General features: G+C 33.3%; 2 protein-coding genes across 4 annotated transcripts in view; one reads left to right on the top strand and one right to left on the bottom strand.

Moving 5' to 3' along the window:
* LOC126893378 (NEDD8-conjugating enzyme UBE2F-like) overlaps positions 1–7,827 on the bottom strand; it is a 167,419-nt gene extending 159,592 nt beyond the window's left edge. For 2 of the 3 annotated variants that reach the window (XM_050663494.1, XM_050663493.1), the window contains exon 1: positions 7,410–7,827. In XM_050663494.1, the coding sequence (XP_050519451.1) occupies positions 7,410–7,667 (258 nt within the window). In that variant the 5' untranslated portion in view covers positions 7,668–7,827. The remainder of the gene's footprint in view (positions 1–7,409) is intronic. The other variant, XM_050663492.1, reaches the window with a different exon arrangement.
* Positions 7,828–31,813: 23,986 nt separating this feature from the next.
* On the top strand, positions 31,814–142,535 carry LOC114345679 (exonuclease 1). The gene is made up of 6 exons (XM_050663487.1): positions 31,814–32,165; positions 51,923–52,245; positions 131,037–131,311; positions 133,524–133,805; positions 136,272–136,961; positions 141,058–142,535. The coding sequence occupies exons 1-6, from the start codon at positions 32,005–32,007 to the stop codon at positions 141,181–141,183; spliced, it is 1,857 nt and encodes a 618-aa protein (XP_050519444.1). The 5' UTR covers positions 31,814–32,004; the 3' UTR covers positions 141,184–142,535.
* The last annotated feature ends 1,644 nt before the right edge of the window (positions 142,536–144,179 follow it).

Here is a 144,179-nt window from a genome sequence, read left to right as displayed (position 1 = left end):
TGAAATCAAAATATTTCTACTTGAACGGGAACCAAAGCTAGCGGAATATTTCTTGAATGAAAATTGGCTGGCAACAGTTGGCTATCTTTCGGACATTTTTGAAAAACTTAATGATTTAAATCAATCGTTGCAAGGGAAGAGTACAAATGTATTGATATTGGCTAACAAAATAAAAGCTTTTTGTAGGAAAATAAGTTTGTGGATAGACGAAATCAGTGCTGAAAACTACGAGATGTTTGCATGTTTGGAGAAATTTTCTGAAAAAAAAACAATATAAAGCTCGAAGAAGAAATTAAAACCAAAATCAGCATGCATCTTACAAGCCTTAAGCAAGACTCGGTAATACGATTCCCAGATACGTCACACGGCGACCAATGGATAATTAATCCATTCACTTGTGATCTTAACACTGTGAAGATGAACTTAAAAGAAAAGGAGCAGCTGATCGATTTATTGTCCGATGAAAGCATTCGATCTATTTTAAAAACCACGGATCTATCCAAGTTCTGGATAATGATGGAAAAGGAATATCCACTGTTATACATAACATCTCTGCTGAAATTGCTGCCATTCGCATCTACATACCTGTGTGAGACAGCTTTCTCCACATTGACTGCTATAAAAACAAAATATCGCTGCAGACTTAACGTAGAACCTGATTTGAGAGTGTCTCTTTCTGATAATATATCACCAAGAATTAATATACTGAGTGCAAGTGTGCAAGCACAAGGTTCACATAAGTTTGTAAACTTACTTATATGTACCTATTTAAAAAAAAATAAAATGTTAAAATAATTGCTTGTCTCATTTAATGCCATCATAAATATTATGTTAAATGCATAGTTTGCTCTAATATTACTTTCCAAAATAAAAAAAGAATGTGTGTGTACTTTGTACGCACGTAAGAAGATATTCTTCTATTATATAATAGGTAATTTAAACGAAGTAAATATACTTAAAAGGTTATTTGTACTTATTTTATTAAAAAATCAAACTAACTTTCTTATCTACCACTTTCAAAAAAGAAGAATATCTTCAAAAATTATATAATAATATACTTACAATCATAAAATCTATAAAAAAAAATAAAAAAATAATAACTTGCTTGGGGCTTGAACCCACTTCACGTCTACCGCGCCGTGCGAAAGTTGACGCCATTTCAAACTGCACCAAACTCTCGTATACGTCATGTGGGAATATACACAAACTAAACGTTTACACCATAAATTTATATGAATTTAATAAAATTATTAGTTTGATTTTTGTCGAAATAAAATACAACAAAATATAGAGTAAGAAAACGATATATGAGATGAAGATTTGTAGAAAGTTTGTTGGTAATCAGATTATGTAAATTAAAGCATTGCCTACTAATAGGTAACTACATTATTTTGTTTACATTTTCCAAATAGATAGGTATTGAAACTATTAGGTATTTCCAACTGAAATATTTAGAATTACGTACCTGCGGCTTTTCAAAACTATTTAAAAAGTCACTATAATTATAAATTTGATTTTATTTCTGTCCACACATCAATAAAAACTAATATTATACAATATTTTTGTTTACCGATAACCTCCATATTGAACAATTATTGACAGATCATTTCAAAATTTCAACACCCAATCAGAGCCCGTATAACAACTAATACCATACTGTCGGTGTGCGCATGCGCGCGGATCAATCAAATTTTACCCTCAATCGATTCGCCGCTAAAGAAGAATATCTTCAAAAACTTCAACATAATTTACGAAATAAAAACAGCTAAGTACAACATGGAGGATAATTGAAGTTTACCTTAATTTCGTCCTGAACAAACCTTTGCACTTGTTAATTTAGTGATTTTTTTCTGGGGTGGCTCATAACTCTTTTTTTAATTTTGGGGTCGCAATATCAAAAAGGTTGCGGACCGCTGCAATAGAGTATAATATATAGTAAAAGTACACATGATTAAAATAAAACAGTGATTATAATAAAATAAATAAGAAACAAATAAAAGTTCCTAATAAAAATTTTAGAACTATTGTTGCAAAAATGTTAAAAATTTAAAAATCCATCAATACTGTAGAATGTGTTGTCCATTAAAAATGAATACACAGTTTGGCGAAAACCTTTATGTGAATAATTACTGAGAGTTAATATATTGACTATTTTATTGTAACATTTTATTCCAATATATTCAGGTGCATGTTGGGATACACCTAATCTAGAGAAAGGTTGTCGAAAATTTGATTTACCTCTAGTATCATGTGAGCGAATGTCCCCATTTCTGTCAAACTTAAGCTTGTTTTCCTCAATGTGCAATATTAATTGGAAAATTAAAAGGCTAGGTATTGTTAAAATATTAGATTTCTTAAATAGTGGCTTGCAACTATCCGAAAATGGAACGCCATACATACTTCTTAAAACTTTCTTTTGAGCTATAAATGCCCGTTCAAAATGAGATGAGCAACCCCAAAATATTAAGCAATACTGAAGTACAGACTGGACTAAACTAAAGTAAATCATTCGCAATATATCAAATGAGACAGCTTCTCTTAAATTACGCATTATATAGCTACATGTACTTAACTTTGCTGATACATGATTTACATGAGTTTCCCATGTAAGTTTATGATCTAGGGTTACCTCCAAAAATTTCGTTGTAGTATAACTTTCTACTGATTTGCCATCCACATGTAAATAAAAGTCAGAATTTGGAGTTAAGTTTTTTGGTAAGAAACGCATAAAATGTGTTTTTGTTACGCTGTCCATTATTTTTACAATATATGCTAAATTCAGCAGACGCAACATTGGTATTTTCCACCAGTTGTATGGGTTCAATGTGAGACATGAGAATATTGGTATCATCAGCATAATGAACAATTTTATCTGGCATTGAACAAAACGTGTTTAGGTCACTTACAAATATAATGAAAAATAAAAGCCCCAGTATTGAGCCTTGAGGTACACCCATCGTACATTGAAGTGGTCTCGACGTTACATTATCCACTGTGACTACTTGAGTTCTATTACTTAGACCAGATAGGGCCAAATTGTACGGTATACCACGTACTCCAATACCCTGCAATTTTTGTAATAAGAGTTCACGATCAACAGTATCAAATGCACGACTAAGGTCATAAAAAAGACCCAATACATTTAATTTATCATTTAATTCTTTATAAATAAATTGAAGACACTCAGAAATAGCAGTATTTGTAGATTTCTTTTTTCTAAACCCGTTTTGAATAACAGGAAGAATTTTAAAATGTTCTAAATAATCTGTTAATCTATTTGCATATGCTGCTTCAAATATTTCAGATAACGGACTTGACACACAAATCAGCCTATAGTTTGCAATATCCGTTGCAGATCCTTTATTTTTAAAAATAGGGATTCCTTTCGATTCCTTTACATCTGGAAATATTCCGCATGTAAATGATTCATTTATGAGATAAGATAGTCGTAAAGCTATATATATAGGGTGTCAATTTAAAAAGTTGCCACCCCTATAATTTGGTCGCTATAGAAAATCTAAAAATATACAAAAACATGTCAAATTTATTTGTGAGGGGGAGATTTTATAGACCAGTTTTCAACTAAGTTACACTAACCCTCTAGCGGGGGCGGACACAACCCCCAAAATCTTTAATGGAAAGGGGGGCTGAGTGATACCTCATTTTCAAGGTCGTTCGATTACCTCTTCAAAAATACCACATACATTATATTTCTTTGCAGTAATTTTAATTTTTTTATAATTAATTTTAATAATTAAATGTGGAAATTTCAGAACTCCAAAAATTTTTTTGGAGTATTGAACTCCAAATTGAATTTTTTTGGGGTGTTGAAGTATTTAGAGTATTTTTTTGAAGTATTTTTGGAAAAATCAAGTAAAACCGTAAAGATATTAAGTATAGAGTTCAGAACTCCAAAATTTTTTAGAGTATCGAGTCAAAGATTTTTCCAAAAGTACTGAAAAGAAATATATGAGGCATGTGGTATTTTTGGAAAGGTAATTTAATGACCTTCAAAATGAGGTATCACTCAACCCCCCTTTCCATTAAAGGTTTTGGGGGTTGTGTAATTTTGTTGAAAACTGGTCTACAAAATGTTCCCCTCACAAATAAATTTGACGTGTTTTTGCATATTTTTAGATTTTCTATAGGGACCAAATTATAGGGGGTGGCAACTTTTCAAATTTACACTATGTATAAGTGGCAACATGTTTCAAAGCTTATCCATCAATTTCGTCTACCCCTGCAGCTGTTTTAGAAGCAGTTTTTAATACAATAGATATAACTTCTTTTTCATTGGTTGGTGATAAAAAGAAACTTGAATTGAATTGGTCAATTTGTATAGTACGGTTAACAACTGATAGTTCATTATTTTTTACGGCATTAATAAAATAATTGTTGATTTGATCAGCTTTATGATAATTTTGTAAGTCACCGTTGTTACTAAAAGATATTAAATTTTGATTTGATTGATAGTTTTTCCCTCTATTTTTATTAATTATTTTCCAACTTTCCTTCATTACATTATTGCTATTTCTAAATTGATTATCATATTGTTCCTTTTCATGTTTTTTAACAATTTTTTGATATTCTTGTTTAAATTTCTTGTATCGTTTCGAATACTGTGGATTATTGAGTTGTTTTCTTAATCTATTCATGTGACACAATTGATCATGCAAACCCTTAATATGAGGTGCAAACCACGTTTTTTGTTTTGGTCTGGTAGTTAGGTACTCTACGTTTTAAGAAAGTAGTATTATAATAATATAAGAAAGTATCATAAAACATTGAAAATTTTTCTTCAAAACTACCAGCCACATATAGATCACTCCAATCAATATTAGCTAAAATATTCTGAAAAGTTATTAAGTTGGCATTGCATAAGTTTCTGGTAAAAATAGTCTGAGGATTTTCTCCAGTAACTTTCATATCAAAAGCACATAATTGATAAGTATGATCTGACATAAATGTGTCACATACACTCACCTTTTGAACATCTAAATTGGAAAAAAAGTTGTCAATACATGTTGAAGAATTTTTAGTAATTCTAGTAGGTACATTTATATGAAATTTAATGTTGTATTCTAAAAATAAGTTTATTAAAATATTTTTCTGATTGCTTTGTTCTAAAAAATTGATATCTATTAAAATCTCCACATATGGCGTAAAAATCATTATAGTTATAAATACTCTGCAACAATAGTTCTAACTTCGTAATAAACGTGTTAAAATTCACACTATACGGAGGTCTGTATATAGTTACAATAAATAAATATTTTTTAGAAAATTGGAAAAAAACTTTTTTCTATTTTTTACTTCCATGAACTTTAAATTGTACTCCACATATTTCAACTTTGCTTTCAATACACCATTGACGTAAATTTAGCTGTTCACAACTGAACTTAGATATTATTTACAAATATGCATACACCTCCACTTTCTTTATCATTTCTTGCGAAATATGACACTAAATTAAAGTTTTTAAAGTAAGTTTATCTTCTTTCAACCAGTGTTCACTAAGGCATAAAACATTCACATTAATACTTTGAAGTATCAAATTTACATCGTAAGATTTACGTGCAAGTCCTCCCTGTATATTGTAGTGTAAAATAGGGAAATATAAGTTTGTCGGTTTCCTTGCATTAATGCTTCGGATATTGCATTTCTAGTGTTACTACTCCCTACATACCACAATTTGTATCCTTCACCTAGTTCTTTCGCCCTTTGTCCTTTCTACCTAGTTTCTTGAATACAAGCAATTTGAACTCTTCTTCGTTTGAGCGCATCCACTAACTCCAGACTCTTACCTGTAAGACTACCAAGATTCCAAGACCCTATCCTGATTTTTCTAACCTGTAATGGTGTTCCCCCTGAGATAGTCCGAACGGAGGCTCATTTTACTTCCGGAACATTTTACCTCAGGAGATGCCATCATTTCAGTATATGTTTTTATTGCGTTGGAGAAGGTCTTTTCATTATTATGGCCTGAAAAGATTTTTTTGGATATTTGATGCCTGAATGCCTTTTCTATCAACACCATACCCTGCCTTGCACGTTTAGCCAATACACCACCAATGCAACCAAAGTGCAGTATTACCCCACACCTGCCCGCATTTTTCTGTATAGGCCAGGATCCCTACTGTAAGGACTGCCCTATAAGCCAATGTATTGTTGCCCGTATCCTGCCACTAGGAGGCACGTACTTTATTCGGGATACAATGATACGAAAACACAATGATACGAAATTAGTGTAATTTCAAGACGAATTTATTCATATAAATTTTATTTCATTTGAGTGACATTATATTTTCCATAAGATGTGTGTGCAGTGTCCTTTGATGTTTGTGTGGGAGATCTTGGTGTGGGGTTGTATGTCAGCGAAAGGGTTGGGAACTTTATTTACATTTTATTGAAGACATAGTAAATGCATCCAAATATCAAGATATCCTTGAACATTCGTTTTTAGCAAGTGTGGGAAGGTTATATAGATCCGGAGCTTTCAACAGGATGGAGCCTCATGCCATACAGCTAAATCTACCAAAAAATGGATGGGAGAACATAACATTAAAGTTTTGTCACATCCTTCCAGCAGCCCGGATCTTAATCCAATAGAGACACTTTGGCACCAAATGAAACAGCGCCTAAGAAATAAACCTCAGCATACTATGCCACAACTACATGCTAAATTGCAAGAAATATGGGATGTTTTCACCCCTGAATTCTGTGAGGGCCTAGTTGATACAATGCCTAATAGGGTTCAGGCTGTTATTCAAGCTAAGGGCAACGTTAAGCTTATTAATTTTTATTTTAATTTGTTATAAACCTGTTGTTCCAACATTTAGTTGTCAGTATTTTTCGATTGTCCAACAATTAATTAAATAGTAATCAACATAAAATATATATTTAAACCGTAAATATAATTCTACACGCCAAAAAAATGTTGTTAATTTGATACCTACAATTTAAAAAAAAATAAGCAAATAAAAGAATTTCTGTACCTAAATTGGCATTTTATTGGCAAAATAACTACTTGTTCCAACATATAGTTGTTAGGGCTCCTATAAGAAAAATTTAAAATACCAAAACATCTATGGTACAAGACACCCTAAACTTTTAGTGATTAGGAAAGGTAAAGTTTTCAATCCTAATAGCAACATTAATAATATTGAAAAATATTACTAAAAGATTTTTAAATTGAAAACTTATTAGTCCATTTCCCTGGTAACACCTCCAAGGCTTCTAAAATTTGCAAGCCAGATGGATGCTGCAGTGGAGACAAAGGAAGGGAATTCTAAAAAGTTGCAATTCACAACACCCGTCTGCAGCTTGGTAAAGTTCCAACGGAAACTTATATTTTATATTATATTAAATTTTAGTGATTATTCTATCATACATGAGATAAAACTACTTACGACCATGTTATATTCATCTGTAACACATATATCAAACCGAAAAGTCCCACCTTCCCAGAAACCCTCTGTTGGCTTTACTACTAACATAAATCTACTTAAATCATGTTCATTGGTATAGTGGATAGAACAACACGAAGGTAACAACTGAGCCATTTCTTGAGCTTCCTTAACTAGTAATCTGTCTCTTATTGAAGCTCTTGATGTTGTTGCTTCATTATTATCTGCTTTTCGTTTAAGTCTTTGCGACAACGTTATCATTATGAATTTAGAATAATCAAAACCACACTAATTAGCACAAAAGTGTAAATTTTATGAAACTTTTATCATTTTTTGTTTACAACCAAAAAACATCCTACAAAGTTGGGTTATGTGTTATGTTCAGGTTCAGCTTCAGCAGTTCGCCAGTTCAGTTCAGTTTCGGTTCAGCCTCCTATCATCATAAACGAATCGATTAATGATACGATTGACATAATCGATTTTGTTCATTTGATAACTGGAAGGACCGAAGAAATTAATAAAAATTTAAATAAAAATTATCTACCTACAGTAGAGCGTCGATTATCCGAACTAATTGGGGGACATGGGTATTCGTAAAACCGATTTGTTCGGATAATCGAACTAGATTGATATAGTCATACATTTTTATCTACTCTACAAGTGACTAAAAAGCCATATTTATTTATATCTTGATAATGACAAATATCAATTAAACAAAAAAGTGCAGTCTTTGCAACAACATATTTTTGGATACAATATTGAAGAAAATTGAAGATATTTTAAGCGTTAATTACTAACGCTTGCTCGGAACTCGAGTGCGGGGCGCGGGAGTCGAGAGTTCGGACAGTTCGGATAACCGGTCGTTCGGTTGATCGACGTTCGGATAATCGACGCTCTAGTGTATTAGGAGCTTCAGATTGTTTCAAAAAATTTAAAAATGTAAATTATTTCGCTGTGTCTAAGTACACGCTAACGTGTACGCAAATAAAAAAGTTAGGTACACGCATGATACTATAAATAACAGTATTTATTTATAGTATCATGGGTACACGCTTAAACGTCATCAAGTTAGTGACGTCATTATTTAGCGTGTACTGGGTTTTTTGGTACACGCTAATTTAAGCCGCGTGTATGCTGTGGTATTAAGTATCTGTAAGTATCGCGAGTGTCAGAGTTTGGTTAGAATTTGTCTAATCGCGTTATGTTTACACTTTAATATTGATTTGTAAAGAGTTTCCTTATTTTTTACTTGTTTAGTGTTTTTTTTTAATTAACTATGGAGTGTGGACAATTATTTAGTTTTTTTAATGAGTTTAACAACATTCTAAAACAGTATGAAGAATATAAGAGACAAAAATTCGTGATTAATGCCATTAAGGGTAGCAGAAGTAATAAGATAAAATATATGGGGCGATTGATTAGTGTGATAAAGCTCAGTAGATCCGCTATAGTAATAGATAGCAATAAAAGTTAGTAACAAAAATTTTAGCAAACTATTACAAAATTACTAAAATTAGTTAGAATGTTACAGGGCGTTCGATAATATAGTGGCAGACCAATCTTATGTTTTTTACCCAAGTAGCAATTTTTCGACGCATTGGTTGTCAGTACAAACAAATGCACTGTATATAACGTTGCCACAGTGGACTTTCAGTTGTTTCGGCCAACGACCCCTAACCCGACTGACATTACGATGTTACAACGTTAAGTAATATCTTTAGTTATATGGGAAACTAAGTTATTACTATTGTGACAACTACATATCACAGTTAAGTTTTTTCAACAATCGCAACTACTTAAAAACGTTTATAATGCTAAACTAATTTACGCCCATGGGTTTTCTGGCCGACTAGGTAGTTGTCTCTCACGACCCCAGGGCCTTTACGTATAGTTATATAGATGTGTGATACGTTTACGGCAACTTCAGGAGCAAAAAAAGAATTTACTTTATAACCTTACTTTTTTCTTATTATTTTATATTTTATTTTGCTGGAAATTTTCGATTTATTTAACAACCTGTTTATTTGTTTTTTATTGGGTGGTTTCTCCATTGTCCATTTCCATTGTTTTATCAGTAGATTTGATAAGCTTAAATCTTTGTATCAGCTTTGCTAGACAGGGTTGCCAGGCCAGTTCTTACTCTTTCAGTACTATATCCGTTGCAAGATAATTTGGCTGAAACTCCGACAAAATATGTACTTTTTGTACATATTTTGTCTGAATTCCATCCGAATTATCTTGCAGCGGATAGTAGTTTTGCTTTCAAAAAATCAATAGAAATCAGCAGATTCTTTTTAGGCCCTGTAAATACAGTAAAATCTGTGTTAACGGTTACCTGTCAAAATCGTCCGGTTTCATAATCAACTTAAAGTAAACATTAAGTAAAGTTCACTTTAAAGTTGACATTTACCCATATATGAATTGTGATAAAGGTAGGTATGGGCCATTCCACGAACATACGCCTGTTTTGGATTACTTCGCCAACGAATATTTTACTGTGCAACATAAGAAGTACAAAAGTAAATGGCGCTAATAATTATTCCAATAAACAACAATGTAATTTGCAATTTACTTTCGTTCTTCTTATTTTGCACAGTAAAATATTCGTTGTCGAAATAATCCAAAACAGGCGTATGTTCGTGGAATAGGGTATACCAACTTACTTAAAATTTAAAATCCACTTTAACTGATTATGAAACCGAGCGTTACAATCATTTTGAAAATTCTCCAAACCAATTATATGAAGATTTCCTTATTTAGATCTGGTATTTACCAGTTTCATTTCTCTGTCCATCTATTATCATCATCTACGTCCTGAATCTTATTTTCGGTAATGACATTGGGAAATTGTAACAAAATGTCTGAAAATTAATTTAGAAATGGGGTGAATACTATTAAAAAGCAAATTTTATTTTAGTGGTAACAAAATATTGAAATATACCAAACATCTAATAAAAACATTGCCTACTAGAATTTTTTAAATAACATCAAAAATATACCAAAACAGTAGATATCTACTAAATGTGGCAACGCTGTTAAGGAGAATGATGCACTTCATTGCACTGGTCACATGACCTCTGTCACCCAATAAGAGGGTGCGTTCTAAAGTGGTTGGGATAGTCGGTCCAGGCCGTGTTTGGTCGGCGATTGGACTTCTCGGTTGTATCATCCGTCTATGGTTGGTAATAAGGTATATTTTAAGTAATATTGGTAATGTTGTTTAATGCACCATTTTGGTTTTTTTGGGATGTAAAGAAAATAAAAACACAAAATATAAAAAATGCAGGCATTTTCTAATACCTTTAAAAGCACCATCAATACATTAAATTTATACAAAACATCTTTAACATAAATTCTGGCTTTTATATTAAAATTAGATTTTTTAAATTTACATATTTTTTGTTAAAAAGGTGATAAAAAATGAGCGCGTGTGTTTTTTAAAGGTGGAATATCCATATTTGACGATAATCTGAGATGCGTTTATAAATTTCACATCAGGTAATTTTGTTTAAGTCCTTATTTATGTCTTTATATAAATTTAAATACCTGGATATTATGTCAAAATAGTTTACTTTTTATATAGGTAAAAAAACATAACCAGTCCGACTCTTTGAGCAACCATTGCACGCAGGCACTTTTTATAGTCGCTTCAGTTGTCTTATGCAACGCTTAAGGTTGCCTAGGCAACGTCAAGACAACTCAAAAATCGTCCACCAAATTAGTGCAGAATTGGGTCGTCTTCTAGGCAATAACAACGTTGTAACAAAACGTTGCCACGCGGTAGACAACGTTGTCGCGTCGACAAATTGCTACTTGGGTAAATGGAACACCCTATATCTTATTTTGTCTTCGACATCTTCTTAACTTCCATATCACAAAAATATAAATGTTTATTAGGTTATACAGGGTATTTACAAAGTTATAACCAATTTTCTATGAAAATCGTAACAAGTTCAACTCCCTGTATAGATAAAAATAAACACCACAGCAAAAATAAACACCAATATAAACTGATATCAGAGGCGTGCGGTCCATGGAAGCGGGGGAAGCGCCGCTTCCCTATACCTACTTCGATATAAGAAAATATATCTATTATTAATTAATACCTATTTAATAACAACATTTTTCCCTAATCCAAGTAATCTACATATTCAGCCCTGTGATGGATGACCGAAGTTATCGTTAACGTAAAGTTATCCTGTAGTTATGTTATAACCAGTGCTGTTTTTGTGACGGTACGCGCCGGTACGCCGTACCGGTACCTCTTGGGACAAAAAAATAAAAAAATCAACAAATTTCTGAACTTTTGCTACCAAAACCTTGCTACCAAATAGCGTTAAAACGCCATTATTGAGGATAAATTTAACAAGTTTTCCCGGGGGTGGACACCTCTTATGAACAATCCCCAGACCCCCAGGAACATTGCGTACCGGAACCTAAACGTACCGGAACCTTATATTGTTACAAAAACAGCACTGGTTATAACCATCGAATTGGTGTGATGTATCATACTTAACTTAACTATTTGCGTTATTTCTTGACAGTTCTTGAGTTATCTGGTCACTTTATAACGCGACGTTAAACCTCAAGTTATGAGATAACTCTGTAGTTATGCAAGGTTAGGTTCATCTTTTGACTTGTTTTTAGACAGAAATCAAGTGAATTTAGAAGCTAGTAATTTAATAATTAAGAATAGAAGGGTAATACAATTTTAAAAATTATACAAAAATCAAATCGAGCGATATAAGTTGAAATTTTATTTTAAGTACCTACTGAGCTTTCTATCCAGAGTTGCCAGATGATATTTTATAAATCCCCCACTTAGAAACTGAAAGTCCCTGAAATTGAAGCTCAAATACCCCAAAGTCCCCAAATTTAAATTGTTGCCGCATTTTAATAAATTATTAGTCAAATGAAGAGAACAGTAAAGCAAAATTCATACTACAATATCAACGAGAGCCATGTAAATAATTCATAGTTCCTATCGTCTTCGATTATATGGGAGTATAATATATAGTTCTATGTACATTCGCAAATTTAATTTACCATGACCCCTTAAAATCATCCATAATTTTCCGCCCCCAAAAAATCCCACTACAATTTCTGCTTAGAAAAATTTCAATAGACGCTTTCAAATTAACCCAAAATTTTGGGAAAATACACCAATCTGGCAACCCTGTTTCTATCTACCGTTTGAAAGCAACTTAGAAACACCAAGGAACCCAAACAGCTGTTTGCTGTTCGGTCATCGGCCGTAGCCGACGACGGGTATGTTCGGAACAATCTCTCGCGCTCACTCCAACTTGTACTATTTGTACATAAGGTTCTCTTTGTTACTTCAAAATTTGTTCCTCAAAACTTCTTTCTAATATAACGTTGATGATATAACTATCTCATAACTGCGAGCGATACATCACACCAAATTTTACCTATATAGTTATGGGCACGTTATTCCTGAGAGTTATCTTAACTTTAACTCAAACGTTAAACTTAACTTCGATCATCCATCACACGACTGATTACCTAGGCATACGCATTGAAAAATATTAAAAATTAATCGCGTACGAACGAAATCAATATGCACACAATTCAAATTCGGTCCACTCCTGACAGAAGCGCATCTCAAAATCGCCGCTTGTCAAGCAGTTGTCCGGTGTAAAAATTGGTCAGGGTTCAATGACTGCAACCCATTAGTCGCGCGAATTTTGGTACTCTGGAAGCGCTCGTCCTAGCGCATCCTAGCGCCTTCCGACTGTTACTGCTGCAGCGGTGGTTAGGTACGTACATGTACATTCGCTTAAAGAATATGTATTTCGATTTAAATTTTTTGCAGATATTTTTCCTTTTACTGATCTTTTATTTGACATTTTACAGATGAAGTCAAATGACATTGCATTTTGTATAAGACAAATTGATGACTTATTAATACGATAATTAAAAAACTAAAGCAGTTTAAAAATATTTGGGATAAAACTGAAAATATGGGGTTTGAACATGACAGAAAAATAATGAAGATTGATAATGTCGGCAACAGAGAGACCTTTTGATAATATTTTATAACAAATGAATTCTCAAAATTTTAGCGATTTAAAATTTGTAGAATTATATACAGGGTGAGGCAAATAAAGGGCCTATTAGAAATATCTCGAGAACTAAAGGCAACAGAATCATGAAAATTGGAATAAATGGGTTTTGAAGGATGATCTATTAAATGAAAATATTTTCATCTCTTTGCAACTTCCGGTTATACCGGAAGTCGCTTATAACTTCGTTTTTTTAAACGGGACACCCTGTATATTTTTACATTTTTGGATTCTCTTTGATGTCTTCTTTTTTAAAATATCAGGTTTTGTAATATTATACAGGGTATTTTAAAAGAAAATTACGTTTGTTTATTAATTTCGTAGCAAAATTAACACCCTGTAGAATTGTAGTAGTTTGACATCTAAAACTCTACTTACGTTCAAATGATTTTTAATATACTCTACTATTGTTAAGAATCATTAGTATAGCTAAATTTTTAATTTTAGTATACAGGGTTGGTCGAAACTCGGAATGAGTATTTTCTGAGTTTTCTTAAATGGAACACCCTGTATTTTAATATTGTAATGAAATGATATTTTATGGTACTTTTTTATTTCCTAAGCATTCCCTATACCCAACTGCTTTAATTTGTGCTTAATTTTTAATCGCACCAACAATCTTAACTGCGTAGGTATTTTGATAGCTAAACCATTATTGGTAATTTTAAGGACAAGTCTGGATTAATATGTATTTATTTCTGAAAAATTATTTGGGATTGAGTATTTTCACGGCCAACCTAATAAAATTTCACGTATTTTTTGTTGCAATTAATGTTTAGCTTGAATCACCAATAACTCACAAATTAAAGCAGTTAGGTATAGGGAATGCTTAAGAAATAAAAAAGTACTATAAAATATCATTTCACTACAATACAAAAATACAGGGTTTTCTATTTAAGAAAACTCAGAAAATACTCATTCCAAGTTTCGACCAACCCTATATACTAAAATTAAAAATTTAGCTATACTAATGATTCTTAACAATAGTAGAGTATATCAAAAATTATTTGAACGTAAGTAGAGTTTTAGATGGCAAACTACTACAATTCTACAGGGTGTAAATGTTGCTACGAAATTAATAAAAAAACGTAATTATCTTTTAAAATGCCCTGTATAATATTACAAAACCTCATATTTTAAGAAAGAAGACATCGAAGAGAATCCAAAAATGTAAAAATATACAGGGTGTCCCATTTAAAAAAACGAAGTTATAAGCAACTTCCGGTATAACCGGAAGTTGCAAAGAGATGAAAATATTTTCATTTAATAGATCATCCTTCAAAACCCCTTTATTCCAATTTTCATGATTCTGTTGCCTTTAGTCCTCGAGATATTTCTAACAGGCCAGTTATCTGCCTCACCCTATATAATCTTAATATTTCTAATTATAATTCATCAAAATTTCCCACAGAGGAATTTACTTCGCTACGATTAAATAATGAAAATCTTTTGATATCCCAGCTTTGCATTCTCAGTTAAGTGTCGTTTATGAAACAACTGACATTAGTGATAAAGAAATACCCAGAAATCTGAGTATTTATTTATAACTACTGGTTTAAACAAGTCACTGTGTGAAGTGGTCAAGTTGTGTGAAGTAGTAGGTACTAACTATCCCAGCCACAACTGCATCAGTTGAACGAAGTTTTTCATTATTAAAATGCATTAAAAGTTTCAAATTAAGAGTTTAAAAGAAATTCAACAAGCGAAATTTAGCCCTATTATCCATTGAAAAAGACTGCATTCAACAATTATCAGAAGTATAGGAGAATAGACCTCAAATATAAATAAGTGTCATATTGTTGAACGTTGTGTGTTGTGGAAAATGCCTCGGAATATAATTTTTTTAAATAGAACTCTTCTTTAGGAAACAAAGCCCGGCGCGAGGACTCAAGGCCCGAGCTAGCAATATAGATCAATGATAGGTCACTAGTCACTAGAAATAGCGGGAATAGAGTGCCTCACGCATTGATCGGGGTAGGATTTAGTGTGTAAGTCCTTGTACCCAGGACGTCTCACATAAGCGCTTTGCTGATAGAGAGCCCCTATAGCGCATCAGAGTGTTATCAGGTGGGAAGTGGCTCGACCCTCGACCCTTAAGAAAATATTTTTATATCCTTATTGAATCGCTTCCCCTTCCGAAAAAGTCACCGCACGCCACTGACTGATATACTTAATTAACTTACGTATAAAAATTATTTTAGCAGTATTTTGTATATATCATGTTAACTAATATTTATTTTCCTAACCTGAATATATACTTTTATATACATATTGTTTTATTATGTACAATTAAGTTTGAAACATCTGAATAGTTTTCCTTCCCTTCCCCTTCCCTTAATACAAATATTTTCTATCAAACAAACAACAAACACTAAACATATCAAAATAGCGTGTACCAAAATATAAAGTCACTGCGCTCGCTAAATAATGACGTCACTGGCTTGATGAAGTTTAATTCGCGTGTACCTAACTTTTTTGTTTGCGTATACGTTAGCGTGTACCTAGACACAGCGAAATAATTTCCGCGGTGTCTAGGTCAGTGTTGCCAACTAGCGTCTAGACAGCATACCAACAAATCAGGCAGATCGGTATCGATTCATACAAATCAGATTTTTCGATCACATCGAAAAGTATCGACAATCGAATCGTATTTAATACTATTTTCTATTTTTAACTATTTCTTTAAGGCTGTATGACACTATGCATTTTCTTGTATCATTTCTAATATCGTTTCTGATATGTCAAAAAAATGTATAGTGTCATACACAGATACAAGAAACGATATCAGAAACGATACAAGAATTTGTGTCAGGCACAGATTTTTGTACAATAACTGCGCCAATTTCTGCGCAAAGACCAAAAACGTAAAACCTGCTGGTAAAACTTCTAAATGTCATAATGGCGGCTGAAAATGAGATCATATGATTTATGTCTTGATGAATTTATTTGTGTTTTGTAGGTATTATTTTATAAATATTTTATTGATACTTAATATACCGTTTGGTATGGACTACTGTTCTACTAATAACCATATATTTAGAATAACTTTGGGTTTCATATTGCATAATTTTTTAATAGAGGAAAATACAATAGTTCCAATTTGGATCAAACTGAAGATAATTATAATGCAAATATTTTAGCACAAATATCAAAACAAAATAAAAAACACAAATAATCAACAGTCAAAGTAAAAATTCTAGTTATTATAACATTAAAATATTTGTTTTTCACACACGTCATACGTCAATCTTATTTTGATTTGCTAAGTAATCATATTTCAAAACCGATGTTTAAAATGGCGACCGATAAGTCATCGAATGATAACTAATCGACAATTTATGTGGCATTCAGCAGAAAATCACTAAGCGATTAGTCATCGATTGAGTCTGCTGAATGCACCCATTGTTCATTTTTCTCCCGATGACATAAAACTCCGAGCTACTACGTTCAATTCGATTGTATCGATCTGAATTTGATATCGATACCGAATCGCCTGATTTGTTGGTATGCCTTCTAGACGCAAGTAGTGTTGCCACAGGTCTTGGACAAAATTTCGGGAGACTGCTCCTATTATTTTCGGTAGAAATCGTCAAATTTCGGTAGATTTCATTTTTACTTCTTTTGCTATCACATTGCAAAAAAATGATACTTTAGGTACCAGTATTCAAAAATAAACTATAAACATCATATAATGATCAATATAATCACCATTCATCATAAAAAGTTCAAAATCGGTATACATTCAAAGTAACTCGAGTAGAGCGTCTACTAACGCAATACTAAATATCAAGGATGCTTTAGTTTTTTTTTAGACTTTTTTAAAAAACACCACACGTGTACCTATTAACGTTCAAAATACAAATATTCTTATTTGAAAGCTGTATAAATGTTTAAACAAGTTAAAAAAATTTGTTATAATAAATAATAGTTATAAGTTATTAACATTTATAAATTACTGCAAAAATAAGGGTTTTTTGCAATTACCTCCAATTGTTTAGAAACAACTATTAAGATCTAATCTAGAATATTTATTTGAAACATTTTTCTCTAAAATCTACAAGGAATATTTTATAGGCAAAAACATGATTTTTTACACTTTATAATCGTTTAAAAACAAAACAATGTCGGATATTGAAGCAATTGAGAACGAGAAAAATTTTTAATGTTCTTTAGTTATGTCGAAATACTGTAAGTTAAAAATGTGCAAAATAAATGTCTGAAATGAAGATTTTAATATAAATGCTATTTTTAGTTTGGAATTATCTTCTATATCAAAATAAGCCACAATCCTTCAGTATTCACTGTTCGGATTCAGGTAGATACATTTTACTCCCAAAATTATAATATAAAATGACAAGGGACTGCATAGGCTTAACCAGGGGGGGTTATAACCCCCCCATTGGGATGTACTTTGAGCTCTATACGCTTAACACCATAGCCCTCAGAGACCTTCCAGTAGTTGTAACCCCCCCCCCCCTTTCAGGTAGTTGTAACCCCCACTTAGGATCATCCTGGTTACGCCTATGAAGGGACTGAGCATAAAATTTAAATCGGTAAATCCTATCTGCTGGTTCGCAGTGTGTCACAAGCTAGTAAAAGCAATTCAAGAATTCTTGAAAATTGACTAAACTCTATTGCCAAATATATCCGCTAAAAAAGAAATTTTCTTAATAATTTTGATTTTTCGGTAGAAACAAAAAATCGGTACCGAAAATTCGGTAGCTGTGGCATCACTGGACACGCTAACATGTACGCAAAAAAGTTAGGTACACGTGAAACGTCATCAAGTCGGTGACGTCACAATTTAGACTATTGGTTTTTTGCATACACGCTAACTTGAGAATACCGCGAGTATCAGAGTGAGGTTAGAATTTGTCTAATCGCGTTTTGTTTACATGTTAATATTGATTAGTAAAGAAATTTCTTATTTTTTATTTGTTTAGTGTTTGCTTTTAAATTAATTATGGAGTTTGGACCATTATTTAGTTCTTTTAATGAATTTAACAACATTTTAAAATAGTATGAAAAAGATAAGAGACAAAAATTCGTGGGTAGCAGAAGTAGGTATTAAGATAAAATATACAGGGCGATTGATTAGTGTTATAAAGCTCAGTAGATCCGCAATAATCCGCAGTAGATCCGTAATAGATAGCAATAAAAAAATTGTAGCAAACTTTGAGCTTCATATTACAAAATTAGTCAGAATGTTACAGGGCGTTCGATAACATAGTGGCAGACCAAACTTATGTTTTTTTAATCGAACACCTTTTATTTTATGTTTGAAATCTTCTTAACGTCCCCATCACAAAAATATAAAGGTTTATTATGTTATACAGGGTATTTACAAAGTTATAACCAATTTTCTATGAAAATCGTAACAAGTTCAATTCCCTGTATAAATAGAAATAAACACAACAGCATTGGTTTTTAAACTGGTATTATTAAACTTACGTATAAAAATTATTTTAACAGTATTTTGTACATATTTATGTCATGTCAACTAAATATTTATTTTGATATACTTTTATACAACTAAGCTTGAAACTTGAAACATCCGAATAGTTCTGCTTCCCTTTCCCTTCCCAGTATAACCAATATTTTTCTATCAAACAAATACTAAGGGCCGGTACTTTATATCCCGGTTAAACCTCGGTTAGCTAACCGGGGTTTAATCAGGACAGAAAAGTACCTCATAGGGCCTCTTGCGTTGTAATAAAAGCAATTATAATTATTATTATAATTATTTATGAATATAATAATAAGTATAATTGTGTTTATATCTATATGCATATATTTCTGTCCCGATTAAACCCCGGTTAACTAACCGGCTGTTAACGGAGACATAAACTACCGGGCCTAAACATATCAAAAAATAGCGTGTACTAAAATATACAATCACTGCGCACGCTAAATAATGATGTCACTGGCTTGATGAAGTTTAATTCGCGTGTACCTAACTTTTTTATTTGCGTACACGTTAGCGTGTACCTAGACACAGCGAATAATTTCACCTGTCTGGGAAATAAATCACTATCGATATTATTCATAGAGTTATATATTAGCATAGAGAGAGTGTCATTCCGAGCGAAGTGACGACACCATCTTTTTTATTTGGATTAGTGCTGTTTCACTCTTACGCATAGTAAAGCTGCTACAGTTGTCTTCCGCTTTTGTGCCTATTTTCACACTGAATGTCATCATAGATTTTCGATACAATTTGTTAGAAAGAGATGCAGCAAACCAGTCCATGAATGCTGTATGACACTATGCATTTTCTTGTATCATTTCTAATATCGTTTCTGATATCGTTTCTTGTATACATTTTCTTGTATCATTTCTTGTACGTACATTTGTGCCCTGTATGACACTATGCAAGTTCTTGTATCGAAAATTGTATGAAATTCGGCACGTGATTGGTCGAAATTTTGTTTGTCACCATAGGCGTAACCAGGATGATCCTAAGGGGGGGGTTACAACTACCTGAAAGGGGGGGGGGTTACAACTACTGGAAGGTCTCTGAGGGCTATGGTGTTAAGCGTATAGAGCTCAAGTACATCCCAATGGGGGGGGGGGGGTTACAACCCCCAAAACCCCCCCTGGTTACGCCTATGTTTGTCACCTTGTGTCACGTTATGGTAGTACTGCATCTACAGCTACAGCTGATTTTAAAGATTTTATAAAATTTATAAACTTTTAATTAACATTTTAATGTTAACCAGAATTTTACGTTGACTGTTTGAGGTTGATTATTTGTGTTTTTATTTTGTTTTGATATTTGTGCTAAAATATTTGCATTAGAATTATCTTCAGTTTGATCCAAATTAGGAACTATTGTATTTTCGTCTATTAAAAAATTATGCACCATTAAACCTAAATTTATAGTTTGAACTTTACTAGGAGCTAAATATATGGTTATTAGTAGAACAGTAGTTCATACCAAACGGTATATTAAGTATCAATAAAAGATTTATAAATAATACCTACAAAAACACAAATAAATTCATCAATACATGATCCCATTTTCATTTCAGCCGCCATTATGAGTAAGTAATTATGACATATTTTAGATGTTTTACCAGCAGGTTTTACGTTTTTGCTCTTTGCGCAGAAATTGGCGCAGTTCTTGTACAAGAATCTGTGTCTAAAGGCTGTATGACACTATGCATTTTCTTGTATCATTTCTAATATCGTTTCTGATATCGTTTCTTGTATACATTTTCTTGTATCATTTCTTGTACGTACATTTGTGCCCTGTATGACACTATGCAAGTTCTTGTATCGAAAACTGTATGAAATTCGGCACGTGATTGGCAACGGCGGATCCAGCAACCTTGCAAGGAGGGGGCAATGAAAAAAAATTTTCTCGTCACTCGCGTACGCAGGATTCTTTTTCGGTATGGGCTGTTACTTTATTTTTCTTCATGTACCATGTCCTTTCAGAACGTTGGTTACTACCATAGCTATCTTAATTTTATTCACTGCCACCCTAAATCAACCACGAAGTGCTTTTTCGTCCTGGACTGCGTTTGCCTTCTATTTTCACTTGCATAATATTTTGTAGCAACCTATATTTGAAACTTCTCATTTCATGTCCAAAATACTCCACTTTTCTCTTCTTGATGCCTTCTATAATCTCAGTAGTCTTGCTGAGACGTTCTAGTATTGTGGAGTTTCGAATCTTCTTCACCCAAAATACTTTTAAAATTCTTCTATAGAACCACATTTCGAAAGCCTCAAGGCGATTTAGGTTAGTAGATCGATTTTATTCACAGTCCAAGACTCGACACCATACAGTAAAACCGAGAACACGTACTTTGGAGAAGGAATTCTGTTTTATGTTTCATTCCGTTATTCAGTTGTCAACAGGACAAAAAACTCTATTTATTTTCACTCGTAATTATCTCTTTCTTAAAAAAAGGCGACACCAGGCGAAGTCTCAAGGAGGGGGCAATTGACCCCATTGACCCCCCCTTGGATCCGCGCCTGGTGATTGGTCGAAATTTTGTTTGTCACCCTGTCACGTTACATTGGTACGGTACTTATGGTAGTACTGTGTCTACAGCTGATTTTAAGGATTTTATAAAATTTTTAAACTTTTAAAAACAAATATTTTAATGTTATAATAAGATTCGTCTTCGAGCGTTCAACGAAGCAACACCTAATTAGTTTAATCACAACTAGTTTTTGCGGTTTGTTTATAAACGTTGAGTACTAAAAGTGAAAAGTGTAAATTATCGACAAAAATTACCGATACTTGGACATTTACTGTAAGTTATTTAATTTATTTAATTAAATCGACTTATTACCAATGATTGCGTGTTGGTGTAAGGACCGTACTCAGGTTCCGTAGATCAATATGAACGAAGCTTCATCATCAAATGTTTTTCCTCAACAAGAAATTCCCAAAAATGATACTACTTCACCAAAGTTATATTCAACAGTTTTAAATGAACCTACCAGTATATTATTCCCTTCCAAAAAACAAGCGGTTGTATTAAATTCAGTTCCAAATTCAAAAATCGAGGATTACCTGAATGCTGTAGCCAACTCAGTTGACCCCAAAAATATACTTGCAATATCCCGAATTGTTAATGATCGTATATGCATCTACTTCACTTCAGAAAATATTGTTGAAACATTTTTGAAAACAGACAATGGGATAATAATAGTAAATCAATATTGCATTCAAGCTAGAAAGCTAATTACTCCAAATGAAAAACTAATAATTTCTAATGTACCTCCTTCCATACCACATAACGTCATAGAAAATGAACTCAAGAAGATAGGAATCTATCAAATAACACCAGTAGATTTTCTACGGATCGGAACATCAAATCCTAGTTTTAGGCATATCATTAGTTTTCGACGTTTTACTTATATAGCCCCTAAAAATCTTGAAAATCTTCCCGATTCAATATTAATTAACCACGATCAATCGAACCACCGAATATATTTCTCACTAGAAAAACAAACGTGCTTTATTTGTAAACAAACTAATCATTTAGCATCTCGATGCCCAAATTCTAATAATCAATCCACCGATGACAATACAACAAACATTTCCCAATCACAATGTGATCAATCTATTAGTTCACAACAAAATAAAACTCAACCAACAGCAAATTCTCCCGTACTTACTAAACATATCAGTAATTCACAACCTACTGAAACAACCACTTCAACCGCACAACAAAACTCTACTGAAACAATCACTTCACCCGCACCACAAAACTCTACTGAAACACTCACTGCACTCGCACCACAAACCTCCACTGCAACAATCACTTCACCCGCACCAAAAAACTCTACATCTTTCGATAACTCCCAAACAATGGTGACGGAACCGGTTAAAACAAATGAAACTATAACAGCAACTCAAACAGAAGGGCAAGAACCTAAAAGAAATGCTTCTGATCTAACTTCTCCTGAAACAGAGGGTGGAAGTCCTTTTAAAGAACCCATTACAAAACACAAAAGAACAAAAACAGATCTCCAAACCCATCATAACGTAGCTGAGATCTTACGACCTGTACAGTGAATTTTTTCCAAGATAAGTCGAACAGTAGCTGTTTAAGTCAAGAAGAGCTAATAGATTTATTTGAAAACGCTCACGGATCTCCAGATCCACTTAGTATTGCTAAAATATACACGGAAGATATCGAAGGGTTAATAGATCTCTTAAAAAAGCTTTATCCAGTGCTATCACATAGATACTTGAAATCTCGATGTACAAGACTGAGGAATAAGCTTAGCAAACTACAGGATGACTATTCTTCTACAGATTTTAGCGACACACCCACTAATTAAAAACATTCAACTCCATAATTCAATGGAATCTGAACGGGTTTTAGACCCGTCTAGAAGAATTCAAATTACTAATGTCAAAATTCACACCGTCCATCATTTGTCTACAAGAAACACACTTTAAACAGCAGAAATTTTATAAACTAAAAAACTATACACCATATATTAAAAATAGACTTAATGCAAACCAGGCTAGTGGAGGGACAGCTATTTATGTACATAACCAATATAATACTGAAATAATAGATTTAAATACACAATTAGAGGCTATAGCAATATCTCTGAAAGGACCTCAAAAAATAAACATCTGCAATATATACATTCCTCCCGGTACTGATCCTTCAGCTCGCGAATTATCAGACCTTTTTAATCAAATTCCTCAACCACGAATTATTTTAGGCGACTTCAATGCACATCATGTCCTATGGGGCTCAAGTAAATCAGATTGTCTAGGGCGTAAAATTGAACAAATTATAACTAACCTTAATGTCAACTTACTTAATGACGGTAGTATTACAAGATTTAATGTCTCTACAGGTGGCGGTTCAGCGATTGATTTAACTCTATGTGACCCTGTTTTACAACCTGGACTGTCTTGGCAAGTAACACCTTATCTACATGGAAGCGATCACTTCCCAATATTAATAACAAATAATAATGTAACTCCCTCTTCTATCCCGTCTAATAAATGGAATCTAAAGCATGCCGACTGGTCTTTATATTCTTCTTTAATATCTCGATCCGTATCTGAGCTAACTCCTCCCAGCGATGACCATGCAAGTATTAATCATATAGTTTCCAGTTTTATTCAGCTTATAACAACAGCTGCAGAATTATCCGTAGGTTTTATAAAATTTCCAAAAAAACACCCTCCAGTCCCTTGGTGGAATCAAGAATGTAAAGTAGCAATCAGAGAGTCAAAAAGTTCTTTTTACAAATTTAAAAAATTTCCTACACTTCAAAACCAACTCGAATATAAGCAAAAGAGAGCCTACTGTAGATATATATTGAAGAAAAGTAGGCGAGAAGCGTGGAAAACATATGTCTCGTCCTTAAATTCATCTACTCCTATTTCCGAAGTTTGGAAAATGATTAATAAAATGAATGGTAAAAAATCCTTCAATACAATCCATTATTTAGAATATAACAATCTTACTTGCTCGACGAAAGAACAAATAACCGCTCTACTAGCTGATACATATCTAAGACACTCCAGTAATGACAGTATCTCTACTAAGTCCATAATACACAAACAAAATTTAGAGAACACTTACATAGATTTAGAGGATCATACAGATTCTCCCCTTAATGCCATACTCTCAATGGATGAGTTACTATATTCATTAAACTGTACAAAAGATACCAGTCCTGGACCTGATAACATTCCAGTTACATTTTTAAAATCATTACCAGAAGAAGGTAAACAATACTTACTAAAAATTTACAATTTTATCTGGACAAAAAATGTATTTCCAGATAGTTGGTACCAGTCAATTATTATTCCAGTCATTAAGCATGGGAAAAGTAAATCAGACCCTGAGTCCTATCGACCGATCTCGCTGACATGTTCTATATGTAAAATTCTGGAGAAAATGGTAAGCAACAGACTACTGTGGTATCTAGAAGATAAACAACTTCTTACCCCTATTCAAAGTGGTTTTAGGAAATCAAGGTCTACTTTAGATAATCTAGTTGATATAGAATCCGAGATTCATGAAGCATTTGGATGCAATCAAGAGTGTTTAGCAGTTTTCTTTGACATAACTCATGCGTATGATACAATTTGGAGATCTGACATATTAAAAAACTTATCCAGATGGTCAATCAAAGGTAACATCCTCAAATTTATAAAAAATTTTCTAAAATTTCGTCAGTTTAGAGTTCGTGTAGATAATGTTTTTTCAGAGCCAACAACGCAAACTAACGGTATCCCACAAGGTTCTACACTAAGCGTAATACTGTTCCTTATTGCGATTAATGATATCTCTAAATCCTTTAGTTCATTAGTAAAAGCACGCTTATATGCTGATGATCTTGTCATATTTTCTAGAGGGATAAATGTTTTAACACTTACCAGATATATACAAGCCTCTATCAATCAACTAGAAAATTGGTCAGAGAGTTGTGGTCTACAGTTTTGTCCAAACAAAACAAAAGCAATTTTCTTTAGCAAGAACCCAAAAAACATCATATTACCACCTAAGCTCACCTTAAACTCGTTACCTATTGCTTATGTTGAATCAACTACCTTTTTAGGAATGAAATTAGATCATAGGTTAACCTGGAAAGATCATATCTTTCATCTTCGACAAACAACTCAAAATGGCCTAAGTTTATTAAAAAGCATATCTCACAAACATTGGGGAGCCGATTTCCAAACACTCATAACTGTCTACAGAACGCTTATTCGTTCTAAACTAGATTATGGCGCAGTTGCTTACAATTCAGCCAAAGCACCAATACTTAAATTACTAGATCCTGTATATAATACAGCGATAAGAATAGCGCTGGGAGCTCATCATACTAGCCCGATTGAAAGTTTATACTGTGAATCAGGTGAACCTTCCCTCCAACTAAGAAGAAACTTCCTCAGCCTTGTATATGCAGCTAAATTGTCGGCTAATCCACATATACCGACATTTAAAAACACGTTTGCCGACAGATTCACATCGACATTTAACACCTCACAAAGATTAAGTCCGCCGTTTTACATCCGGATACAGAGATTACAAAATAGCTTAAACATACATTTTCCTGAGACATACAATGTAACTAACCTTAAACATCAACCTCCTTGGAGAATACAGCTACCTATTTGTGATACAAGTCTTACTATCCACGACAAATATGACACACCACATAGTATAATTAAAAAGAAAGCAGCAGAGAAATTAAACTCTGCTAAGAACTTCCACATTTTTACAGATGCGTCTAAATCTGACAATGGGGTAGGGGCTTCTTTTACAACTTTACACCAAGACTTCTCCTTCTCACTGTCCCTTAGATCAACCGTATTTTCAGCAGAACTTCTTGCTATTTTGCAAGCAATAACATTTGTAAACAATAAAAACATAAAAAATTCTTTGATAATAACCGACTCTTTAAGTGCCCTCAGCTCTATGAAACAGTTATACGCAAAACATCCCATCTTATTGCTTATAAAGTCAGAACTAATGAGGTGTCAAGAAAACGATCGATTTGTTAAATTTCTTTGGGTTCCGTCACACTGTGGTATAACTGGAAATGAAAAAGCTGATCAGTTAGCAAGGGAGGCAACAGAAAATCCACAATCAACATTAATCACTAAATGCGTTCATAGCGACCTGAAGCAACATTTTAAAAACAAAATAAGTGAGAATTGGCAACTTCACTGGAGCAATTCAGAGACATCTATGAAGAACATTAAAGAAGAGGTAGCTGTATACAATCTCCCACAAAAGCGACGAGACCAAGTATGCATCTCTAGGTTGCGTATAGGCCACACGAAGTTAACACACGACTACCTTTTAAGTGGCGAACAAGTTCCCATTTGCTACAGTTGTGATAGTGTAACTACAGTGAACCATGTGCTAGTGGACTGCCCTTTATACACCCTAGAGCGACATCAAGTTGGATTACCGACTACATCCAAAGAGTGCCTAAACGGGTCAAATAACGACAGAACTATAAACTTTTTAAGAAATGCAAGACTCGTTCACAAAATTTAATGTAACATTTTAGCCATTTATGTAATTATTGTACCATGCTAATGACCCTTAGTGGTTGATGCAATTTTGTAAATAAAAAAAAAAAAAAAAAAATGTTATAATAACTAGAATTTTTACGTTGACTGTTGATTATTTGTGTTTTTTATTTTGTTTTGATATTTGTGCTAAAATATTTGCATTATAATTATCTTCAGTTTGATCCAAATTGGAACTATTGTATTTTCCTCTATTAAAAAATTATGCGATATGAAACCCAAAGTTATTCTAAATAGGGTAAAAGCACCAGTTATTGGCCTCTTAAGGAGAGCACGTCGATATATCTATGAAATGTTTTGACACTGTGGCCAAGTATAACTTTTTTTAACATCATGGAATTTTATTATTATTTCTACATGTTTTGCAATTTTATTATGTTAATCTTTCATGTCTGAAAATATTTTACATGTGTTCTTTTGTAAATATGCAAATGAACCAGTTATTGGCCACCCTGTTCCAGTTATTGACACCATATGTGTTAATGATTGGCCATCATTTTTTAAAGTGATACATTACCAATTAATTCGTAAGTTAAGATAGGTAGATAGGTAGGTATTTGGGTAAGCAAGGATTTTGTGATGCGCGTGGACACAAAAAAGAGCATGTCAAAGTAAACTTTTATTTTTTATTCTGACAAGATTCGCAAACATATACTTGATCTGTGTCGTTTCGAATTCCTTACGTAAAAATAAGTAACTTTTATTTGAAACATTTTTTCGAATTATGGATAAATGGCGCTATAATCGGAAACAACGATTGTTGGAAATGGAAAATTAAATTAAAAATGAAAAGTCCCCACTAAAATGGAAAACTTTACTTAACTTTTTCTGGTTTAAGAACCTACTCTTCACAATTCAATAGATCCCCAAAGCGCTCGAGTGACTGCACATTTAGCATACTTTCCTCCCCTACTATTACAATTATTTCAACATAGCTGTGTCATTGCCAACTATTTCACAAAATTTTTTATAAAAAATTGTTTTATTTGGATCAATAAGTGTTGGTAAATCATTGTGCTCATCCAGATTATCTTCAGTTTCAAATTCTTTCCCAACACATTTTGAATAGTCAAAAGCAGAAGAATTTCAAGGAAATATACCGCATGCTGTAACCCACTTCTGATAACATCTGGATTTAACTTGTCTATAGCAGATTTTAAAACAGTGCCCCTGTTTCAGTGAAACTGTACTTTAGTTAACACTTTTTGGGGGCTGTCTCTCCTAAACTGAAGCACAGCTTTGTTCCAAAAAATTTTCAGAGGCTTAAATGCAGCCACATCCGCTGGTTGTATTAATCTCGTGGCATTAGGATATAAAGCTACTAAAATAATTTTCAAATCTGTACAAAGTTGACTTGTCTGTACAATTAAATGGGTTTTATGCCCATCAACAAAAAGTATCACCGGACGTGCAATATTATTTCGATCTAAATAAGGGTTAAATATATTTCCAATATATTCATAAAAGTTTTTATTGTCCATCAACCATTTTCTGTTAAACCAATACCCCACGAATTTGGCACAGCACTTAAAATATCATTAGGCAATCTTTTATGGGGATAAATTATATCATAGGAGGTAAAATGTTGCATATTACAGAAAATGTGAACATAACTGTTAAGTTAACCTTTGGGTTATGTTCAATTTCGTAGACGTTTCTGGAACCCTTCATAGCCAAAACCTTTTTATTTTTGGGACATAAATAAAAACATGTCTCGTCACCATTGAAGATTCTTGTTGGGTCTTGAAGAACGTCTGCAATTTTTTTTTATCTAGATAAGATTTTATGTTGTCGAATAATTTGGTAATATCTCTTTGGTTAATGTTTGAACTTGCTGATGTCACTCCCTCTGAAGTCCTTAACGAAATGTTAGTATTGCGCTTTAAAAATGCTGATAGCCATCTTCTACCAGGTCTATTTTCAACACATGGATTAACTCTGAGTTACTCTCTAAAAATGATTTAACGGAGTCCTTAATGTCGTCAACACGAACAGGAAATCCTCTATTTTGACAATGAAAAATCCAAGCGTTTCAGTTGTTCCTCTTCATCTTTCGAAAGAAATGAATCTGGTCCATGCGTTATCTTGTTATGAAATTTTTCACTTTTCCGGTAACTTATGGGAATATTACAAATTCTTGAGGCTTCCCGCTCACTCATACCATTTTTAATTAACTCTAACGCTTTTTTAACATCGTCTTCGGAATACTTTTTTTATAATTAATTGTTTTCAATTTTAGGTCGTTTTGGCATATTTTCTAAAACAACTTATAATAATTAGTTATTGGCCACACATAAAACACTAGTTATTAACATATTATGTCAATCACTAGATTCTTACAAAAACTAATGTTTCAGTTATTGGCCATCTAGGCCAATAACTGATACATTGATAATTTCATGTATTAGTAGTTGGCCACCTTAAAATCTACGTTATTTGAATAAATAGCGTTATATTCGTTATGCAGTTAGGAACAGGACACATACTATATTCTCACAAAAACATAAAATATAAAGTAGAAAGTGAATTGCAGTATGTAGTACTTACCGACCAACACAAGTTTCTCTAGGTAAATAACAAAATTTCGGTTGCAAACTAGCGGCACAGAACAGTGTCTCGTTCAACATCGAATACTGACTAAAATGTAATGGTTACCTTAAAACTAGATGTGTCATATTCTAGGAAACATGTTGCCAAACTTAAAAACAGCCGTTAGAATTAACAGAATACCAATATTTTCCTAATTCTAATCAAAATATATTAGTAGGCCAATAACTAGCAAATGGCCAACAACTGGTGCATTTACCCTATATGGTTATTAGTAGAACAGTAGTCCATACCAAACGGTATATTAAGTATCAATAAAATATTTATAAATAATACCTACAAAACACAAATAAATTCATCAAGACATAAATCATATGATCTCATTTTCAGCCGCCATTATGACATTTAGAAGTTTTACCAGCAGGTTTTACGTTTTTGCTCTTTGCGCAGAAATTGGCGCAGTTATTGTACAAGAATCTGTGCCTGACACAAATTCTTGTATCGTTTCTGATATCGTTTCTTGTATCTGTGTATGACACTATGCATGTTTTTGACATATCAGAAACGATATTAGAGGATACAAGAAAATGTATAGTGTCATGCAGCCTTGAGATCTTGTCCCCAGGAGGCGCGGAAGGTAGGCTCCCTCTATGTTAATATATACCTCTATGATATCATTATTAGTTAAAGTCCACTTTACATCAACAATTGGACAAGAAATTGACAAGTTATTCAAGGCCAAATTCGGCTTATACAAAACACAATTCTACATCCAATTTTGCCGTGAATAAAAAGAAAATAAAGAAATTTGACAAAATAAAACATATGCAATTGTTCTATTTCATCAAATTTCTTCATTTTCTTTACAAACCATACATTTTGTACTCGTCAAATTTGGCCTTGAATAACTTTGTCAATTTCTTATTCAATTGATGTAAAGTGAACATAACTTCACACTCGATATCACAGTTCCGTTATATATTGTGCACAAACCATACGTTTCACGACCATGTTAATCTTTCGGATCGAATTAACGCCATCTCTTGATTGGAATGGGAACTAAATTGACAAATTTTAGTTACGTGAGAATTTCAAATTATAAATTTTGCGGGATTTTTGATGAAATTTCGCAGGAAATTAAAACAACAGAAAGACAATTCAATGTTTTATTCCATATTTTACTGAAAACTTCAAATATTCCAATTTGTTTTCAAAATGCTAAACACCACTGCTATGTGTCACGTGATAGCACTGATAGCACTGATGTGTATCGAGTTGAATGAAAATTTTTGAAAGAATCTTGTACATAGGATGATTGTTTAGATAAATATTACCTTATAATCTTTTACAAACTTCCAAAAATATATTGGCTCCGTGCGTCTCCCCTCTACTTACAGTCACGTGACACGCTGTCAGATTTTGTAAGGACGTTTTAACATTGAGTCTTATGGGATTATTTTGTTAAACTTGAATATTTTATTTTGTAGTGATAATAACCGAAAAAAATTGTTAGAATTCATTAGTTATTAATTTATACTGTAATTTATAGTGCAACAAAAATATTTTCTTTTGCGTTAATAAAGATTTATTGACATAAACTGCGATAGTGAGGTTATGTATACAAAATCGAACTGATAATTAATATTGGAAAGTGAAGAATTTATATCAGATTAAGTGCGTTTTTATTTTCTGTTTATATTAATACATAATATCACTAGCGTGACACGGCATTTTTTTTAAATGTCTCATTTAAACATACACAAAGCGTCCTTATAAAATTTCAAAAATCCGCCACCATGAGCAGGTCGGTCGATTTTGCTTTGACACTTTGTTAACGCTCGGGGCGAAATGATACACTTGTCTACTGGAATAAACTGTTTCAGGATCTATTTATATTGTTTTTTTAATGTGGAGAAACAACACGGGTTTATCAATATAAACTAAAAATTCTACTCATAAAAATGGAGAGGAGGTTAATACACTTATTAAAATTGTGATTAAATCTAATTAAAAACGTAACACCACTATAATAAAATAATTAAGCCACAAACTGTAAAATAAAAAGTAAATAACAAATTAATTTAATTGTCAACTGTCAGTTGTTAAATATGACAAGAGAATTGACTGACAGCGACATCTCTGGATTGGAATGGTAACTAATTTGCTGTCTAACGTCTATGAGTATGTATGGTTTGTGGTCGATATTATATGACAACTGACACTACTGACAGTAAGACAGCTGATAGCTGGATGGATTCGCGCCTTATACGTGAGATTATGAGATCGAAATTTATCATATCAGTGGATATCAGCAAAATATAAGTGTTTATATTTTTGTTGGTTCTATCTATAATAATGCCGATGTAATCTTTTATTTACAGTAAATTTAATATTATATTCTAAATTTTGATTGTGAAAAAACATGGGTATTACAGGACTATTACCCTATCTTGAAGTCGCTGGAAGAAATTGTCATATTAGCGAGTTTAAGGGTAGTGTTATAGGTATTGATGTTTCCTGCTGGCTACATAAAGCAGCCAGTACTTTTGCTAAATCCGTTATTATTCATAAAGACTATGAGCGGTAAGTATTAACTGCACATATTTTTTAGTAAACATACCTACACTTGAGTTTGTTCCTAAGTTACTCATACGTTATTGAGGTCTCTGTGTGGTTAGTTTTACGAGACTAAATGACCCCTTTAACACCTACAATTAATCACCCCCTAGTTTCATCCAATTACTGTCGTTGTCAACTGTTCCCCAGCTATTTGAGAAACTTGGAGAACAGAGAGAACTTAAAATTGTTGAGGAACATATTTAACTTTTAAACATTGTACAATTAAACAAATTCATAAAACAGTTAGGCCCGGCACAAATTGAACCTAAGACAGACACAACCTGCGGGACGGGTGACCCTTGCATTTATTTTTCTAGCGTGCTGCATATTGATCACAACCCAACCCAACCGTTGGCTATCGACGTGGCGAATATAGACGGGCAAAATCAGTGCAGACATGTAACGGTTACTTTTGATACCGGTTCTCAGTGGTACTGAGTACAAAAATACTGATTACAAAATACTGATGTATCTGATCCTTGTACTGAATTTTTTTATTTTATTTATTTATTTACGGGAAACCCCCATTAACAGTACAAAAACATAAGTTAAATTTTTAAGACAGGTTAGATCTTATAACTAGGTATATCCAAGTTAAAAAAATTCAAAGTAATTATAATTGTATCAGACTTAATGAATCTAGATCATTGAGATAACTAGTACGTAGGCTATTATAAAAATAATAATTTTAAACTATTAAAACAAAAACATTTAAAACAAACCTAATACTATGTAATACAAGATAGGTACCTCTTTAGTTGGTTCAAACTGTATTTAAATAAGTCGATCTGCAGATTATTGGCCAAATACATGCATCTGTCAAGAGGATTATTCACACCATAAGTTGTTCTATGAAAGGGAATTCGAAAAGTTGGTTGTTGCCTTAAATCACGACGTGGTATGTGGAAAGTAACATATTCTAAGATATTAGGACAATCTAACAGACCATTAACCAACTTAAATAAGAATATTAGTGAAAATCTATCTCTACAGATGCTTAGTGGAGTCAATGAAATGTGTTGCTCAATCTCCATGTAATTATGATTAGCTATAGTAATTCCACATTTAAAAGCACACACTCTTAAGAATCTATGTTGTACTCTTTCCAAATAAATCATGTGATTTTGAAAATAAGGAGACCAAATTATTGAACAGTATTCCAAAATTGATCTGACCAATCAACAATAAACAACCCTGACAGGGTTGAATTAATATGATTTATAAAAGTTAATTTCTCATCAAATATGATTCCCAAGTCTTTGATAGTAGTAACATATTTAAGTGGTTGATTATCAATGACATATGAAACTGGTATTTGATTATTTTACATGTAAAACTAATAAAACAACATTTTTTAACATTGAGATCCAGCTTATTAACCTGACACCAACAGTGTAATTGGTCTAAATCATTCTGTAAAAGCAACTGATAGTCTGGGTCCTCAACAATCCTCCAAAGTTTTAAATCATCTGCAAACATTAAACAGTGACTATGTTTAAAACAATTAATGATATCATTAACAAAGACATTGAACAGTAAAGGAGAACAGTGTCCCCCTTGAGGAACACCAGAAGTAGCGAATATAGTTTTAGAGAGGTCGCCACCAATTTTAACATACTGAACCCGGCCAATTAGTGAACTTTGAAACCACAAGACAATCTGATGATGGAACCCGAACTTTTGCAAAATTGAGTAGGCAACTTAAAATCGGCATTTCTGTACTTGTAACTAGTAACATTTTAAAAATATCTTACACGTCCTTAGTATTTGTAGCGGTTTGACTTTCGAAAACATCGAATTTGATCATAAGCGGGTGCATAAAAAGTTATCTTACACTGAGTATTTTATTTCTGCACATAATACCTTCATATTTAAAATAATCTCTCCCCTACTGCTAGGTCATAACTCATATTCCCCAATTTACTGCTCGGATCACAATCATTTACAATTACCTACTGCAGGATTGCAATCATTTACAATTACTGCAGGTCATAATTCGTAATCCCTCTTCTACTGATCGGTCATAAAAAATAACACTATCTGCATATTTTAATTTTTAAGAATAAAAAATGTAATATGTACTAAACAAAATGTAATATGCCACCAAGTTGAATTTGAGGGTAATACGATATTTTTATCGATCACGGTTTTAAGTAACATGAATAATTTTTCACCTTATTTTTCTAATAATGTGTTTTTGTAAAGGCTTTGATTACTTTGATTATTAATTTCGTATCGCCGCTTATTTAGTCTACCAAAAGTTATCAGAATTTAATGACAAAGACAACGCAGTTTTCACTCTGGGTGTTGACTATGCTTTTATTTATCATAATAAATTGTACTTAGGTACCATCCGTATTCATTTCAGATAAGTCCATCTCGCAAACAAAAACAAGTAAAAATAAACATCTGGCAGTGAGTCACGCGTCCCATGGCCCAAGAAAACTGTACGCTGATGATAAACGTTCCAAGCGAGACCTGCCAATGAATGCACTGATAGTAGGATGCGCAAAACTGTCTACGCAGTTAGCCAGTGTAGATTGTGTCTCGCTTAGGTTCAATACCCTACCTATACTAACACAACCTCAAATTTTATATGATTTCTACAAATGTCCTGTGACATTGGCTTAAAAAGCCGTTTTATTATCAACAAACTCTGGTCTATGATGTCAGTTAACCCTTTCATTGCTGGCGAAATATAGGTGCTGACTCGCTGCATTTACATTGTAGTGTTTTTGACAAGATAGTCCTGAAATTGCTTCATCCATAATATAACTGTCGTTATAAGCACACTTTTATTTACATACTCAATAGAAAGACAACTTGTTTCCATCAAAGTCAAACAAATACTACCTCTAAACGAATGTTATGCATATTCCCATAAGCCGTCATACACACATGACAGTAGTAACAGTACGAAATCTTTGGGCGTCATCAGCATTTAAAGGGTCAAATTTAACTTTTTTTGAACTACCTTGTTCTAGATAATTATGTGGTGAAAAGTGTCTTTTAACCCTTCAGCAGAGAGGCGAAATAAAATTACATTGTATTTCCATCTCTGTATCTATAGAGTAGGGAGGGTGAGTCAAGTCCCACAGCACTTAAGCCACAATTGACCCATTGTGCATCCTCCCATGGGGTTGTCGTCCTTAGTTCGAATCAAGTTGCTTTTACAGTTGCCAAACGATCAGTTGCTTTTACAGTATGATTTAGACCAATTACACAGTTGGAGTCAAGTTAACACATTCGCGGTCATGACTGCATATGAAGTCATTTACTTCATAAGAATACGTGTATAAAATGACAGCGTGTCCGCAAATGTGTTAATAAGCTAGATTTTATTGTTAAAAACTGTTGTTTTATTAGTTTTACCCGTATAATAATAAATTACCAGTCTTTATATGTCATTGATAATTAATCAACCATTTCAATATGTTACTACAGTAATCCCTCGTTATCTGCAGACTCATCAACCGCGGTTTCACTTATCCGTGGTTGCGATATCTGTTGAATCTTTAATGAGAATATTTTATTTTTTTTATATTATATTTTTTATAATTTGACCAGTCACGTTAAATTGCTCAGATACGCCACTGGCGCTTGTTCTTAGTAGTAAGACTATGGCAATTAGTTTATAGTTCGGAAGGTTTAAAATACTGGCAAATGTAGACGCTGATCTCAGCATCTTTATTTTTGTTGATATGATAATACTATTTCACAGATATGCAATTTCATCATATTTCTTTCCTACATACTAAGATACGTATCCAGATTGGGATTATATCGCTGGTACCTATGATTAATGTGATTCCTAATACATTTCCAATGAAAATAATAACTCTTTGATAAGTGTTGGCGATACAATTTGTTTTTATATGCATGTCCTCGAAGATTATAACTCCCAAAACATTTATAACAAAAATATTTAGTTCATAATAGATGCTGATGAAAACAATTATTTCCCTTTCTGTTTCTGTTGCTGCTGACGAAAACAATTATTTCTGAGAACTTTTTAGTAATTATAATTTTCGTGGACCCACAAACGGAAATGATGTTTTTTGCTGATACTCCTCAAAAATAAATTTTTTTTGCTAACACTTTATTAGAGATTATAATGTTCACAATCATATTATTCGAAAATAATATTTTTCGCGGCGTTCATTGAAAGTTATACTCTTCCCTGCATTTTTCGGAGTTATACTTTTCGTAGGCGGCGGCGATATGTCATTTTCTTCTTTGGCTCGTAGATCTTTCGCCAACCACAGTTTCACCAATCGCACCTTTCTCTTCAGAACGTAACCCCCGCGGTTGAAGAGGGATTACTGTACTGTCAAAGATTTGGGAATCATATTTGATGAGAAATTAACATTTATAAATCATATTAATTAATAGCTGCAAAGAGTAGTAAAATGCTTGGTTTTGTTCTAAAGAATTGCCAATACTTTTCAGTTCATACAATCAGGTTTGTTTATTGATCTTTGGTCAGATCAATTTTGGACTACTGTTTAATAGTTTAGTCTCTTTATTTTCAAAATCACATGAATCACATTTTCAAAATCACATTTAGAAAGAGTTAAAGATAGATTCTTAAGAGTGTGTGCTTTTAAATGTGGGCTTACTATAGCTAATCATAATTACATGGAGATTCACTATTATTCTTATTTAAGTTGGTTAATGGTCTGTTAGATTGTCCTAATATCTTGAATATGTTACTTTTCACATACCATGTCGTGATCTAAGGCAACAACCATCTTTTCGAATTCCCTTTCATAGAACAACTTATGGTGTGAGTAATCTGCAGATTGATTTATTTAAACACACTTTGTATCAAGTAAAGAGGTACCTATCTTGTATTACATAGTATTAAATTTGTTTAAAATGTTTTTGTTGTAATAGTCTAAAATGATTATTTTTATAATAGTCTATGTACTAGTTATCTCAATGATCTAGATTCATTAAGTCAGATAGAATTAGAATTACTTTTGAGTTTTTTTTTTTACTTGAATGTACCTAGTTATAAGATCTAATCTGTTTTAGAATTTAACTATTGTTTTTGTACTGTTAATAGGGTTTTCCCGTAAATAAATATTAGTTCATTATCCATCCTGCCATTTTCAGGAAGGCGGACAAATTACCAGGAGACATCTCCCCCATGTTGGCAGGTGTAGGCCAAGGCTCGCCGAAGGTATACTGATAACTCCGGACATTCACATAGGGCACGCTCGACAGTTTCGTGATCTCGTTCACACTTCCTGCACAGAGGTGTGTCTACTAGCTGACTTCCGAAGGTTTCTTAGTGTTACCTTGTCTACCCTTCTTCCCATCTTTTCACGGTTTGCGTGTGGGAGTGACATTTGGCAATTTCCACGATTGTTGCAGTTGACCAGCCAAAAAGATCACCAGATCCTAAGAGTCTTAGGCCTGCTGTCTTCCTAGCTAGCTGGTCAGCAATGTGGTTGCCTTTATTTCCATTGTGTCCTTTAACCCACCTCACCTCAGGATGATGTTGTTACCATCCGAAGCTTGGGCTAGTGATTCATGACACTTCATTACTAGACCTGATATGACATGTGGTCTGTTCAGGTTTGGTAGCACTTATGTGCTGTCTTTGCAGATTATTATGATTTTACTGGCTATACCTTTTCGGTTAGGGTCAATCAGGGTAAATGGAAACTAGGGGTAAATAAAAAACAGCTTAAACTCTGTATTCAAACATCCCGCTTATTAATGTGCAGTTTGTCTGTTAGTTGTAGCGGTAACACTGCTCCGAACATTCAATAATATTTCATGGCGGTGAACGTTTAATGCGAAGGTAAGCTAATTTAAATTATTTACTACCATATAATTTGACGAGCAAACCAAGCAATGGAATCAAATAATCTCGTTTTTCATTATTAATATACTGTTAGTTTTAGCATGTATCATGGTAAACAAATGATATGTTTAGATGTTGTTTTTAAGGTTAGGTAAATAATATTGTTCGTTTGGGAACTAGGAAGTGTTTCCATTTACCCCATCCAAATAATACATTCAGGGTAAATGGAAACACATGTTTGGGGTAAAAGAAAATATGTTTCCTTTTACCCCAATCAATTTGTTGTGACTGTAAATTGTTTCAGATGCCACAAACTTACATTAGAAAGAGATCGGCGCGGACATATTCAGCAGAAGACGTACGAAAAGCAGTTGCTGACGTTTCAACCAATAATTTAACATATCAGCAAGCTTCTGCTCTTTATGGAATACCAATTTCTAACATCTTCAATAGAATTAAAGATCGTAAAATTGCTGAAGGAAAACTAGGTGGTGGAAGGTATCCCATTTTCACACCTGAAGTGGAACATGATATTGCTCAATGTCTCATGGAACGATCGAAAATGGACTATCCTTGTACAAAAGATGAATTGCTTCAATTAGTGCAGAGTTACGTGTTACAAAATCATATAAAAACGAGCTTTAAGGATGGAAAACCTGGACACGATTGGTATATTGGGTTTATGTCCCGCCATCCTAGGTTAACCGTAAAGAAAGCTGAACATCTCCAAAAGTCAAGGATGTTAGCAAGAAACCCAGAGGTTGTTTATGACTTCTTTGATAAATTGAAAGAAGTAGTTTCAACTTACAATATCCTACGATCATTTACATTTAATACTGATGAATCTGGATTTAGTTCGGATCCTTCAAAAGTCCGTGGCATAGGCATCAAAGGAAATACCTTAAGTCGCGTTAGCGGGGGTTCAGGTCGAGAAAACACCACAGTGTTGGCATGTACAGCAGCAGACGGCACATTACTTCCACCTCTGATTATATTCAAAGGAGCTGCGGTCCAGGCTCGTTGGACATCACCCGCTGCTTATCCTGGTACAGTGTACGCAACATCGCGAAATGGATGGATGGAAGAAACATCGTTCTTTTATTGGCTGCAAACTTGTTTTATACCCCACGTGCGCAAAAAACGTTTAGAACTGGAACTACCAGATGCAACCGCTCTACTTCTATATGATGGTCACAGCAGCCACGTGAGTCTACGCATAATAGAACTTGCTATGGAGGCTAATATTCAAATTATCAAATTTCCTGGCCATCTTACAGACAACACTCAACCTCTTGACAAATGCGTATTTGGTCCAGTGAAAAAAGCATGGGACCGAAAGTTAGTGGAGTTTGGTAAGGCCAATATTGGAGTTGGAACAGGACATTTGCAAAAGCGTGATTTTGTTGAACTCTTGGACTTACTTTGGGCAGAAGCTATGACAGAATCAAATATTAAAGCAGGTTTCATCACCACAGCAATTCGTCCAGTAAATCGAAAGCGTTTTCCAGAAAGTTTTTTTTGATACAATAGTTCTAGCTTATCAGAAAAGAAAACGAAGAAGTGATGTCGGCTCTGTAATCGAACCTGCTCCAGAAATGCAAGAAGCTGGAAATTCAAATTCATCTGTTGGTTTTGTTTCGGAAACGGAAGGACCTGGCCCTTCAGGTTCATCAGCGGCAGAATTGGAAAAGGCTGGACCCTCTAAGTTACCATCACTACCAGCTACTGTTACTGATTCTTCTATTCCATGTTCACCCTCTGCTATTGTTCAAATCTTTGCTGAAGTAATTCGTGAAAAAAGATCCTTGACAAGTGAATTCCAAGTTGTAAAAAAACCTACACCCCGTTTAAAGCAGCTGCGGTACGGAGAGGTAGAAACGACGGAAGAGGTGGCTGCTAGGTTCAGAGAAACTAAGAATAGGAAAATAAAACGACCCAAAACAGTTGCGAAATTAAAAACTAGTAAAACCAACACTACAGAAAATAAGTTAAAGAAAACATCTAGTATTCTAACATTCTTCCGATGATAATTCCAGTGACACAATGTCTCTTCATGATGAATCCGATGATTCTAAGTTTGTCAATTCAGACACCGAACAGAATTCAGAGGAGGATTCAAGAAATTTGCATTTTTCACAAGATAATAAGAAAACCAAAGCCGAAAGTCTTGAGAGCTCGGACGAAACAGAGATGAGCATGCCACTTGCAAAACTGCGTGAAAAAATACAAGTCAAAGTTGGAGATTTTATAATTGTGAACTTTATTTACAATCTCGGCACTAAAGAACAAATCAAGAAAAATTTTGTTGCCGAAGTAGTCGACTTGGATATTAACATATCGGTAAAATTTTTTAGAAAATCCAGTAAAACTACTGACACCTACATATTTCCCTTGGTAGAAGATAAGCAAGTGATTAATTTTGACCAAATATTAGCTATAATAAAACCGTCAAATATTATGCGTGGTCGATATGTTTTCCCAAATATGTATTACAGATTACCGTTGTTTCTAGAGACTTATTTTCATATGTTTATTACTAAATGTCTTAAAATGTACTAAAGTTAGCTACTTACGTTTTATTCACATTTATTCCTTAAATTTAATAATTATCTTTTCTGTTATTTTTTGTACTTTTCATAAATAAATTTTGTTTATTGGAAATTTTTGTATCATCATTACTCAAGGATGTATTAAGAATGTTTCCAGTTACCTCTTAGTGAGCTTAGCTGATATTCGTTGTAAATAACAAGTTGTTTTCGTTTACCCCAATATTACGGGTAAATGAAAACATTCATGGGGTAAATGGAAACACTCTAAAAAAATTCCTAGTCTGGCTTTAAGAAAAATTTTTGTGTCTTTTTGTGTATATTCTAATAAAATGAGCTTAGAAGTATCAGTCATATACAGGGGAACTTAAAATTTTCATTTATACTTTTTCTAGATAATTTTAAAGAAAAATCTGCAAAAATCGTTTCCATTTCCCCCGATTGACCCTATCTCTTTTGCAGCTATGGAGTTACCAGCCAGTTCAGTCTGAACTATGCTGGCATTGCTCATACCCCATTTTATACTAAGGTTCAGTGATCTGGAGTATATCCCGCATCCTGAGCCTTCTTTCATTTTGGAGCCATCGGTGTAGATGCAATATGCATTTGCCACGTTTGACTCCCTATGTTGTCTTGTGTCGATTTTGTGGAGTTTCTCAAAGACAAACCTAGTGTCGCCAGATGCACTCAGCCCATTGGCCTGAACGCATTCTGCTTTGGCACAGGCCCCGCCCACTTCAAACGTTCACGGCGCAACCGAGAAAATGCTTAAAAACAGCGAAATCTCTCGGTTCGCTCTCAGTCGGCGCTCTAAGGGTCACCGTTCTACTGAAAGAACATGAGAAAGTAGCTGGATTCCCTGCGTCTGACCGCACGTCCAGCTACAATGCGCGGTAGCGGGTAGGGTGAATTGAGTAGCCTTATTCCGCTATTGGCGATACTAGGTTTAATTGAGTCGCATCCATGGCCCGCATGTAGCTGGGGTAGTGCCTCCAGCTCACCACGCCAGAAACCACATCTCAATTGTCCCATTCCTACATCAAGGTTTGCACCTGCTGAGCGCAATCTTATCATCGTCATCTTTGACATATATGTCTAAAGGGGTGATGCCAATGAGCAACTCCATTGCAGCAGTTGGTGTTGTTTTCATGGCTCCTGTTATATTTAGGCAAGCCATCCGCTGAATATGGTTTAGTTTGTTGATCGCTGTTGCCTGTAGCACTTTTGGTACCCAAGCATAGTTAGCATTGGCCTAACGACAGTAGTGTAGATCCAGGCAATCATCCTGGGCGTATGGCCTCAAGTGCGTCTGACTGTTCGCCGACATTGTTCATAGACAATGTAAATATGCTCTTTTAGCTCTACTATCTATGTGAGAATTCCATGTTAACTTCCTGTCATGGGTAATACCAAGGTATTTCAATTATTCAGAGAAGTTCAGACTGCAGGAGCAACTTGTAATCTCTCACATAGTGTGCTCTCAAACTTACCGCTTCGCAAGACGGTTATGTCGTCTGCATAGGCTATTGTGCAGAAACCATTCTTGCTGAGTTGGTCAACCAGGGTACCCAAAACTATGTTCCAGAGGAGTGGTGATAACACTCCCCCCTCCTGTGGACATCCCCTCGCAACCGAAACGTCTTCTACATCCATGCTTATTGCTTTATTAAAGAGCATAATAAATATCCATTCGCTCACGGCCAGGGGAACATTCATTCCTGACATTGAGCTGTTGGTTGATGGTTGGGAATGTTGTTTTATCATACGCTCCCTCAATGTCTATGAATATACCTAGGGTGGATTCTTTATTATCCAGTAATCTTTCAATTCTTCCCACTACTTGATGCAGTGCAGAATCAGTAGATCTTCCCGAAGTATGGGCATGTTGATTTGGATGAAGTGGGTTATGAACCAGAACTTCATCCCTTCTCCAACCATTCTCTCTATTGACAATTTATATTTGTAACTTGTGAATCCTAAGAATAAAGCTTTTTTCTATTCTATTTATTTTATTTTTTTTGTATTTATTAAATAGACGGGATCACCCCATTACAGCATTATAATAACATTATATTTTTAATCTAATTTATCTTATAACTACACTTTAAAATACAATACTTAGAAACAATTCTAGAGTTTACTATAAATCATGGTTTTAAATTGAATTAAACTTAAATTAAAAGGATCTATATCACAGTGACTATTTAAAAACCTTAAGGCACTATCAAATGGATTATTGCAGGCATAATTGGTAGCATGAAAGTTTATATGAAAAAGTTCAAAAAGATCTTAGTCTATGCTGTGGAATATTGAAGCGTATTTTACTTAAAAGTTCCGGACATTGAATTCAATTATTTAACAATTTATAAATAAATACAGAATCAAACTGAATTCGTCTGTTATAAAGTGTTGTTAGATTTAATCTATCTAAAATTACTTTTTTGTCTATATTTGCAACTGGAATTCCCATTTTGTAACCGCAATACCTAAGAAACTTATTCTGAACTTTCTCAATAGAATTGATATACTGGTCATACATAGGAGACCAGACTAGCGTGCCATATTCTAGTTGAGAGCGTACAAGAGAATAATACACAACTTTCGTTACATCAATTGGGAACTCACTACATTTTCTTAATGTAAATCCAAGAAGTTTAAGACCTTTCAATGTAATCTGTGAAATATGGTCATTGAAATTAATGCTTTCAATAAAAGTGATGCCCAGGTCTCTAACTTGATTTTTATATCTTAAGTTAACATTATTCATATAATAGTTTGAGTCATATTGTTTATTCCCCCTAAAAAACTGATATAATAGCATTTATCGATATTTAATGTAAGGATTATTCTGTATACTCCAGTCCCATAACCTGTCAATATCCTTTTGCAATATATGTATGTCGGCTACAGATTTTATACATTTATATAACTTTAAGTCATCTGCAAAAAGTAAAACTGATGATTCAAGATTATCAGAAATATCATTTATAAAGAGATTAAATAGTAATGGTGAACAGTGGCCTCCTTGGGGGACACCTGATAAAACCTCAAATTATTCAGATAGGAAATTAAATAGTTTCACGCTTTGTTTTCGATCCTTTAAAAAACTTGATATCCATTCTATGGCCTCCTTAGTAAATCCTAAATTTAGGGGTTTTTCAAGCAAAATGTTGAAATTGACTCTGTCGAAGGCCTTGGAGAAGTCAGTGTAGACTGAGTCTACTTGTTCCTTCCTCTCCAACGCCTCCAACAGATCCACTTCATACACTGCTAAGTTAGTAATAGTGGATTTCGCAGCTGCAAACCCATGTTGAACTACAGATAATAATTCTTTACATTGCCAATATAGTTGATTGTATACTATTTTATCGAATAACTTTGGTATTGCTGATTGCTTAGAGATACTACGATAATTTTTTACATTATTCTTGTCACCCGGTTTAAAAATAGGTGATACATAGCTTTCTTTCCATCTAGCAAGGAAGGAACATGTGAGCAAAGATAAGTTAAACAGTAGATATATTGGTTTGGATATTGTAAATGAACAACGTTTCAAGAATTGATTTGGAATATTATTTGGTCCCGTTGAAAAAGAGTTTCTGAGTTGACATATACCATCATAAATATCACAGATTTTAATAGTATACAAAGAAATATCTGCACTTGAACATGAGTCCACTTTGGGCAATCGGCATGTGGATGAATCATATACACTAGCAAAATGTTATTCTATTCTATTCTATTCTTATGTACCTCTCGTATAGCCTTTCCATCGTTTTCAAGAGAAAAGATTTAAGGCTAATTGGTCGGAAAGCCTTTGGTAGAGTGTAATCCATCTTACGTGGTTTTGGTATGAAGACCACACGTACCTCTCTCCACTTTCTAGGAGCATATCTCAGAGCCAAGGGGGCTCTGAATATTCCCACAAGGTGCGGCAAAAAGATATCGAGTCCCCACCGTAGTAGGGCTGGATATATGGCATCAGGCCCTGGTGACTTGAAAGGGGCGAAGCACAATATGGCCCATCTTATCTCTTTCTCACTAATTAATGTTCTGGCAAGATGCCAGTCATTCAGTGTGGGTATAATTATTTCTTCCGTCCAGTTCGGTGCTTTTGAGGCACTAGAACCGGGGAAGTGTGTTTTCATCAGGATCTCGGCACTTTCAAAGGTTGGAAGTTTTGCTTCCATCTTCCTTTGTTAATATGCCGATGTGGATCTTTTGAGAGCACTTTTTGTAGCCTGGAAGCTTGCGGAAAATCTTCGATTTCCTCACAGTATGCTCTCGAAGCAGCTCTTTGTTTTTGACTGCAGATTTTCTTAAACTCTCTGAGGTTTGATTGATAAATATCCCAATCCAATTTGAGTTTGGTGCGTTTTGCTTTATTAAAAGCAGTTCTTGCTGTCTTTCTAAAGTGTTCTTATTCGGCGCACCACCAAGAGTTGGTTTTGTGACTTTCCTGGACCATCCTTAGAGGACAGGATTTTTTTATAAGCGTAGCTTATTTTGTTCTGGATAGATACCGTGTACCTTTCCAATTCTGTATAAGTTTCAGGAGTTAAAGCCTTTTCATTCTGTAGAAAAACTTATTAGTTCCTATGTTTGTATTTTATTATGTTGTATGTTCAATTCGCAATTTATATTAATTTTGCAATATATTGGTTTTGTTTTTGCTTTACTTTATTAATTTGTAATTTTTTTTATATTGACGATTTATCTAATTTCAGAAAATTGTATTTGTTATTGTTATTTTTTTTTACTCTGTTATTAAGCTTTGTCCATAAAATTGTATAATTTTCAATGACAATAAATCATATTTCTATTCTATTCTATAGCATCTTCTAAGAGGCGGTTGTAGAGTTCTATATCCGTCCTCCTAGGGTCGCGAGATTTGATAAGGCTTTTTTACAGACTAATACTATAGGTCAACCAGCGGTGATCAGACAGAGATGTTCTCTGAGACCTGCCAGTTCTGAATTTTATTAGATATTTCTGCTGTTGCTAGCGTGATATCTATGACTGTTTGGCTACGAACATTTATAAATGTAGGTTCCGTGCCTCTATTTAAGATATACAAATATTTTCTAATATTGTCATAAAGAGACTTGCCTCCAGCGTTGTTATCATTGCTGCCCCAGCCTAGATGGTGAGAATTCGAATCGCAGCCGATAATAAGTTCTACCTTCTGGCTGAGACAATGGTCTACCAGATCTTCCATCTCCTTTGTTGGTGGTTTTTGCCACCTGAAAAGGCAAAAACTCTCTGTTTTTGCCTTTTCCCCATGGGCATTTTACTTTAAAAGTAGCTCCGTCTGAGGTGCAAAAATGCACCAGGGGGAGGCTTTGATTTTCCTGGGAACATATTATACAGGGTGTCTGCGTAACTTGGAACCATATGGGAAACTTTTTTAATATCAATTTTACGAAAAAAAGGCATTCTTTATAAAGTGCTCTGCATAGTCTAAAACCTAAGATGCAATCATCAGATATCGAATTTTGTCAACAGTATACGAGGTATGTCAATAAATATTAATTTCGCTCAAGAGCAAACTACCTTTATATTTCAAAATATCAAAAAAATTTATTATGAAAAGTTATTTGTAATTAAAAACCATATTCAAATATGCAATAACAGTCTTCTACGTGAAAAAAAAAATTTCTGAGATTTTCCTAAATTACCGATTCCGAACATCATTTTTATTTATTAGACATGTAATAACTCTTTTATTAATAATTTTAGGAAAAAACTTATTCTTCATAAAAATCTGTGCATGGTCTAAACATCAAGATAAAACCATCAGTTTTCCAAGTTTGTTAATTTTATACGAGGTGTGTCAAATAATATGAATTTAGAACGAATATAGAAAGAATTCTTTCTAAATTCATATTATTTGACACACCTCGTATAAAATTAACAAACTTGGATAACTGATGGTTGCATCTGGAGCTTTAGATCATGCACAGATTTTTATGAAGAATAACTTTTTTTCCTAAAATTATTAATAAAAGAGTTATTACAGGTCTAATAAATAAAAAAAAATGATGTTCGGAATCAGTAATTTAGGAAAATCTCAGAAATTTTTTTTTCACATAGAAGGCTGTTATTGCATATTTGAATATGGTTTTTAATTACAAATAACTTTTCATAATCAAATTTTTTGATATTTTGAAATATAAAAGTAGTTTGCTCTTGAGCGAAATTAATATTTTTTGACATACCTCGTATACTGTTGACAAAATTTGATATCTGATGATTTCATCTTAGGTTTTAGACTATGCAGAGCACTTTATAAAGAATTACTTTTTTTCGTAAAATTGATATTAAAAAAGTTTCCCCTATGGTTCCAAGTTACGCAGACACCCTGTATTGCTGTACTCGGTTGTTGGTTGCTTGGTAAGCTGAAGATTTGACCATTTAGACTGCCAAAACCAGTTATTGTGGTCTTAATTATCCAAGGTTCTTGGATTAATGCTATTGCATCCAGTGGCGGCTCGTGGTAATGTAAGGAGGGTGTTCAATTAAGGAATATAATTATAGAAACGGTGAAAAATTTTTGGGGGCCTCACCAAAAGATGTTCTGTAAAATAAAACCTATCTTTGACCTGATTAATCAGGATGTCACACACTTTTTGTTTTGTGCAGAATATGATACCCACTGAATGATGGCGCTTCTTCGGTGGTGAAAGTGGACGATGTAAGTTGCGGATATGTGAAATGGCTTTGTCAAAACTGTTTAAAAATTCGTTTATTTTAACGGCATCCAAAGACCGAGATTGCAATTATAGTTTCATTCTTTGAAAACACTAAACATGGAAAAACAAAACAAAAAATGTAAGTAGTTTGTCACACCGACACAACCACGAAGTTTTTTGTTTCTTATGGCACATTCTTGTACCAAGTTTATCTCCGGCCAAGGTAGTCCATTCTTGTTATAAGAAGTCGATTTTCAAAACTATTTACATTTTCTTTTATAAACTTTACTGAATAAGGCTCCATCCTAAAAAACTACCAATATTGTATAACATTCCCACAACAGAAAATACCAAACTGTGAATCGAAACGCTCCGCCGCACAGTGGTGAATTTCGCCGAAAACCTGGCCAAAATGTAAAAATTTAAGTTTATAGGTATACCCCGAGAAATTTGATATGAACCTTGCTCTGTAGGTTTTTGAGAATCATAAACGGCCGTTAAGGGTAGAACAATACAAGCAGATCATGCATGGGCGCCCACATAAAAAATTTTAGGGAAGGGGCCAGACGTGAAGATGTTGCACATTACATTTTGTATACTTTGGATGACAGTGTATAGTTTAAAGCAACAGAAAAGCTAGGGGGGCAGTGGCCGTGCCCATGGGTATGGGCGCCTATGAGATCATATATTTATATTAGTGTAAAGTTGTGATTGAACGACAGCGGACCGAATAAAAATTAAGTGTGTTATACAATAATATTGGGGCATTGTTTGGTTTTCATTTAGAACTATAGACGTGTATTATTTTGTTAGTTTATAGTGGACGCTATGTCTGGAGGTAAGTGGAGTATTTTATTATACGTTTTAGACTTTTTTTTCGTAAAATAGACTTTGTATACAACATATTTGCACAATATTGGCAATAATTTTCAATCGTTTTAAGTTTTCCCAATTTTAAAAAGGGAAAAGTAAAAAAGTCTACTTTGCTCAGCAAAGCTAATTTGCTTAATAAATAGTAAAAAAATGTATATTTATAAATAATCCTCAAAAAATCATCTGAAGCCAGTTGCATACTTAGCGGAATTTTTCATTTTAATAAAATATAACATGCTGGAGAATTTCTACATTAAGAGATTTTAATGTTATAATATGGTCAGTTAATAAAGTAAGAACAAAATATGAAGCATGTGATCCAGTAAATTTACAGTTTTTTTACGTTTTTTTGTTATTTTTTTGCTTTCTTCTTCTTTTTCTTAATCTTTAAGTCCTTTTACTCTTGTATAATTCTATGTTTTTGCTTCCTTATTTTTATATTTTTTAATATTTTGGTCGTGTGAGCCAAAAATTTTAATTTTTTAAAAATTAAATGCATACACGAAACTTTGTGTTAAGAAGCCACACATTGGTAGGTAATAATTCTAATTATTCGGATCCATTTACAAAACAATTAAGATGTATTAAGAGTTGACCTACCTATTGTTGGCTTCTTAATATAAAGTATCGTTTATGCATTTTATTTTTAAAAAAGGCAAAATTTTTGAACTCGCATGACGAAATTTTTAAAAAATTTAACAATAAGAAAGCAAAACGATAAGCCTATACATAAAGGTAAAAAGACTTAAATATTAAAAAAAAAGAAGAAGAAAGTAAAAAAATAACAAAAAACGGCGGTTCTTGTGTAAAAAAAACTGTAAATTTACTGGATCAGCTGCTTCATATTTTGTTCTTACTTTAATAACTAACCATAACATTAAAGTCCCTTAATGTAGAAATTCTCCAGCATGTTAGTTTTTTAAAATGAAGAATTCAGCTAAGTTTGCAACTTGTTGCAGATGATTTCTTGAGGAGTATTTATATACATATTGAATGATTTATTAAGCAAAAAATCTTTGCTGACCAAAGCTGACTTTTTTACTTTTCCCATTTTAAAACTTGGTAAACAGAAAACGATTGAACATTCTTGACATCATTTTGTAAATATGTTGCAAATAAAGTTTATGCAATAAAAAGAATCTAAAAAGTATATTAAAATACTCCAGTTACCTCCAAAAATAGCATCCATTATAAAATAACAAAATAATACACGTCTATAGTTTTAAACGAAAACCTAACAACGCCTCAATTGTATAACACACTTTAATTTTATTCGGTCCGCTTTCGTTCAATCCCAACTTTACACTAATATAAATATGTGATATGCTTGTATTGTTCTACCCGTAACGGCCGTTTATGATCCTCCGAAATCTACAGAGCAAGATTCATATAAAATTTCTCGGAATATATAAACTTAAATTTTTGCATTTTGGCCATGTTTTCGGCAAAATTCACCACTGTGCGCCGGTCTTTGTGTGCACCGCACAAATTCTCAATGAGGTAGGCGAATCGCTGGTCTCACGGATAAGATCTCCCTTTCTTCTACAGTGATACTGTTATTGTATAGTGGCTGAGTTCAATTTGAATTCTGCACCTGCATCAATCTAGCAGTGTAGTACAAATAAATTATATGATTAATAAATAAATTTATATGTTAATGATATGTACTATGATATTTATGAGATTTTTAAAAAACTGTATTTTAATGAAATTTTATTGGGTGTTCACTGCACAAGTGAACCAATGGAGAAACCGCCCCTGATTGCATCCTCCTTTACATCCAGTGTCGCGGTTGCCACCTTTTTGTGCTGGAGATTGCATGGAATAATAGTTACCTTTTTCACGACGTCCTTGCCCATGGCGAATGTGTTGTGCTGGTTCTTTTAGGCGTCCATTTCCTCGTCACTTGAGGTGACGGCAGCCTTAGTCATTTCGGCGCTTCCTCTGCAGGGTTCGTCGACCACCATCTCATGGTCGTCGTCCTGCTGTGGAACCATGGGTGTCTCAGTCTCAGTGGCCGTATCCGGCTGCCGAGTATTTGAGGTCCCTGGTTCCGAGGAGGTGTCCTCCATTTTTTTGGTGCTTGCTTTTAGAGTCAATGAGGTGAACGCGTAGCTCAGCCTCATTGCACTTTTCTTAAGGACAACTATGTCCTCGTCTCCGATTCCGAAGACGAACAGGTGTCCGTTTGGATCGGTTTTTGCCTCATGGTGAAAGGTGCACGATCTCGCAACTGACACATCAGGATTTTGCGCCGTTAGCCTCCGCAGCACTCTTTCTGGGTCATCGGAAGTGTAAGTAACATCCTCCGAGATCAATAGAGAGGCTTTGGTAAACTTCGGTAGCTTAGCCTGACTGACAACAGCCAGTGATGCGTCCTCCCACGGTTTGAGGTCATCTATAGCCTTTTTTAGTCACGCAAGCGCCTCGTCGTCGTCACAGACTATTCTGATGATCTCACCAGAATAGGTCCACAACTTAAACGTGGGTGCTTTTGCTTGGCTGTTTGAGGTGGACAAGATTGCTCTGTCCAATTTCTCCATCAGGCTGCATTTGATAAGGTTTTCCCGGTCGGCAGTAACCTTGCCGTACGGGTTATCTATGATAGCTACCCTAAGGTGTGTCACGGCGGCTTCCGCGAAGCTTTGGGAAGGGGCAGTGGCGTTTCCACCTCTGCTTACCTTCTTGTGCTTCTGCGACGTGCCTTCCGTGGAAATGCTTGGGTGAAGGCGCTTCACACTGGTGGCTGTCGGTTCTTGTCCTCTTTTGGAGGTAGAACTGTTGACAGGCTCTGATGCGGGCACCTTCACCTTTGTTTTGGGAGGGGCTGGAGAGTGATGGGTGGCTCCCGTAGGTGCCTTCCCCGTCGGCTCTCTGCCCTTCCTCCTTTTTAGCTCGGCGCCACTAAGTCTATGGCGCTTTTGTCGATTTCCCTGAGGGGATCCTTGTCCAACCTCTGCTTGGGCCCAAGTTTGAGGTGAACATTGCTGTCCATCCTCCACTCCGGCTTCAGACTGAGGTGAACGTTTTTGTCCAGCCTCCGCTTGAGCTGAAACTTGAGGTGAACATTGTTGTCCATCCTCAACCACGGCTTCTAGCTGAGGTGAACGTTTTGGTCCAGCCTCGGAATTTGGTTTTGGTTTTTTCTTTGTTAGTTTGTTTTTGTTGTTTTTTTGAGTCTATAATGTTCCACCCACAAGTAGCTAGGGAAAGGTTGGTCACCCCTGGAAAAGCTCCGCATTACCAGAGGAAAGCTATATGCAATGGGGTTCGCCTGGTACCCCAAGGGGATCGTTCACGACCACGTGTATCCTGTGGCCATCCAGCCATTGGCACGATTACCATCCACCCTAGCTTGGGTAGGTTTGGGGAAGGCTGCTTCTTGGTCGCTGAAGCAGTTCGTCCATTTCTAGTCTTTAGATTACCTAGGAGAAATTCCCAAATACCCTAGAGAACTAAGTGGTGACAGGATCCGATCTAGCAAGGTCGTTTCACATCCTTTCATGCTTCCCATTCATCAGGCCTAGCCCGTTTATAGGGGGTTCCTTATTAGGGAGATCCTATTCATTCACACATGCATACTTGTTCCACTTCCTATGCCAGACTACAGCCCTATCTAAACTGTCAGCTTAAGCCCCCGAACTCACATCAAAATCCTGCAGCCACTATCGGGGGATTGTATTTCCTTATGAGTGAGGCCTGGTAGACCTCACCCTGTCCGCTGAAGGGTTAACTTTTTTCTATATAAACCAAAGCATGGTTAATTTTTAAAATAATGATAAATGTTTATTTCAGTGTGGTAAGATACTGTACCAACTTTATAGAAATGATGTCAAAATGTGGTGTCAAATGTATATTAGTTTTTGATGGCAAAGCCTTACCAGCAAAAGCAGGAGTTAATATTAAAAGAAGCGAAAAAAGAAAAGAATACAAACAAAGATCTGATGAATTACTAGCACTAGGAGACACTGCCCTTTCAGAAAAATACCTACAAAGAAGTATCAGTATCAAACCAGAATTAATATCAGAGGTAATAAATGCATGTCACCAAATGAATGTTGACTGCATTGTTGCTCCATATGAAGCAGATGCTGAATTAGCATATTTATCCAATATTGGTAGGTATGATTGTTTATTTTAATAAACCCTTTATAGTAGAGGCTCCGATATAAGGTCAATTTGCACCGATCTGTTTAATGGATAAAAATTATTGGATACGTAATTTAGCATGTTAACAATTACAAAAAACAAATGTTGCCCGATCTAATCTTGTTCTGACTATAATTAATTAGTAATTAAAAAATCACATTTTTTTATGGATTAAAAAAATCGATCCGGGCAGATATTATTTCAGATTTTTTGGATCATTCTAAACAAAAAAGGTCTTTTGTATTTTTTCTCTAAAGTTGATCGTTTTCGAGTTATAAACAATTTAAAACTGAAAAAAGAACGAAAGATGACAATTTTCAAGGCTCAAAAACACAAGTAAAAAATATCATTTTTGTAATCATCAAGTACATAAATTCAAGTTCAAACATTATCCATTAGGTCTCGATAAGAATTTTACCCATGTTGTATTCTAAAACATATTTTTTTGTTAAAAAGAAAGGTTTCTTATGGGGAGACGGGCATTAACAACTAAAAAACAATGTTTCAGACAGAATGAAATAACTCCAAAAGACTTATCAAGAACTGATAGAATAAGGTTTGAACTTGAATTTAGGCACTTCGTAATTTCAAAAGTGATATTTTATACTTATGTTTTTGAGCCTTCAAAATCGTCGTCTTCCGTTCTTTTTTCAGTTTTAAATTGTTTATAACTAGAAAACGATCAACTTTAAAGAAAAATTACAGAAGACCTTTTTTGATTAGAATGGCCTAAAAAATCTGAAATAATATCTGCCCGGGTCGAATTTTTTTTTATTTATAAAAAATGTCATTTTTTAATTATTAATTGATTATAGTTAGAACAAGATTATATCGGGCAACCCTTGTTTTTTGTAATTGTTAACATGCTAAATTACATATACAATATTTTTTATCCATTAAACAAACCAGTGCAAATCGACCTTATATCGTATCTTACTGCCTTACTAATAAAGCACTCGTATTCTAAGGTGATTCAGAATTTACATATATCTAGAATAGTTATTCTAAGTATAAGGTAGATATAGTACGAAAATAATTTGTTACTGATAAACTCGGTATAAGTTAGATATTCTCGTGCACCTTAGGGTAAAACGAGTAACTGATTATATATATAATATATATATATATAGAAAGAAATTTAGGATATTGGGTTATGCAGCAAATGAAAAGTGTACTCTTTCAAGTTTCTTTAATCCAAGCTTTCGGTTATGATTATAACCATCATCAGGGTGCTACAATGATATTTTTTCTATGTAAAAGAATATGAAAACATGTATGAATAAATAGTACTTACAAACTTATTGAGGATATTTCAAATGTGATGTCATTGAGGAGAAATGAGATGCAACTTGATCAATGGTCATGCCGATGCCTCGAATCCAACAAAATTTAATTTAATAAGCGGGGTGGTTTGTATTATATCACCATTGCAGGAACGACCAATGAGCAAAGGTTAAGTTGTTATGAAGTATCACCCGGTGACGGGTTTGGCATGACATTTGAAATATCAACAAGACTTTTTAAAAAAGAAGAGTAAAAGAACATTAAGGGTCAATGGTAAATATAAAATAATATTAAAATTTATAAATAATAGTAAGACACTATCATAAAACGATTATAAAATTAAATTAGGCTAAGAATTTTAAAAAATTGACATACACAACATATAGAATTAAAATTTGTTAAAATTGCGGTTAAATTGAGTAACAACAATATTGATTAAAATTGAATTTAAAATTATTTGTACAAATTATAATGTTGATGACAGTTCAGAGTCTCTAGAATGGGAGTTAGGAGATGACTCACGATTATCTAAATAGAGTAAGTAGGAAAACATTTCATTGAGGTGGCCTATATCAGTACGATGGTTCATCGAATTTGGATTTTTGTTTATGTGGACCATTTCCAAAAATAGCCTCATAGCCTGAACTATAGTTCGTACCATAAACATGCTATGAAAATCAATTTAATATTTATAATTTAAATCAATTTTATAATTTTAATCAATATTGTTGTTACTCAATTTAACCGCAATTTTAACAAATTTTAATTCTATATGTTGTGTATGTCAATTTTTTAAAATTCTTAGCCTAATTTAATTTTATAATCGTTTTATGATAGTGTCTTACTATTATTTATAAATTTTAATATTATTTTATATTTACCATTGACCCTTAATGTTCTTTTACTCTTCTTTTTTAAAAAGTCTTGTTGATATTTCAAATGTCATGCCAAACCCGTCACCGGGTGATACTTCATAACAACTTAACCTTTGCTCATTGGTCGTTCCTGCAATGGTGATATAATACAAACCACCCCGCTTATTAAATTAAATTTTGTTGGATTCGAGGCATCGGCATGACCATTGATCAAGTTGCATCTCATTTCTCCTCAATGACATCACATTTGAAATATCCTCAATAAGTTTGTAAGTACTATTTATTCATACATGTTTTCATATTCTTTTACATAGAAAAAATATCATTGTAGCACCCTGATGATGGTTATAATCATAACCGAAAGCTTGGATTAAAGAAACTTGAAAGAGTACACTTTTCATTTGCTGCATAACCCAATATCCTAAATTTCTTTCTATTTACTGTCAGCAAAGACTTCTTGTCTTCTTATATATATATATATATATATATATATATATATATATATATATATATATATATGTATATATATATATATATATATATATATGTATATATATATATATGTATATATATATATATATATATATATACCCCACCATGTTTCACTCTTCCATTCATTGACATTTTTCATATGTTAGGTCGTCCGACCGACATAGCTCCACAGTATATGGAGGAGCGAAAGAAATCAATGTAAATCGATTTAATTTATCATATTTCACCTTTCTACAACTTTTTAGAGGGACGACTTATTATGGTTTTTTTAACATTTTGTATAATTTAGTTTGAGACATGACCGAGAGTTGCGGCGGCGCCACCGCTCTACGTATATTGACTGCAGTATACGAAATGTAGGTATTTCCGATGGTAGGTCTTCCGCTGAATATATGTTTATATTTTTACATAGCATAGGTATTCCGCAAATCGGGCAACACTGCATGCAATTAAATCTACGTTAGGAATATTCGACTGTTGGTCTCTCGCGTCGTTTATCGTCTAATATCTTGAAGTATTAGCACCGTTTATTTATGACTACGTATATAGTGGTTTCATAAATAAATGCGTGTATAATTTTTCAGTGTTTTTCTATTTTTGATGTTTTTTGTTTCTGTTTTTTTTGGTTTTGTTATTTTTTTCCATTGTTTATTAAACTATGTTTATTTGTGTGTTCATTCTAGTTTTTCAGTGGATTTAGTAGTTATTTTTTATATTTGTTTTATTTTGTTTAATCTTACATTTGATTTAGATGTGTGTACATATAATTCTATAATATAGATCAAAACATACATTTCGCTATTCTTACTATTATATTAATTAAAATTAATATAGTGAGTTTTAGTCCACGACAAACGCATGGACATTTTAATTCCAATTATATTTATGTAATGTATTATCGTTTATTAGTAAATATACCTGTATTTTAATAATTAATACATACATACATAATCGATTGCCTCTTATACCCAAGGTTATATGCTGCTCTCTGCAAATTTCCCACTTCTTCCTATCTGCTGCTAAAACTTTTTCTTCTTTCCACGATGTTCCTCTTTTCTCCAGTATTTCGTTTACATTAGTGTTCCAGCTTTTGCTTGGTGTACCCCTCGTGCTCTTATCCACTGCTTTGGCCTCCCATGCCATTTCCACTTCTATGTAACCAGTCATTCTTATCATGTGTCCAGCCCATTTAACGGCTTTTCTTCAATTTTTTCGTTGAACGATTTTACCTGTAGTTCATGTCTTATATCTTCGTTTCTTCTTTTGTCTAATCTTCTTGCTCCCACCACTATTCTAAACTATCTCATTTTTGTAGCTTGTAATCTTTTTCTTTGTCTGTCGTTCAGTACCAAGTTTTCTGCCCCGTATATTTTAATTGTCTGTATAATTAATAATATTAAATATATCGTGTATATTTATCTATCAACGGTATTATTTATATTATTTTAAAGTGCGCATGCTCCACTTGTCGTGGACTAGTCCTTGACTGTCTCCGCGAACACACTTAATAGTACGGGATCCGAATAGGAGGTCGAAATGTACCCATCTGCTTGCCGGATGAAACATTTTTTTTATTAAATTTCATACATAGACAAACACGACCAGCATGGGTTGCCTATCAAAATCGTGTCATAGCTATCCAGTAGGGGTTGAAATCAACATTTTAAGCACACTTTTTTGAATTTTTTTTGAAAGTATGAGAGAATAATTTTATTTTTAAATTAAATAAGCATATTAAGTATAATTCGAAAACTATTTAAAAAAAATTCAAGAAAAAATATTGAAAAATAAGCCAACGGTGGACATCCGAATTTATGTTGTTCTGAAGCTATTTCCTTGTGGCATTTTTATAATTAACTATTTTCTATGGGAAATAAGCCACAATTTTACTAAAAAAATGAATTTATTAACGTTTCGAAGCCCAAATCGGGTTTCGTTGTCAAAATATAAAATACTTCTAAAATAAACAAAAATGTTTTTGCTAAGTAAAAAAATTCTTCTAATAATTTATTTAATCTGACTCATTTATATTGGCAATTCAGACGTATATTATACATTTTAAAGTAGAAGACTTTAAAGTGATATCGCCAATATTTATGAGTTGCGTTCCTGGGACGACTTTACTAAAAGATAGTTCATTCGATAAATAGGGATTGATTTCATGTAATTGTTTAGAAGTATTTTGTATTTTGACAACGAAACCCGATTTGGGCTTCGAAACGTTAATAAATTCATTTTTTTAGTAAAATTGTGGCTTATTTCCCATAGAAAATAGTTAATCAGAATTTATCATTGGATCATGGTAGACAAAAAATTCAAAAAGATTTTATTAGCTTATGACTTCTCGAGGTAACGCTGTCAAGTTTCTTTTAGTTTTAATGATCTTTGACTTTTTAGTATCACTCAGAATTCAAAACAATGAAATTTTTTACAGAAAAAAGGGTGAAAATCAACATATTCATTATTGTTAAACAAAATATAAGCATAAAACAAAGTGTATTACGATATCTCGACAGTGTTACCTAAAGGAATGTCTAACGAAAATATGTACAAAATTCCAGGTGAGTTGGTCAAGTGGTTTTTGAGTTACAATGTCTAAAAGTCTTTGAAAATAGCAGTTTTGAGAAAAACGCTTTTAAAGTATTGTCAACTTTTATTTTCATTTTTTTTTTGTCTGTCAAATCATAAAGTGATGCAAACCGGAATGTTTTTGAATCGCCGGGTAATTTACAAAAGAAAATGAGAACAGTTGTTGACCGTTTCACACTAAGCTCAAGCGCGCTGGCGCGAAGATACTGCAAACCGAGTCGAAGGTAGGAAGATAGTGTTGAATATCCCTATCTTCGACTCGCTTTGCAGCAGGTTCGCGTCAGCACGCTTGAACGTAAGAACAACGGTCAGCAGGTGTTCTCATTTTCTTTTGTAAATTACTCCGCGATTCAAAAAGATATTCCGGTGTACATCATTTGACGATTTGACAGACAAAAAAGAAATTGAAAATAAAAGTTGACAATACTTTAAACGCCTTTTCCTCAAAACTACTTTTTTCAAAGGCTGTAGACATTGCAACTCAAGAACTACTTGACCGACCCACCTGGAATTGCGTATATATTTTCTTTAGACATTCCTTGAGGTAACGCTGTCGACATATTTTTGCTTTATGCTTATTATTTAACAATAATAAATATGTTGATTTTCGCCCTTTTTTGTGCAAAAAACTACGCCCTCCCCCTTAGGGATTGCTATGACACGATCTTGATAGACAACTCATGCTGGTCGAGTTTGTCTATATATGAAATTTAATAAAAAAAATGTTTCATCCGGCAAGCAGATGGTTCTACCTCCTATTCGGATCTTAGACTATATGTATGTATAACAAATTTAATCAAAAATGGCAAATAAATATTACATATTAACGTCAAATATTTCAAATGTGTATATGTTTAATGCCAAATTGTGGAGTCATGCACGGAGCGAATAGTTAATTTAATGTATATTTTTTTTCGGCGAGTACCTACTCAAATCTAAGCGTTCAAGCTTAAATAACGAGAAAACGGTGCATTTTTTAACATACACTTACTTAACACTTGTCAAAGTACTTTGAAATACCTATTAACTGAGCTACAGAAGAAGTTGATAGCATCCAAATTTATGTTCCAAACATTTTTCCAAGCAAATGTTATTGTTTTTTTTCATAACTCCGTTAATTTTTATTATATCAACTTGATCCAAAAACCATTGAAAGGCAATTTTAATAGCTATAAAATTTTATTAAATTTAAATACATTTTTTAAGATAAAATGATTAATTAAAGGGCCCCGGTTACATGGTTTTCGCAGTAAAATTTAGGCTTCAAGTGTTTCTGTCTCGGTTATTTTGTATCCTTCAAAAATAAAAAAAGACAAGTAAAATCTTTGCTAACAAAGAAACATAAATTTCGTTCTGTGTCAAAAAAAAAACTCTATACAAAATTTATGATGTCATTACTTATGCCAAAAATAAAAAAGTCGCATAGGGATTACTAAATATTTTAATTTTTGTGGAAATGGCGTCTGTTTTATTTTTCACTTTTTCCTAAAAAATCGAAAGGTTATTCTATTAAAAGTTTTTTTCAAGTAAGTAATTTATTAGATGTTTAATAATTAATTTTATTCATTTTAAGTTCAATTTTCTCTTAAGGCTGGAAGATGAGTAGGTTTTCTTGAGAGGGGGTTGTAGCTCAATAATCAAAATGCGCGAATTTTAAGAGTTTAATCTTATACTTTATATGCTATACGAATTATATCTGCGGTACGATAAATATTTTAATCTTTTTCAACGTTTTTCTCTTTGTTGAATCGATTAAAGGGTTGTTTGGGGGGCTAAGACAACGATGACAAGACTACGATGATATCTGTTACATGACAAGAAAGCTAATAGAGGAATATAGGAAATGGAGAATAGAGATCAAAGAGACAAATATATGAATATCGATGGAACGCAGCAGGACTTGCTACTAGACGGAGGAGAAACAATTAGTAAATGTAACGATTATAAATACCTGGAGCTAAAACCACGAAAATCACGAACACTGGACGGAGCCATTAAAAACGGAATATTCAGGGCAGGAAAGCAATTACGCTTTTAAACTCAGTACTCTCGGACAAGCAGATAAACAATCAAAACAAGAAATAGATCTATAACGCCATAGTATAAAGCATTATAACGTACAGCTGCACAGTATGGCATATGAAGGAAAAATCCAAACAAATGTTAGAGGTCACCGAAATGGATTTCTGGAAGATCAAGAAGAGAACATGTCACCAATGAACGGATACGAGAAATAATGAAGGTCACACATACAATAAATGAGGAAATCAACTAAATATAACTAAGATGGTTTGGTCACGTACAAAGAATGGATGAGGATAGAATCCCAAAACAAGTACAAAACTCTCATATATAGCTCGTAATTTATCGCAGTTGTTTTTTAATTTGTGCAAAGTGGGGGGACCAGCCAAATAGGGGTATGACAAATACCTACCACAAGAATAAAGAGAACTTATGAATAAAAAACTGATGATGTTTTCTAATAGAATCTTACGAGCTTCCAGGATCTGATTATAATACACATATTTATAAATAGAATAGATGCCTACATTCTTTATAAGTATGGATTTTTCTAGTTGAAGAATTAATGTTTTATCAATGGCTGCGTTCGGACGACCACAGCGGCTGGACAGCTGAGCCAGCAGTAGCTGTCACACGTCATCGCTGGAAGTCAGCCGCTGAGAGATTTACTAAGCTTTTCCTATCACGGCTGGATACAACCACTCAGCCGATTTCTGCTGACAGCCAGCCGCTATGGTCGTCCGAACGCACCCAATAACTTTAAGATTCCAAACTCGTTTTAGGGCAAATGCTGAAGTAAAACATAATTTACTAAAATATCTTTGTTATGTTGATTCAAATTTACGGAACCCGAGTTAAATAACAAAAGAATAAACAAAATTTACACCTTACAGACATTAATATTATTTTAGAAATCGACTTTTTCATTAACGAAAGTAGGTACATAACGCAATTAAACTAATACAAAATATACCTATAACATTTTAAAAACAGATAATAGTATATTTATAATAATTATTATCAGATTCACCACAAGTATTAATTTCATATAAATGTTAACCCGGGAGTAGTCGCGCTCACTTCTGTAACGTCGATAATCGCGTGAGAGATTCTATCTCAAAATAAGAATTTAAAACAAATTTTTATTTTGTACTATTTTTATCTACTTTTTATACTGAAAATATATATTTCTAACAATTTTATTAAAAAAACCTGTGTTAACGGCCACCTGCCAACATCGGCCACCTGTCCTAACGGCCAGTTTAAAAATTTCCCAAACCAATTATATGTAGACTACAAAAACTGGCAACATCGTCCACCTTTCTATATCGGCCAATAGTTCTTTCATTTTTAGTGACCGTTACTGACAAATTTTACTGTACAGTAAAAGCTGTGTTAACGGCCACCTGCCAACATCAGCCACCTGTCCTAACGGCCAGTTGAAAAATTTCCCAGACCAATTATATGTTGACTACAAAAACTGGCAATAGCGGCCACCTTTCTATATCGGCCAATAGTTCTTTCATTTTTAGTGGCCGTTAATGACAGGTTTTACTGTATTACGGAAAAGGATGAAATGTGAGATTCTATCTAACGGCGCGACTACTCGCGGGTTAAAGCTAATTGGCTCTCCCCAAAGTCATAAATTCCACAAAAAGAAGAAGAAGAAGAAAAAATTCCTACGCATTACTACACCCTTCCTCGAGGCACTTACGAAATTTTTTCAAAATTGCAACATTTTTCATCAAGTTATCGCGAAAAAGGATAAAAATTGAGATTCTATCTCACCGCGCGACTACTCGCGGGTTAAAAACCACAAAACAAAACCAAATTAAAGCAAAGGTATAACATCAAAAATAAAACTTAAACAAACGCATCACTATGAACAAACAGGTGATTTCATGACGTAACGGTTCCTTTAAAATTTTGCCATGGCGAGACAAACGTCTAAATCTGGCAACACAGGTTGGTTAATCTATTAAATGCATTTTGTAACAAAAATATACTCAGGAAGACCGAAACCTGTTAGAAATGGATAATGCAATTATACACGTGGAAGATTCAAACATTGCACAATGTAAGGAGGAGAGAAAAATAGTAGTTTAAAAAAATAACAAAAAAAAATGATTTATATTTTTCCACACTGCATATCATAAAGATGTTTCAAGCGATATACTCAAATCGAAAAGTACATATACTCACTCCTTCTGGGAGACGACTTATAGCTGCTTTCCGAAAGGAGGAGTTAAACATACTGGGGTGTATATATATATATATATATATATATATATACATATATATATATATATATATATATATATATATATATATATATATATATATATATATATATATAAATCCTACCATCATTGCTGCATCCTTTTACCATAGGTATGTTTGTGCGTCCACTCGAAAAATTGATGTATATCTATATTTTAGAACATTGTTGGGTATCCTGCAACCGTGGCTACTTCGGCATCAACTCAGTTTTCTATATACTCTAAGAATAAAGAAGATGATTTTTACTTTCACTGCGATAGCAATTTTGCATCCACATATTTTGCTATCGTTGGAACGTCCCAATATACCATATTACAGCAAGCCGGGTACTCTGTTAGAATATGTCCGTGTAGAAAAGGTCATCTTATTTTCTCAAGGTTGTTTGCTAGATAATGAGTGGCAAGGTACAATACAAAGTATGCATTGTTTCGGAAAAAATCAAACAAACTTATTTTTCTAAAACTTTTTTTGTTAGTTTATAAACATGCTATGGTAAAAAGTTCTTTTTAAAGATTTATCCGCTAATTGTTTAAATAATAACAATTTTTGTGTATAAATAATTTTGGAAACAAGTAAGTGGACTTCGTAAGTCCTAGCTTTTCACCCAAAGTAATCGAAAGTAGAACTGGAAGTCGATATTTGAACTCTTCGTGTAACTTTGCGTCGATTAATATACGATTTTACTAATTTTGAGTCATCTTTATTTACATTCATATCATATTTTGAGTGACTTTAAAGCAGTACTTACGATTGCCTAACTCTAAAACCGAAGTCCTTTGTCAAATTTCTCATCTTTACTACTATCCTTGGCTTATAAGCTTTCATTCGACACCTCATTTGTCATTCTATCTATATTAATAATGGAGGAGTTGTATTCGCGGAGGGACGGACCGACGGACAGACAGTCATGAAACCGAAAGTATATATTTGTTCTCGATTTGCGAAGGCGCGTCGAATAATATATCACTTGTACTATCGCGGTGACTTTAAAACAGTACTTCCGCAATTTTTAAAACCGGAAGTTCTAAGTCAAATTTCTCACCTTTAATACCATCCTTGGATTATAGGCTTTCATTTGACACCTCATTTGTCAGTCTACCTGGTATAGTGAAGAGGAGTCTTATTCGCGGTAGGACGGATAGACGGACAGACAGACTAGGTTAAATTTCTCACCTTTTGTACCATCCTTCCAGGGCCGCCGCCATAAAAAAAATTCAGGAAGGGTCAAAATCTTTAAGTCGATTTTATATTCTAGAAATGAATGAAAAAACAAGAAAAATGTACCTATGTTTAATAATCATCATAAGTGTTTTTCTGTTAACATTTCTATTAACATTTTAACTAAACGTAAAATTTTGGATTTTCGCACAATATTGTAAAATTTGGGGGTCGACGGATCCTTCGCTTATAAGCTATCATTTGACACCTCATCTGTCATTATACCTGGTATACTGACGGAGGAATTGTATTCGCAGACAGACAGAAGGATCTATATTTTTCTATGATTTCACATTTTTTAAAATGGTCGAAAACAATATCGTTGAAATTATCATTTTACTTTGATAAAATATGTTTCTATTTTGTTCTTGATTACGCTGAATCCGAATATGGCATTACAATTTGAAAATTCAAAAATTTTGAGCTATTATAAAGTATGTCTGCGTAACTAGGAACCATATGGGAAACTTTTTTATTACCTATCATACGAAAAAAAGTTATTCTTCATAAAATGCTCTGTATAGTCTAAAATCTAAAACTCAACCATCAGATATAAAATTTTATCAATTTTATACAACGTATGTCAAAAATATGAATTTCGTTAAAAGTTTTGATATTTCAGAATATCAAAAATTGTTACTATGAAAAGTTGTGTGTAATTAAAAACTATGTTTTAATGTGCAATTACATCCTTCTAATTGAAAAAAAAGTTTCAAACTTTTCTCAAATTACGAAGTCCCAACATCATTTTATTTCAATTATGATAGATAACTATTTTATTATCAATTTTACGAAAAAAGTTATTCTTCATTAAATACTCTATCTAGTCTAGAATTTAAGATGCAACCATCCAGGGCCGGCGATAACGGGCCTGCAAGGGATGCACTGCAGGCGGGCGCCCCTGTTTGGGGGGCGCCAAATTGGGCTTTTTTCTGCTGGGCTGTACAAAATACTAATTTAAAAGAAACCGAAGGGCGCCTATGCTAGTTTTGCAGGCGGGCGCCTTATATCCTAGCGCCGCTACTGCAACCATCATATATCAGACTTTTTCAATTTTATACGAGGTATGTAAAAAAATTTTCGTCAAAGGTTATGTTTGGTCGTAACTACTATATTGGGTAGAAGTTTGGACTCTAAAAGTAAAAAATTGGAGGCATTCGAAATGTGGCTATATAGGTGTATTCCTTGGACTGCAAAAGTCTCAAACTAAGAAGTGTTAAGAAGAATTGGACATGGCAAGAAGCTTTTGAACACAATTAAAATAAGAAAAACATCGTATTTGGGCCACATACTTCGTAACGATAAATACTCTCTGCTACATGTCATCATACAACGAAGAGTAGAGGGGAAAAAGTCTTGGGAAGAAAGAAGAAATCTTGGCTGAGGAATATCAGAGATTGGAATAACCTCAGTGTTGAACAGATATTTCACGTTGCAAATGACAGAGAAGCGTTTAAAAAAGTGACCGCCAATCTTCGTTAGAAGACGGAACAAGAAGAATGTAAAAAAATATGAATTTCGCTAAACAGTTAAGTACTTTTTTAGTTCACCATAATTGAATATATAACCATAGTTTTTAATTCCAAACAACTTTTCTTAATAACCATTTTCGATATTCTTCTTCTTATTCATGTGCCTTGTTCGTTGCGGACGTTGGCTATCATCATAGCAATTTTAATCTTGTTTTCGGGGTTTCTGAATAACTCGATCCATGTTGATCCACTCGGACCAGTTGGAGTATATGATATTTATCATGTCTCATAATATGACCGAGGTATTCAAGTTTCCGTTTCTTAATTGTGAAAGAGATTTCTTTTTGTTTTCCCATTCGGCGCAATACATTTACGTTGGTGGTGTAAGTCGTCCAGAATATTTTGAGGAGACGTCAATACACCCACATTTCGAATGCCTCTAACTTCCTTATTAATGTCTCCGTTAGTGTCCATGCCTCTGCGTCATACAGCAAGACTGGAAATACATAGCATTTTAGCAGCCGTATTTTTAGTGGGAGATATATGTCGGAATTGGTGTCTGTATTTCTCATGTTGTTAAATGTTGCTCTGGCCTTTTCAACACTATATCGTATTTCGGTTGTTTGATCCCATTTCGAGTTGACGACTATTCCAGGGTATATATACGAGTCAACGTGTTCAATTGATTGGTTTTTTATTTTCAATTGTCTGACAGGTTTTTGAGTTTTGCTGACCAGCATCCATTTTGTTTTATTTATGTTGAGGTTAAGTCCTCTTTCTTCACTCGCTCTTTGTACCCTGTTCATAAGATACTGTAGTTCATCGATACTACTGGTAAGTACGACTGTATCGTCCGCATATTGGATGTTATTTGTCAATTCTCCATTGATTTTTATGCCTTCGTTTGCTGCATCCAGTGCTTTTTTAAAAAATTGTTTGGAGTAAATATTAAAAAGGAGAGGGGAGAGAACACATCCCTGTCGCACACCTTTTCTGATATCAATGCTCTCTGTGGACGCATTGCCGACTTTTACCCTGGCTGTCTGATTCCAGTAGAGACTTGTCACAATTCGGATGTCCTTATCATCAATTCCTATATTTTGTAGAATTTCAATTAGTTGGTCATGTCTTACATTGTCAAAGGCCTTAGAGTAATCTACAAAGCACATGTAGACATCCTCGTTCATATCTCTACACATCTGTACTAATACTTGCAGATAAAATACTGCCTACCTTGTGCCCAAAGCGTTCCTAAAACCAAATTGTGACTCGTTGATTTCCGCTTCACACTTGTTGTATATTCTGTTATATATGATTTTGGTTAAGACTTGGTGATATGTGAAATATTTTCGATATTGTGAAATATAAAGGTACTTTACTGTTGAGCGAAATTCATATTTTTTTACATACCTCGTATAAAATAATAAAATCTGATATCTCATGGTTGCATCTTAGAATATATACAATGCGAAGCATTTTATAAAAAACGAGGGATATAAACAGATTAGAAGCCTTCGAAATGTGGCTTTATCGCCGTGTCCTAAAGATACCATGGACAGCGAAAGTCACAAATGTAGATGTCCTTAAAAGAATCAACCAAGAGCGCCAACTTTTCGAAAACATCAAGAAAAGGAAAACGGCGTATTTGAGTCACATCATGCGAAACGAAAAATACCAGTTCCTTCAACTTATAATCCAGGGCAAACTGAAGGCAAGGAAGGAATAGGACGCAAGAAAATGTCCTGGCTGCGAAACATAAGGCAATGGACAGGGATTAACGACATACAATCTCTGATACGCATTGCAAGAAACAGAGAGTTAATGGAAAATGTGATCGCTAACATCCATTAGTGGATTTGCATTTGAAGAAGAAGAAGAAGAAAACTGCATGTGGATTCGGCGGCGAACTCCTTTTATATTTTATCGTTTCATTATTCCACCTTTAGCCAAAGTGAACACGAAGGTTTTTAGCTGAAAATTTATGCTGGCCGAAACCGATTAATCGGTCAGTCTGTAAACGTTCCTTCTATCCAAGGAATTACATGAAATAAAGGAAATAATTTTCTGAACGTCCTGAACGACTTCTTAGAATGTGCTTAGCATCTAGCCATTTTTTTCCATTCTCTTTTTTTAGTTTTTTCGTGGCGTATATGGTGTGAGACGTAATATTGTTCTTGAAAACTAATCCAGTGTTATTAGACTTCTTTAAATTTTCTGGACACAATAATATCTATATTACATATATAATCTTTATTACGGGTGAAACATATCGATTTAAAGTAAAATATTTTCTTAGTGGTTTTCCCAACATGGCCTCATCAGAGTCTACATCCAATGTAGGGATACCGTCTGGACTGTAAAGCTGACTTTGAACATTTGAGCATATTATTTCATTATTCGTTACAAAACTGTCATTCATTGAAACGGAAATTAAAAAAATTAAAAAATGTACCTACCAGTAAACATACTTAAACGCATCGTTTTCTTATAAAAACGCAAATATTTTAAAGAATGCATTATTTTTCCTTATAAAAACAATTTTAATTTGTACTTATTGAACTTATTTTGTTCTGTGATGACAATATTTCATTTTCGTTCTCTATTTCTTCCGTTGATCCAATATCGACATTTAAAATACTTGTATAACGGTATTTCAGACGGTTAGCAATGTTGCCATATTGAGAAGACGCAGAATAATCGAAAGAATGAAAATAATATTCACCAATGAATTATACTCCATTGGTTCATGCGCCTCCTGAAGGAGATATCTTGAACTAATGTATACACACACATTTCATGCTAATATTATTGTTGCGTCACTTAAAATCCTCAATAAGTTTTTTGCTTTGTATCACAACTCTATGAAAATTGGCCACATTACTTGTTTGGACGGTCTTGACGGTCCAGTTAGCTGGGGCTCAGGCGATCGACAAGTTTAGTGGATTTGCGATTTGCGGTCGCTGGTTCGAGCCTCAGCTAGGTCATGAAATTTATAAAAGGCCAACGCCGTAGTATAAAACTCAATAGAGTCTACGGCTTGGTCTGAAATAAACTGAATAAGTTTTTTGCTTTGTATCACAACTCTATGAAAATTGGCCACATTACTTGTTTTGGTCGGTCTTGACGGTTCAGTTAGCTGGGGCTCAGGCGATCGACAAGTTTAGTGGATTTGCGATTTGCGGTCGCTGGTTCGAGCCTCAGCTAGGTCATGAAATTTATAAAAGGCCAACGCCGTAGTATAAAACTCAATAGAGTCTACGGCTTGGTCTGAAATAAACTGGCGTCTGATCGGCCTATGGAGGAGCGGTACGGGAAGGGATAAGGGCTTCCGGCTCGGTGATACTCCTCCATAGATCCCTACCGAAGGGCGTTGACGCCTAAGAACGGTGTATACATACATACTTGTTTGGATTACTAGTGCCCCCTTATATCACCTAAGAGAAATTGGTAACGACCATTACCGAAATATAAGCGATTGTAATACTGCGTTCGTATATTGACGCAACAATGCGGTGGATGCAGCATTACATGTAAAAACATAAATGTATGGACGCATCAATGTCTGGAAGATATATATATATATATATATATATATATATATATATATATATATATATACAGTATGTCCCTGTAAGTTGTATCCATATGGAAAACTTTTTTATTATTAATTTTACGAAAAAAAGTTATTTTTTATAAAAAGCTCTGCATGGTCCAAAACCTAGGATTTAACCATCAAATATAAAAATTTTTGAATATTATACGAGGTATGTCAAAAAGTTTGAATTTCACTCAAGAGTAAAGTAGCTTTATTTTTCACAATATTGAAAATTGCTATTATGAAAAGTTGTTTGGAATTAAAAACTGTATTTTAGTATGCAATTACATCCTTCTAATTGAATTTTTTTTTTTTTTGAAAAATTATGGATAACTAACATTATTTTCAGTTATTTTAATCCAGATAACTCTTTTACTATTAATTTTACGAAAAAAAGTGATTCTTAATAAAAAGTTCTGCATGGTCTAAAATCTAAAATACAAACCATCTTTTGTCAAATTTTATCAATTTTATACGAGGTATGTCAAAAAATATGAATTTCGCTCAAGAGTAAAATACGTTTATTTTTCACAATATCGAAAATTTTTATTATGAAAAGTTATTTAGAATTAAAAACTATGTTTCAGTATGTAATTACATCCTTCTAATTGAAATATTCTGAACTATAAAGGTACTTTACTTTTGATTAAATTTATCATTTTTGACATACCTCGTATAAAATGGATAAAATTTGATATAAGATGGTTGTATTTTAAGTTTTAGACCATCCAGAACTTTTTATTAAGAATCACTTTTTTTCGTAAAATTAATAATAAAAGAGTTATCAGAATTGAGATAACTGAAAAAATAATGATAGTTATCCATAATTTCTCAAAAAAATTTTTTTGTTCAATTAGAAGGATGTAATTGCATATTAGAATATAGTTTTTAATTCCAAACAACTTTTCATAATAGCAATTTCCAATATTACGAAAAATAAAGCTACTTTACTCTTGAGTGGAATTCAAACTTTTTGACATACCTCGTATAATATTCAAAAAATTTGATATTTGATGGTTAAATCTTAGGTTTTGGACCATGCAGAGCTTTTAATAAAGAATAACTTTTTTTCGTAAAATGAATAATAAAAAAGTTTTCCATACGGATACAACTTACATATATGGATACTTATATATATATATGTATATATATATATATATATATATATATATATGTATATATATATATATATATATATATATATATATATATATAATATATATATATATATATATATATATATATATATATATATATATAAATAAATAAATAAGCAAAATCATTGGCTAATACTCGTAAAGTGAATGTGAATTTAGTTGGAAATATACAAAATGATGAAGGGTCATCATTCCATACATTTCTGTGCAACTATATACACCGGTGTTTCGGCCTATTTGGGCTTCGTCAGTATAGTGTAGCAAGTTAAAAAAGTTGTTTGTTAACTTGTAAAAGGATTACTACAGGAGCAAGGTTACCAATTTTGGTCAGGTTGTTAGAAGACCCGCAGTCGCAAGGCTACAACTAACATTGCCAAGGAGGTAAAGCTACCTGAGGAAATGAAAAGCCATAACATTATTAAATAAAATGATGTTGGATAATCGAGTACAAATATAAAAATAAATAAGCAAAATCATTGGCTAATACTCGTAAAGTGAATGTGAATTTAGTTGGAAATATAGTTGCACAGAAATGTATGGAATGATGACCCTTCATCATTTTGTATATTTCCAACTAAATTCACATTCACTTTACGAGTATTAACCAATGATTTTGCTTATTTATTTACTAGCGCAATCTGAGTTAGTTAGAAGCAACCTACCTTGCTCGTTTCGGTACGAAACCGATCTGTAGAATATTTATTTCCCGTATAATATTTTACATATTATTTTCATACTTTTTAAAAAGTAGAAAGTTGCAATTATTTCCTGCTTGTTTGACGCCGTAGGTATTTTTCAATAAATACCAGGTGACATCTCGTGGCCTCAAAGTAGAGGCACAGATCGGTTTCGTACCGAAACGAGCAAGGTAGGTTGCTTCTAACTAACTCAGATTGCGCTAGTCCCATAAGGACTGCATGGCTGTCTTACGGCCTCGGGTATACGAAGGAAATATTCTGCATCTTCGTCTGTTCTGAGAGCTTGGCTGATGAGCTGTAGACAGCGAAAACGTTCCCAAGATGGCAGCACAGACGAAGGTAGAATATTTATTTCCCGTATAATATTTTACATATTATTTTCATACTTTTTAAAAAGTAGAAAGTTGCAATTATTTCCTGCTTGTTTGACGCCGTAGGTATTTTTCAATAAATACCAGGTGACATCTCGTGGCCTCAAAGTAGAGGCACAGATCGGTTTCGTACCGAAACGAGCAAGGTAGGTTGCTTCTAACTAACTCATATATATATATATATATATATATATATATATATATATATATATATATATATATATATATATGTTTGTAAAACGTAAAGTTTGGGGACATTGTACAAATCGAACATTTGTTGTATACATTCGTATACATTTATATTGTCATCACAAAAAAATACGAATTTTTGAAAAATACAGTATTTTAAAGAAATGGTCATGTACTGTAAAGTTTGAGAACATTTATTTTTGTAAAGTGTCAACTTTGAGGACTATTTTTTTAACAGTATTTTTTTGTATATTTGGATATACATTTAGTTTTATCATATCTGGTGTTTTATTGTAAACACTAAAGATCACTTTACTACAAAAATCAAGTTGTTGTTCCGTCTCAATAAAAGACGAAGGATGATTTTATCCAACAATTATTTTTTTATATCACGGCCCTTTGTTTTGAAAATTGCTATTTAAATAGCACTTAATATATATGCAAACTTTTAGCAATCTTGACCAGATTGCAATAACATTCCAGCAATCCAAAAATATAATATATTATTGCACAAGATTCTAACAATAATGCATCAACATCGTGAAAATAGATGACATAGATTTTTTTATCTTACGTCAGTAAAATACCATAAATTTTATCGGGCGAGATTGTCGCAATTTTGCAGAAAATCATGGAAATAATCGTTTGAATTAATTTTGAAGCAGTCAAATACCATAATATATTGTTGCCCAAGATTGTAGCAAGATCATGAAAATCCTCGATTTTTTTTTATCTTGCGACAATCTTGCGGTACTCAAATACCATAATATATTCTTGCGCAAACTTGTAGCAATATTGCGGCAAAATTATGTAAATATTGGTATGATCTGCTTCTTATTATTTTTATATTAATTATTATTTATTTGATCAATTATTTAATTAACGCAAATCATACATAAAAATTATTAAGAAAAAATCTCAGGGTGCCTTTTGTCAAAAAAATTAATTAAATTCTCTTATTAGGTTATACTTATCCTTTCTCGTGGCTTCAGTATCTCTTAGTTGATCCTTATCGGGATAAAATAGGAAAAGGAAATAAATAGAAAAATCATAAATAAACACATGCAAATACCTTTATTATAAAAAGCAATGCTCTGTAAATTTATTAATTAAATCCTGTGGGAATAACTGTCCAAAAGAAACCTTTACCATTTAAATTAATCTAATTCAAACAAATATTTATCGCTTTGTTCTTGATACTATTAATAAAACAAGCTAAACAAACAAATTTGGTATTCGCAAATTACTTATACTTCCTATTAAATTTTTGAAATGTTGGAATCTTAAATGCATATGCTTTTACGTAAAAAAATTTAACTTCTGATTATAAAAAAAATCTATCACATAGGTTATTGACTGACCTTTTTGATTCACACACAATGATGTCTCCTCTTGACCCAAATAGCTCCCTCCTTGTTGATTATGTTAGGCTACCAATCAAAACCCTCTCCGTTCTCAGCAAAAATCCAGCAGCAAACCAGCACTATTTCTCCCAAAACACAAGCCAGGCTCCTTTTGACCAGTACTCGTTCAATAAAGTCCAAAACTCTCTCCTCTCTTTCTCTCAACAAAAATCTCCTGAGACCCAAGTATCTTTTTCACTTGGTGTCACAAATTATTTTAATAATGATAATTCTTGTAACTTACTCTCTTGGACTTTACAGAATCAAAGAGGTATTTCTTCTCGATTTGATTTGTCTCTCGTTCCACTTTCAGCTACTCTCACTATCAAAACAAAACACTAGTACTTGCTTCTGAACTACTCACGAAAACTTTTGACTGCTTCTTTCGGATGCCGGTAACACAATGATCTTTTCTTTTCCAAAATGTCTCAACATTCAAACAAAACTTTCCCCATTCCAAATTGCCAAGCCAATCAGAAACATTTCTCTCTCCACCTTCCTCTGTTTTAATCGAAAAACCCAGTCATTCTTTCAAACAATATTTCTACTCAAACACTAATGACTTTTCGGAAATTATCTAAATATTCCTGTCATTAAACAAACATATTTAAAATTCCAATTCTCTTTACCTCTATTTTTCTAAAAACTACTAATTACATCTACCTGTGGTTTTATCTTTTCCGTAAACAATCTTTTTAAACTTATATTCCTAAATCACTTTCACTTCACTTTTATTTACAAATGTATGTTATTTTTCAGGGAAAAACTAATTAAGGAGAAATCTACTACGTGAAAGCTACCTTCTAATAAATATTTACAAATCAATATACAGGGTGTATCAAATTTATGTGCCCGCGTTATATTAAAAAAATAAAAATTTTATTCTATATTTGCTTGATAGATTGATACACAATAACATCCCTGCCTTGTTTTGAGATAAAATCGTTTTTAATAAGTGCAACGAAAAAATGATTTTCTCTCGACAACAACAGTTTTCTCTTATGTCAAAATAATTATTCCCGCCTGAAAAACAATTGCTTCCTTTGTCCCAGTGTCTACTTATATGGGATTGGGTACGTTTTCGATCGAAAATTTCCTACATCTTTAACCTCAAATGAATGTTCATACTTTTTGGCTACTCTGTTTTCTTCATTTATTAGATTTTCATACTCCCTCAATATTACACGCAGTTCCTTCTCCTTTTCTTCTCCACATGTCAATTTTCTTTCGTTTTCTTCCGATACTTTACACATGTTTATTGTGTATTCTGCCTGCTCCATTTTGCATACTTCTTCTTCAAATATCCCAGTTTCAATTGTATCTCTTTCGCCTTCCTTTTTTATTCTGATCTCTTCTTCTTCTGGGCTCATCTCTTCTTTTGAGGAATCCCAAGCTTTATTTTCTTGTATCACTCTTTTTTCTTCTTTTTCTTCTTCTGGGCTCATCTCTTTTTTCGAGGAATCCCAGGCTTCATTTTCTTTACTTATCTTCTGCAGCTTTCTCCTCTTTCTTTTCTGTCCTTGCTTCATTGCCAAATTCATTTCCACCGTTTGTTTTTTGTCTAAATTATCCTTTTTCCGTTTCTCATGTTCCTTGTCCATTTCCAGAATGTCCTGTTCTTTTTCTTTTGCTTGTTTTGTTTCCTGTTGATTGTCATCCATTTTTTGTTGTGTTTCCTTCACAGCTCGTTTTGTTTCTTCCTGATTTTCTTCCATTTTATCCATTTTCTTTGATGTTTCTTCCATGGCTTGTTTCGTTTCACGTTGATTTTCATAAAATTTTTTATCCATTTTTTGTTGTGATTCATCCATTTTCTTTGATGTTTCATCCATTTTTTGATCCATTTTCTGTTGTGATTCATCCATTTTATCCATCTTCTTTGATGTTTCTTCCTGATTTTTATCCATTTTATTTAATATTTCATCCCATTTTTGTAACTGGAGTTGCATCAGTTGTAATAATTTATCTATTCCTGATAATTCCTGTTGTTCTGATGCCATGATTGTTGTTTCGAAAATGTCTTCTTGATCTATATGTTCTTCTTGTTCCAAATGTTCTTCTTGTTTTTTGTTTTCTTTGCTTTTGCTTCTGCTTATCGACATGTAGTTAAAATTTATCCCCGCCTGATACGAAATTCGAAAATACCTTGTATGCTGTCGAGACGAAAATTTTTCTCTCCCCAAATATAATCAATTTATCACACAAATTTTTAAATATCTCAAAATTTAAATCAATCAAAAATAAAACAAATATGTAAAATTGTACCTAGATAAAAAAAACAAGTCAAACAAAATATTTCAAAAATTTTAAATATATCAACTTTTTCCGACGGGCAAATAAATTTTCCTTCAGCTGTTTTTCCTTTTCCTATCCTTTCAAATTCACAACCAGAGATACTTTCACGCCTTACGTTGGTTCGCCATGTTGTTACGATCTGCTTCTTATTATTTTTATATTAATTATTATTTATTTGATCAATTATTTAATTAACACAAATCATACATAAAAATTATTAAGAAAAAATCTCAGGGTGCCTTTTGACAAAAAAAAATTAATTAAATTCTCTTAGGTTATACTTATCCTTTCTCGTGGCTTCAGTATCTCTTAGTTGATCCTTATCGGGATAAAATAGGAAAAGGAAATAAATAGAAAAATCATAAATAAACACATATAAATACCTTTATTATAAAAAGCAATGCTCTGTAAATTTATTAATTAAATCCTGTGGGCATAACTGTCCAAAAGAAACCTTTACCATTTAAATTAATCTAATTCAAACAAATATTTATTGCTTTGTTCTTGATACTATTAATAAAACAAGCTAAACAAACAAATTTGGTATTCGCAAATTACTTATACTTCCTATTAAATTTTTGAAATGTTGGAATCTTAAATGCATATGCTTTTACGTAAAAAAATTTAACTTCTGATTATAAAAAAAAATCTATCACATAGGTTATTGACTGACCTTTTTGATTCACACACAATGATGTCTCCTCTTGACCCAAACAGCTCCTCCTTGTTGATTATGTTAGGCTACCAATCAAAGCCCTCTCCGTTCTCAGCAAAAATCCAGCAGCAAACCAGCACTATTTCTCCCAAAACACAAGCCAGGCTCCTTTTGACCAGTACTCGTTCAATAAACTCCAAAACTCTCTCCTCTCTTTCTCTCAACAATAATCTCCTGAGACCCAAGTATCTTTTTCACTTGGTGTCACAAATTATTTTAATAATGACAATTCTTGTAACTTACTCTCTTGGACTTTACAGAATCAAAGAGGTATTTCTTCTCGATTTGATTTGTCTCTCGTTCAACTTTCAGCTACTCTCACTATCAAAACAAAACACTAGTACTTGCTTCTGAACTACTCACGAAAACTTTTGACTGCTTCTTTCGGATGCCGGTAACACAATGATCTTTTCTTTTCCAAAATGTCTCAACATTCAAACAAAACTTTCCCCATTCCAAATTGCCAAGCCAATCAGAAACATTTCTCTCTCCACCTTCCTCTGTTTCAATCGAAAAACCCAGTCATTCTTTCAAACAATATTTCTACTCAAACACTAATGACTTTACGGAAATTATCTAAATATTCCTGTCATTAAACAAACATATTTAAAATTCCAATTCTCTTTACCTCTGTTTTTCTAAAAACTACTAATTACATCTACCTGTGGTTTTATCTTTTCCGTAAACAATATTTTTAAACTTATATTCCTAAATCACTTTCACTTCACTTTTATTTACAAATGTATTTTATTTTTCAGGGAAAAACTAATTAAGGAGAAATCTACTACGTGAAAGCTACCTTCTAATAAATATTAACAAATCAATATACAGGGTGTATCAAATTTATGTGCCCGCGTTATATTAAAAAAATAAAAAATTTATTCTATCTTTGATTGATAGATTGATAGACAATAATATATAAAAATCACCAATTTATTAAGTCTGGCTGCAATCTTACATAACTCAAATACCATAATATGTTATCCTGCAAGAGTTTAGCAATATCATGAAAATAAATAAAAATCATTGATTTTTTAGTTTTGCTGCAACCTTGCAGCATTCAAATATAATATATTATTGCGCAAGGTTGTAGCAATATTGCAGAAAAATCACGAAAATATATAAAAAATGATCGATTTTTGTAATCTTACCACCATCTGGAAACAGCCATCAGATATAATATATTATTGCTTAAGTTTGTAGCAATAATGCTGAAGGATCATAAAAATAAATAAAAATTATCAAATTTTTGGATCTTACAGCAATCAAACAACATAATATATTATAGGTCTGGATCCCGCGTATGAAAAAAAGTTGATTAATAGCAAGCTGAAAATTTGTTAATACCTTAAGGGTGTCTAGTCGGACAAACTTTGATATATGGGAACTCTGGAACAGGGGAAGTTTTAATTGTGGAACAGGTTAAAAATATGGAACGTCAGACCACGAAAACATCACATGTATTTTGTCCGACAGAACTTCCAATTGATTTTTTAGCCTTTCATTAAACTCTCATGCAAAAATCAGACTGCTATTTATGACCAAATAAGCATTTTAATGAGTGGAACACGTAGAACATGTCAAATTACAGGAATTATGACAGGTGATAAATAGCAGTCTGATTTTTGCATGAGTTTAATGAAAGGGTAACAAATTAATTGGAAGTTCTGTCGGACAAAATACATGTGACGTTTTTGTTGTCTGACGTTCCAAATTTTTAACCGGTTTCACAATTAAAATTTCCCCTGTTCCAATGTTCCCATATATCAAAGTTTGCCCGACTAGACACCCTTAAGCTATTAACAAATTTTCAGCTTGCTATTAATCAACTTTTTTTCATACGCGGGATCCAGACCTATTATTGCGCAAAACTATAACATTAGATAAAAATAATGGGAACGGGTCCTTTTGTTCAACTCAAAATGTTGCAAATAGATTGCAGCACATTTTTACTTTAATTGAATTGCTATGGTATCTACAGACTTCAAAACGATATGAATATATATAATCTGTTCTATTTACGATTCTTAATATCAGATTATTTTTTGTAAAAAAAGGGACAGATATCGAGCTATAATATTGCAAAAACTTTATTTAAAACTAAAGTTTAAAGAAATATATAACAACTTTTCTAATTGTACATTTAACATATAATGTAAATAACAATTTAACAACAGATATGTATGCTCAAAAATAATGTTATTTTTATAGAGGGTTTGTGTTTTCTTTGGCAGATCCATTTTAGGGCGGAGGAAATCTTGACACTAAGCAGGTAGCGAAATAAACTTCCGTTTACATGTCAAAATGGAATAAAAAAATGTATAGCACTCCTCTGTCATTCTGATAGATTCAGCAGCGAAAAACGTAAATACCTCTAACATACGCGCTTGTGGCTATTACGATTTTAATAATGAAACCACTAGTCCATTCTTTCACGGTTTTTGCTCTAAATTTTAAAGAACCGGTTGAATTGACATGAAATTTGGCATACGCATAGCTTACATGTCAAAGAAAAACAGTGATATTGCGCCGATGTGTGCTTTTGCCCTGGGGGTGAAAAAATATAAGTCCAAAATAAGTCCGGAAATGGATAAACTGACTAATTTTAAGTAACTTTTGTTCTATAGAGCTTTTTCGCCAAGTTAACACTTCGAGTTATTTGCTAGTGAATATGTTCATTTTTCAACAAAACTACATTTTCAGACGGTTTTTCGCAAGTAACTCAAAAAGTATTTTGTCGAAAAAAACGTTCTTAGCAAAAATATAGCCTGTAAAAAAGTAAAAAAAATGGTGTACGCGTTAGGTCTCTTGACCTCGTAAAACCAGAGTTATAGCCAATGAAAAATAGATTCATGTTCACCACATTTCAAATAGAATACTTCGAAGTTAAATATACAAAAAATTAAGCACTTTTTGGGGAAAACCCATTATAACTGGTTTAAAGTTTTTAAAAAGGCTTTATTTCTGTTTTTATAAAATGTTTCTAGCATTAAATTTAAGCAAGTTATGGTCAAAATAAAGTTGGTCCCTTTTGTCTTGGCAAAAAAAATCGGGAAGACCACCCCATAATTAGCATAGCAGCTTAAATGAAATTAATCGTTACCGCTCCACAAATTATTTTACTTATGTTGTGTTTATATGATCTGTAAGTTTCATCGATACAAAGTGCTTATTTTGGAAAAAATTTGATTTTAAAATAAAATTTTTAAAACTTTTAATTTTGAAAAATATGCTTTTGTTCAAAATAACTTAAAAATTGTTAGAGATACCAAAAATCTCTAAAAACAAAAAAAGTCAGCATTGTTTTTTTGAATATCATGTATTTTTTTGGTTTTCTGTTAGACAAAAATTGATTAAGATTTATTGTTTCTAAATTTTGCATACATTCGTGATCAGTGACTCGATCAACCCCTTTAAACTACAGCCCTTTCAAAAATAAGTACTTTGAACCGATGAAACTTACAGATCATATAAACAATACATACACGAGTCAAGAAACTTGTGAAGTCGTAACGATTAAGTTCATTTGAGATACTAATTAGGGGGTGATTTTCCCGATTTTTTACCAAAAAAAAGGGATTAACTTTATTTTGAGCGTAACTTGTTTACTTTTGATGCTAGAAATTTTTTTATAAAACAAAAATGAAGTTTTTTTGAACACTTTAAATAAGTTGTAATGAGTTTTCCCCGAAATGTGCTTCATTTTTGGTTATTTCACGTTAAAATATTCCATTTGGATTTTGACGAATATGAACCTATTTTTAATTAGCTATAACTCTGCTTCTACTATTTATAGAAACGTGATATATACACCATTTTTTCAAAATTTTTTAAAGGCTATATTTTTGCTACGAATGTTTTTTCGACAAAATACTTACTATTTGAGTTATTTGCAAAAAACCGTCTAAAAGCGTGGTTATTTTGTTGAAAAAATGAACATATTCACTGGCAAATAACTCGAAAAGTAGTGACTTAGTGAAAAAACTCTATAGAACAAAAGTTACTTAAAATTAGTCAGTTTATCAATTTCCGGACTTACTTTGGAAGAATACTTTTTCACCCCCAAGAGGGGGTGAAAAGCACCCCCGGGGCAAAAGCACATATACGCACAATATCACTTTTATTCTTTGACTTGTTAGCTATGTGTATGAGAAATTTCATGTCAATCCAAGCGGTTCTTTAAAATTTAGAGGTTTTGCAATATTTTACCGTTAAAGAACGTACTACACAATTCGTATTTGAAGTTAGTGCTAATGAATTGTTACATATTTTGCTATTAACCCTTACAGGACCAACCTTTTATTAAAAACGGCGAGGACCAAGGAGGGTCAATAAATGTCCACACATGAATTAATCAAAAACGTGCTTCTTTATTTAATAGTTATTTATGATATAAGTGTTAAAAGTACACGTTTAAGGCACGCATGTGAAAGTTTGCAGAATGGGCGATAGCGAGTTTTTTCACCCCCTCTCGGGGATGAAAGTCACCCCCAGGGCAAAAGCACACGTCGTCACAATATCACTTTTTTTCTTTGACTTGTTAGCTGCAAAATAATACACAACTGCACAACGCTAAGAAATATCAAATATTATTATGTCGGAAGTTGACCTCGAAATACCACAAGTCGTACACAAATACTGACCTGAACGACAACCGTCACATGTTCGTAAAACGTGTATTTGATTGGCTGGAAAAAGCGTGCATCTAAATATCAACGAATCAAACGTAGGTTAGAAATAGATCGCTTATCTATGTAACGCTGCAATATTTTTATATTTAATCACGGAACTACCACTTTTTCCGTCACATCCAACTTAATGGGTTAGAAAGAAATCGAAAAACTATGATGCACTGAAAGAAGCCTCTGAGAAACTATTTACTTATAAACTTTTGTGTAATAAAATGTGTATGTATAAATTCATATTATAAAGGTGCTATGTTAATATTTTTTTGTTAATTTCACAATATGGATTTTTTCCCAAAGTTCTACGACTGTTAGTTTCTGAGATATTGCCGGTTGCTTTTGGTTGCCGGTTGCCGGATAAGATTGCTTAATGAATCACCCGGTATATTTTTATTAGTTTTATATCTCTATGTACTTAAAATTCACATTTTTCATTTTAGTGCCAAATACAATTAGTCAAAGGTCCATACATTTATATCTCACAATACTGAAAATCGTAACTATTAGGAAAGTCCAAAAATTTTAAGCCTGTAACAATACAATAATTAAGCTCGGGATTAGTATATTCTTTTCAATTCACAGAGTATTGTAAATTTCCGAAGAGATGCAAAAAGGGGATTATTCTTCTTTGAGATAACTACAATAAAGTCAGTCAGTAACAGGTAACAGAATGGGGTATAATGGGCCGTGCCGTGCTATGATGCGGCGAGGCATTCGTATTCGGCGGCATTACAAGGGGGGCGGCATTATCAGTACAATCAAAAATTAAAGTAGTGTCAGATTGTGTAAAAATGTTGTCAGAAACTATAGAAAAACTGAAAAGTTAAAGACAATATGGCTAATGAGCAAAGGAAAATTTAATACAATTGCAGAAAATCTTGATATAAGTTCCGAATTTCCAGCTGAAAAAGAAAATTCGAGCCAGGAGGAAAAGCGTTTATTTGATTACGAAAAATCTTTGGACGCGGTCTTAACAGATGGAGCTAAATTTAAAATGAATTTGTTCATCTATATTTTAATCCGGCCACTCACAGTACTGCGGTGTCGTTCGACAAAATCGTCGATGATATCAATTCTGCAGTACTGCAGCAGATAGACTGTCTGTCTGCAGTAAAATTGTACGATATCGTTGGATGCACGGTCACACACGATCAAAATATTTACCGATTAGGTGGAATTCGACAAAATTGAACGACGCCGCAGTATCGTTAGTGGCCGCCTTTAGACATTGCCGTTAAGTGGGTAGGCGCAAAATTTGCTTGTAATGCTTTTTAAATGCATTCATATTTTTCGAATCCTGAGAAAACTAATTAGTATTTTTGAAAAATTTAAACGCTGAATAAAAGATTACATTATTACCGAGGGCCGAAAGTCCATGAAAACCTCTATAATGTTTATTTGAACAAGTTACAGGGGTGAAAAAAAAAAAGAGAAAATTGAGTCTACTTTTTAATTTCAAATATCTTATTCAAAAGAAACATTTGTTTATTCTAAGGGACATTCGGCCCTCGGTTTCTTTCTTTCAGTCATTCAATCTGCGTTTAAATTTTTCAAAAATATTTAATAGATTTTTCAGAATTTGAAAAAAAAATGAATTCATTTAAACAGCATTGCAAGCAAATTTGCGCCTATGTTCTTAATTCTTTGATTAATCGATTTTGGCTTCTAGAAACTCATAACTTTGTAAGCGTTAAGATATTTTTTGCATAAAAACGGAGCTTCGTCGTATGAAAAAAAGGGAAGATATATTTTTGTCACAAATTAAACAGGGGATTTAAAAATTATTTTTAATTTGAAATATCTCAGCGGCGTACTATTTTTTTTTTCTATAAAGAATTCAGGCCATTACCAATATGCGCACCAATGGTGCGTATAAAATTATTAATTATATGTCAAAAAATACACAATAACTACCTCTTATAACCCACCAAATTTAATTTGCATATCTCAACCGGTTTTAGAGCAATAAATAAATCGTCAGCTTGTAATCACAATTTCAGCACCTCGTATCTCGGAAACGAAGCATTTACGTACATATTATGTTTATCGAGCAAACTGTCATTATTTTTTCATGTAGTTTACTGCCCATTAAAGTTTGTCATCTTATTTAAAAACACCCTGTATAAGGGGCGGCATTTCAAAGACTTGCAGCATACAGATAAAATAACGCATAAATTTATTATTTCGTAAACAGGTGACTTTGAGGGAAAATCCTGAAACACGTCGATTTTTATTTTTAAACTACTATTTTTTGGCATATATATCATACTAGTGACATCATCCATCTGGGCCTGATGACGTAATCGATGATTTTTTTTAAAATGAGAGTAGGTGTTATGTGATAGCTCATTTAAAAGGGTATTCAATTGTCTATTCAATAACATAAACATTAACATAATTAGCTATACAGGGTGTTCAAAATATTATCTTTTAATTAAATTAATTGAGAAAAAAAAAAGAATGTATGTTTTTTTTTTCTCTGATTCTGGCCTTGGTTTAGAACTAGAACCTTTAGCCACGTAATTGTATAGGTAGCTTATCACTAACTCAGGTGTAATGTGTAGTGTGTGTGTTAAGTAAGTGTCTTGTTACTTTGCAAAGTCGACGTCATTGTCTTTGCAAAGAGACGCTAATTGTACCCGAACGTCTGCGGTCCCTCCGGTGAGTACCGATCCCACAAGGACAGAAACTATTTTCATTTATTAATTTATAATAAATGAAAAAATTTCTGACCCTGGTGGGATTCGAACTCACTACCATTCGGAACTTTCGATCCAAACGTTAGGCGCTCTTACCACTGAGCCACAGAGGGGGTTAAGAATGTATGTAATTTATTTAATTCAAATACGTTTTACTGTTGTCAGGTAACAGGAAGAAAATTTTTTTTTCTCTTATTCTGGCTTTGGTTTAGAACTAGAACCTTTAGCCACGTAATTGTATAACTTATCACTAAGTCAGGGGAGTAATGTGTAGTGTGTGTGTTGAGTAAGTGTCTTGTTACTTTACAAAGTCGACGTCATTGTCTTTGCAAAGAGACGCTAATTTTGTATCCGAACATCTTCGGTCCCTCCGGTGAGTACCGATTCCACAAGGACAGAAAAGGAAGAAAAATGATTATTTATCAAATAAATACTGTTTTTCGCTTAAATTCAATGTTAAAGCTCCCACCCACTAGCCTCTTAGCAGTTTAACCATTTCTTTTAAGCGAAAATCAATGTTAATTTTTCAAATAATTTTTTTTCTGTTTTCTGACAGCAGTAAAATGTATTTAGGATTAAATAAATTAAATACATTCATCTATTTGTATCAATTAATTTAATTTATAAAACATTTTTTGGACACCAGGTACAAATAATTATATTAATGTTTATATTAGTGAATAGAGAATTGAATACCCTTTCAAATGAGCTATCACATGACCCCTATTCTCATTTAAAAAATCATCGATTAAGTCATCACACCCAGATGGATGACGTCACTACTACGATATATATGCCAAAAAATCATAATTTAAAAATAAAAATCTACCTGTTTCGGGATTTTTCCTTAAAATGGCAGATTTACAAAACAATGAATTTATGCGTTATATTATGGACGCACTGTATTTAAAATATGTAGGGGAAAGGCGGGCAAAATGGGGTACTTAAGGTTTAAATTGGGATTTAAAAAAAATCTGTAACTTTTAAGGTCTTAAAATAAGACAAATATCATTGTTATAGTAGTAATTATTTATGAATATAATTTAAATTTAAAAAAGTCAAAGTGTTTTTTATTATACAGTGCTAGTCAAAAGTCCGTACTCCCCCTCTTATCTTTTGAACGCTTATACCTATAATAGTGAAATTTGGAGGGAGGAAATAAACGGACGTAAGCTTCTTAACTAGTCATGACAGGTGACGTAATAGTGACAGATGACGTTACAGAGCCACTGTGACCGATAATTTTAAATGAGACCTTATGGCAAGTGATACTTCGTTTGAAAGGTATTCAAAATACCTACTCAGTCATACTAATTTTTTTGAGTTTAAGTTGATTTTGATTTTCGTGAATAAATTAAATAAATATAATATTGTAGTTTCACATTTAATTAATAAAAATTCAAATGTCCGCCTATGCTTTTTTTGGCAAAAAAGTTGACGTTTTTCAATTCTCTAGTAGTCTTTACGTCAACGTCAACCTTTTTGACAAGTAATCATAGGCGGAATTTTGAATTTTTATTAATTAAATGCGAAACTACAATTTTATGTTTATTTCATTTATTCATCAAAATTAGCTTAAACTCAAACAAAATTAGTATGACTGAATAGGTATTTTCAATACCTTTCAAACGAGGTATCACTTGCCATAAGGTCCCATTTAAAATTATCTGTCACAGTGGCGCTGTAAAGTCATCTGTCACTATTACGTCACCTGTCATGACTCGTTAAGAAGCTTACGTCCGTTTATTTCGTCCTTCAAAATTTTACTATTATAGGTATAACCGATCAAAAGATACGAGGGGGGGTACGGACTTTTGACTAGCACTGTATGAAAAAAACAGAAACTAATGTAAATTGCCCCATTATGCCCGTCGTATAGGGTAAAATGGGGTAACAAATTGAAACCAAGAAAAGCCTATTGACAAAATTCGCATACAAGTACTACTTCATCATCCTCATCTTCTACACCTGCACATGAATTTTTAACCCATTTAAGGCAACTGGATCAGCTTATCTATCCTTCTGTGGAACTTGAATAAAAGTTTCCGCAGAACCAGTCAGTGTCACTATCTTCGCCTTCTGAATCTGACTCTACTTTTTTAGTTTTATTCAATTGCGATTTCTTACTCGTCTGTCATTTGGTTTGATCATCGGCTATCTTACTTGGTATGGTAAAAGGGTAAAGACTACCAATAGGTATGGTAAAAAGGGTACCCCATTTTACCCTACCTATTGGTACCCCATTTTGCCCAAAGAGCAGATTTTGAGATTATGACCTGTTTAAATTATTACAAGTTTTTATTTTTTAACATAATGACAAATAAATACTCTAGAACACATTCACTGTTAGTTGGAAGTAATGATATTTAGTGCAGTCACTGAAGGTGGATATGAGCTAATACCTCCGATTTCGTTGAAACTGCATATATTTGCATGAAAATTGGTGAATGGTTAGAGGATATCTCAAGGAACAAAGGTGACATGGTGCCAACTTGCGCTTTTACCCTGGGGGTGGATGCCACCCCTTCTCGGGGGTGAAAATTATTTTATTGAAAATAACCCCATAATTCCATAGAGGGAAAAATTCTAAGAAAAATTTGTTATATAAAGTTATTAATATAAATCAAAACTTTTTAAGTTATTGAAGATCAAAGATTTTAATTTTTCTTGAGAAAAATGCATGTTTTTAACCGATTTTTCATCAATAATTCAAAAACTATAAGTTTTTACAAAAAAGTTATTATTACCAAAATTGAAGTTAATAAAAAACGAAATAAACCCTTTACTACAAAAACCTTTTAATGTTAACTAAAAGTGAGTTATAGGTAATTGAATATATATTTTTTTCGGCGAGTAAAAAAATCTAAGTATTCAAGCTGAAATAACGGGAAAATGATGCATTTTGTAACATAAACTTATTAAACATTTGTCAAAGTACTTAAAAATATCTATCAAATGAGCCCCGAACATGTTGATAGCATTAAAATTTATGCACCAAAATTTTTTCAAAATTTATCTTTTATAAATTTTTCCAAAAAATGTTATTGTTTTTTTTAATAATTCCGTTTGTTTTTAGGATATCTGGTTTATCTAAAAACCGTTTGCAAGTTAATTCCAAGGGCTATTTAACCAGGTTGAATTTAATCTTTTAGACCCCTTCCTTTTTTAAGAATAAAAGGTTAAATGGCCCCGGTTGCATGGTTTTCACAGCAAAATTTAAGATTTAAACGTTTCTATCTCGGTTATTTTTTACCCTATGGAAATAGTAAAACAGGTAAAATATTTGGCATAGAAAAAACTAAAATTTAGGTATATATCATTTTTTACATATATTGAGTATTTTTGGAGTTATTATCAAAAGAATATGAAAATTACAATAATTTTAAAAATCATGATTTTTTTAAATTATATCTTTTTTTCAAAAATATGCATTCGAAACCGGTCAAAATTATTCAAATCATTACTTATGCTAATATAAAGAATTTCTTCTAAGGATTACTATTCGCGGTGTGCAAGTACTTGGAAGGGAAACGAGAAACGACCGTGCGCGAGTCGCGGAGAAATATTGCAACTATCTTAAATAATTCATATTGTCAATTGAAATTGTCAAATTGACGTATATTTCATACCTTCTGTCATTGAAGCAGAAAAATTATATATTGCTCCACAATATTGATATGATATGCAATTATTATATAAAGGTAAATTTAATTAATTGTATTTTGAGTGCAGTACTGCATTTTAATAACTAATTTTATTTACTACATACATTTGTTCACGTTTTCATAACATAACCTGAATCTTATTTTTTCTTCTTACTATTTTTTTGGACTATGGCCTTGACAATTATCCAGTAACCAGGACTAATATAATTGGCCAATATAATTAAAACTGCGAATAAAAGTACAGAGCGAAGGAATAGGGGTCGCTTTGCCGAACTTGCACGGTACATTTTAATTTTTGTGGAAATGGCGTATGTTTTATTTTTCACTTTTTCCTAAAAAATTCGAAAGGGCTCTTTTATTTTCATCATAACTTGCTTAATTTTGACGCTATTAACTTGTTCTGAAGCTCATTTAATAGGTATTCCGAAGTACGTTGACAAATGATTAGCAGGTATATGGTATATTTTATACATTGCATCGTTTTTCCGTTGTTTAAGCTTGAATACTTAGATTTGAGTATTCGTCAAAAAAAAATACACATTCAATTGCCAATAACCCACTTTGAACTAACATTAGTTTAGTTCTTTAAGTGAGGAATGTATTTAGTTTTTTATTACCATCAATTTCAATAATAATAACTATTTTGTAAAAACTTATAGTTTTTGAGTTATACGTGAAAAACCGATTTAAAACATGCATTTTTTTTACGAAAAAATAAAATCTTTGGTCTTTAATAACTCAAAAAGTGTTGATTTATATTAATAACTTTATATAACAAATTTTGCTTATAATTTGTCCCTCTATTGAATTATGGTGTAATTTTTAATAAAATAATTTTCACCCCCGAGAAGGGGTGGCATCCACCCCCAGGGTAAAAGCGCAAGTTGGCATCATGTCACCTTTGTTCCTTGAGGTATCCTCTAATTACTTACCAATTTTCATGAAAATCGATAGAGGTTCAACGAAATCGGAGGTAAAAACCTTCAGTGACTCCACTAATTAAATAATAAATTGTTTTAGTAATACTAACGAGGGATTATTTTTCGGTCGATTTTATAACTTGGTTAACTAAAAACGCACATGTACTCTTCACAACAATCATCTAACAGTTAATTATATCTGCTTTATGACAGAAGGCGTAAACAGCAGTCTATAATATAATTTCATTAACGTCGTTTAGATGGAACGAGTGATATTGAAAAAAAAAGGGGGTACCCCGTTTTAGGCAGCTACCCCGTTTTGCCCGCCTTCCCCTACCGCAGGGCTCTGGGTATAACAGAACAGAACACGACAGAACAGGTATAAACAGAAGGGACGTGTCGTCAAAATATTCTCTGAAGTCATAATTTATATTCGTCATAACTTTGTGGGGATTATCCACAAACCAATTTTTATAAATATCCTGTAATACAAAAAAGTAGTTTTCGATATATGTATTGATGTGATCTTGATTATTGATATGAGATAATATTCTTATATGTCACTTAATTTAATCAATGTATTAATACTAATCTAATTAATTAACCAGATCACATATCAATATGTTTTCAATCTCAGGGCGAATTATAAATTAATTACTTACTTCCGTGGCTTCTAAATATTTCTTAATGGTTCCTAATCGGGATAGAAAAGAAAAGAGTAAAAAAAATACACATATGGGTTACAATTATAATCAAAATATTTTTTATTTTATTTAAAAGGCAATCAATGCTTAATATTTGCTATTTCTTATTATTCTTAACATAACATTTACAAATGGGAATCTTATTTCCTTTTGGTTTTCAATTGAAAGTTTTTATTAACATTTAACTATTAGGAGTTATTAGGAACAACTCTATTTAAGTTTGATGAAGCTTTTCTGATATTATTGATTATGTTATTCAATTTTTTTTATGTGGAATTTAATACGAAAAACCCATACATTCATGTCCAAACAAATGAGACTGACCTTTTCCTGGTGAACTGAAAATGTCCTCACACAAGACCCTTTCCTGCTATCCTTGGCTGCGATCAAACCTCGTCCTGGCTTCCAGTGATGTTCTCCTTTGAAAAACTAGCTCGAATAGCTCTCGTTCCTGCTTTTGTCGTGATGCTGTGTTCTACCTTTTTCGAACCTGCTATCAGCTACCGGGACACTCTGGGCTCAAGGAGGTTCTTTTACTCTCGACCTGGCCTACTTCTCGTTCCACGATAGATACTCCACACTCACGGAACTATACCGGCTTTCTCACTCCTCGAACACTACCGTCTACTACTCGACTTCACTTCTCGACAGCTCAAAACATTCTGATCTCACTTTCTCATCCATTCCCCTACTTTCTAAATATCCCTTCCAGATTCACAAATCAATCTTCCACCACCAACTCTCATTCGTAATATTCCTCAAAACCCATTTTTAATCTTTCTAAATATGCTTAATGGATTTCAAAAGAAAATATTTAATTCCCATTCTAAAATACTTTCTAACTATTTACAAATTTTAATGACCTATTCTCTCTTTCAAATGAGTCTTATTTAGCATAGGCTAATGATCGAAACCTTCCGCGAAAAACGATAATGAACTATCATCTATTTCACTGAGTTTTATTTAGCATAGGCTAATGATCGACCTTCCGAGAAGAACGATAATGGTACGCGTCATTCACTTTGTGACTAAGCACATTGTTCCGAGTTTCGTACGCTTATTCTAATCACTTCTTAAAATTAAATATAACAATTTGTTGTATACAGGTTGTTCTAAATTTATATGCCCGAGGTTGAGAAAATTAAAAATATTTTATATTAAAGTGAATTTTGTTTATAATTATCAAATTTTAATTTTTATATCAAATAGAAATATAACAAATCCCCGCCTTGTATTCGATAAAATTTATCTGCATTTTTAAATAAATTTTCTCGAGGCAAAACCAACTCCCTGTATATTTCCTTACTTTAATCTACGTCTTATACCCCTTCTTCTTGTATTACTCTAATTAGTCCCACCTGTAGAGTAATTGTTTCCTTATTTTCAGTGTCCTCATCCTGTGTTAGAGTGTCGGCTATTATGTTGTCTTTCCCTTTTTCCCATATTAATCTTCTGTCTTTTTCCTCAGATTTTTCACATACTTTTATCGTGTATTCTGCATCCTCGTTTTCATATGCCTCCTCTTCAAATGCCACTGTTTCGATCATATCTTTTTCGCTTTCATTTTTTTGCTTTATTTCTTCTTCTCCTGAGCCCGTCTCTTCTTTTGAGGAATCCCAGGTTTCCTTTGTTTCTGATACTCTCAAATTTTCTTCTTCTGGGCTCAACTCTTCTTTTGAGGAGCCACAGGTTTCATTTTCTTTTATCTTTTTCTGACCTTTTCTCCTTTTTCTTCTTTGTCCTTGCTTCGCTGCCAAATTCATTTCCACTGTTTGTTCTTTACCTGATTCGTCCGTATTTTGTTTCTCATGTTCCTTGTCCTGTTCTTTTTCTTTTTCTTCTGTTAGTTTCATCGTATTATTTTTAAAATCTATCACTACATGTTTTTCTGCCAATTCGTCCACTCCTACTATCATGTCATGTGACATGTTTGGCATTATTACACATTGTAGTGCATACATATTCTTGCCCAGTCGTACCATTACTCGTATGCCTTCATTTATAGTTGCCAATGTCCGTTTGTTTGCGCCCACTAAATTTACCCTAGGTATTTTATAAATTAAATTTGTTAAGTTAACTTCTTCTATTAGTTTTCTGTTGACCAATGTTATTTCAGATCCAGTGTCTATCATAATTTTAATTGGTTTCTCGTTGATAAATCCATCCACAAATTTTAAATTAATTCCATTTTTCTTTTCGTTGTTTCCTGCCAATTTAATAAACTCCTTGGGGTGACAAAAGATTCCTGTTTGCTTTTTGGTTTTTAGTGAGCGCCGTCGTGAAAAGACGCCGGTTGCTCATCGTTGTTTATATTTTCGTCATAATGTCTCTCTCCGTCATATTCATCTGTCTGGGTATTATTTACTTCTCTTCTATTTTCTCTTGGTCTGTCGGATCTGTTTCGGTTTTCTCGATATACCTGTTCATTTTGTCTACCATTATTTCTGTTTTCTTGATTTGAGCGTGTGGTGTTTCTATTCTGGTATTCTCGATTTCTGTCCTCATTCCATTGCCTATTTCTTTGTTCATAATTTCCTCTTCCGTTGTCTCTATTTTCGTTTTCCCTTCTGGGATTAAAATCTCGTCTTGTATAGTCCCTCCTATTTTGATTTCTATCTCTGTAATCCTGTGTTTCTCGGGGCCTGTAGTCTTCTCGCGACCTTCTTGATTTTGTTTCTCTTACACGTAATTCTCTTATTTGTAGGAATTGGCATAAACTATCTATGTCTTTGTAGTTTTGCAATGTGATATGGTCTTCCAGCGTTTCTTCGAAATGTCTTGCAATCAGTTCGACTAATTGTTCCGATGAGTAATTATATTGTAAATGTTTTGCGTTATAGTAAATTTGTAATGCATATGTCCTTTCTGATATACCCATCCTATCATTGTATTTCCCATTTTGCAATTCCTTGTTAATTTCCAATTGTTGGACTTTTCCCCAGAAATAATTCAAAAATTTTTGTTCAAATTGTTGCCAACTGTCAAATTCTTCTTCTTTGCAATCGAACCATAGGCTTGCTTCATTTTTGAGATGGTTTCTGATAGTTTCTTTTGCTGTTTCGAAATTTCCGATGTGTTGTATTTTCTTTTTCAGGCTATTTATGAACGGCACTGGATGTAATCTTCTTACATCCCCGCCAAACCTTATCTTCACGTCATCTGTGCTATGTATGACCATTTCTCTTCTTTCTCCGACATTCTGTTGCGTCCTGTTTTCGGTGACTTGTTTTTCTATTTCTGTGATTCTTTTTTCCACTTCTTCTCTGTCTACTTGAATAGCATTTTCCAACTTGTTTTCCAAACTTTCCATTTCTTTTTTCTGGCAATTCGTTAACTCCTTCATTTTATTTTGAATTTTCATTTCTTGTTCTTTCATGTGATCCTTCATTCTCATTTCTTGTTCTTGCATGTGATCTTTAATTTTCACTTCATACTTTTCTATGCGTTCCTCCATTTTCTTGTTGTTCTCTTCTATTGCTTGTTTCATTTTTTGTTGTGTTTCATCCATTTTTTGATCCAATTTTTGTTGTGTTTCATCCATTTTTTGTTGTGTTTCATCCATTTTTTGATCCACTTTATCCATTTTCTTTGATGTTTCTTCCATGGCTTGTCTCGTTTCATGTTGATTTTCATCCATTTTCCTTTTTGCTTCATCCATTTTTTGTGACTGGAGTTGCATCAGTTGTAATAGTTTATCTATTCCTGATAATTCTTGCTGTTCTGATGCCATGATTGTCGTGGCTAAAATATCTTCTTGGTCTGAATGTTCTTTTTGTTTTTTGTTGTCTTTGCTTTGGCTTCTTGTCACAGACATTTGTTTTCAAGAAGTACTATCCCCGCCAAATATGAAATTTTACTAGTGTTACCAAGACTACTTTTTCTCACCCAAATATTATAAATTGTCAATAAATATATCAAATGCAAATATCGTAAAAATAAAATATTAAATCAGTTATGTAAAATTTGTACCTAAAGAGATCTAAAATTTTATGTTATCAAATGTAAGTATCTCACTTTTTACCACAGGCATATAAATTTTCAAATACCGGCTTTACTCTTTCTATCCTTCAAATTTGCCACTAGAAATACTTTACAATGCTTTCCACGTTGGACGACAGTTGATGTGATCTTGATTATTGATATGAGATAATATTCTTATATGTCACTTAATTTAATCAATGTATTAATACTAATCTAATTAATTAACCAGATCACATATCAATATGTTTTCAATCTCAGGGCGAATTATAAATTAATTACTTACTTCCGTGGCTTCTAAATATTTCTTAATGGTTCCTAATCGGGATAGAAAAGAAAAGAGTAAAAAAAATACACATATGGGTTACAATTATAATCAAAATATTTTTTATTTTATTTAAAAGGCAATCAATGCTTAATATTTGCTATTTCTTATTATTCTTAACATAACATTTACAAATGGGAATCTTATTTCCTTTTGGTTTTCAATTGAAAGTTTTTATTAACATTTAACTATTAGGAGTTATTAGGAACAACTCTATTTAAGTTTGATGAAGCTTTTCTGATATTATTGATTATGTTATTCAATTTTTTTTATGTGGAATTTAATACGAAAAACCCATACATTCATGTCCAAACAAATGAGACTGACCTTTTCCTGGTGAACTGAAAATGTCCTCACACAAGACCCTTTCCTGCTATCCTTGGCTGCGATCAAACCTCGTCCTGGCTTCCAGTGATGTTCTCCTTTGAAAAACTAGCTCGAATAGCTCTAGTTCCTGCTTTTGTCGTGATGCTGTGTTCTACCTTTTTCGAACCTGCTATCAGCTACCGGGACACTCTGGGCTCAAGGAGGTTCTTTTACTCTCGACCTGGCCTACTTCTCGTTCCACGATAGATACTCCACACTCACGGAACTATACCGGCTTTCTCACTCCTCGAACACTACCGTCTACTACTCGACTTCACTTCTCGACAGCTCAAAACATTCTGATCTCACTTTCTCATCCATTCCCCTACTTTCTAAATATCCCTTCCAGATTCACAAATCAATCTTCCACCACCAACTCTCATTCGTAATATTCCTCAAAACCCATTTTTAATCTTTCTAAATATGCTTAATGGATTTCAAAAGAAAATATTTAATTCCCATTCTAAAATACTTTCTAACTATTTACAAATTTTAATGACCTATTCTCTCTTTCAAATGAGTCTTATTTAGCATAGGCTAATGATCGAAACCTTCCGCGAAAAACGATAATGAACTATCATCTATTTCACTGAGTTTTATTTAGCATAGGCTAATGATCGACCTTCCGAGAAGAACGATAATGGTACGCGTCATTCACTTTGTTTATCTAAGCACATTGTTCCGAGTTTCGTACGCTTATTCTAATCACTTCTTAAAATTAAATATAACAATTTGTTGTATACAGGTTGTTCTAAATTTATATGCCCGAGGTTGAGAAAATTAAAAATATTTTATATTAAAGTGAATTTTGTTTATAATTATCAAATTTTAATTTTTATATCAAATAGAAATATAACAGTATATAGATAATGTAAACTATTTTATATTAATTTTAGTTGACTTCCAACAATGTTGTTGGATTCCTCATCGATTGTTTCTTATAATAAAACCTACAAAGGCGAAAAAGTCCAGGCCGATGGTCCAGCATGTTGAATATATTTTGATTTTCACAAGTAGAAATCTTTGTTTCTACGTAAAGCTGTACTGCCTCCAGGGGCGTGCGGTGAAATTTGAAACAGGGGAAGCAATTTATAAAAAAATTGTAAAAACATCTATTTATAATGTAATTCAATTCTTCTACCATGTTTCGAAAACTTGTCTATAACTTCCTTGTACAGACGTGGATATTGTGACATTTCTTTAATCAGATTATATTTAATTGAAAAAGAAAACAAGAAAAATCCTTTATAAAAGGTATACATACTACTAGGTATACTGTATACTCCCTAGGGCGTAAAAGTACTTTGTCTCCCTAGGGACGAAAAGTAGGTACGACTTTCCTCCCTACAATCAGGTCAGGAAATGTATACTTTCGGTAGAGGTAGGTGGAAAAAAATATTAGTAACTCACTGGCAATATTTTTTGTGTCAATACTCAATATCCTCAGTCTCATATAAAGCTGTTCTGAAGGTAATGAAATCAAGTCAAAATATTGTCCATAAAGACGCATCAAAGATTTTGTTTGTTTTTCAGGAAAATGTGTTTTTCTTAATGTACAGTAGACTCGCGATTATCCGAGTCTCGGTCATCCGAGTCCCTCGGTTAACCGAGGCAAAAGTCATAACAGGTGAGTTACAATTTTCAACCTTGGCGCAATATCGCCGCCTCAAAATCAAAAAGAGGAATAAAGCTTATATAAAATCAAAGACTTTTTAAACAGTAATATTGATAAGGTAAACGTTTTTATCTTTTATAGCCAATAATGTATTAATTTTGTCATTAAAATATCCACAGTTATGATTATTTATGTGTTTTTCTATCAATATAACCAATCTAAGTGTTAACCGAGTTTTTCCGTATCCGAGGTAGTCACGGTCCCAGTTTCCTCGGATAATCGCGAGTCCACTGTATTAAAATTGCACAGCTAAAGAAAGTCTCGGTCATCAAAATTCTTAAAACCTATTTTCCATTCGTTGGCATATTTGATCTAAAATCTGGTAAATAGTATAGTCGGCGAGTCGGCGGTAGCACGATTCGACATCTCAAACATTATCAGTGCGTACCTAGTCGTTTCCTTTTAGGCTCAAAACTTCTTGCCATCATATTATTTGAGCATTTTTCAAAGTCATCCCTTTTTGTTAATAATATCTTTAAATACGCTAATTTTTTTACACAGAAACCAATCTCGTTTATCTTGCATTGCAATACATTAAATAAATTATCTGAGAATAGAAATATTTCTGAAAAAAGCTAAGTTATAAAATAAAATTCAAATAATCTAAACTATCCAAAAATCCTCTCGAGCTATTTATGGTTTCTGTATCCCACTTTTCACATTTTCACCATTTTCCAAAACACTAATACATATTTTATAATTTATTTATATAAATAATATTTATATTTAGTATTTATAATATAAATAATTCGTATTTATTTATATAAATAATTCAATAAAATCCATCTTCATACTTTCAAAAAATCAGTCAACGAAGCCCGTCATTGTCAAATGCTGGTAAATCCCATTTAAATTCACCAAAAACATCTTCGTATGCAACTGACAAAACTGCTTATAAGCTAAAGATATACCCCAAATTTGAACTCACCGCTCACCGTGTAACCCCGATGATTTTTACATAGGCTGGAGTCGCTGGAGAGAAGCAACTTAAAAATCAGAATATTATGCCGATATAACTCCGAATACCACCGTAGAAATACGATCATGGTCCGAGTACGGAAGGATGCAGCACGCAGCGCTGCTTATACGAGTATGAGTACCTATTTCATTGCTTTGTTATTTACTGTATGACAAAAATAGAGTAAAATACGTTTGTCATTTCTTATTAGGTAGGTACTTGCTGCTTGTACTACATAATTAAATATTCTCGTATGCAACTTAAAATCCTGCTTATTATGTGTTTGTTCAATTTTTTTTAAATTATCTCAGTTACTCAGTTGGTACGGCATTACTACGGAAACCAAGGGAAGCAATGCTTCCCTTGCTTCCATGAACTGCACGCCCCTGACTGCCTCATATAGAATCCAAACGATTGGAGAAAATCTGAATAAACCACAAGTTAGTGCTAGGTTTGTTCTGCATTTGTGCCAAAGCGTGTAATTTGTTCTACATAAACAAAAAAGATATACAAGATATAATGTGGCGCTTCAAGTTAACGTAAAGCTGTACTGTCCCATATAGAATCCAAACGATTAGAGAAAATCTGAATAAACCACAAGTTAGTGCTGAGTTTGTTCTGCATTTTTGCCAAAGCGTGTAATTTGTTCTGCATAAGCAAAAAATATATTACAAGTTATAATGTGGTGCTCCAAGTTTACGTAAAGCTGTACTGCCCCAAATAGAATCCAAACGATTAGAGAAAATCTGAATAAACCACAAGTTAGTTCTGCATTTTTGCCAAAGGGTGTAATCTGTTCTGCATAAACAAAAAAGATATACAAGATATAATGTTGCGCTCCAATTTTACGTAAGGCTGTACTGCCCCATATATAATCCAAACCATTGAATAAAATCTGAATATAGGTCATTCCACGAATATATGACTCTTTTGGATTATCGAGTCAACGAATATTTTAGTGTGCAACATAAGAAGTACGAAATTAAATGGCTCCAATAATTATTTCACTAAGCAACAATGTAATTTGCAATTTAGTTTCGTTCTTTATATTTTCCACAGTGAAGTATTCGTTGTTGAGATAATCCAAAACAGTCGTATATTCGTGGAATAGGGTATAAACCACCAAGTTAGTGGTAGATTTGTTCTGCATTTTTGGCAAAGCGTGTAATTTGTTGTGCGTACACAAAAAAGTTATTCAAGATATGTACAGTATAGCGCTCTGCCACCTATTATAGGATCCGAACGATTGGAGGAAATCTAAATATGTTGACCATAAGTTAGTGCTGGGTTTGTTTTGCATTTCTGCCAAAGCGTGAAATTTGCGCTAAAAAAAGTTACACAATATATTATGCGTTGCTTCAATTCTACCTAAAAATGTACTGCCCCATATAAAATCCAAAGAAAAATTTGAATAGACAACAACTAGTGCTAACTTTAATAATTTAATAAGTAATAATTATAAGAATTTACTTATGCAGAATTTAAGAGCGATAAAGGGACCTCTGCCTCGTCAGGTAATAAGTAGGGAAAGGGCCGGCTCATTTGGTATTTACATACTTAACATTACATATTTATTTTAAATAAATATCTAGATAATTAACGGAAAAATATAGAAACTGATGGAGTATTAGGATTAATCAATTATTATATTTTTCTGTGTCGATTCTTTATATCCAAATTTTGAAAATTATTAACAATTTTTGTTATGTTAAATAAATTGCAGGTGAAATAATAAAATAGTGATTAACTATTTAGATGGGAAATAAGCCACAATTAAATTGAAAAAAATAATTTTATTAACGTTTCGACGCCCAAATCGGGTGCCGTTGTCAAAATACAAAATACTACTAAATTAAACAAAAATGTTGTTGCTAAGTAAAAAATTCTTCTAATAATTTATTTAATCTGACTTATTAATATTGGCAATTCCGACATATTATTATACATTTTAAAGTAGAAGACTTTAAAATGATATTGCAAATATTTATGAGTTGCGTTCCTGGGACTTTACTGAAAGATAGTTCATTCGATTACATGAAATCAACCCCAACTCAAGAATATCCGTCACAAAAAGAATCAAAGCATGTGATCTGTCTTTAAAAAGACAACCAAATGCAACGATGACAGTAAAATTCTCGCGTTAGAGATTCCATAGTAAATAACGAGAGAAAACAAGGAAAAAACCTCGTGATACTATCCCGACGTGGTAAGTATTTGGTCTTACATTTAATTTACTTTCAAAAAATAATACCAAATTCTGACTTTAATATGTTTAAATTATAAATAATATTAATAGTACCTACATATATATACAATAAGTAATACTAAAATATAAAATATGTACTAACTCGATATGTTATTGACTTACTAATCGTGGTATTTTCTTTCTATTGACTTCCTCTTTCAGTATGGGTAACCACATCCTACTGCATTCTACCGAGGAATTTGCGACACAATTGGTTTCATTTAGCATAATTAGAGCCGCTTCTTTGATTTTTCTCTTTTTACTATCTGATTCTTTCAGGACTATACTTGAATCTCTCCAATGAACTATATGTTCATTATCCCATGCGTGTTGACATATTTGAGATCTATCAAATTCTCTATTTTTAATATAAGACTGATGTTCACTTATTCTAACGTTTAAGGGTCTTGATGTTTCACCTAAGTAAAATTGTTCGCATTCGCAAGGTATTTTATAAATGCAATTCTTTGTTCTTTCTTGTTCATTGTTAGGTTTAGTTTTAGATAGTATAGATCTCAATGTGTTTGTTGTTTTGAATGTTATTGAAAAGTTGAATTTATTTCCTATAGTTTTAAGTTTCTCGGATAGTCCTTTTATATATTGTTGTGATCTGCTTCTTATTTATTTTATATTAATTATTATTTATTTGATTAATTATTTAATTGTCGCAAATCATACATGAAAATTGAATAAAAAAATCTCAGGGTGCTTTTTTATACTATTAAAAAAAATCCAAATTATCTCACGTTATACTTATCTTCTCTCGTGGGTTCAGTATCTCTGAGTTGATCCTAATCGGGATAAAATAGGGAAAAGAAATAAAGCAAAATATTAAAATAAAAATACAGAATTGTCTTTTATTTATCAAATTAATACTCTGAAATCTATCGAATCTAATAAACCTGTGGACACAGATGTCCGACTGAAATTTTTACCACTTAAATTTATTATCGTTACAAAAAAACAATTTATCGGTTTGTTCCCGATGATTTTGGTAAAACAAACTAAACCAAACAAATTTATGTCTTCGCAAGATTACCTATATTTACTATTTATATTTTGAAATATTGGAATTTTAATTCATATGCTTTTTACTCAAAAATTTATTTCCCGAACATAAAAATCTCTTTCACATAAATTGACTGACCTTTTGCTTCCCTCACTCGGATGTCTTCTCGTGACCCCAAACAGCTCTCCCTCGTTGATTATGTTAAAGGCTACTCATCAAAGCCTCTCTCCGTTGTCCAGCTTCAAAACTATCAGCATACCAGCACTAATTCTCCAACAAACCGTGTCTCTTTGACACGTTCTCGATTCAAACAAAACTCCAAAAATTCTCTGCTCTCCTTCTCACAATAATACAGAATCAAAGAGGTATTTCGTCTCGATTTGATCTGTCTCTCGTTCCACTTTTCAACAATATTCTCCACTATCAACCAGCCACTGATATATGCTAACTATAATGAATAATTTTTCAACCTCTCTCCATCATCCAATCCATCTTTTCCCCTTCCACATTCCAAGAATCAAAACATTGACTTTTCCATTTGACAAACAACAGTCACCCTCAAATTTGTTCCGACAATCCTAATTACTTTCGGAGAAACTCTCCCATATATACTCGTATTGAAATGAAGATATTAAAATTCCAACTTTCTTTTCAATTATCAATTTCGAGAAATATTGATAATTACCTATACAGTAAACAATTTTTTTCCATTTTAAATCTAAATACATAGTTTTTTCACTTTAATTATTCACAAAAGTCTTTAATGGTTCCGCGGAAAGCTCGTTAAAAGAGAACTATTTACATTCACTAAATTCTAATAAATTTTAAAACCGCTCAATATACAGGGTGTATCAAATTTATGTGCCCGCGTTATTTAAAAAAAAATTAATTTAATTTTCATTTTGCTTTTGATTGATAAATTTAAAACACAATAATATGGTATTGATATTTTCCTCGTATTATTTCTTGTGAATGTTGTAGGATCCCGTTCTAAGTTGTTCTGTTCCATTCGATCCAATCTTGACAATTCCTTATTTATAAACGATAAAGGATAATCATTTTTTAATAAGTCAGATGTTAACAATTGTTTTTCTTCTTAAAATGAATTTTCGTTAGAACAAGTAATTTTGGCTCTATCATATAAGGTTTTTTTCGATTCCCTTTTTAACGCTGATGTTGTGATTTGATTTGTAATTGAGATACCTGTTGGTGTGTGTTGGTTTTCTATACACTTGAGTCTCATATCCAGTATCCTTCTTTGAGACTAAAACATCGAGGAAAGGTAGGGTGTTATTGTATTCCTTTCCCATTGAAAATTTTATTGTCTCTTCTTGATCATTTATAATATTCAGGAATGTATCCAACAATTCTGATCTATGAGGCCATATTGAAAGCACATCATCTACATATCTCCACCATACTGTGGGTTTTAAATTTTGTTTAGAAATGATATTAGTTTCGAAGTCCTCCATAAATATATTAGCCAATAATGGAGATAAAGAAGAGCCCATTGCTAGACCAAAATTTTGTTTATAGAAATCATTATTTAGTGGAAAATAGGTATTATTAGTACATAATGTCAATAACTCCATTCTAGCTGATACATTTAGTCTTGTCCGAGTTGTCAATGTATTATCATTCTCTAATTTCGTTTTGATTATGTTTAAAACGAAATTTGGATGTGGTTACCCATATTGAAAGAAGAAGTCAAAAGAAAGAAAATACCACGATTAGTAAGTCAATAACATATTGAGATAGTACATATTTTATATTTTAGTATTACTTATTATATATCTATGTATGATTAATATTATATATAATTTAAACATATTAAAGTCAGAACTGGTATTATTTTTTTGAAAGAAAATTAAATGTAAGACCAAATACTTACGACGCACGACGTCGGGATAGTATCACGAGGGTTTTCCTGGTTTTCCCTCGTGATTTACTATGGAATCTCTAACGCGAGAATTTTACTGTCATCGTTGCATTTGGTTGTCTCTTTCAAGACAAATCACATGCTATAATTTTTTTTTGTGACGGATATTCTTGAGTTGGGGTTAATTTCATGTAATCGAATGAACTATCTTTCAGTAAAGTCGTCCCAGAAACGCAACACATAAATATTGGCAATATAATTTTAAAGACTTCTACTTTAAAATGTATAACAATATGTCTGAATTGCCAATATAAATGAGTCAGATTAAATAAATTATTAGAAGAATTTTTTACTTAGCAACAACATTTTTGTTTAATTAAGTATTTTGTATTTTGACAACGGCACCCGATTTGGGCGTCGAAACGTTAATAAAATTATTTTTTTCAACTTAATTGTGGCTTATTTCCCATCTAAATAGTTAATCATAAAAATGCCACAAGGAAATAGCTTCAGAACAACAATAAAATAGTGAAGTGAAAAGGACATCGCACACATCTTATGGAAAATATAATGTCACTCAAATTCAATAAAATTTATACGAATATATTCGTTTAAAATTAACGGTCAAATCTTATCATTGCACCAACTCTTAATTATGATTAATTACGGCGCAAATTGCAATTAAAGTTTATCGAAATCACATTTTTGAAGTCAGTAAAAGTGTCAGTTACAATCACTATTGCTCTGGGTGCTATTCAAAAGAGCTTAAACCCCGCTGGGCCTAAGCGGATTAGTGAAACTAATCCGCTGATTTATGGAGTACCGACAATTATTTGGGTATTAAATATTTTTTCTCTCTCTAACTTATGTACGTACCCATTTGATGTAAGATTTATTTATATCAATTTCTGCTCTTATTATTGAAAATATAGAGTTGGCGCAATGATAAGATTTGATCGTTAATTTAAAACGAATCTATTAGTATAAATTTTATTGAATTTGAGTGACATTATATTTTCCATAAGATGTGTGCGATGTCCTTTAAATGAAGTAATCTATAGTCCGTGTCAAAATATTTTATAAAACGGTATATTAATCCTTTTACAAAGTTATTTGTATTTGAGTATTATCATTAAATTTCAAGAGGTGGACAGTGGACATACTGAATAGCAGGTATATTAATTAAAAGTACAATAGATTAAAATGTATCAATTTCTACCTGGGCCGAAAACTTAATAACGCCATTCAAATAAAAATACTACTATAGGTATTATTATAGTTTATACTCCATGTAAGGGAATAAAGTGAATATTACAATAATTTTATAATCAAAAATACGACAATAACCAATTATTGACGGAAACGTAGTTTGTGACAAGAGTGTTCATTTTATTTCATAGAAAAATATTATACGGGGTGGTTTATTGTATTCGCCTCGGTCTCTGCACGGAAAACGACTTGATATTTTAAAAAAATTTCTTCGTAGAAATATACTGGACAATTAACACTACAATCTAAAAATAATGTGAATTATTGAGGGTGCTCCAAAAGATAGTATATCAAAGTTATATTTTTTCTTATGGAACACCCTATATCAGGTAACATTTTTTAATTTCCCTTAAAAAATAAGCTGTACTTTTATAAGGGCATAAGAGGGTTTATTTCGATTTTTATAAAAATGTAACGTTTTAGAAAAAAGTAAATATCTATGAATCTAAGAATCAGTGACAAATTTTTTTCTTGGATCTTAATAATAGACTACTCAGCGTTTTAAATAGATATTTATTGTAGCAAAATTTTGTACAGGGTGGTCAAAATAATACATTGTTCTATTAACAATATTCAATGTGTAATAACGTACTTATGTTAAATGAAACGTCCTGTATTTTATTAGTTTATCGTATGTAAAATTTACTTAGCTTCCAATCTTTGTTAAGGTTTCCTATACCTATCTTTGTACATGGTGGTCAAAATATTAGACTGTTCTATTAACAAATTGAACAACCTAGGGATTTATAGATGTTTCGTATATCTCAAAATTTAAGACCTTTATGACATCTCGAATAAAGTTTTCTTCTTAAAATAAACCCAAAAATCACCCCCTTAAATATTTTACTTTACTTTTGAAACGTTGTGTATATAAAGATTACCTTTTATTTTTTTATTTATTTATTATTTAGTTGTCGATCAACAACAGACCAGATCTTTGTGCTAAGGCAAATACTGGAAAAAACCAATGAATTCAATATCGACACATACCATCTTTTCGTAGATTTCAATCGGCCTATGATATTTTCCTAAGAAATAAATTGTATGAAGTCATGGATAATGTCCACATCTTTGCTGGCGAGGTGTACTGGCGAGATGTGCTGGCGTGTTTAACATAGCTCTGGAAAAGGCGATCAGACATGCCCAAATAGACAACAGAGGAAATATTTTTAATAAGTCATCCCAAATTTTGGCATACGCAAATGACGTGGACCTAATTGCTCGCACAACACGCAAGCTAGAAGAAATGTATACCACCTTCTTAAATTCCTCAAAAAGTATGGGCCTGCAAGTAAACGAGGAGAGAACTAAGATGATGGCATCAACACCCAACAATAGAGCCAGAAACATCGGTCACCAATTCACGGTTGATAACTCTACTTTTAAGTGGTGGACAAATTCACATACTTAGGCTCCCTGATCTCAAAGGAGAACGTCATGACGGAAGAAATCAAGCGAAGGATAATCCTAGCAAACAAATGCTATTTTGGACTAAGTAGACATATGAAAAGAAAAAACGACCAAAAAACAAAAATAACCATATACAAAACCCTTATACAACCATTGTTGACATATGGATCGGAGACATGGACCATCTCCAAGGCAGATGAAAACCTTATGCTTATATTTTAACGAAGGATCCTCAGAGGAATATTCGGTGGCATCTGTGAAAATGGCATTTGAGGGATGAGGTACAACTACGAGGTATACCACAGATATAAACAAAAATTTGGTGGTAAAGACGTAGTAGGTATCTCTTATAAGAATAGGAAAATTAAGATAAGCAGGACATCTAGCAAGATCACAGCAGAACAACCCTTCTAGAAGAGCCCTTATGTCACAATCTGTGGGAAGTAGAAATAGGGGTAAGCCAAAACTCAAATGGAACGATGGTGTAGATGAGGATGGGAGAAAAATAGTCGCAGCAAACTGGCAACGGTTGGCAATGGGTAGGACTGACTGGCGTAATAGAGTTGGGAAGGTCGAGGCTCTTTCATACGGCTGTAGCACCATTGATGATGATGATGATTATTTATTATATTTATTACATTAGGTATCTTTTATTTATTTTATTACCTTGTATCTAAAAATTTAAAACGTTTTAGACATACGTTCATTTAAAATAAACCAAAGAATCCGCTTAAATAGTATACCTTACTTTTGAAACACCCTGTATATTGACTAACATCTGTTTAAGTGTATCTAAATTTGTGAGTTTTATTGCTAAAAAGTACGCTAAAGATGCGCCTGATCGATCTTTCCAAATTCAAATTGTTTCTCCTGTTTTTTGCGCACAATTTCCACAGCCGGTTCAGTCAATTTGACTAAATAAAAATAAAGGAAATAAAAAATGTAGTATGTCAAAGTGTGTAAATAATTTATTTCTTTAGCTGAGCGCTTTCGACATAAACGTCATCATCGGAGCTAATGCTGAAATAAAAAAAGAGGTCTTGTAAGAAAAAGAAGTACAAAACTCTTTTTTTACTTACGTCAAATAGTAAAAAAGTACCACTACAACATTGAGGTGTTATCATTTGCATCTGGTGAATATAAACATGAATTTTGGTTGGAAATGCTTTGTCCTCCGTACAACCCCAAACAGTAAAACCAGAAAAAAAAACGGCCACATTACACGTTACACAAACACAAAACTTTTTTTTTTCTTTTTTCATGGCATAGGTATCACCCATCCATTGTTGGCGTAGTAGAAACAGCTGAAATTACGTAAAATTGGAGCACTACATTGTATGTTGAATAACTTTTTTGTTTATGGGAAACAACTAATTTCTGGCTTCCGCCGGGAGGTAGAACAAACCTAGCACTAAGTGGCTATCTGCTTGAATATTCCGGAAAGTTTTTGTTTTCGAGTGGGCCATACAAGTTTATGTCAAGTTAAAAAACCACATATTTTTTCAATAATTCTTTTATTTTTTAGAACAAACTTCAAAATTACAGAACAAACTAGAACAAACCTAGCACTAACTGCTACAGTTGTGAAAAAATATATTGGGAACTGGGGCAATACAGGTTTACAGACATATTAGTATCTTAATTTTTGATAAGGTATCTTATAGCTTTAACACGACCACGTCGGCCACGACAATTTTCGTTCCTTCTTTGTACTATAACATCACTAGGTAGCTTATTAAAAACTAAGATTGTAATGTAAAACCAATTTTGCAAATACATTTAGTGCTCTGAAGATATTGGTTGGACATAGTGAAATTAAATAACATATAAATAATGTTTTATAATTCACAAAATTTATGACCTAACAACTTTTAAATTAGTAATATAAACGTTTACCATACTTTGAAAAAGTGTGATGCAGTTCCAGACTAAACGTCAGCCAATTACAATTTTTACTTATAAGCCCCAAAAACAACACCCATCATGAACTTTCCAGCCGTGAGAGCTTACATACTTTAAAAACATTACTATTGTCAGATATGTCCTCAAAATCACCAATAGTCAATAGGCACAACAGTTTGGGGACATGTCCTCAAACTAACCGTTTCCCAAAAAAAAAGTTTGAGGACGGTCCCCAAACTTGACTAATGTCCTCAAACTCACCATTAAGTAACCGATACTGTCCCCAAACTTTACGAGTTACATATATATATATATATATATATATATATATATATATATATATATATATATATATATATATATATATATATATATATATATATGTTTAAAAACAAAAGATGTAGATCTTTGAAACACACTCAGTGATCAAAAGATCCAAGGTTAATGGTTTAACGACCACTCGTACGAAATCAAACAGATGAAATAGAGAATGTGGAAAAATCCTCTTACGAACAATTCACACATCCACCATTTCGGGCTGGGAAAAAAATAAATATATATAGAACTGGATTCGAAATCCGATGTATTTATCGACCATGCAAGTATATTCTATAACACTATAAAATAGTGTTAAAATTATCGGGAATTGCGGTCTGTGGCTTAGATTGAAACTACATTTAATTCTGTTGAATTCGATATTTCGATGAGTATTTATTAATTTTTCATCTTCATCAGGAACAAACTACAAAATTAACTAACAGTTAGGTACAAGCATACTATTACAATGATATAACTTACGAATTGTTGTAGGTATGTTATATAAAGCAATTTAACTTAAAGCATGTCGTTTCACGAGAACGATGAGGGCGGCACTGAGTCAGGTTTCCTTTCTCACATGTATAGGGTCAAAAGTTCCAATATCGAGCCATCTGTTTAATATTCTGCTATTTTTAGAATTTTAAAACATTGCAGTAAATTTTGCTTAATCTACTTGTGTCTGATTTGTAATTAATTGACCGTTTATTACTGTTAATATGGTACATATTAACATATTAGGTGTCGGGGTGTCGGTTCCTGCAGTAGCGTTTCCAACCATTCCTGTCCCTCGCTAACGTCTTCGCCTCTGTCCATGTAGTTCCTCTTCTTTTTAATATTTCGCCTATTTCTTGGTTCCAGTTTTTTTTTTGGTCTTCCTATTCTTTTCTTGCATCCCATCCAGCCACCCTTCTTCTTCTTCTTAAGGTGCCGAGACCGCTTGTCGATCGTTGGCTCTCATGTTGTGCAGCATATTAACAATCATTGTCTTATTTACAGCCGCACGAAATAGTTCAGTGCTAGTTTTCCCAAACCATTGGCGTAGGTTTTTAAGCCAAGAAGTTGTACGGCGGCCCACACTTCTTTTTCCCATTATTTTACCTTGCATGACAAGGTGAAGTATGTCATATTTTTCTGGGTGACGCATTATATGACCAAAGTATTCCAATTTGCGCCTTTTAACCGTGTTCACTACTTCGCAACTTTTATTCAAACGTTGCAAAACCCTTTCGTTTGTGACTCTTTCTACCCAACTGATCTTCAGAATACGGCGGTAGACCCACATTTCAAATGCTTCTAGGTTTTTTAAAAGCGATTCTGTCAGTGTCCATGCTTCAACCCCGTAAAGTAGTACTGGGAATATATAACATCGGACCATTCTTATGCGAAGTTCCAAATTTAGATCATGACTGCACCCATACTTGCTTAACTATGTTGTCTTCGCTCATTCTAGTCAAGTGTCCGTACGACTTAAGTTGGCATTCTTCTATTTTGGTTATGATGGAATCTACGTTAAGTCTCGCTCTCAGAATAGAAGAATAGAATAGAATATTCTTTATTAATCCGATGTGATCACAGTGTGATATAGGACAAGTCATATAATTACATAAAACATAATCAACAAAATGTAACTTAATAAAAAAATATATGCAATATAGAGCGTCTCTGAACCTCGTCGGTCCTCATTCCCTGTAGTCTTTTATTAAGTCAAAGTAATCATTTAGGTTGTAAACGCATAATTTATTTATTAATTATGATCCAGATTTAGCCATACGGCTCACACTCCCTCTAAGGGGAAAATTGACTCATCCCAGATACCTGCGGTATCAAAAGGATTGAGCTCTGGTGGGACTCTTTCCGTGTTATCGAGCCCTAGGTGACTTGGAATGCAGGTGTATCTCCCAAAAATTTTCGTACACTTCTGGCCGTCGCGAGTAGTACAGCTTTCTGCATGGTCTTATAAAGATGTTCATTCAGACCCAGCTTGTTTATGCTTTCGGGGAGGGTCTTCGGAATTACTCACGCAGTAGACATAATAATCGGTATCGTCTGGGTACTTTGCATTCTCCATTGCCTTCGTATTTGAATTTCCAGATCTCTGTACTTGGCGATCTTTTCAGTAAATTTACTACGTAGATTATTGTTGTTAGGTATCGCCACATCAATTAGTGTTGTTTGTCTTGTTAATTTATTAACTAGTACGAGATCTGGTCTATTATGTGCCACTGTTTGGTCTGTGAGCACAGTGCGGTCCCAGTATAGCTTGTAGTTGCCATCTTCAAGCATACTCTCAGGAACGTATTGATAATATAAGAGATGGTCCGTTTGGATAAGTCCCAGCTTGATCGCTATCTCTTGATGAAGGATTTTTCCCCGTTCCTTGTATTCAGTTGCAGCAAATGCCTGGCAGCCCCCTGTAAGATGTTGGATGGTTTCTTGGGCTTGACATCCATATCGGCATCTGTCGTTTTGAACCTGAGGGTCTTTGACGATATATTTCAGGTAATTTCTGGTTGGTATAACCTGATCCTGAATGGCCCCCTTCGTTTCAGGGAACATCTTTCCTGATGTCAACCAATAGTTGCGAATAGCTAAGCGCGGAACATGCGTAGGTGTTTAGCGCCTTAAACAAATTTCTACTGTTAGGGTGTGAACGAAGCAGCTGTTTTACCCTTTGTATAAACTCCGCAGATAACTCAGTTTTCATTTCTTCTTCTTCTTCAAGTGCCGTCTCCTAATCGGAGGTTGGATATCATCATCACTATCTTTACTCTATCCACCGCTGCTCTAAAGAGTTCTATAGAACTGCATCTAAACCAGTCCCTTAAATTCTTTAACCATGACACTCTCCTTCTTCCTATACTCCTTCCTCCTCTTATCTTTCCCTGTATTATCAGTCTTAGCATTTCATATCGCGGTCCCCTCATTACGTGTCCCAGTTTTCATTTGCTTATAGTCAATTTTCCGCGCTTGTTTTACTCCAAGATATTTATACATATCGTTTTCACCCATGGCCTCGATGTTCTGGCCATTTTGCATATCGAATCCTCCGGACTGTACTTTTCCTGTTGACTATGTTTAAAACACGGCACTTGTCTAGTCCGAAGTGCATACTAATGTCATTTCATATACAACAGATGATTAAGCTTCGCCACCGCATTGTTGTTATTTTTGATGCTAAAACCTGCGTCAGTGGAGTTCAATAGCTGAGATAGTGGGTTCATAGCTAGACAGAACCACAGTGGACTCAACGAATCTCCTTGGAACAGGCAGGAATCTACTCATGAACTTCAACAGGGACTTGATCTTCAATTACTGCATTGTTATGAATCTCTCGTTCGACTTCGCTTCTGATGGTATTGCGTCTAGTCTCTGGGATAAGGTTGTTTCTTATAATTACCCGGTATTGGTCTGATACTCGTTGCTCCGATACTTGAATATCTGGGTACGTCCTGCAAAATTAGGCATATAGCTGTTGTCGGTAGCCGATTGTTTCTTGACCGAGGTTTGTCACCTTGTAGTAGAAGCGCAAAATGTTTTCATTAATGGACACAGTCCATTTCATGCGCTGCCTCAGTCATCCATCGTCCATGTGCCATGTTCCAGCGTAGCACCTTCGGCGGGTGGAGCTCTTGTTGTTGTTTGGCTCGCTTGTGGTTGTGGTTGGGCTGTAGCTGATTGTATGACAGCCATTGTATGACCCTGCCACCGACGTCCCGCATGCTGTCACGTCCAGCGCCGGCTCCAGACGTGCCCTGGCGATTCCCAGGCAGCGATCCTAATCGTAAATTATTAATCTCCATTCTCATGGGTGTGCATTTTATACCTACTGCCAGGTGTCAGTTTTTGTTCCACGGCAAGTATCCCTGCTACTCTCTGGGTATTGGCGCTACGAATACCCAGAAAGCATCACCCATTCGCAGGGGGCCGCGCCTGATAGAAGAACTGACAAAAAACTCCCACAGGTTATTTATTAATTACTGTTATTATTATTTATTTCCTCGTTTTTTAATCTGTCCATCATTGTTACTCCTTCTATTGTCCTGAGTATTTTCATTTCCATAGCAGTGATCTTTCATGTTAACCTTTGCGTTAGTACCCACGATTCGCAACCATATATTATTGTTGGTACAAACACAGTTTTATAAATTTTTATTTTTGTTTGTTTGCTAACCTCTCTCTTATTTAGGAATACTCCTTTTAAAGCGTTAAATAGTTTCTATGTAGCCTGTATTCTGTTGTTTATGTCTGTTTCCAAGTTTCCATTGCCTTCCAGTATAGCTCCCAGATATTTTATCCTCTCTCTTGCTGTAAATGTGAAACTATCTATGTTAATTTGTATGTTTTCGTTTGTTCGCGTTACTACCATTATCTCGGATTTGTTAAAGTTGATTTTCATATCGTAATCTTTAAGGTACCTGTTCCAGCTGTTTATTGTCCCTCCAGCTCAGTTTTACTGTTTGAAACTAGTAGCAGGTCATCGGCATATAATAAGTCTTTCACTATTACTGGTTGTAGTTGTCGTGTCCCTGCCATAAATCCTTTCCATTCTCCTCCGCATAGTTTTGAAATCTCATCCATGACTGTGATAAATAGCATGGGGCTTAATATTCCTCCTTGTCTTACTCCCCTACATGTGGTAAAGCTTTCCGTGTTGCTCGCCCCAACTATTACTACGTTGCTTGTCTGCTCACATATACTTTGAATTGCTTGTAATAAGGCAGTTGGTACCCCTCGTCTTGCTAAAGTTTCCCATATTCTCTCTCTTAGTAAAGAATCGAATGCTTTTTCCAGATCTATGATGCACAGGTACATCTTTCCATTTGCTGCTAACACTCGATCCATGATTTGGCGAATGCTGAATATCCAATCCTGTGTACTTCTCCCTGCTCTAAACATAGCTTGAAAGATTGTATTGTAATGTTGTCTCTAATTCATGTATTAATCTGCTTTCAATGATTCTTTCGTATAATTTTTCAACTACCGATAGTAGTGCGATTCCTCTATAACAGGGAACTTCCATATATTTTTAAATATTAAAATAATATTAAAAAATATAAGGTAACATGATGTTAAAACACATGCATGAAAAAAAAAACAAATATTTTTAACTCATACGCTTATTACGAGGCTTTGAAAAGATATAAAATTCAAATTTCTTCAGAGGCGCGTAAACGGGTCTGATCTCACGACCCACACCGAGAGAAAAAAATTCTTGACATAAAGAAACTTTATTAATATTTAAGAAAGATCGACTTGGCATATTGCCTAAGAAATATATCTTTTTTGTAAGATATAATTTTCTAAAATATTTCAAATAAATTTTAATATACCCAAAGTAGTCGAGGCATTGAAGCACAAAAATTTGAAGCTGACTGTCGATTTTTGGCGCAGTAAAACGGATTTTAATGCAGTTTGGTGCATTGGATTCGTGAGAATGTCAGGAAATTTTGTGAACTAATGTAATGAATAAGAAATCTCAAATTGCATTTGTGCATAAAAAAAATGCATTTCAAAAGTGCATTTTAAAATAGTGGGAAAAATTGACTTAATTTTCTTACTCGGGGGTTTTTGGGGTCGCTGAAAACGAATATGAGGTCGGCGAGAGTGTGCAAACTACCTGGTGCCTGCAGCGGGTGTAATAAACTCCTTCCTCTGAAGTATTGTGGTAATTTATAATATAATTGGCTTATACTCGGGGGGTTTTTGGGGTCGCTGAAAATGGATATGAGGTCGGCGAGAGTGTGCAAACTACCTGGTGCCTGCAGCAGGCGTATTAAATGTCTTCTAAAAAAGTGGTTGTTGTTGCCGAAGATACCGATGTCCTCGTTTTGGTTACTGCTCTTACACCACAGAATATTGATATTTATTTCTTGAAACCCGCTCAACCTAATAGTGCAGCAGAATTATACTCTTCGAAGAGTCTGGAACATTTACCTGCAATTGCAGAAAACATTTTATTGCTTCGTGCTATCCCAGGGTGTGATACAGTATCGGCAACTTATTATCAAGGAAAAGCTAAATTTTTTAATACTTTTCAAAAGTATGCAGATCTTGCGGTACACGCAAAAAAGTTTACAGAAAAGGATGTACCCCGAAATGAAATCATTGAACACGGCTGCCAACTTCTTATGGCTATGTACAATGCCCCGATAAGTTTCAGGAAAGCGAATATTCCTGAGCAGTTTAAACTGAGTAATATCCAATTAGCTGAAACTTACCGATACAGAATGTACTTAATGGCTATTGCCAAAAATAAAAAGATTGTCATTGGAAAAATTCTTTCATCTGTTGATGCATTTACCCAGCATTTAAAAAGGGTATATTTACAAACACAAATTTGGCTACATGGAGAGGATAGTAACATGAACCCAACCGATTGGGGATGGGAATTACAAAATAGAGTATTAATTCCAGTTAGAATGACTCAGCCACCTGGTCCTCCAAACATTTTAAATTTAATATTCTGTAGTTGTAAGTCAGACTGCGGCAACTCATGCGGGTGCAGGAAGCATGGGTTAGTTTGTAATTTAGCCTGCAAAAATTGTGCAGGCTCTGATTGCACATATATTGCATTAGACTCGAGAGAGGAAGGCATAATGAAGAAGAAGATGATAATGATGAAGAAAATGAATTTTAAAGATAAATTACGATAAATTTTGTATAATGAACTTTTTTAACCATAAATATATTATAATAATAAAAATTTATGTTTATTTATAATAAAAATACCACCTTTTTCGATCACTATAGTTACATCGAAGAAAATAGATCACCCCAAAAACTCCCGAGTAACGAGTTTAAACTAATTATATGATAAATTACCATAATACTCCAGAGGAAGACGTTTATGGCACCAGGTACTTTGCACACTCTCGCCGACCTCATATTCATTTTCAGCGACCCCAAGAACCCCCGAGTAATGAGTTTAAGCCAATTATATGATAAATTACCACAATTCTCCAGAGGAAGACGTTTATTACACCCGCTACAGGCACCAGGTAGTTTGCACACTCTCGCTGACCTCATATTCGGTTTCAGCGACCCCAAAAACCCCCCGAGTAAGAAAATTGAGTCAATTTTTCCCACTATTTCAAAATGCACTCTTGAAATGCATTTTTCTTATACACAAATGCAATTTGAGATTTCTTATTCATTACATTAGTTCACAAAATTTCCTGACATTCTCACGAATCCAACGCACCAATTCGCATTAAAATCCGTCTTACTGCAAAAAAATCGACACTTCAATCCTTCAATGCCTCGACTAAAGAAATATATCTTAAACATGATTGAACTATCACTTTCTTGCAAACTGCAAACCCATTTGTCCGAAAGAAATTATATTTGTCATAAGAATATATTTTCTTGGCATTACAAAACTCTTCTTTCTGAGCAATAATATTTCTTAGTAAGGAATATTGTTATCTTACCATTATTAATTAATGTATTTAATGTTAAGAAATATATTTCGCAGATATAATTGTATATTTAGAATTAAGTTACATTTCCTAAAAATAAAGTTATATTACATACGGCGAAATAAATGATTCTGTTAAAGTAAAATTATTCTTTATTAGATAATAAAAACGGGATATAAAACGTTTGATATTAATACATACAATAATTTCTCCACTCTTAAACCACTGGCTTCTATACAATAATAAAAGGATGGACAGGGCAAATCCAACTTCCTTAATTTTTCCTTCTTTTTGTTAATAGCACTTTGTATATCAACAATTATCTAAAACAAAACCGTTATGGAGAAAGAGTAAACTTATTTTAATAACAAAAAATTTATAAGGATATACGTACATACACTTATTTTGACAAAAGGAAATACAAAAAAAAACAAATAGGTACACGGGCCCACATAAAAACTATTAATTTTTTGGTAAAAGACGGTAGGTATCAGTAAAACGTCTACAATCCAAAAACATTTCTTGGCATTTCAGCAAATAATAATCAATCATATTTACTTCAAACAATGCTTTATTTATCCTACCATCTTTTTAATTTGTTTCTTTTTGTACATGAAATATTAATTATTTATCTGTATAATATCACAGAATAGACATTGTTTAGCTAAAATAAGAAGAAAAATACAACCAATGTAAAACATTGAAGGAGACATATATTGTTATTTTATTTATTTATATAATCTAAAAGAGACAGCAAACCTAATCATTAAGAAATTTTATTACAGGAAAGTATTATTAGTTTACATCTTAAGTTATTTTATACCTATTAACTTATTCACTGTTCGGAAATAAAAGTTTTTAATCGTTAATATGTTTCTTTTAGACTAACTAATATTTCCTTATGACAAATAAAGCACACGCCATGTTTGATATAACGTTGAATTGTAGGATTGTATATAGAAGACGATACATTCAAGAAACATATTATAGTTTATACATAAGTATACACATTTTTATAAAGTAACTTACCTGTATGCAGTTCTACCATTTATGGAAGCCCCTAGTTGGTTAATAGCTTCTTTCAATATTGTTCTGAAGCTTTATATTAGATATTTATATTATTCTCTCCGAGGTGGAAATCGAAACGTCAATAAAATCATTTTTTAAGTTAAATTGTGGCTTATTTCCCAGTTAGAATAAGATCCTTTCTTTCAGAGTTGTCCATCAATATAGATATCTAAAATGCATATAAAGATACTATTATGTTTCTTTTAGAACTACATATTCGGATATGCAACAATATTATTCATCATTCTCTTTGCCTTATCCCTATGCGGGGTCGGCTTCCCTAATTGCATTTCTCCACATAATTATATCCTGGGTCATATCAATATTAATCCCCTTTACCAACATGTCCTGCCTAATCGTCTCCTCCCACGTCTTCTTTGGTCTCCCTCTCCTACTCCTTCCAGGAATCTGCACTTCAGCTACTCTTCGTATTGGATGATTAACGTCTCGACGTTGAACATGACCAAACCATCTCAACCTATGCTCTCTCATTTTGGCATCAATTGGTGCCACACCTAGACTTCCCCTAATATACTCATTTTTAATTTTATCCTTTCTTGTCACTCCACTCATCCATCTAAGCATTCTCATCTCTGCCACATGCATTTGTTGTTCCTCTTTCTTTTTCACTGCCCATCATTCTGTTCCGTACATCATAGCCGGTCTTATGGCTGCTTTATAGAATTTTCCTTTCAGCTTCATTGGAACTTTTCTGTCACACAACACACCACTCGCTTCCTTCCACTTCATCCATCCAGCCCTAATTCTACTGCATGCATGTCCATCTATTTCTCCATTACTTGGTAATACCGATCCCAGGTACTTAAAACTATTGCTTTTTACAATCAGTTCACCATCCAAAGATACCATTTTATTTGTAGTACCTCCATCTTTAAATGAACATTCCAAATACTCTGTCTTTGTCCTACTAAGTTTTAAACCTTTTTCCTCCAGAGCTCGTGTCCACTGTTCCAGTTTTTGTTCCAAGTCTCTTTCACTATTTCCTACTAACACGACATCATCAGCATACATTAAGCACCATGGAATGTTACCCTGTAGTTTCGCTGTTATCTGGTCCAAAACTAATGAGAATAAATACGGACTCAGCACCGAGCCTTGGTGCAATCCTACTTTCACATGAAATTTATCAGTCGCTCCCACACCTGTCCTAACAGTATTCGTTACTCCCTCATACGTATCCCTCACAATCTTTACAATATGCAACAATATTATTATTACATCTTAAATTAATCAATTTACTTTTATTTAATACCTATGTACATGTACGTACCTTCAAACTATCCCTTATATTTTAAAGAATACCAACAAATCCAAAATCCATCTATGAAAATGAACTAATGCCACGCCATCTTGTCAAACACTGAGATTAAATCACAAATAGTGAATAATAATGCCTCTTCTGTAACTCATTTCGATGATAGAAGTCAGGAAAATCGAATAGAAGTGGCCAAGTCGAATATAAATAGTCAAAATCGGTATTCCATAACTCCCTCGGAATCTCTACAATCGGAATAGTGAATAGAAATGACTTCTACACCATTTACCCTTTCGAAATTAGATTTCGATAATCGGAATTGTGTTTGACGCAAGCGCATTGTATTTTGTTTTGACGTTTATATTTTATATCTACAAAAAATAATTTATTTCTACTTATTTATCAGTATTTATACACTCACCGGCAGAGAAAACGGGCACCCCAAAAAATGAGTCATTTTAATGTCTTGTATTTCCTAAACCTGATGTCCGATTTATGTAATTTTTTTAATATTATTCTTTATCAATATCGCTGTAATAATATTGTTGCTAGACAGGTACATTGTCATTGTATACAGGGTGTACGAATCAAACTGTGTTTTTTTCTCAAACTTTGGAACACCCTGTGGAATGTTCTAGCTTTTATAAAATACTAAAATTAAAACCCAACTATAGCCACAGATTTTCTTAACATTCTGTTTTTTTATTCATTCGTTTATGTTGAATAATAAAAAAGTTAGGCACTTTAACAACTACCCCTGTTTTTCGTCAATACAGGGTGTTTTTCAATAAGTACGGCAAGCTTTAAGGGGTAATTCTGCATGATAAAATAATGACAGTTTGCTTTATAAACTTATGCCCGCAAATACTTCGTTTCTGAGATAGGGGGTGTTGAAATTGTTCTTACAAACTGACGATTTATTTATTTCTCTAAAACGGTTTGTGATATGCAAATGAAATTTGGTAGATTTTAAGAGCTAGTTATTGCGCATTTTTTGGCATACAATTGAGAATTTTATATTCACCATTGGCGTGCATACGGGATATATCTAAAATATTTATACCCGTATGCACGCCAATGGTCAATATAAAATTCTTAATTGTACGCCAAAAAATGCGCAATAACTACCTCTTAAAATCTACCAAATTTCATTTGCATATCACAAACCGTTTTAGAGAAATAAATAAATCGTCAGTTTGTAAGAACAATTTCAACACCCCCTATCTCGGAAACGAAGCATTTGCGGGCATACGTTTATAAAGCAAACTGTCATTATTTTATCATGCAGAATTACCCCTTAAAGTTTGCCGTACTTATTTAAAAACACCCTGTATTAACGAAAAACAGGGGTAGTTGTTAAAGTGCTTAACTTTTTTATTAACCAACATAAGCAATCAAAAAACAGAATGTTAAGAAAACCTGAGGCTATAGTTTGGTTATAATTTCAGTATTTTATAAAAGCTAGAACATTCCACAGGGTGTTCCAAAGTTTGAGAAAAAAACACAGTTTGATTCGTACACCCTGTATACAATGACAATGTACCTGTCTAGCAACAATATTATTACAGCGATATTGATAAAGAATAAGGCTATAACATATTAAAAAAATTACTTAATCGGACATCAGATTTAGGAAATACAAGACATTAAAAATTACCCATTTTTTGGGGTGCCCGTTTTCTCTGCCGGTGAGTGTAGTATTTTTACCTTTTGTATCTGCTTAATTTTTAGTCTGTGGTGGTATTTACTTAGGGAATTGTATATTTAATTTAGACATGTACGAGTATGCATCAAACCTAACCTTAAAATTGATTTGGCATCCGAAATTCAGGTTCTGAATGTTGAATGTTTGCCAATCACAGTGTTGCCAAACATTTTTTGGATATTTCTTGTATAGGGTGGCCGTAAAGTCCCTTTACACTAATAATAATAATAATGTTTCAACACTGGGCCAATATTTATTTGCATTCCGGCGCATGCGGATCGTCAAGAGCACCTCTCTGGTCTCGCAGACAGACAACAATAGTTGCAATTGAAACATGATGGCGGCCACAAGCGAGGATAAAATTGAGGTGTGTCAATTATTGCTTCAATGCTTTCCGACAGCATGTGATAAACAAAATGTTATATTCTCCGATGAGTGTGCGATTTCTTGAAATTGAAATGTTTATTTCTGAGCAAAAGACAACCCTCATTCCTTTAAGATAGTAAAAAAAACCCGCCTCATTTTATGATATGTTCTGGAACTTCTTCAACTTATCTGATTGGACCATATTTTTTTGAAGGCTTCGTAATTTAACAGTCGTATCTGCAGATAATCAACGAGTGGTTACTACCGCAGTGGACAGCTCAGGGCACTGCTAACACTGTCTATTTTCAATAAGATGGCGTCTCACCCCGTTTTGCTCTCGTTGTTCGCAGACGCCTGAACGAAATCTTCCCGAACCGATGGATTGGGCGAGGTTCTCCAATTCCTTGGCCTCGAAGAAGTCCAGATTTGTCAACGCCGAACAATTCACTGTGGGATTTCATTAAAGAGGATGTTATACAATGCAGATATGTTTCGAATGAGGACTTGCGAAACAGAGTTCGCCAAGCTTTTACGTCAGTAACTCTGGACAGGCTGAGACAAATGAGCACACGAACATGGTGTTGTACCAAGTTGTATTGTGACAATGGAGGTATGCATACCGATGTTTTAGATAAATAAATAATTGATAAATAATTTACAAACATAATTGTGTTATTATCGTTTCCCTCTGTTGTATAACAAAAGCAGTTCATTATTGTTAAGGGACTTTCCGGCCTCCCTATACAATTTCAATCAATGTCATAATGTACAAGAATAGATTGTACAAGAACGTTTAAAATATAAAGATAGACTTATAGCGTTGATTGGTAAATATATCCAGTTTACTTGTATTTGTATTAATTAACGCTTATAAAAAAGAAAATAATTATAGAAAAGACGCCGTTTTTGGGAAAAGTTGTTTATCAGTTATTTTAGCTGGAATCAAATCTTAAGATTGTATATATTAGTAATATCTTACATTATACATCTTAGCTTCATTTATCTTTTTTATTTATCAGTTTATCTTCTTTTTTATAACAATTTTAATTAACTTTGATTTAAAACCATTTATCATCTTTTGAGGTTTTTGTGTCCAATATTTACACTAACATTTTATTGTTTACTTTTCAAAACTTTTCTTTTTTGTTATTTCAAAACTATTTTTAAAAAAGCAACTGTATGTAATGTGATAATATCAAAAATTGAAGATATGGCAACGGTGTCGTATTTCAAATTTAGAACCAGTAACAAACAGGTCACAGAACACTAATTTTGCTTGACCGAGTGAAATAGAAATTGCCGATTTCGATTTAACTTGCTTACGATGTGAGTTACAGAATACCAATCCAAACACGAAAATGACGCGATAGATATCAAACATTCCGCTTTCGGGTAATTACGATTCGACTTGGTCATTTCTATTCGATTTGTTAAAAGTTACAGAATAGGGCTGAATGGTTACTGCGCAATTCTTTTGTGGAAGAAAATCTCTTTGCAAGTAACATTTTGGCATTAATGATAAAGTTTTTATTTAATAACCACAGTTACTACAGAGGGTATTTCTGAAGAATTATGTCTTGTGGTTTAAAATATTTATTTGATTGCAAGAAAATTTCTTGTTTACAAATATAAATATGGATTATGGTTTTTAAAGATTCTCTTACATCCTCTAAAATCGAGTTTTGAATATCGTACCAACATTCGTTAATACATAGTTCTGTTTTCGTTTGGTATATTTGATATTCTGTGCATTTTACTATTTATCTGCTGTGATATGTGTTCGCGCGTTTGGGGGTTTTTAAGAGGGTCGAGATATCTTACTAGGCTTAGTTGGCTTTGTTAGTTTCTTTAATTTAATATATATTTTGGAGCAGAGTAAAGTATGATTCGAGTTTATATCAGCGCCGGGATAAGTTTTTACATCTTTAATATTGTTTCGAAATCGGTGGTTTATTAAGGCCCCGTCTCACCATCAAATAATTGACAGTTATTTGATCAAACTTGACAGTCAAACTTGACTAGTGACACAAACTATACATACTAACTGTCACTTTGTGTCACTAACTGTCAAGTTTGATCAAATAACTGTCAATTATTTGATGGTGAGACGGGGCCTTTAGAATGTAGTCTATTTGATTCCGTACTATTCTACCTTGTTGCTCATCTTGAGGGGATTTCCACGTGTAGAGACGCTTTTCTGGCGTTTGTATAGTTCATAATCAGTTTATTTAGTTTCAAACTGAAATTGATCAGGTGTTAAGACAAATAAGTAAGTATTATTAATAAGCATGTTTAAATTGTTTATAACAATAGGTTGTAGTTACTCTTACTTTTATTACTAAAAGTTTTGTTTATTTTTAAGTTTTTTTCTTCTTATGAAGTCATGAATTTAAAATATTTATAAATGATAGATTTCAGTTTTGTTTATTAAAAAATATTACGACCAAAAATATATTCGGAACATATAATTATTATAAGGGAAGAACGTTTTGGATTTAAAAGTTGTGTTGTGTGAAAACCGAGACCGAGAGCTAAAATCTAATTTTGTTGTCCACAATCAAGTAAAAACATTTTCTATAACTAAAGTTTACTTTAGTTTTTCTACAAATAAAGTTTGATAGTTATTTAACTAAAGACAACCAAATAATCAATGTTACAATGTACAATGCACAAGTACAGTTGCAAATGTTTCTATTTGAAAAATAAGTGTTTTTTTTTGCGTAGCAGATACAGACTGAAAATAATTCAAAATTTACTTGTGTGTGTGTGTCCTTGACAGTTTGATTAGTATAGATAGCACAAGACTTTTGGAGTGTAAATATTTTTCTCCATATATTTGGCTATGCTAATTATTAAAAATAAATGGAATAAAACTTTGATAAAATAAAGTTTTTTCCACAATATATTTTTTATTTCTTTATGTGAGAATGAAATTCAAATTTTAAACTAAATATATATGTATATATTTTAATAAAACATCCTTTCCTTTTATAAGTAATCTTTTAGTAGTATCTGTGTACATATCGATACATCAGTATCAGAGTGCACCAACTCAAAAAACATAGTTCTTCACAAATCAACTTTAACTTATTTTCTCTGGGAGCAAATATTTTTAATCTGTTGTAAATAGTCCATTTGTTTTTCAAATAAAACAAAATTTTGGAATTAGATGTTTATTTTATGGTTCTTTTAGATGATAATTTTTGTTTAATTTTTTTTAAAGAATTCAGATTTTTTTTTGAGTTGGTGCACTATGAAACTGTCGACACATGATTTTTTTAACAGTTAGTGCATTTTGTATAGGGTATTTGTATGGAATTCAATTAAAATTATTTTTATTTTCTTATAAAATCATTATTGTTTCCTTGTTATGAAAAAATATAACAAAATCAGAATAATTTTAAATTGTCTTATTATTATAACTATCTTATTTTGTGTGGCTGGTCTTTCTCAACTCTTAGAATTTGTATTTCGCTCCATTTTATTTTGTCTCCGGCTTCATTTATATTAAAAATTGCATACACTTCGGCAATTTCTTCTGTAGCGTACCAGGCCGTCCAGTTTTCTTCTTCTCTTCTTCTTCTTTTTGTATAGACATGACTCTGTCTGTTTTTACAATGTGCCTCTAGTAAGTTGTCGTTCCATCATTTTCGTGGTCTTCCCACTGATCGTCTTCCTATTGGAGAACCGTCTCTCGCTGTCCTGACTACTATATTTGTTGTCATTCGGCTTACGTGGTCATTCCATTCTATTCCTCCGTTTCTTACCTAGTTATTGAATGTTATCCACCTTGCATCTCCGTCGTATATCTGTACTTCTAGCTTGTCGCATAGAGTCTTACTATCGATTTTTCGAAGGGTTTTCATCTCCGCTGTTTCGAGCAATCTTTTTGTCCTCTCTGTGGTCGGGTCGTGTTTCTGACGCGTATGTCATTATTGGCCGGATGACTGTTTTGTAAATTCTGTCTTTCATTTATTTTCCGATATTTTTATCCGAAGTTTTTTTAGCCAGGCTAATTATTATTGGTAGCATTTGCGATAAAATATAGAGCGGGTTTCCTTTTAGGTATCTTTTTTTTTCTGTGAGGGCGTGCATCGCATCACCCTCATTTTGAGTATGTCCAACTACTAAGCATTTGTGGGCTATGCTTTTTATTGATAAGTTTTGACAGCAATATAAAAACAAGCAAGCAATAAATTTGTTTTTGTTTTCGCCCAGGCAATTATCGGAGTAAAATATGTGCTCATATTGAGGTCCATGGTTCGTTAGATACTGTCAAAGACACATACTTATTTCATTAAAACCTCTGCTTGCGATACGTTCGTGCCACAAAAAACTATAGCCACGTTTGTGAGAAATATCAAATATAATGAAGTTGTAACATGATAAGCGTCTCATGTAAAAAGAAAATCACTCCGATCTCCATTTGGTATGTAGTGATAATAAAACTTGGAGATGAAAGCAACAAACTACAGTACTGTTATCTTCCTTTGAATCCGTGATATCCAATTCCTTTTCTAACCGAATCCGATTTTTTTCTCTGATATGTGCATCATACTTAAGTTGTAATACTTTTTACAACACTGGTCTTTTTTGGCTGAAAAAAGGCAATATTAAATTCCCTGTTAAAAATCTTGGTGTAATAATGGAGTTTTACGGGAATTTTCAGTTCTCCTCTACATTTTTCTTGGTACAGTCTGTACATGGTGGCTAAGTTTACAGATTTGTTTTTTCTTGCTCCGCAATAATGAGAGTCAATTACTGGAAAAGATTTGATGTGGCACCGCACGAATTCTTTTTCATCATCAAGCACCATTGGTCGCCAAGCATTTTTTTTCCTCCGCGATTGTCATTCTGTGCAAACCCTAGCTCTGCTTTTTTTTTAATTGCTGTGCATGCTTTTTCATTATTATCCTATTCGAAATGTTCAAAGTGTTATAAAGAAAACTTTACATAAGTACTCTAATTTTTTCATTTCTCATCTCAAAGTAATAAGCTCTATTTTCGCTCCTAAAACTCCCTTCTTTCTTATATAGTCGGTTCGCTAAACTTGGACACGACTGGCTAGTAACTTTAGTAAGTAATTTTACCAATTTAATAATATTGGCAAAAAATAATTACTAAACAGTTAATAATAATTACTAAATAGTTAGTAATTTTGTCAATTTTGGCAAAATTGGCCAAAAACAAAAAAACCTACTTAAATCACTAGCCAGTTGTGTCTGAGTTTAGCGAACCAACTATATTGATATTTTGGCTTAACTGGCATTATATTGTTAACTATAAAATCTTGCTGCCTATTTACATCACCAAGACCCCAGTAGTTATTTAGCAGTTTTTCTCTTTCTGTATCACTAAACTTTTCCGAACATTTAATTTAGCAACGGTCAGTGCAAGCAGCTTTCACAGACCATTTTGAGTTAGTAGCTGACAATAGTTCTACCGATCAAGTTTCATTATGCACTAACTCAAAGTGATGCGGTATGAAACTACCACATTCTAAACAAAATATACGATTCTGCATGTTGACAAGTCAAAATTTTTACGATGGTGTTGGAATTTTGAGATGGTGTAATTTGAAACTGATAAATAAACATATTTTAACCATTTCCTCGTACTTATCTCAATATTGAAAAATTTTGAGTTGGTGCAGTCTGATACTGATGTATCGATATGTACTTACATTTTTTAAGAAATATGATATACCTAAGTATTTAATTTTGTTCAAACTTTATAATACACTGCGCGTCATAGAAAACGGGCACCCTAAAAAATGGGTCATTTTTGATGTCGCGTATCACCTAAACCTGTTGTCCGATTTAAGTGATTTTTTGAATATATTATAGCCCTATTCTTTGTCAATATCCCTGTAATAATATTTTTGCAAAACAGGTAAATTTTCATTGTATACCGGGTGTACGAATCAAACTGTGTTTTTTTTTTCTCAAAGTTCGCAACACCCTGTGGAATATTCTAGCATTTATAAAGTACTGAAATTAAAACCCAACTATAGCCTCAGGTTTTCTTAACATTCTGTTTTTTGATTCATTCGCTTATGTTGGATAATACAAAAGTTATGTACTTTAACAACTAGGCATGCTCTTTATCAGTACAGGGTGTTTCTAAAGAAGTACGACAAACTTTAAGGGGTAATTCTGCATGAAAACATAATGATCGGTTGCTTTATAAACATATGTCCGCAAATGCATCGTTTCCGACATACAGGATGTTAAATTTTTTCTTACAAACTGACGATTTATTTATTGCACTAAAACCGGTTGAGATATGCAAATGAAATTTGGTGGGCTTTAAGACGTAATTTTTGAACATTTTTTTGACATACAATTAAGAATTTTTTATTCACCATTGGCGTGCATACGAATAATATGATCGGTCATATTACCCGTATGCGCTCCAATAGTGAATATAAAATTCTTAGTTGAATGTCAAAAAATGCGCAATAACCATCTCTTAAAACCTACCAAATTCCATTTGCATATCTCAACCGGTTTTAAAGCAATAAATAAATCATCAGTTTGTAAGAAAAAATTTAACATCCCGTATCTCGGAAACGAAGCTTTTGCGGATATATGATTATAAAGCAAACTGTCATTATTTTTAATGCAGAATTACCCGTTAAAGTTTGTCGAACTTAGTTAGTCCCTAAAACCCTTTAGACTTATAACACCCTGTACTGATGAAGAACATGGCTAGTTGTTAAAGTACAGAACTTTTGTATTATCCAACATAAGCGAATAAATCAAAAAACAGAATGTTAAGAAAACCTGAGGCTATAGTTGGGTTTTAATTTCAGTATTTTATAAATGCTAGAATATTCCACAGGGTGTTGCGAACTTTGAGAAAAAAAAAACACAGTTTGATTCGTACACCCGGTATACAATGAAAATTTACCTGTTTAGCAAAAATATTATTACAGGGATATTGACAAAGAATAGGGCTATAACATATTCAAAAAATCATTCAAATCGGACAACAGGTTTAGGATATACGCGACATCAAAAATGACCCATTTTTTAGGGTGCCCGTTTTCTATGACGCGCAGTTTATAATATTTGAGATAGGTTGTAAAATAAAAATGTATTTCCGTAACCTAAAAATAATATAAATGAATGAAATTCTTTACAGTTTCAAAATATTGTCTGCACTGTGCACGTCTGCCACTAGCCAAACGATAATAGTGGTAAATATCATGGTTGATGACGTCAGACCCCAGCGCGCACATTTGAAGTTGTTTGAAACGGTAAATTTGGGCGCGGAACTATTATCAGTTGTTGTGCGTACACTATTAATTGTTAAGACGTAATATTTGAATATAATATTTTTAAACTTAAATTAACAATTTTATGCAAAAATATTTTTATGTGTTAGTTTCCTATTGTTACAAATTGTAGTGTCGCCTTTCTTGTATATTGGGATTATGATACCACATGTCCAATCTTCGGGAATTTGTTTTTCTCTGCATACTATATTTAAGATATTAAGTAGCATTTTGATTCTATAGGTACCCATAATAAATAATAAACGCAATGCAAAATTGTATAATACAGCGGTTCTCAATATTTTTGTGTCATGTACCACCAAATACTTCTTATTATTTTTGGTACCACCTAACTGAAATACATATCTAACTAGGTGATCTAATTAACCATAATAGTGGTGCTGATTTTGGCTGTTTTTGCGTTTTGTGTACCACCTCAAAAAATTAAATGTACCACCAGTGGTACATGTACCACAGATTGAGAACCGCTGGTATAATAGACAGCAGATATAACTTAATAAAAGAAACTATGAACCAAGCTACAGCTACATACTACCTAAATGAAAATGAATACACGAACCCTGTACCATTAAACAGGGGAGTCAAACAGGGAGACACTCTTATCACCCAAACTGTTCACCTTAGTTTTGGAGGACGTGTTTAAAAATCTAAATTGGAAATACATATAAGGGAATAAACATCAATGGCCGCTACCTCAGTAATCTGCGATTTGCGGATGACATAATCCTGATAGCTACTGACCTACAAGAACTGCAAACCATGCTTTCAGAACTACACACAGAATTTTATAAAATAGGACTGAAAATGAATTTAAACAAAGCAAAAGTCATGCACTCCGAAGAAGCCGTGACAATAATAAACGACAAAGTTATAGAAAAAGTTGAAGAATATATTATATACTTAGGACAAAAAATAATACTAAATAGGGAAATTCAAACGGAAGAAATAAAAAGAAGAAGAAAGTTAGCATTTGCAGTATTCGGCAAACTGAACTATATACTCAGAAATCAGCAAATTCAACTACATCTTAGATCTAAAGTTTTTGATGCATGCATTATTCCGATATTAACATATGGGGCACAAACATGGACAATCACAAAAAAGAATATGAACATACCAGAGTCACTCAACACGCGATGGAAAGAGCAATGCTTGGCATATCACTTAAGGACAGGAAAACAAACACATGGATAAGACAGAAAACCGAAGTCACCGATGTGGTACAAAAATCATTAAAATTGAAATGGGAATACGCTGGACATGTAGCTAGGAGCGATCTAAACAAATGGCACAGAACAATTCTAACCTGAAGACCATACCAACACAAAAGACCCAGAGGCAGACCTCCTATGAGATGGACAGATGATCTGAAACGAACTGCCGGGAAAAATTGGCTACAAGTAGCGTACAACAAAAAACAATGGAAAGGAAGACTTGAAGAGGCTTATGTTCAGATATGGACGTGAATGGCTAGACGACGAAGAAGAAGAAGAGGTACCCATATATTATAACATTTCGGGTTTTATATTGTCCGGTCCGGGGGCCTTACCTATTTTAATTTTTTCTAATGCTATTTCTACTTCTAATTCTATCTTAGTTTGACTTTAATTTTCTATTAATCCCAAGTAATTTTCTGGTGACTGGTAGCTTTGTTCTTCACCTTCCAATAGCTCATTGTAATACACGAACCATCTTCCTTTTATCTCATCCTCTGACGTAAGTAGCAATCCGTTTTTGTTTTTAATGAATTTATGACTAGAATTTTTTCCTTTCTTTAACGTTTGTAATGTTCGGTATAAAAGTTTAGAATTTCCTTTGGCCTGTGTCTCCATTCTGTGTCTGAAATTTTCCCATGACTGTTCTTTTGCATCCTTAATTGCAAGCTTTACTTCTATTCTTTTTTGTTTATATTTTTGTAGTCTTCTTTTTTATTCGTTCCTAGATATTTTTCCATTGCAGCTTTCTTTCTTTTACTAACTTCTTTATTTCAGTATTCCACCATGAAGTTTGCTTTTTATTTTATGAACAATTTATCAAAAGTTTACTCCAGCCTAAATATGATTTTCTTTCAGTACTTAAATAAATAGGTACACTATTGTGAAATAAATTCCCCAATAAATTATCTGCCTCTTAGTGGCGGGATAGAGGCAATACATTGGCTTATAGGGCAGTCCTTACAGTAGGAATCCTGGCCTATGCAGAAAGATGAAAGCTGGTATGGGATAATACTGCACTTTGGTTGCATTGGTGGTGTGGTAGCTGAATGGTGCAGGATATGATTCTGCTATAAAAGTCATTAGAGCATCAAACATCCGAAAATCTTGTCAAGCCTTATGGGCAGAGCCGGATTTAAGGCAGTGGGGGCCCCTGGGAAAAATTGGTGTGGGGGTCCTACTTCCTCCCATTAAAAAAATGTTGATCTACTTTTATAAATATAATTTTAAATAATAAAAAGTACAAGAGCTGTAACTTGTTACAGTGAAATATTAAAAATGATAGTAAGATTTATTGTAAGTCCAGGAACTTTTCGAGATATTTTAATTGAAAATTTCTTGATTATGGGGACATATTATCTAGTTGCATTAAGACATCGTGGCCAATGCTCATTGTAGAGAGATCATTAAAACACTCTTGGCCCATCATAGACGGAAGTCGATTTTTAATTAACTTAAATTTTGAGAATGATCTCTAACCACTGCAGTTAGTTAGCATCACGACTAAATATAAACAAAGTGTCATATCAACATTTGGAAAAGCATCATTCATATTATTTTCTTTCTTTTAGCAGTTGGTACATTTGAAGTTCTTTGCTTATATTTGATGAGCTGATTTCCTCTTTAAATGAATTGACGAATCTTACAAACTGTACCAGATGGACACATAAGTTTTCATCTAAATCATTGCTATAAATGTTGGTAAGTTGATAATAATGATGGTGAGTGAGCTTCAATTTCATTGAGAGTTAAATTTTCCAATTTTCCCAAATGATGTAAAAATCCAAAAGTGGAATGAATGGATTCATATGCAGAAAGCCTATGACTTAAAGAGGTAATGAAGTGACTGAAATTTTGAGTTCTAAACTTCTCTGATGTTCTCATATCTTTCGAAATTGTCACGTCTTGACTGTATAATTTATTTAAGTGATCTAAGTGCTGCCACTCCTGAATTAAGGTCAATATTTGGATCTTGAAGAATACGGCTTGTGCTGTTTGTCCTCCCTAATATCCTCTCCGTTTCCAGTAAACATATTCGATTTATAGGTATAAATCATTTGCAATGCTACGAGTTTTAAATTGTTGCTCATAGTCTTCCGAAATTTTGGATAATGCTCCTTTAATCTGACTATAACCTTTAACAAGTCCTTTTGCGGCATTACCTCCATGTTCATCTAGGAGTATTTGCTCTTTTAGAAACAATAATATTTTTGCCACGGTCTGCGTTGCTGTCGCTTAAAGATGCAGCTTTTAAACATTCTGTTAAGTTGTATCTATATGTAGAGGAAGTGAAAAATACAAGAAATTCTAAGAAATTGATTATTAATTATTGATTGATATGAACTGAATAATATTTTGACTTCTTAATCCTTGAAACTATTTCATTTAATACGTTTTGACTTATCGGATGTACAATTTCCTCACATATAGTTGATGAAAGATAGTTGACATGTCCGTTTCCAGGATTTGAATATTTATTAATATGGTGCTTCAAAAATTAATCATATTCAGCTAATAACAGGAGTATTCCCAAATAATTTTCATTTTGTGATGAATTCGACAACTCATTTTCGCTGCGAAATGCTAAATCTTGTTCACAAATAAACATTAAAACACTAACATTAGTCTTTGTGTTACTATTTTCCAATAATTCTTTATTTCTTCGACCTGTTTTGCTATTTTAGTATCAATACGCCCAATTCTTTCGTGTCCTTTAGACATTTCGTGATCTGTAAGCCTACTATCTGCATGTTTCCAATCACAAAATCCTCTGTGGCTAAAATGTGTACGAACACTAGATAAGAATTTACAAACGAAGCAATACACTCACCCGGTGGAAGGTGAAAAACATAACCACGAACAATGTATTATATTATCACTCCTATGCTCCTTCATTTTATACTTTGTCCGAGTTCCTGTATCTCCTGCCAGTATCTGTTTAAATGAACCTCTTATATTTGGGGCTTTGTGGGGGGCCCCTTAAATCCGGCCCTGCTTATGGGGTGGTATATTTTGAAATTTTCATATTGGTTTATTAATTTAAATGAAAGTGCATAACTTCAAGAATGCTCTATGAAAATTTCAGATTGATCAGAGTAAAATTACCAGAGATACAGCATGTTGAAGATTCCTACCTTTGACTCCCTTTGCCGCGGTTTCGGGCCAGCACGCAAAACGACATCATAGGCAAAGTTGTCAAAACTTTAAACGCATTTTTCTCAAAACTGCTTTTTCAACGTCGGTGGACATTGTAACTCAAAAACTACTTTACCAATCCATCTGAAATTTTGCGAATGTTTTCTTTAGATGTTTCGTAAGGTAACACTGTCGAGATATATTTGTTTTTATGCTTATTTTTTGTTTAAAAGTAATAAATATGTTGATTTTCACCCTTTTGTTACAAAGAATTTCGTTTTTTTTTTTACTTCCAAGTGATACCAAGAACTCAAAAATCATTAAAAATAAAAAAACTTGACAGCGTTACCTCAAAAAACTCCGCTAATAAAATCTTTTTGAATTTTTGTTTCACATGACCCAGTGACGAGTTCTGATGCCCACCGCAATATCCATTTTTTGGAGGTGTCTGTAAAAATTTGCCACCATTGGCTTATTTTTCCTGGAAATTTTTTTTATATTTTTTGAAATGTACTGAATACATTCATTTAATTTAAAAATCAAATACTTCTACCGTAGTTTCAAAAAAAAAATCACAAAAATGTGCTGGAAATGTTAATTTCAAACTGTAATGGGTAGCTCTTTCCGGACGACAGACTCGGTAAAACACAGGTTAAAAACAAAGTAAATAAATTTAAGTTATTTATATACAGTTCAAAATAAATAAAATAAAATATAATTATATCTTCTGCAAAGGAAAAATAACATTATACTTATTACTGTCATCAAAACATAATAGTAATATTAAAACTATACAATACACAACACAATATATACAATAACAAGCTCGTTACATGGAATCAACCTATCTACACATTCAGACTCAGAGGCATCGCATTTCAATCCAAAGCGATAACATTAAACAGCGACACACAGTCACCCGTCCATCGTTACTACCGCTTACTGCGGTAGCGGTTCCGGTAAAACGCCTCGTCAATACTGAGGAGCCTACCTAGGCAGAGTACCGGCTCAACACGCCGCATCTCTGCCATTGAGCTATTCTTAATTTCACACGTCAAGAATAACTGATTTCATGATTCTCCTCCTCGTCTTAAATACGCTCTCCATGCCACTTTTCCTTCGGTTTCGCCTAGTAGGGTATGTAGAAGGGATGCGCCAACACGGATACTCCTTCGATCATCTGTGGTCGACCGGCCGATCGCCAGCTGTGGTCATCATATCATTACAAAACCATACCCTCCCCTTAATAATACCAAAGTGATGGCATCTCTTAAGGTAAAATGTTCTGGAAGCGAACTTAGCCTCCATTTGGATGTCTGGGTGCTGACTATTTCAGGGAGAATGGAACACTGTTACATGTTAAAAAAATTAGGATAGGGCCTTGGAATCTTGGAAGTCTTATAGGTAAGAAGTACATTAAAGAGACTAGCTGGAAATGACAACAGGTGAAAGGACTAGGTGGATTATTCAATAGTAACACTAGAAATTAAGTTGGTGTAATTGCTGATAGTGAAATGAAAGACAGCATAGTAGAAGTTGTAAGAACAGGTGATAAAATAATGTCAGTGAAATTTGTAGTTTATAACTTCCTCACTAGAACTACCAGTCTAGCAAACCAGTACCTTAATATTGACCTTTTTAATTAAACGCTTTTATTTAGTTCAATAGTTTGCGTCAAATCTTTAGACGTTAATTTGACTGCCTTTTCTCCAATGCAAATGAATGAAAATTTGCAGACATATGCATTCGCGGGAACCATACACGAATAGTCAATAAAAAACATTTTTTATGTTTATTAATTGTTTAAATAAAAAAAACGATTTTTAAGGAAAATGCTTAAAATTCTCTTGTTTTTTACAATGTAAAAAACTTAAAACTTTTACGGGTTGTAGCTAATGATGTGAACTACACATAATTTCACTTTTTACGTTAATTGTTTACGTTATGCTTCATAAATAAACAATAAAGTTTCATTTTTTGCCGATTCCGAATACTTTTCATGTTAGTACATCATATGTTTTATACATATTTTAATAAACATGACGATATATTTTAATGTTTGAAAAGTGTAAGACTAAAAAGTAAAAAATAAAAAAATATGAAAAAAAAATTTAAGAAACGCTTTTCTTTAGTTACGAATGACTGAAATTAAAAATATTATAAAAAATCAACTAAAAAGAAAAAAAAATTGAAAAAATCCAACACATTCGTTAAAGAAAAGCGTGGGGCGAAAACCGTTTATTCGATGAAGACGCGCCACGCTTTTCTTTGACGAATGTGTTAGATTTTTTTTATTTTTTTTTTGCTTTTTAGTTGATTTTTTATAATATTTTTAATTTCAGTCATTCGTAACTAAAAAAAGCGTTTCTTAAAATTTTTTTTTCATATTTTTTTATTCAATCTTATAGCATATTCCTGAGTCAGGTTTTAGTAAACATTAATTAAGATGTATTATTAATTATTACTCATATTCTGTTGTTGTTATTTAACTTGTTTAATTTTATTGTTATTACCCATGTTCTGTAATTTAAAAGTTTAACACAAATTGTAATTGGGCTTTCATAAATAAATTCATGCCCCATTCATAAATAAATAAATAAAATAATTGATTTTTAGGAGCTGTTAATATAGTTATAACAGAAGATTCAGATCTCATGCTTTTTGGTTGCAAAAGAGTGATATACAAACTAGATACAAAAGGAAATGGTGTACTTATAGAGGCAAATAAAATACATTACTGTATGGGCCTACAAGTTCAACAATATACCTTTAATAAATTTCTTTATATGTGTATTCTGTCTGGATGTGATTATCTACCATCTTTACCAGGCATAGGCCTTAAAAAGGCAGAGAAATTTATAAAATTAACAGAGGAAACGAACCCTTTAAAGGTAAGAACTTTCAAATTATACAGGGTGTTTGGTAAAGAATCGGCCATAGCTTAACCTTGGGTTCCTGAGCTTAAAATAGGTCGATTTAAGCTAACTTAACCTTAGTACGAAAATTGTTAATAACCGAAATACAGAGTGTCAAAGTTAAACTCTTATTTTATTTATTCTTGAATATTTCCTGACAGGCTTGGAATAACAACACGAAATTTGGTAGGCGGGGTTTTTTTGGGACGAGAAATGTAAATTCGCCACCACAAATGATGTATTATGTATCCAGAGGGCGCCACATACGTCTTTCAACGCTCATTTATGGGGCCGTTCAAGTATTACGTAACGCAAGTTGGGGGGGGGGGGTCAAAAATCTTCAAAAATTGCGTTACGCAATAGTTAAAGGCCCATTACAGTGCATTACATAGGGGGGGGGGGTCAAAAGCAAGATCTCATATTTATGTCATTGCATCGCAAAATCCCATTTAAAGTAATTTGCGATACATTTTTGGAAATTATTTTTAAGTTTATGTTTCAGGTGTAACTACAATATTATGCAAAAAATTATGTTGCATCGCAGTTCAAACTGCGTTTATCTCGAAAACGGTGGTTGAGTTTCGCGAGGTGAATGTAGTATACCTTTTATAAGTAAAAATATTAAGAAAATAAAAGTTTTGACTCAAAAAACATGTAGAGTGGGGGATAAAAAAATTGAACGTATTAAATGAGCGCTGAAAGACGTATGTGGCGCCATCTAGGTAATACATCATTTTTGGTGACGAATTTAGATTTCTCGTCCCAAAAATACCCCGCTTACCAAATTTTGTGTGGTTATCCCATGCCTGTCAGGAAATATTCAAGAATAAATAAAATAAAAGTTTAACTTTAACACCCTGTATTTCGGTTATTATCAACTTTTGTACTAAGGTAGGTTAGCTTAAATCGACCTATTTTAAGCTCAGGAATCTAAGGTTAAGCTATGGCCCATTATTTACCAAACACCCTGTATAATACTTATTAGTGGTGTAACGAATGTCATTTTTTTGAACATTTGCGAATGCGAATATCTGCTTCTGACATTTGCGAATGTGAATATTCAGTTTTTTTAATTTATTTTTATTTTTGTAATGTTTTCTAAATTTCTAATGAGAAATTTAATGTGATTATAAATGAGGTTAAGTTACCTTTTCTTAATAAAAAAATGAGAAGTGAATAGTTTTTGATTTTATTAACTTAATATTGTCTTCAAATTATTTTTTTTCTGATATTCATATTCGCAAAACATTCAACTTTCAACATACAAATTTTCCGAATGCGAATGCAAGTATGAAAAAATATGCGAATATTCATAAATGCTACTACGAATATTCGTTACCTCACTAATACATATCTTTCTCATATTATGGAGCTACAGCCCAAGTCGGACCTTTGCCTCCCCCAACATCAGCCTACCAAGTATCTCTGTCCCTGATTGCTCTCCTTCAGTTATCCACCTCTTCTTTGGCCTTCCTACCGGCCCACTTTCCACCATAGTTCCACTCAGCTTTCTACTAGGTATTCTATCATTATCCATTCTTATAATTTGACCTACCCAGCACAATCTTTGTATTTTTGCATAATTTGCTATTGAGGGGTTTTGGTAATATGTATTCATACAACTCATGCTTTAACCTTATTCTCCACATACCATTATCACAGATGAGTACCAATATTCTTTTCGATATCTTTCTTTCAAAAGTAGTTAAAGGTTTATTCTTTTCTGTTATTATCCATGTTTCTACTCCGTATGTTGCTATTGGTTGTATGATAATTTTATATACTTTGAACTTTACTTCTCTATGGATGTTTTTGGATCGAAATACCTGTGACATGCTTTGTTAGCAAGCATTATCGTTTCTGTATTTCCACCTCTTCGCTGCCATCCTGTTATCTGTACTCCCAAGTATGTAAGCTGCTTTACTACTTTACATTAGCGTTGTCTATCATACCTTTGTTTAGAAATAAAAATAAATATCCATCATAGATTGTAAAGGTGTCCTTTTGTGTCAAATGTTCATTATCAGTTGATAGACTCTTCACAACCCTTTTTACCCTTTTTTTCTTATTTATTGTTTCTTTATCAGTTTCCATAGCAGAGCAACATTAGAAAGAGAAGCCTTCATAGTACACTGCTGATGTACTAAGCTGCTGAACACTAAGTATCTAATTTTATTTTGTACTTTAGTTTTTAGGAAAACTGGCAAGATACTTAAGAATTTCACAACTGGTTGTGACAGATGATTACAAAGAAAATTTCATGACTGCTGTAGCCACCTTCAAACACCAAATTGTGTTTGACCCTTTTTTAAAACAATTAGTTCACCTTACAAATCCTATAGATGTCCCAGACAAATACCTCAAAAATGCTGGGTCATTTTTTGATAACAAAGAAGCTTTGGAATTGGCCCTAGGCAATATCAGCTCATCAGATGGAACTCGTTTAGCGAACTGGGATACCACAAAATGTGTAAGGGTAGACATTTTTTTATTTATTTTCTACTTGATACCAAGAATACCAGAGTGATAGGTGATTCTAAAGGTGACTCATTACTCTCAACCAGTTCCAACATATTTTACTAAGCAATGTATATCCTAACTTTTAGTTCTTTCTGCCCTGTTTTGTTATAAATGTTACTATGAAAGCCCGAAATCCAGTGAATGTCAACATTCACCAAGTCTCTTGGCGTATGTTCGAATTATTGATTAAATATAATATTTTTTAAAATATACTATAATGTCGACATTCATCATACTTTTTTGGTGTGTGAAAAAATCAGGGTAGCGAAAAAGTAGGGAAACACAGTAATTTCTATGAAACCAATGAATATACAGGGTGTCCAGAAACTCTACCGACAAACGAAGACAGGAGATTCCTCAGATAATTTTAAGATATTTTAACCCAATTCACCTAGTCCGAAAATGCTTCCTAAAGGAGCTAGAGCTCTTTGAAGATGGCGTCTTGTAAGTAGTTTTTCTTAAATAACTTCAGAACGCTACTATTGAGAAAAACGAAAATTGGTACACATATTTATCTTCCAAGATAAATCGACTCCATGCATTGCGAATTTCTAGTACCAGTCATAGGCGTCCGTTTTGGGTAGGGCAACAAATCTTTTATCGCATAACTTTTTTATCTTTAATTTTTAAGCATTTTTGACTCTGGATTATTAAATTGTGAGATATTCTACAACTAAAAGGTACTCTTGTTTTAGGTCGATAGGATACACCGTTTTCTAGAAAAATCGATTTGAAAATTTTTCTTTTTTTGAATTTCCAAAAAAAATTTCAAAAAAAAACTATTTAGAAATCTGAAAACTGGTACGTTTATTTATATTTCAGAGATGAATCGATTTCATTAACTGCAAATTTCTAGTACGGGTCATATGCGTCCGTTTTGGGTAGGTCAACGGTTATTTTATCGCATAACATTTTTGTCTTTAATTTTTAAGCATTTTTGACTCTAGATTATTAAGTTATGAGGTATTCTAGTACTAAAAGTTACTCTTGCTTTAAGTTGATAAAATACACCGTTTTTTTTTTGAATTTTTTTTAAATTTTTATTTAAATTCAAAAAACGAAAAATTTTCAATTCGATTTTTCTAGAAAACCGTATGTCCTACGGACTTAAACTAAGAGTACCTTTTAGTACTAGAATACCTCACAATTTAATAATCCAGTGTCAAAAATGCCTAAAAGTTAAAGACAAAAAAGTTATGTGATAAAATAACCGTTGCCCTACCCAAAACGGACGCCTATGATCGGTACTAGAAATTGGCAATGGATGGAATCGATTTATCTCTGGAAGATAAATATACGTACCGATTTTATTTTTTCTAAATTGAAGCGTTCTGGAGGTATTTAAGAAAAACTAATTACAAGAAGCCATCTTCAAAGAGCTCTAGCTCCTTTACGAAGCATTTTCGGACTAGGCGAATTAAGCTAAATTGTCTTAAAATTATCTGAAGAATCTTCGTTTGTCGGTAGAGTTTCTGGATACCCTGTATATTAATGAAATTCTAGGATCATGAATGAGATGATCTTCTGCATTTTCTAAAGAACATTTCAAATTTATGAAATTCTAGGATCATGAAAAGATGATATTCTATATTTTCTAGAGAACATTTCAAATTTATGTGACATCAGCGTTTAGCGTAGATTTTTCGCGACGCAGTGGTGTTCTTCCTCCATGGCCTGTTCTTATGTGAATGTCGAAAAGTATATCAAGCAACTCTTCATTTTATAACATAACATGGATATTGGTTTCTCCTGGTTTTAATGGCACAATTAACCTGTGATCATCATTAACCTTTAAAATGTCAAAACGTTTTAAACGCCTGTAGTCCAGAGGTGTACTGCACTTATTTTTAGCAGAATTCACTTTCGACACTATTTTAGAGTATCTTTCTTGAGAAAAATAGAAACAATTGTCTTCTCGTTTACTTTCAATGGGGCATATAATTAAAAAACTGATAAAGATTTACTGCAGTAGCCATTGAACACAGATATAATGTCTAATATAAAATCAACATCCGAAACGGATAGGAACCAGAAGAAGAAGAATATAAAATCAACTTAGCACGCCCTTCTAAACCTTGCGTAACACGCAAATGTAACACGCCACCCATAAACCATTAAAAACTAGTTACAACCGCTTATTTCCGACATTCGGTGAAACTTTTGCATTTGTCGAGATACTCGTGTGGTGATACTCAACAATAGTAGTTATAGTCGAAACTATTACAATATTGATAAATGTTCGGTCTTTATAAATATTTATAAATGGCCAAGGCATTTGATATGTATGTACAGACATTCACTGGTTAATGTCGACACACACCAATTTCTGACTTTCACAGTAACATATACATACGATACGGTATTTGTTTTCGGTTTTGGAATACACTGGATATTTGAAAATCATTTTATTTTTTAGGAAAAGGGTAGTATATGGCATGAAATTGATCCAAGGACTCTACAAAATCCGCAAAATGCTACTACAACAAGTAATATTGCTGCTGTAACAGGCTTTTGTACTGTTACAAGAAATATTGATAAAAAACTGGAAGGGAAATTTAGTTCTTTTAAGTTCAATGTAATGGCAACCCTCACTACATCTATACAACAATCTAAGGTTGAAGATGAACTGATGGAAGAAGCTGATAAAAGAATTAAAAGTGAAATAAATGTTTTAAGCCTAAAAAGAAAGATGAGTGATGCAGATAGTTCAGATGGAAGTAGTAACGAAGATGGTCGCAGTTCCCCTGTTCTAGTAAAGAATCCATTCATGAAAAAAATAAGCAAATTTGCAATGACTGAAAGTGTTGAGACTGAAAACCTCAATGTGAGTATTCAAAGTCGATACTTTTCAACTGCATCGTCTTCAAATAACACAGAATATCGTGAAACTAAACAAGAATCGGAGAGCTCTGATGAACTTAAAGGCTTAACTCAAGGCTCTGATAACTCAATTCCAGAAATTGTTCAAGCTACAGAGAATACTGAAAATATAGAAAATCAACCTAACAATTTTTTGAATGATTCACTTGCTGAAATTCATATTGCAGATAAGCAAATTTCAGTTTCATCTATAATTGTAACGGATTTTAGTCCTTCAACTTCTAAGGTAAGAAATTTCTACCTACTGTTGATAATTCCTTCTGCAGTTATACAGTATATACAGTATCCGCCAAAATAAACAGTACGGAATATAAAAAAATTATTTATGAATTGGTTTTTACATACATATTTTCAAAATGTGCACCATGGCGTTACAAACAAGCTTCATAACGTTTGTGAAGATCGTTAAACATATTTAAGAAAAGTGGTTGCTACAAATGTTGAAATTAAGTTATTATTCTGTGCTGTAGTTCTCCAACAGTTTCTGGCGGATTTTGCGAGCGAAATATGGAATTCTTCATCATACCCCAAATGTAGGCATCAGGTGGTGTTAAATCTAGTGAATGAGGTGGATACTCGAAATCTGTGCGACGAAAAATTATTCCAACGTTGATATCTTTCTGACACTTATTTTAAACATGGGCCATTATTCCGTCCAACTCCGTATGAGCGGAAATTTATGTTCTACTAAAAAATCTTTTTCTTCGGTAGAAAGAACCATAATGACAAAGATTTTAACCATAACGTAATGTCAAGTTGACAGCTAATGACAAGTATGCCAAATATGATAAATGCAGCTGGCATGCGTAATTTCCCAGCCCTCTTATTTCGGTACTGTTTATTTTGGCAAATACCATATTATACTTTATGTAGCTTGTCTATAAGAAGTAAGTTATAAAAATAACAAAAAATGTATAGTATCATGACTAAAAAGGCTTTTTTTAGTTGACTCTATTGCAGTGGTTCTTAAACTTTTTGAGTCATGTACCACAAAATACTTTTTATTATTTTTGCTACCACCTAACTGAAATACCTACCTAGCTAGGTAATCTAATTAACTGTAACCGTGGTGCTAATTTATTTTGGCTGTTTTTGCGTTTTGTGTACCACCGCAAATAAAGATATGTATCATAGTGGTACATGTACCACAGATTGAGATTCGCTGCTCTATTGGATTGGTATTGTAGGGGAGAGAGTGAGAGGAGAGGTTAGAGCGAGCTCTGGGTTAGAACGTTCTACGGCATCGGTGATTTTAGACGATGCTGGCAATAGTTCGCCTGGTTCTAGGTGAAGAGTGCGAAGAAGAGGATAGCGGAGTCGCTAAAAGAGCCGAGGCATCTGCCAGCCTCTATACGGTTGAGAGGGAGATTTCCGGTTGAAGACAGAGTTGGAGGATTTATTGCGATTGAAGAAAGTCAACATCAAGCAAGTGTGAAACTCAAGCAGTGAGTGTTTCAAACGCAGACCTGTTCTGCGGGTTGGAAGGGGAGATATCCCGTGCCGGATAACTCCTCTCTTTATCCAGAAGACAGGGGCATAGTGAAAGGGAGGCACCAGGGAAGTGTGTAGCTAAGGGGCATAAACAGACGTGTCTCTCCTCGGAGGTAAAATAAAAGGAATGTAGATGTGCAGGTTACAGTGTCTAATGACCTCCAGATGAATGAGAATAGTGAAATTCGAAAGGGTTGGGATGAGTTTAAGGTTACTATGGATTTAGTGAAGAATGATTGGAGGTGCTCTTCGAGAGGCCAAGTATGTATGAGGCTGGTCCCCTCGAAGCCGCTAGTGATGTGGCCGTGGCAATAACCGCTGACACGACAGATGCCGGCATGATCGGCATACCCGGAGTAGGAATAATGTTCTAGAGTGTGGGAGGATGGGTAACGGTGTGTACAGAAAAGTGCATATACAAGCTCATCCTTGAAAAGGGAGAGAGGATGGAAAATTGTGGGAGGACAAGTGTTGGACTTAAAACTCTATGAACCGAGGTGTCGAGGAAGCTTGTGGTGTGAGCGTTCAAAGACTTCAAGCTTGTAGTGTTCGGAAAGTGCGGTAAAGAGGCGAGAGTGATTAAGCCCAAGATGAGAACTGGAGTGGTGATTGTAGAGAAGACGAAGAACAAAACATATGCCGAACTTCTACAAGAGCTCAGGACGGGCCTGTGTGACAGGAGTGATGTGCGTGGGGTTCCTTTTACGTAGTTTTAACTAGCTGCGGCAGTGGGCTACCTTAAGTATCTTAGAGCTCCAGTCTAGATGGTGTCCCGCCTGAGGCGGTTGTACGTCTGGTCCGTTTGGAGCCAGCGTAGTTGCTGGAACACATGAATATTCTTCTTGCCGAGCAGTGGTTTCCGGATCCTAGAATCTCGAGGCTCGTGATCCTGCCTATTTGCCTTTTCTTCCTTGCATCGGAAAGTTATATGAAAGATTGATGCGTGTACAGGGTTATTCACTATATTTTGACCCCCTGTAAACTGCTTTATTTACAGAATTAGAAAAAATGTTAAATACAAAAGTTATTCGATTTTTAAATTATGCTTTTTGTGACATATATATCGTACTAGTGACGTCATCAATTTGGGCGTTATGACGTAATCGCCTATTTTTTAAAATGGGAATAGGGGTCGAGTGCTAGCTCATTTGAAAGGTTATTCAATTCCCTATTCAGTAATATAAATATTAACATGATTACTTATACAGGGTGTCCAAAACAAAAATTTTTTAATTAAATTAATTGACACAAAAAGAAGAATGTATGTAATTTATTTAATTCAAAATACATTCTACTGTTATCAGAAAACAGAAATAAATGTATATTAAACAGATAAACATTACTTTTCACTTAAATTCAATGTTCAAGCTGCCACCCATCTGCCTCTTGGCAGTTTGAACATTGAATTTAAGTGAAAAGTAATGTTTATTTGTTCAATAAACATTTATTTCTGTTTTCTGACAGCAGTAGAATGTATTTTAAATTAAATAAATCACATACATTCTTCTTTTTGTGTCAATTAATTTAATTAAAGAAAAAAATTTTTGGACACCCTGTATAAATAATTATTTTAAAGTTTATATTACTGAATAGAGAATTTAATTACCTTTCAAATGAGCTAGCACACGACCCCTATTCTCATTTAAAAAAATAGTCGATTACGTCATCACGCCCAGATGGATGACGTCACTAGTATTTTATATATGTCAAAAATCATATTTTAAAAATCGAATAACTTTTGTATGTAACATTTTTTTCTAATTCTGTAAATAAAGCAGTTAACGGGGTCAAAATATAGTGAATAACCCTGTACATATCGAAGAGATGATTGTGAGGTCTGGAAGCTTGTCTCTGAGAGACAGTATGGTACTTTAAGACACCATGTACCTACAGGACTGTGTCAGATGCCGCTCTGTGGGTGGTATATGGCTGTGTTGAGGCTGGCTGGGAAAAGACTAGCCGAGACATTAGTTTCAATAGACCACTGTCAGGAAGAGTGGGAGGCAAGACTTGATGTGGTGGAGTGGATGAAGTCACTAATCTCGAAGCTGGGTGTACTGTGGACATAGGCAGCTGGATTATTACCTGACGCAAATGCTCACAGGTCATGGCTGCTTCCGCAGCTTCAGGTGGTCTTTCTCATACTATGATACACACGATGTTGGAGCGTGAGTGTTGAGCGTTGAATGAGAGTGTAAGAATGTTTGATTCGGTCAGATAAATGGTGGACAACATGATTAGAGATGAGTGGTGGTGGATAGAGATCCACAAATTTATCAGGGAGCCGCTTCCTTAAAGAAATAAAGGAGAGTTAACTCGAAGCTGAGTTATAAAACGAGCGAGTAACATCACTGTGGGGTTCGGACTATCGCGGACTGAAAGGGGAGGGCATGAGAGAGGAGATGGCAGCCTCACTAAGACAGGGGTTGAAAGTCTTTGGTGGTTCGAGTGGGTGTGGCTTTCCCGATGAAAGTAAGGAAGGAGGAAGAAGAACCGGGTCATAGCAGGACATCAGGAGAGATGCCTTAACCGGCGGTTCCGTACTGATGTCTGGAGTGACAGAGGAGATATTTTTAGTTGGCCACCGACCGTGTCTTGGAGTCATAACGGGGAGAAGTGTAAACGGTCTAATCACTTCGGGCATTTCATCCTGGTACAACTTCGCTTGGGTATTACGAACTCAACACCTGGGTCACAGATGTCTGTATGCAGATTTCCCTTCTTCTCTTTAAAGCTTAGATGAGGCTTGACTTTATTTCACTACATATTCCATTTAATTATTTAATTTTGTTTCTTTATTGTTATTAATGTCAATTAATTTTATTCTGTAGGCTCAACCAAGGAAGCGAAAATTGGAAACTACAGACGGAGGTGCAAAGAAAAAACAACTTCCTGGGCAGACATCTATAAAAAAATTCTTCAAATCTTATTCAAGTAGTTCTCAAGTAAATTTGTAAAATGACATTTGTCTTGTATGTTTGATATTTATGATATTACCAGTTATTGATATTACTTTTAGCGACTTCTTTTATGCATAAAATGGCGGGATCAATCAAAAATATAAGTAATTTATTATAAAAAAAAGTTTATCAGATTAAATGTCATTTTCGGCAAAACGTATCATTGAATCACTAAAAGAATTCGCTGAATAATGTTAAAGCGGTATTGTGTTCATGTTAAAACATGAATTTATGTGATAAAAATCGCAATTGTTAGTTACAATACTTCATATCGCCGGTCCGGAAGAAGAATGAAGTAACTGCAAAAAGCAAAAATCGGTATGGCGTTTATTCTTACAACGATGGCTTATATTTTCATCCCCATTAGTTCGAATTTCATTATCTTAATTTAATCCCCCATTTTCAACCCTATCTACAGTTGCGTCATAACAAGGTCTAAAATGGCGCATATTTCAATAACGACACAACTACCCTGTAATTTCTCAGCACATAGTTACAATTCTGAGTTTTTTGTATCTGTATACAGTATTTTAGAAGTTAATTACCCAATAAACAGGAATTGACCAAATTTACAGTTACGTCATTGCTCTTCCGGAACGCCGACATGACTTTTGCGTTCATCAGAGGTTTCGAAAGATATCTAATATTTATAAAAGTGTGCATGGCACGACCTACTTGCTTTATTGCATCCCAAGGATGCCCAGTGAGTCTCATATCTGATTTTTTATGGTGAATTAAAGTTGAAATATAGGACCCTTCAGAAATATTCCATGACTACTTAAATTGTGTCAAATGTAATGTTCCTGGTTCTTTAATTCTTACAGTATTGGCAAGTGATAGTTTCTTGGAAGCTTATATTCATCCAAGCAAACATGCAATGCCTAACTGAATGTTTTATTGCATCCTAAGATTTTTTGATATTGTTTCATATAGGTTAGTAATTTTATATTTTTTATTTTAGTGACTAAGCTTTTTCACAAAATAATGCATCAACAGAATATTGTAAATAAGTAACTGTAACAAATGTATGAAATATACTGAAAAACAACAAAAAGGAACATGTGTTTTTGTGAATGGTTTTTTGAGGAATATTTTCTCATTTAACAAGTTTTCGAAAATTCGTAAAAGCAGGCATCGAACTCAGAACTGATTATTTTATTACATCCCATGGGTGCTCTAAGAGATTCATGTCTGATTAAACAGTTTTGTTGGTGCGGTGCATTTTTTGTGGTAGATTTAATAAATAGTTTGAGTGTTCTATTTATTCTAGTGAGTTTTTATAATAAAAATGTTTATAAGTCGTTTGTAAATATTAAAAAACATATATAAACCGTTTTTTTATTTGGTCACCAGTAGCTCTATTAGACTCCAGATTCAGTAAAACGCAAATTTAAATAAATATATGTATATTCGAATAAATAACAAAAATAAAATTTACTTCTACACAATACAAAAAATAAAAGTAAATAAAATCGATGAGGCTGCGATCCGATGTTGATACGGGTGAAAAATAAATTGCGCCACTCAGATGGGTGAGGCAAATGACGATCTTCGGTCAATACCCAAAAACCGTGGGAACGGCCCCTCAATACTCAGCCTTGACGAGAGGTGTGACGGAAGCGAACGATCAATACTAGACCCAGGCGAAGTACAGATGCGATGGACCAATATTCAGTCGCTGGTACGGGGAAAAGAACGGTGGCCTCTGATCAGTACTCAGAGACCCGGTGGTAGACGCTCTTACCAGATAGAACTTAGTTGCCTACGTTCTTCACGGCATTTTATATTTTTCCCCGGTATTCCATCTCTAGCGCGCATCGATGGTGTGGTAGGTTGTTGCTGGGGTGTGGTACACAGAAAGGCCAGCGTTACAGCCCCTTCTCTTTGGGAAAAGTTTATCATAATTTTTTTCGTGGCATGAGCCCATCCACCCTACGTGGAAATTTAATCTTAATTTTCCTGTAACTACTCGTAATTTCTTTGTTCTCTTCGCGGTCAGTTGTTTTGGTGCGATCTCCGTTAAGTTGGAATAGTGTTCAGGTCGTGCCTCTCCAGGGGTCATCATTGTTGCGGCTTCGGATCCTGTCGGTGTGTAAGACTCGTTAGACGAGTGGCGCTTCATTGGTGGAGATGGTATACCGAAACTGCTTGAACCTCAGAAGGATGCATTCCGCCTCCTTTCCTGGCGTGACTGGCAGCCCAGGCCTGTGGTGTTCTCAGTAGGCTCATATCTTCTGGAATTTTAGAATGTTTTCCATGGTTAACTTTTGACTGAACTAAGCTTTGTTTTTAAAATTCGCTACTACAAAATAATGTTTGTCTGAGGTGAGGATAGCGACTGTTCGGAGGCATACCATGGTTTTAAGTCTTTGACATGTGCCCTCACCTGTTTGCGTTTGCCACTACCAAATAGTTTCCGTTTTACCATTACTGGTACTATAACTAATGTTACTGTTTAGGGTCCTGAATATTTTGGTGCCAGCTTGTTGGTAAAAGCTTCACTAGCCGAGGATAGATGGTGTTCCTTTTCATGCCGCAATCTCCTGGATGAATACGCCAGTTCCTTGCCCTTGCCAGTACGAAATGTTTCTTATGATCTTTTTTTTCGTGGAATTTATGGCTTTTGTGAGAACCAATTAGCCAGACTATGTTAGATTGAATAATTAATTTGTGTAAAATGTTTCATACTATCAAACTTGAGCATGATGTATTCATTTGTTTTGTTAGTAATATGTAGCATTAGTAAGGTGTTTAATTTTTTTTTTCACAGCGCTAGGGCATCAACCCTGTTCAATACCTCGGAGGTTTAAAGCCCTCTTTGTGTGTTTGTTTTTTTTTATTTCTTTGTTTTTTATTTATTTGTTTATTTTTTTATATATATAATTATATTTATAATACTTTTTTGATAAGGGTTTATTAATTTTTTTTTGTAATCACCTTTTTTTCATATAATGCTTTACATTTGGTTTCTTTCGCAGAATTGCTTACAAAAT

The sequence above is a fragment of the Diabrotica virgifera genome, chromosome 10 (genome assembly GCF_917563875.1).
Source record: "Diabrotica virgifera virgifera chromosome 10, PGI_DIABVI_V3a".
Taxonomy (NCBI): domain Eukaryota; kingdom Metazoa; phylum Arthropoda; class Insecta; order Coleoptera; family Chrysomelidae; genus Diabrotica; species Diabrotica virgifera.
This window is presented reverse-complemented; position numbering and strand designations above follow the sequence as displayed.

Bases quoted from the DNA above. Each gene is read 5' to 3' on its own strand.
- LOC114345679 (XM_050663487.1), top strand. From the start codon at position 32,005: ATGGGTATTACAGGACTATTACCCTATCTTGAAGTCGCTGGAAGAAAT. The intron at 133,806-136,271 runs GTAAGGGTAGAC...TTTATTTTTTAG, and splicing joins ACTGGGATACCACAAAATGT to GAAAAGGGTAGTATATGGCA. The intron at 136,962-141,057 runs GTAAGAAATTTC...TTTATTCTGTAG, and splicing joins TTAGTCCTTCAACTTCTAAG to GCTCAACCAAGGAAGCGAAA.